Source organism: Dipteris shenzhenensis, chromosome 2 (assembly GCF_047967505.1).
Source record: "Dipteris shenzhenensis isolate YYH24624 ecotype China chromosome 2, Dip_SZ_1.0, whole genome shotgun sequence".
Taxonomy (NCBI): Eukaryota; Viridiplantae; Streptophyta; class Polypodiopsida; order Gleicheniales; family Dipteridaceae; genus Dipteris; species Dipteris shenzhenensis.
In genome coordinates, this window is record NC_141597.1 from 19,916,384 (window position 1) to 20,060,562 (window position 144,179).

At 42.7% G+C, this 144,179-nt stretch overlaps 2 protein-coding genes across 7 annotated transcripts; one reads left to right on the forward strand and one right to left on the reverse strand.

Annotated features, from left to right (window-relative positions):
* Positions 1–23,248: 23,248 nt before the first annotated feature.
* Positions 23,249–68,579, reverse strand: LOC147904447 (double-stranded RNA-binding protein 8-like). 4 transcript variants are annotated; one of them, XM_087395912.1, is made up of 5 exons: positions 68,321–68,579; positions 68,160–68,207; positions 61,038–61,116; positions 24,035–24,315; positions 23,249–23,828 (listed from the first exon to the last, which is right to left on the reverse strand). In XM_087395912.1, exons 4-5 carry the CDS (start codon positions 24,278–24,280, stop codon positions 23,487–23,489), a joined length of 588 nt encoding a protein of 195 aa, XP_087252038.1. In that variant the 5' UTR covers positions 24,281–24,315; positions 61,038–61,116; positions 68,160–68,207; positions 68,321–68,579; the 3' UTR covers positions 23,249–23,486. The 4 variants fall into 4 exon arrangements, with proteins under 4 accessions (XP_087252038.1, XP_087252048.1, XP_087252030.1 ...); XM_087395922.1 differs by having other exon boundaries at positions 61,034–61,116; XM_087395904.1 differs by lacking the exon at positions 61,038–61,116.
* Positions 68,580–102,182: 33,603 nt separating this feature from the next.
* LOC147904448 (double-stranded RNA-binding protein 1-like) lies at positions 102,183–124,246 on the forward strand. 3 transcript variants are annotated; one of them, XM_087395025.1, is made up of 5 exons: positions 102,183–102,416; positions 122,143–122,204; positions 122,542–122,805; positions 123,023–123,248; positions 123,373–124,246. In XM_087395025.1, exons 3-5 carry the CDS (start codon positions 122,569–122,571, stop codon positions 123,669–123,671), a joined length of 762 nt encoding a protein of 253 aa, XP_087251151.1. In that variant the 5' UTR covers positions 102,183–102,416; positions 122,143–122,204; positions 122,542–122,568; the 3' UTR covers positions 123,672–124,246. The 3 variants fall into 3 exon arrangements, with proteins under 3 accessions (XP_087251151.1, XP_087251154.1, XP_087251147.1); XM_087395028.1 differs by lacking the exon at positions 122,143–122,204 and adding an exon at positions 122,241–122,424; XM_087395021.1 differs by lacking the exon at positions 122,143–122,204.
* Positions 124,247–144,179: the final 19,933 nt, after the last annotated feature.

The window sequence follows — 144,179 nt, forward strand, 5'->3', positions numbered from 1 at the left end:
CATTTTTGTGCTAGAGATGGAAGGCACTTGAGGATGTATGATCATGATAAGAGTGTGCAATGAGGCCTGTGACAATGCAGTAGAGTGGCCATGCAATCTGTTGGACAGCTACTATAGAGAGTTTAATTGGATAGTGAGGAGTTTGGAATATTATGAGTCTACAAAAATGTGGACTACAATTCTAGATGAGCATCGCAAAACTGGAGCTTGAGAAGATGGAGGAGTTAATATACACATAGGACATGCTTTGGAATTAGTTGTTCAACATGTAAATAGTAGAGAGGGTTAATATTCCTTCCTTTCTTACCAATTTTCATGGTTTTATTGATGTAACTATTAGGCTTACGATATATGTTTCTATGCAAGAGATAGCAGACACTAGAAGATGTATTGACCATGAAAACATGGATGAGGATGATGATAAGACTTTGGGAATATGAGGCAATGGAGAGTAGCAAGAATTCGAGATGAGAGTGTGTGATGAGATCTATGACGTGCAACAAAGTGGCCACACGATTTGTCAGACAGTTGCTATAGAGAGGTTAATGGGAGTTTGGAAAGTCCCAGCAACTATAGAACATGTGGGTTGCACTTGTAAAAATGTATTGTATTAATATCAATATTATAGCATTATATACGTATATATTATAGAAATTCATCAATGAAAGTCATTATTAACATATTTCTAATTAAAATCAAACATAGCTTGATAAGGCCCATCCATCCCATCCTAAACTCCCATATCACATTATGATGATTCCAAGACTTGTCACATTTTCAAATGCTATTTCTTGTCTAGATCAATCCAAAACAATAACACCCTTGCGTCCCCTTTTTTTTTTTTTTTGAAGATCTTGCATCCCATTTTGAACTCTTGTATCACATTGTGATGATTACAAGGCTTGTCACATTTATAATTATGTTTCTCGTCTAGATTAATACAACATGATAAGGCCTCCCCATCCCATTATGAATTCTCGTACCACGTCATGTTAATTTTTTGTCCTTGTAACCTGTCATAATTTGTGAAATAACCTATTGAAATTTTCAAAAGGCATGCCATGATAAATTGCCTCATGGACCTCAAAATTTGTGAAATAACCTATTTTAATTTTCAAAATGCATGCCATGGTAAATTGCCTCATGGACCTTAGTAAACAAATTGATCCTTCTTCAATTGCCTCCATGGGAAATTTGAGGGGAAAAAAGGTGTAAGTACAAGAATATCATGGGATGGTCTTCAAGCAAGTGGTAGTGGTGGTCATCCTGCCTCTGTACTACCATCAAGACAATACAATTGACCCTACCTTGTATATATTATGCCAACCAACTGTTAGTACACATGTTAGTTTCTCCTTCTCACCTGTACATTTGACAATGTAGAACTCCACACCTTCACTATTGGTTTTCTTAGCATTGATAGAAAAAATTTCCCCTATACTAAGGGCATCACTTCATGCATCATGTACACCTTTATAATTGGGTCCAAATTGATGTTGTACTTGTCATTTTTGATACATTTGGAAGGAATATGACTCACATGTTCCCACTTATCACAACATGAGATTTGTTGCTACAATGCTTTCAATGTTCTTGCATACATGCATAGCAATAAGATGATAATTGTCTTGTTAGCAATTGAGTAGAATTATCCTTTGAAAAGCTATAAACGCAATATATTGACTGAGATACATGAGCCTATCAACATGCTCATTGATTAAACCTATCCAAATCTCCTAGCCCAACCTCCCCAAATATCATGGTCATGTCTTGAGCTATTGATGCGTAGCTTGCATATGCCCCGTGACTCAACCTCAACCTTAAGAACTTTACGACATTGCTTGCACACTATAGTTTTTCCCCATCCATCTTTAGTTGATCATGTGTAAAGCAGCACCATAGTGATCCCCTTTCCCATGATGTGAGCCAAAGAAATTCCAAGTCATTTGCAAGAAATGATGTAGTATCGAGAAACAAAGTAGAAAGGCCCCACATCCTTGAATTGAGATGCAACACCATCTGACCAAACCCAGTGCTTACACACTGATCACTAGTGAGATGATGGTGAAATATAAAGTAGTACTATATAAAAAGGGTATTATTGTCCTTGTCATTAGGGACACAGAAGTGGTTCTCTTTATGAATCTTGTTCTCCCCCCCGATGTCAATGTGTCGATATGTTATCTAGACCAGTATGGTGACTTGGTCAAAAAATGCCAATGCATTGAATGCATCTCATTTTTCTCATTAAAAGTATAGATATTTGCAAACTCAACCACTAAGATGACAACACCCTCATGGAAATCTATCAACAAGCACTCCTTGAATTGCTCAACTTAACATCTTGCTTATGAACTTATGTAGGATAAATTTCTCAAGATGCTTCATCCATGTTTTCAATACATTTGATACTTTAACCCCTTGTATGTCAAGACCTTCCTAATTTTCTTCTTTCCCTTGTTATTCAAACCTACATCTAACATTACTTTCTTCAATCTCCTTTAAGGCACTTCAAATCATGGAAAATCCCATCAGTAGGGAACATAGAAAAGACTCCCACATGTTAGTGACACCACTTTATGTATGCTTATGGGCCCCACATCCACTTGATTTACCTTTGTTAAAACAAGTCGCATAGTCACATGTGTAAGACTTTCCATGAAATCCATTTTTTATCAGAAGCTATATTTGTTCCTAGCCATTGCAGAGGCATTTTCATTCCTCTTAAATAGCTTCACGTTTTGGATGAATTGAAGTCATGCTTTCTTCATAAGGATTGACTTCGTTGTGCTTTGCACTTATATCCCTACACTAATATATCTAGTGGCATTGACCTATGAATCTTGTTGCTCCTAGAGCTGCCTCATATTGAATATCTTCTTGTGGGAATTGGAGTGAACTTCATTGATGAAGCTGGGACTCCCAATGAACCTGTTCTTTGGAAGCCACAGAAAAGACTCCCACATGTTAGTGACACCACTGTATGTGTGCTTATGGGCCCCACATCCACTTGATTGACCTTCATTAAAACAAATCGCATAGTCACATGTGTAAGACTTTCCATGAAATCCAAATTTTTTAGAGCAAATACAGTTTATCAGAAGATATGTTTGTTCCTAGCCATTGCAGAGGCATTTTCATTCCTCTTAAGTAGCTTCGCGTTTTGCATGAATTGAAGTCATGCTTTCTTCAAAAGCATTGACTTCTTTGTGCTTTGCACTTATATCCCTACACTAATGTCCCTAGTGGCATTGACCTATGAATCTTGTTGCTCCCAGAGCTGCCTCATATTGAATATCTTCTTGTGGGAATTGGAGTGAGCTTCATTGATGAAGCTGGGACTTCCAGTGAACCTTTACTTTGGAAGTAGTCTACCAAATTTGTAACACACTTGGAAAGCATTGAAAAGGGTCTTTGGACCCATGCGACCTTCCCACCATTGTGGAGTCTTCTGAACTTGGCACCCTTATGCCCCATTATTCCCACCCACCTATCTACCATACCATTCAGCCCTTGCCTTTTTTGTTCCCCATACCCTATTCCACCTCCCATTTCCTCCACCCTTGTAATTCATCCCTTCCACTTTCTCTTCCCCGTACCCATCTCCTCCATCCCCTAAATTCAGCCCTACCCTTTCCCCATCCCCATCTTTGAATTCATCCCTTCCCCTAGTCCCTTCGCATTCCCCATACCCTATTCCATCCCCTATTCTCATCCCTTCCTGTTCCCCTTACCCCATTCCATCTCCCAACTCTCCACCCTCATATTTAGCCCTTGCCTTCCCCTTCCCCTTCCCCTTTCCCATCCTCTACATCCCCTAAATTCACCCATTCCCCTTCCCCTATTCCATCTCCTCCACCTTCCATCTCCTCAACCTTCCATCTCCTCCACCCTTCCATCTATCCCCCTCCTTCCTCCATGCCATAGTATCCCTTCTCTTTCCCTTCCGTAACCTATCTTCTACCTATGTGCTAGCCCTTCCTCTTCCTACATGTGATTCTCTCATCCCTACCATGTCCCCTTCCATCCCATTACCTCCACTCTCCCATCTACCATCCCATTCATCCCTTGCCCTTCCCCATACCATATTCTTGTCCCCCATACCCTATTCCATCTCCCATTTCCTTTGGGAGGTAATGTAGCGTCTTGTGTGATCAACCATACTCATTTCCCAATGGAAAATACAAGTTCTCTCTTTTCCCTCCATTCTATTTTTCGGCCCTCCATTGTACACAGTCCTTACAGCCAACCAATTTGAACCAGCACTATCTGCCATAAACCCTCAAAAGTCTGGTTTCTCAAATCCATTTTGCAACATTTGCTCATTTAACATGTGCCAAAATTGCACCTGTGCATCTGTGTTCTGTACTTTAAACTCACATGTAGCAATGGTCAATAGCTCACGTATATAGGGGTCATATACATGAGCAGCCATAGTGGCCCACCCTTTAACACGTTGTATGTGATCAAAATGCACCCACATTTGACCAAGATTTCCCCCAGGCCTCATTCTATTAACAAGATCTACTCCAGAGGCAGGGCCTATAGAGGACATTTTAAAAATATGAGGTTGACTCTTATCTTGTAGTTGGCCAGGAAACAATATACTTTGCAGGAAAGGATAAGTACATCTCTTCTTCAAGGCAAGGATTGCATCCAAGCCTCCATCACCAATGGAAGAATTCTTTCTTGCACACTCAATAGATCTTTGAAGGTGCCTCCGATGGCACAAAGGGGTTATTGTTTCCAGCATTTCATTTAGCCTTGTCTCAGTTAATTCTTCATGCTTAGTGTCTTCATCAACAAGCAACATATCCATCAATATGTCTCTTGTAACTGTCATATCAATGTTCTTACAAGATGCATTTGGAGACACCTTAGCACGCATCAAAACCATGTCCTCTACCTGTTGTCTTTTCTACCTTGAGATCCCTTGTTCCACAGGGTGGTTGTGCATACCCATATGAATTGCGCATCTGGTAACTCTTTCACGGTCATGCGGGAGACAATAGTACATGATTGCAGCACATGGTCTTACACACTCTGGTGACTCACCACAATGCTTGCAAACTAATGTTCCTATCTCCTTGTTGAGTGGCCCTACAGAGGGTGTCTTCTTTAGCTTGCCTTTTCACTGTGCGCTCATTGTAAGCACAATCCACATTATAACACCTCAAATAACCTCCACATCTGCTAAATCTTACAACACCTCTAAAAAACTCTTGTGTGCTTGTCGTATACTCTGTCCAAATATGCCCATCACACCTCTGATCCATTCCTTTCATAGGAGAGCCTGAACTTATTGGTGGTAGCTCAAACAAAACATATCCATCATATCTCGCTGGAAGTTCTTGCACAACATGCATCGATTGCGCACTTGAAAATGCGACATGCAAAGAGCTAGACAATGGAAGCCTTTGCAAAATTGTAAGTACACTCACCTCTTCAATAGAAGTTGATGATGCATTTGACACTATTTTTCTTACGACCACCATGAAATGTTGATGGGTTAGGCCATCCAATCTGAATCCTTTCTCTCCCCCTTCCAAATCCACCAAAGGTTGACAAATAGCAACATCTTCAATTCCAATCTGTTGATGTACTTGAATCTCTTGATCTCCAATGGCAAAATGGTCCTTAATGTCTATTAATGCAACCTCACAAAACTCAGTATCATATCTAATAGCAAGTGTTTGAGATTGCAAATATTTCAGTACAATAGTTTGAGGTGCCATTCTATTGTCTTAGATAGAAGAACATAAGTGCAAAGCCAGTATGGGGTGACAAGAAGGGGAGGCCTTGGAGAAGGTGTCAAGAAATGGAGAGCTTTGAGAATTGCAGTAGAAGGTGATGAGAAGTGGAGAAATGTAGAAGGTGACGAGAAGTGGAGAAAGGTGACAAGGATGAATCTTAAATTTATAATTTTAAATTGATATTATTATTATATTGCAAAGGTGGATACGAATTTATTCTGTGAACTTGTACATGATGCGCTATATTTATTAGTAGGAGAACAATCCAAAAAAATGGACCAGTAGATGGTGCACATTGCCAGATACGTATTAATTGTGTGAATCTCTACCCATCACTTTGGAGGTAGCCCACCACTCCTACAACTCATGCAATGAGCCACCAACTGATGATGTCGATAATGAAGCTCTATTAACTTCATGTTAACTTCTATTATCATGCCAACTTCTAACTTCATGCTAACTTGTAACTATCCATCAACAAAACTATGATCTTCTAACTTCATGCTAACTTCTAACCTCCTTCTAACTATCATGATAATGATCTAGCTTTCCATCAAGCTAACTTCTAACTTCCACCTTGTTTCTTAGTACTTTGACTAGTGAACAATGTGTAGTCATTGAAAAAGCAAGGACAAGGGATTCAAAAGGGAAAAAACAATGGTACCCTTTGACAAGAGGATATCTTGCACGTTTGGTGTTTCAGGTGTGCTCATTTTTATTGTATTCACATTTCTCATTGTATTCATTCTTTTCATTTAGCAAGATTAGCATTTTTACTTGTATCCATTCACTATTTCTCAAGGGTCTTGATTTCGTGGTTGAATACACTGGAGACCTTACGCAAGCAATAGAACATGTGGGAAAGACAGTTTCTGAAGAGAGGAGGGCAGAGGCTGAGTGCAAAGAGTGTACAAGAATTCACAAAAAGTACTAGGATAAAATGGGAATGGTATGTGACCATCTTTTTCTTGAATGCTATTGATGGCTTTTAATTTTAAGTATCTTATCTTTTTGCTTATGCTGAGTCATCCTAGGTGCTCAACATCCTTGATCCTAAACTTGGTGATGTGTGGAAGAAAAAGGTTTTTTCATTGCGCTTTGAAAGTCATGATTCTATTGTTACCTTATCCAAGCTAAAGTATCTTGCTAATGCGGAGTTGAGAAATGAGAAGAGACTCATGTTGCTATCACTTCTCGATGCCAATAAGAGGATGAGGGAGATGTATTTTATGCCTGCAGGAGATAATGAGTATAGAGGGTAAGTGTTTCATGCCTATCCTATATTTTCCCAAGATGGTATGTGCTTAGTTGGATTTCTTTCTTTGATGTGCTAGTTTGATTTCTTTCCAAGTAGGTGGTTAACAAAGGAGACGTTCCTTGAGAAAGTGGAGATCCAATCATTAATGGCTTTGGAGGATTTATGTGCACTTTGTGCAATGACCAAGCCACTTGATTTAACGGAAGATTATACACTACAACAATATATAGAGGACATTAAGTTGGAGGGACGAAAGCATATGTTTGCTTTCTTGAATCCAGGGATGGCAAGGCTGAGCTCAAGAGTGGGAGAAGAGGAGATGGAGGAGCACAGAGGAAGGCAACAGAGCTTGATCAAGCAGCACAGCGTGTGGTTTTTAGGTATAGTTTTGAGTTATTTTGTTATGTTGCATTATCTTTGTGAGCACTTTGACACAACATTAAATTGTATGTCATACAATATTTATGGTATCCCTCCCACTTGGTGCAAGAAGGAAAATTGAAAGATCTCCCTAGGCAGTGCAAAGGGTGGTTTAGGGTTACCTTGCAGTATCTTTCTAAGAGCTTTGACACAACATTAAACTGTATGTCTTTAAGGTATCTCTCCCACTTGGTGCAAGAAGGAAAATTGAATGATTTGCCTAGACAGTGCAAAGGGTGGTTGGAGATTGGGAACCCAGCAAGTTGCATGTACCCAGGAACCATGCATGCATTGTCTCAATGGGAACTTGCACACTGCCCTTGGTGGATTGACTTCACCGATGGTCAAGTTTTAACAAGAGAGAGAGATCTCTTCACACAATATTCTACACGCAAGAAAAGTGAAGATAAGGCCACAAGCAAGACAGACAAGGGGAGTCAAAAGGATACAACTTCTGTGCCACCACCGAAGGATGTTCCACCCCAGGATGAAGAAGGTGTTTATTAAATCATTTTGATAAATTACAAGATTGTTGTGGAAAGTATTTTTGGTTGCAGATTGACCGATTTGATTTACTTGCACAGTTGTTGTAGAGATTACAGCTCGTGTTGATAAAGAACGTCAGGAAAGCATTGGCCAAAACCAAGGTATAATCATTTCTCCTTTCATGAAACAATTGCTCTATATACAATAACTCATTGTTATATCATTTTCATTACTACAAGAAAAGGTTATATTGTTATATTTGTGATATTGTATATTACAGGAAGTAGGATGGTTGTGAAAGAGATGATCACTTATATCTTTCATCATCCATCACCTATGGATCCCACTGTGTGTCGAGGAGACAAATTGCTTTGCAATTGTTCCATTGGAGATTATATTGCCATGGGCTTGGACTTTGTTGATGGGAAGAAGAATGGTGTTTACACGCAAGCTCATGAATTTTTCTTAGCAGTGGCTCAAAAAGAAACAGACTATAAGAGATTTGGCAAGAAGCTGAAGTGGGCTGCAAACTTTATAATGCTTGACTTTCCGACTGGTTTTGAGATTTGTGGAGATGTTGGCCTCCCCTCATGGAACAACCTCAAGGGGGTTCACTTGAAGTATGGCATAGCTGTAGCTGTAGCGACGTTGGATGATGATGGGTGGTTGGTACTCATCTGTCCATTGGCAGGTAAGCTTCTATTTACATCCATTTACTTCCTTCTTTTGCTTTACTTCCATTTAAGACTTCGAGCATGGATGCTCTTTGACAATATGGATATTTTGTATGATCTGTATATGAAGGACCATGTATTACATGGATGGAACAATATATTCGTGCACAAGGATTGGAGGTGGACCGTCGTGTATTTGTGCTAGAAAAGCTTCCATATGGTCACATAAATGTACATGAAGGAGAAGATATGTTGGTGAGTTGGGTTCATGAAGTTTCTTCTTATCATTGTATGGTGTGAGAGATAAAATGTCAATGACATATGTTCCTTCATCTTGCAGATGCGATCCTTCATGCTTGTGTTTGTGAGGCGTGTGGGCCATAAACCACCAACATTCCATGTGGAGAGTAAACCTCTTTTTGACAAGTTGAATGTTTGCCAAATGAGTGACCACTGGACTCATTATCTCCCTGACATACAAAAGACAGCTCGAGGAGCATTAGAGAAATCTGCTAGTTTCATTGAGTGTTTGTTGATCCTTTTGTGTCCTCCTGGTGGTTTGTGCATGGAGATGGGATGTGGTGTGGCACCTCTCATGAGAGCATGCTTGGCAAATCGGCGTGCATGCTTCTCTTTTGATAATGATGTTTTCATTGTGAGTAGTGTTGTGGAGCCACTTGTGCAAACTGCCAATGCAAAGAGAGCTCGATTGGAACTTCTTGATCAAGACATTGAGGGTGATGAGAATGCTATTGAGCCTCTCAAAAACCCTTATGACTCATAGTGAGCTACTTTTAGCTTAACTTCTTTTGTGCTTGTTTTGGTGATATTTAGTGACATTTTAGAGTTGTGTGATTAACATGGTCAGGGGTAATGACAAACTATGGTGATTGGTGTTTTTAATACTTTTGATTGGAGGAAGACACATAAATTCTAGCACTCATCTAACTATTCTCTTATGCCACACTTAATTAAAGACTCACTTCATGTGATCTTATGTGATATTGGTCAAACTATGAAGTGCAAATGATAAGTAATTTCTTTTGGAAAGTCAAATGCAATGCTTTAGGATGAGTACATCTTCTCATACATGTTTTGAAGGTAGGAATGGAGCATGGTGTGCTTGAGTGTAGAGTTCATTGCTTGCATTCTTAAATGTGATATGTTGCAAAAATACTTCAATAATGTTCAATAGTCATATAGTCATATAAACTTTAGTGCTATTTGTACATTCATATATATTTACACTGTATATTGTGTGTGTAGTGAACTACCATGCTATGCAAAAGCAATGGCAAGGGAAATGGTGAAAAGAGATAAGACTGTTCAAAGGATCAAAGGGATGAAACAAGTTCGTTGCATCTTTGTTGATGATGAATGCTCAACAAGTTCGACTTGAGCTTCAGTTTGTTGAATTATAAGTCAATTTATTGCTTCAACTTGGTCTTCAATCGTTGAAAGGAAACTAACAAAGACTATTGGTGATGGATTATCATGTTCCATAAGATATTCTAGTGCTTGTATGATCATGTTTGTTGGCTTTTTTTGTTTCTAGTTGTCAGATCCTAAGTCAATTGTCATATCTATAATATACTAAGCACGCTAATTGGATAGGATCATTTAGAGAATGTGGGACCTTGAATTTAACGTGATGAATGTAAACCGTTAGATCAATTCAATTAGAGTGGTATCAATTGGTATCATGAGGTGCGCCTGATTCTTGCATTGGGTTTTGAATCCTCAAACCACCTACAGGCTTCGAGATCACGCGGATAGCATAGTTCGTGATCAATATTTCTAGGTTTTTTCTTATCTTTAATTTGTTTCATGGAGTTCCATCACCATGCTTAAAGGACAGAAGTCAACATCCAAATAATGTTCTATAATGCTGTTGTTGTAAATGGCTGTTGTTGTAAATACTATATGGCCACTATGTATGTAAAAATGATGCCTGGTGGAACGAAATGGATATAGCCTATTTCAACTTTAAACCTTTGTTTCATAGAGGTCCAATAAGATCGTTCTTGCAAATTTTTTGGGTGGATTTTTGTCTTTCTAAATAGTTTTAAGATGGAGGGGAATGTTGGGATCCCTCCATGGAACAAAGTCATAAAGAAACACTTGGGGTACAATATAGCCACATGGGGCTGGTGATGATGAGACTATTATTTTCCCATTTGCAAGAAGGCAAATGCTTGCTTTATTTTATTATTTTTTCCTTTTTGCATGACTTCACATACAACATCACTACTTATCTTAATGTCCTTCTAGTCAAAACATTTAGTGTTTAATTTGTTAATGGACCATGTATTTCTTAGGTGGACCATGTTAAATGTGTTACTTGATAGGATAGGCATGCAACATCATGTTTTCAATTGCATGTTGGAATCACGACTTTAACTATGTAGAGTGTACTCTCTTGGTTTTCACTGCTCGCTTTTCTTACCTCGCTCGGTTTTTGTCGCTTGCTTTATCGACTACCTCCCATCCTTTCCCATTCCCCATACCCTATTCCATCCCCTATTCCCATCCCTTCCCGTTCCCCCTACCCTATTCCATCTCCCAACCCCTCCACACTCGTAATTTAGCCCTTGCCTTCCCCTCCCCCTTTCCCATCCTCTACATCCCCTAAATTCACCCCTTCCCCTTCGCCTATTCCATCTCCCCTTCCATCTCCTCCACCTTCCATCTCCACCACTCAACCTTCCATCTCTTCCACCCTTCCATCTATCCCCCTCCTTCCTTCGTGCCATCTATCGCCCTGTCTTTCCCTTTCGTTCTACGTATGTGCTAGCCCTTCCTCTTCCTACATGCGATTCTCTCATCCCTACCATGTCCCCTTCCATCCCATTGCCTCCACTCTCCCATCTACCATACCATTCATCCCTTGCCCTTCCCCATACCCTATTCATGTCGCCCATACCCTATTCCATCTCCCATTTCCTCCACTCGTGTTATTCAACTTTGTTTATAGCCTGTTTATAGGACCCTCATAATACAATTTTATTCACTACTCTCTCTCTCTCTTACCCCCCCCCTCTCTCTCTCTCTCTCTCTCTTCTCTCTCTCTCTCTCTCTCTCTCTCTCTCTCTCTCTCTCTCTCTCTCTCTCTCTCTACCCCCCCTCTCTTCTACCCCCCACTCTTCTCTCTCTCTCTCTCTCTCTCTCTCTCTCTGTGGCATGCTCGCTCATCTCCAAAGAACCTATTATTTGTGCTACACACAAAAATAGTATTTTCTTATAGCTTTGTTGCACCTCACATGGAAGGACCATTTTGAGGTAAGTATTGGTGTAGATGATTCCTAGGAATTCGTCAATTCTTAGCCCACATTCCTTCTCCAAGCTGTGTGAGAAAACATATTCTTTACCAACAAAGAGAATCGTTCTAAGATTGTTGATCTCCACCTCAGGGATGGGATCTATGGTTTCATCTTCATTATTGGGCACAACATAGGGCCATGCCTCCTCCACACTAGGATTGTCTAGAACCACTTCTACCACCTTGGGTACTCTCTCTCTCTCTCTCTCTCTCTCTCTCTCTCTCTCTCTGTGGCATGCTCGCTCATCTCCAAAGATCCTATTATTTGTGCTACACACAAAAATAGTATTTTCTTATAGCTTTGTTGCACCTCACATGGAAGGACCATTTTGACGTAAGTATTGGTGTAGATGATTCCTAGGAATTCGTCAATTCTTAGCCCACATTCCTTCTCCAAGCTGTGTGAGAAAACATATTCTTTACCAACAAAGAGAATCGTTCTAAGATTGTTGATCTCCACCTCAGGGATGGGATCTATGGTTTCATCTTCATTATTGGGCACAACATAGGGCCATGCCTCCTCCACACTAGGATTGTCTAGAACCACTTCTACCACCTTGGGTACTCCAAGAGAAGTTTTGGATTCTTGTTCTTTTTCGTGGCCTCTAACATGACATCCTTGTCATCGTGCGTGATACCACCAATTCACATGTGAGGGAGCACCAATTCCTTTTTCACATCCTCCTCACTAAATGGAAGATAAAGTTGGCAAGTTGCAAGAGAAAGTTGCAACCCAACTTGCCTTTCTTAAAACCCAGCCACCTCCTCCATTATGAGGGAGGATTGGTGCCCAATGGTCTAGGCAATGGTCTCAAAGAAGGCAAGCCTCTATGCAAATAGGAGGTCATTCTTGTGGATGTAGCAATGGATTTTGCATCATACCCATAAACTTTGATAATGCAATATTTTCACCACATATTTCATGATGTACTTCTGAATGTATAGAAATTTCCTTGAAGTGTCCTATGCCAAGGGTGATTGTGCAGGTGATGTCCGATAATTAATTGTTGGCATAGAGATCCTCCCACTCAGGATCCTCTGTGCCGACAACTGATTACCTAAAGGCTTGCCTTTGATCCATAGTATGTAATATGTGTGCTCAAACTGCCTGCACTCAGTTGAGTCTTGCTCCCTCGGACAGCAGCTTGAAACAACTGTCCATATTCTATCTTTGGGGAAAAAAACAATATGATTAGGACCCCCAAATTGAATTTGGGGCCCTATTTTTAATTAATTAGCGTGCGAAAGAGGGGGGAGAGACTTGATTGACAATGGCAATGCGCCATTAATTCATGCGCAATTAACGACCAAGGGGAGGGTACACGAGGCTTCTTCGAAAGCCACTTTCTCGAGAATGTTTTGCAAGTGCCTCTTTCTCTAGAACAATCTGCTGGTGGCTATATATACAAGGGAAGTCTAAAGGGAGGAGGTAGGGGGCTCTGAAGGCTCTCCAGAACTGAAATAGGAGAAGGGGGAGGGAGGAAGAGGGGAGGGAGGGAGGGAGAGAGAGGGAGAGGCGAGGGCTGATTGGAGGGAAAGAGAGAGTAAGTGAGTGGAGGGAAAGAGAGAGAGAGACAATAGAAGAGGAATCGTGACAGGGAGGCAGGAGGTCGATTAGAACGATGAGGAGGTCAATTAAAGTGTAAACAATAGGTTAATCACAAAAGTGGAGCGGGGGACGCGTGTAAATTTTTTAATTAATAGGTTTAGAGCATAGGAGCGAATAGGAGAGAAGAATTTGCAGAAAATGTATTGCAATCAATTTTGCAGTTTATTTTTTTTAACATATAAGATAGAGTGGTCACACCCATAGACTTAGTTCCTTCCACTTGCAAATGTTTTTCGGATGTATCTTTTGTCCATCTACGTAACATGACCCGTCTACGACAACGGATTAGAGACTAGAGACCCACTCTACTAGGTCTCAAGGTGGGATCTTAAAATGTCTTTAATGACCCCCTCCACCATAGACACTACTTGGCTTGCATCTATGAACGATTTAGTTTATTGTGCTCAATTATTATGTGTGTGTGATGATAATGTTTATACATGTGCTTAGGAGTATGTGTGGGATTTGTGTGTGCATTGTGGATGAGTGCGTGTGTGCCTATTTGGGGAAGTGCGAGTGCATGTATGCATTTGTACATTTATGTGCAGTTGAATATTATTGTGTACGTGTGTATACATGTGTGTGCATGTGGACGTCCCTGCAAGGGTGTGTCTAGGTGCATGTGAATGTGCATCATATGCATGTGCATCTCTAAATGCACATGGGTGGAATATGTGCACACATCAACATGAGTGTGTCAATTCCATATATCTTGCACCATGTCTCTATTTGTACATACATACACACGTATGTATGTATGTATGTATGTACACAAACAGACAATAACAACAATATGTGTAAGTGGTACTACATTCTCAAAGTCAAATGGTTACTAAAGACATAAAATTGGAATACAATAGTTAGGAACATAGCTCAAGGTCATAGTTTAAGAAGAAGCACAGATAACCATATATTATAGTAGAGAGAGTATGCCACTAACACTATCAATTGTGATAAACTAAATCGATTACGACTATTAAAGATGGCTTATTCAATGGATAGGTTAGTGGATAACTTTTTCTAACCAATTTGATTGTCACTGGATTGTCAGATGAGAGCAATAGCCAATTATTATCAAAATTAATCCAAGTTGATCTTTCAACATTATATACAATTATCTCTATAAATGCATGCTCGTTGATCCTCACCCTGCCAACCTCTATGTGAGAAGGAATATGATTTGGAATTGCATAGGACCACAAACAAGTAAATTGAGATTGTTTTGATTTGGTACCTTTTGAAGGCAAAATTATATTGATTTAGAGGGTAGTATAGGATGAAGAAACTATCGATACCAGAAACATATGGATGTGTTTGATCATGATCATGATTGAAAAGGCAAAGGTCAACATTAATTTACAATGAAGAGTGGTTGAATCATCAATCGATGATCTAGGACCTCTCTAGCACTTGAGTATTTTGTCTGTAGAGTTGCTCATTTTAACAATGTATTTAGCTGATGGAGGGATGGCCAAGCAGAGGACCAATTTGATCGATTGAATTAGAGTGTTGTGCAAGTAGAGGGCTAATTTCATGGTGGAGTGTAGTCCAAGGAGAGGACCCCATTGATTGATCGAATGGGTATGTCTCTCATTATAGAGTAACAATCTCCTAGGAGGTTTACCTAACTTGAATCAGCCATGCAGTGTTCAACAAAAAATAAGGAAGAAATGGGGCTATTGAATACGCCTAATGTTGCATGTGTGTGTGTGTGACACATACGCACACGCATGTATATACAAACATGCATACATATACATATACACAAGACATAGAGATAGGCATATGTGTATGCATATACATACATACATACATACATATGTATGTATGTAGATATTGTGCGTGATCTTTTGCTTGTTGTGGTCACTTTGCTCAAAAAGCATCAACTAACCGTTAAATAACTAAAACTAAGATACCTATACCATGCTACACACAACATAATTAATAACCAACTGATATGCAAAACCTTTTAAAAGACAAAATACATCTGCACCAAAAAATTGCATTGCCCTTGATAAGGAAGCTTATGGTGTGTTGGATTAGAGGAAGAGGTTTGGGAAGTCACATGCATGAGGGTGGGGAGCCCGCTGATGAAGAGAGGTGAGGAAGAGGGTGGAGCTTACATGGATCCCTCATGGATCAAAGGCAGGTTGGGGAGGTTGTGTAGTTGAGGGTAGGGAGGCCACACAGGTGAGTGTGGGGAGGCCGCACAAGTGAGGGTGAGGGTGAAAAGTGTGTGAAATTGGCCCCTAGTCTAGTTGAGATAGCCCAACTAGCAACAATCATGTGTCAATTACATGTCCAGGCTATCATACATAGTCTTTGCATGCCTAGAAATGATTAGTAGTCCTGTCTTTTTGAGGAGGCAAGCACCCAATCTCCTCTTTTTTTAAAGTAATCATGCACTTGCATGCAGTAATATTTAGTATGCTCTCATTTTTTAAAGCATCAATGCATTGGCATGCAATATTAATTATTGATATGGTATGTTGTGCTAATATGTGTTATTAGAGCTGATTATATGCAGCCTCCTCACCCTCAACCTCCCCAACCTCTTTCTGTGATCCATGGAATCTCCATCATATTCCTATGACATCTACAAGCTCCATCCTCTTCCATAGTCTCCCCACCCTAGCTTGCATGCTCCATCATATTCCTCTGAACTCTACAAGCTCCATCATGTTCCATAGTCCCCCCACGCTAACCTGCATGACCTCCCCAACCTCTTTCTTTGATCAATGTAATCTCCACCCTCTTCCTTTGACTTCTAGTAGCTCCACCCCCTTTCTTGGACCTTTGTGAGTTCCACCATTCTTCCAATATGGTATTCTTGTGATTCTTATGTTGGCTTTTTCTTATTCTATTTAACTACCACCATTGACTATATTATCGATGATTTTTTTGAAAAAAACACATAAATTGTTTTTTTCAAACTCTAAAAAACATTGCAATTTAACAATGGTAGTAAGAACATTTACTTTTATGCTTAAGAAAAAATTTCCAACCACATTTGACGCAAATGTCAACACTAGTAAAATATTATCAATGGTAATATCCATGTAATATTTATGCTTTAAAAAAACGTGAAGCTGTTCTGATAGTAATATCAAAGATTTTTTTGGGTAAAATTTAATTTGGGTAGAATAGGGCTTGCCAAGCCCTAATCTACCCTTTTGTATAAAAGTCTATATTACATCTCTAGTGGCCATTTTATATGATTGACATTGTTTAAGTTTATGATTTTTTATAACACTTCTTGAATACAATTTTTTCCTACTCTAGCCCACTTATGTCTACATCCTATGTACAAGATTCTAGTCATACTCGTTGCTCCCATCCTCCTCTGCATCACTCCCATCACCTTCCTTATCATTCCCATCACCACTGTCACCTTCCCCTCCTCTTGTTTGTGTAGCTTCTTCATCCTCTCGATAGGCTTGTGCCAAGTAGTACTCATCTCCTCTCTCTGCGAGTAATCCCATGAGAGCTTCCATACCATTATTGTATGCATAATAAAACTCCTAATTCGTACACTCCCTGCCCATTTTAATTTCCTAACATTATAAGAATACATGTTAGTTTCAATGATTTACATGCTACATTGCAAAATTATATACTAAATGAAGTGGAAAGTATTACTTATAGAAAAAACATAAAATCGTGCCTTGCCACCCGAGCCAAAGTGGGATTGGCCCACTTTACTCTTTCTCGCAGTAGCTGCTGCCTACTTCTATTGATCATACTTCTAGGGATCCTTAAGCTATTTTTTTATAATTTTCCAATCTTCCTGGTGGACCCAAGTAGGCTTTGATTTCCCTTTCTTTGCTTTTCTATGGATTTGTTCATTTTGTGACTTAAGAACTACGGCCATCTTATTTAACATCCATTGGGAGTCAAACTTTAGCTCCTCACTAGGCACAAGGAACTCCTCCTTCAATGTTTATGCCCACTGGGTACCATTTACTTGGTGTAGAGAGAAAATTTCCTTGTTTTTCACAATTCATCATGCATATTCGATGCAAGACGCATCATGCATATTCGATGCAAATAATGCATTGGTGGTCTTGTAGCCATGCAAATGGTACCTTATGGGAGTGATACTTTTTGCACAAGCCTTAAAATCACTTATTTTCATGCCTATCAAGTACCATTTGCATGGCTTGGAGATGAAATTTCCTTGTTTTTCACAATGCATCATGCATATCCGATGCAAAACATGCATTAGTGGTCTTCTAGCGATGCAAATAGTACTTGATGGGCATGATACTTTGCATAAGCAATAAGATCACTGATTCTAAGACCTATGTAAAGTATCATGCCCATTGGGTACCATTTTCATGGCTTGGAGAGAACATTTTTTAGTTTTTTCACAATGCATGATGCATATCTTAGTCAAAACATGAATTGGTGGTCTTCTAGCAATCCAAATGGTACCCGATGGGAATGATACTTTTCATGGGATTCAAACTCACTTATTTTAAGGTGTGTGCAAAGTATCATGCTCATCAGGTACCATTTTCATGGCCTGGAGAGAACATTTCCTTGTTTTTCACCATGCATCATGCATATCCGATGCAAAACATGCATATTTGGACTTCTAGCCATGCAAATGGTACCCAAGGGGACTTATATTTTGCACATTCCTTAAGGCCACTTATTTTAAGTCTTGTGGAAAGCATCATCATCGAGTAACATTTGCATGGCTCAAAGAGAACCTTTTCCTTGTTTTTCACAATGCAAAATGCATATTGGATGTAAAACATGAACCGGTGGTCTTCTAGCCATGTAAATTGTACCGGATGGACATGATACTTTGCATGGGCCTTAAACTAGGTGATTGTAAGTCTTTTACAAAGTATCATGGCTATTGGGTATCATTTGCATTATTTTCAATGCTCTTGAATGGTGTATGTCTAGTAAATATTCTTTCCAAACCACTCAAATGATACCCAATGGGCATCATAGTTTTCATACGTCTTTTCCTCATATTTCCATCTATTCTTTTGTTGTTTTTTATCTTTCCATCCCCTCTTTTTTTGTCCATTATTTTGACCTCCTCTCTATTTTCAGCTTGTAACCTTCCTTCTTCAACTTAGCCTCCTCTCTCCCTTTGACTTGCAACCTTCCTTCTTCAACTCAGTCGCCTCTCAATCTCTGGTTTGCAACCTTCCTTCTTCAACTTAGGCTCCTCTCTGCTTTCTTGATAGTTATTGGTGAATCTGTCAAAAATAAATTTGATTGGTGTGTTTTAAAACTACGAGAGAAGTTTGATAAATGGAAGGGAAAGAAATTGTCCTTTTCAAGGAGGCTTAATTTGCTAAACACATTATGTCTTCATTTGTAGTTTATGTGTTATAAGCTTTTTACTTTTCTAGTAATTCATTGAGAAAAGTGGATGGCTTCATTTGTGACTTATTGTAAAAGGATCAATGGCATGCCTTTGGTTGCCACAAATAGGTCTGTTGAAGGGCTTGAATTGAGCTAAGTGTGAGTCTTTATGTACCAAGTGGCCATTAAGACTAGGCAACAATCAACCATGGGCAAAGCTTGCGAGGCATCGGATATATAGTAATGGACCGCATGGGGTCACTGGTTCCCCGCAGGAGCTAGTGTTATCTAGTATACAAATTAAGATTCCTTAGTCTAGATTTCTATCAAGGTTGATTCCGATTTGGAAAATCATGACAAAAAAATGCTCTTGGGTTGGTTTAAGATCCCTTTATGGTAATTGATCTTTGGATAAATCAATCCGATTGTCTAATGGGGCTCTAAAGATGGCCTCCATTACTTGAGAATATATAAAAACTTCACAGTAAAAGTTTGTGTTGTTTAAGGATGCTTTGGACCCTGGGATAGGGAGTTCGTTGATAATTAAATCAATTGCATCTCGTTTTCAACTTTCAACTGGTGAAAGAAGGGCTATGCAAATGCTTAGGACCCAAGTTAAATGTTTAAGATTTTTGGATGACAAGGGATTTGTGCTTAGCTCTAGTAAACCTTTACAAATATATTTTTTGAGAGATTTCAAGAAATTGTCTTTTCCCAAGGTGGCATCCATGGCCCATAAAACCAATGGATTGTTTATGCACCTTTCAATGGTTTTTCAGCTTGGAGTTTGAGACTTTCAAGGGTTTGGAAGGCAATGCCCTCTTTTAAGCTCAATATTTTGAGGTGCAAAGTTATTGTTGGTAAATTGCCTATCAGAGCCAGGATGGCTAGATGGAATTCGAAAATCTACCCTTTATGCGCGTTATGCAAACGTAGGAAGGAGACAATTTCATATCCTTTGGGAAACATGAAAGAGGCCATTTTAGGTGACAAGGGTATATTGAATGATTCTCTCTTTAGTGTTTGATAATTGGTCAAGGTTGTGCTAATACAACGAATTTGGAAGTATCAAAACAGTGTGGTCTTTACGAATTTTATTGGTGCAGGATCTCTTTTTTATGAAATCATTGAGGAACTTAGTAGAATGTTAAAATATTTCTAGGAGGAAAAATGTGTGGTTTTATCTAGTCTACTCAACCGTTGACCATCATAGCCCATGTGGGGCCATCTTTGTAATTGCCTACCTATTTCATGAGGCTGATTTCCTCTCTTTTTTTCTGGTTCTTTAGTACAATTTGTTTCTCACAAAAGAAAAAGTTTAACATAAGAGAACCATTAACCAAATCCTATGTCTACTTCCATAAAACCCCTAAGTTCATTGTACCTTTTTCTTAAAAGATTGAATTAAATTTCATAATAACAATATGGAGTATTCAAACTTACCATAAACTTATTCACATACAATAGCAGCTCAAAAAGACGTCCACTAATTGTAATAAATTTCTAGTTATTGACATCAACCACTAGCAATGATGAAGAGAAGAAGTCCACCTCCTCTATCCTCTCTAACTGCCAATTCCTAGATTATCAAAAGCAGTCCCTTAGGTCACGCTACACCTCTTGAAGTTGTCGACCCTCCAAAATCCAGAAACATCAATGCATGAGATCCTCACTCAATGTTCTAAGTCCAACTGTCCATCTCTTCAATCACTCAATGACTCTGAATCCAAGGCCCTATCGGTGGACCTTTTTCTTCCAACTCTACTCTAGCTATGGTAAACCTCTCCACAATCACCTTTTTATGCTGCAAGATTTTAACCGAAGATTTGAAGCCCAAGATGGTGGATTTTGGCAAAAAGGGATGATGGCCAAAGTGATAGGAAATCGAAAGATGGTTCAAGGTCATACATTCATTATTCCCAGATTCCGCATTGTTTGGGAGATATGGGCCTTTGAATAAGGCTGATTTTATAGGGTTTTAAAAAAGAAAAAAATAGAACAGAAATCATAGTTGTGACCTATTTCTGGAAGGAGCGGGGATGATTTTGGAAAAAACAAGTTCGTAGCTCAAAAAGACAGATTTTTCTGAAGGCCGAGATCATCAGAGCGCACGGATTTTTGCCATAGCTCTTCGTGCATGAATTTTGAGATAGATTTCAAAGGAGAATCATATCCTTGAGGACCAAGAACGAAATTCGAGATCCAAATTCATATTGAAATTTCTTATGAGATTGTGATGAGAGTGAGATTGAGATACTGGAGGTAGGGCACAGGGATGGTGGGGTGGTACATACTTCTTGTGGGAAGATTTTCCTTGTAAAGGATTTGTCTTGAATAAAGATATTCTTCTTCTCCATGTCTATGTGAAATCTTGACTCCTTTTTACTTGTGTGAATCCAAGGCCATGTTAGTGGATCAATGTCTTCCAACTCTTAACTCTAGCTATAGTAAACCTCTTGGAAGTATACCATAAAATACAAGGTAAGACTCACAAATGTAAAAGAAAGTTGCTCCTCGAGTTGCTCTGGGAAAGACCTCAAAGCCCTTATTGGATGGATGTTTATAATGACCAAGCATGTTTCTAGTCCTGATAGTAGACTTTTGGATGCATACCAAATCGAGAATTTTTTTGTGATCTTTGTGCATTGGGACTAGTCTACATCTGTTGAGAGATGTTGCCACATCCTCATCAGCCTCCTCATCAATGGCAGTCACTTTCTTATTATAGGGAACTTGGCCTTAGCTTAAAACAAAAGAGGCCTGATGTTGGAACAAACATAACGTGTTGATGCAATTGTTACATCCCAAGCTAGCTATGACTAGTTTGTACCTAACTTAGGTAAGGAAGCTCCTAGGGAGGATGGAATGTGTTACAGAGTTAGGTCTCAATAAACCTAGGACAAGGGATAGTAGGTGTTAAGTAAGGTTAGGAATAATTAAGGGCTAGTCTAATTATAGCCAAAAGGGCTAAGGGTTGTATAAGTGAGACTAAGCTCATTGATAGAGCATCGATCACCATTAGCCTAGATCTCCTCAAGGTCAAGGACACCCCTAAATCTCCTGTGAGAGCTAGTCTAGGTCAAGGACAGCCCTCAACCAGTGCCCTCAATGTTATGGGTGCCAATGCTTAATAAACTAAGAACTGCGCTCAAGTGAAGATCCTAACCTTCAACTCAAGGGTTGCTTGAAGTAAAGTGACCTATGGTTGGAAGGTCACTTATGTCCCTTCATTATTTGTCAAGGCTAATATCTACTCCAATTTTCCCAACGTGGGTAAGAGACATTGGGTATTCGTTAGTAGTTTAGGACTAATAGACCAAGGATGAGAGATAGTAGGTGTTCAATAAAGGTGAGTTTTAATTAAGGGCTAGGCTAGGCCAATTATAGCCAAAGGGATTGGGGCTATATAAGAAGCCGAAGCTCAATGTTTGAATATTGATTTGGATCTCATTGTGAGACCGAAAGAGCTAGTCTAGGTTGAGGACAACCCTCCAGGTGTCTCCTAGTGTTATGGGACGCCAAGACTTACAGATTGAGTACTACAGAACTGGTTAGGATGGAAGATTTCATTACTTATACTCCCTATGAACCAAAAGAAAATGATTGATCAAAAGCTCAACAACTAAAAAATTGCATTCGTTATGAACACTTGGTTACGTTGTAAGGGATGATGACATGTCTGAAAGCTACCTTTCATATATGAGAACGTACATGTCTTTACAAGGGGAAAGAATGTTCTCTTCCGAGCTAACTATGATTAGTTTATGCCTAACTTGGGTACAAAAGCTCTTAGGGACAATGATTACGAGTTTAGGTGCCAAGGGATAGTGACTATAGGATTATTTAAGGGCAAAGCTGATTATAGTAAGAGGGATGGAGCTCTGTAAGCCCACATTCATTGTTTGAGCATCAATCGCCATTAGCTTGGATCTCCTTGAGAGGCCCAAAGAGCTGGTCTAGTTCAAGGACACTCCTTGAGGTGTGACTAGTGGTACGGGATGCCAAGGCTTATAGACTTAAGGACCAAGCTGAAGTGAAGAACTTGACCTTCAGCTCGAGGGAGGTAGGAGGTATACTGACCTATGGTTGGGAGGTGAATCCAACACTTATGTCCCCAAGTTTTTGGTCAAGACTGATATCTCCTTGAGATAACCGAGCAATAGGGCCTTTTCAGCAATTATTGATAATTAAAAGAGTGTTCTTAATTCAACATATTTTTAATCAACGTATGAGCTCCCCAAATACTATGCAGAAACATCTTATTACATGAAATTAGAGAAGGAGGGGAGGACTCTCTCTCTCTCTCTCTCTCACACACACACACACTACATTACATTTGAACGTTGATATGCATTGTGTGAGCCTATAAACATGAGAGCATTAGCTGAAGAATATGCCCAATTTCACAGCGAAATTCTGGTTGACGTTTAACAGTCGTGGGATAATATGAGATATTAAGCCTGACCTATGTCATCAAAGTGTTCATAATGTAAGGTGGTGGGCTATATAGACCCACACGCCTTCAAGAAAAGTTTATCATGCTAGCACGGTACCTCAAACGATAAGCCATTTTATCTAATTCTCTTTCTTAGAAAAAAGTCTGACGTCTTTCGCTGCTTTGTTTCAATTACATCCCAGCCTATACAATATCACTGATGTTATTTGCTTCCGTGCTCCTCCGTTTTCTTTTCCGTTGACCATTAGCAAGCTTATGCCATTTCTTCAATATGCTGCGTTTAACTCTTTTTTTACCAAACGTTTTTGCATGAATGGCTAGCAAAGCTGTCCTTGCAGCCTTGACTTCTGCTTCTTTTTTTGTTTTCGCCCCACTTCCTTCGTAAATTATCCCTCCAACATCCACCGTAGAGTGGAACACGGGTAAATGCATTTCGCCAGAGCTGACAGTTGAGTAGACAGGCAATGGCAAACTGTTTTTCTGGGCATATTCTTGGAGAAGATTTTTGCAGAGCCCAGATTCCTCCTGTGAAACAAACTCAAAAAGAGTTGGATTAGTAATCCTGTTGAGAAGAGAGCATCCTGAATCAGGCAATAAAGTAGAGTTTGCTGCCATAAACTAGATCATGCTGATATGTCACCCCAACAACTTCGAATATATTCCCTATGGCCTGCTGTCCCTTTTTGAAAACATACATTGTTGCTTTTTAAAAGTAGACAAAACAGCCTCACCACAGGATGGGGATGGACACCAGTTCCAATGCTTGTCTTTGAAAGAACATCTAATGCAGCTTTAGCTGCTGCATGCTGCGCTCTCTTAAGGCTTGTGAACCCTGGAGGAGATTCATACTGAATATCTGCCACTATCACAATGCCCTTGAACCTTGGATCATGTTGGGGTCCCTCCCTAGTAAAGTCATAAACTGGTGGCAATAGACCAGCTTTTTGACAAAACTCCTGCAGCAGGCTTTTGAACATGGAGATTTTCTCCTAGCACACTTGAATTTACTGACCTACATGTCAAAAGAAAAAGAAAATGGAGACTTTCAATCAAACAGGAACCACGTCATGGAAAGGCATATTGCAAAACTCCATAAAGAAGTTTTTACACCAGGCATCAACGTCATAGGTATTAGGTACACAAAAAATCGCAGTTTTATTCAAATACTGAAAAAATAACCTAGATTGTGCATTCCAGAAGCTCTCTCAGAACACACTTACTCCCTAGCTTATAGAGCACTCTTGAAAGAGAAAAAATCAAGGTTAGATTCATCTTTCTTGAAAAATGAGGCAGTATTATATACATATATGGAAACACATTCCTATATACCTAGATGAATCTAGGAACATTCCCAAACTCATCCTCTAAAAACACAACATAGTGCAGTTTCAATCTCATGATAGTCACTCACAAGGTTGAAAACCATAAACTCCATCATGCATAGTAGGGACTAGCTACTATGACATCCCCACTGACGTCATCAGCGCCCAACAGTGGGTGTAGACCATAGTATAAAAATATGCTCTCACACATACAAATCCACACACCCGCACATACTTGAGCATCCATTTATACAAAGTCTTCGTATTGAGTTTCTGTCGGCACTCCGGAGGTGAAGGGCAGACTCAGCATGATGAAGGCTAGCACTAAAGGAGAAGGCTCTTGCCCATTGCTTACGAGGTTTCTTCAAGTTAATTCTTTGCTTGATGGCTAACTTGCCAGTTTTTGTAATAGCTTTGCTAACTCAGAATCCAAAAGGATATTAGGAATTTCCCACAATGAAAACATTAGGATCTAGTATGAAGGAAATTCGATTCAATCCACAACAAGAAGCTTGATTGCAAACCTCTAAAAAAGGATTTGAAGTTATGCCTGCCAGTTAACAAACTGGAGCACAGAAGAGGAAGCTTGAGATAAATTTGGCTTTTGCTGGAGAGAAAGTTACTCGCTCAATCACCAGAGGAAGTCACCTGCCTATAATTGTTTGTGCAGGTAGACAAAGGATTCTAGTTACGTTGCAATCAAGGCTTGCCTGATTCTAATGTGTTTGTAGATTTCTGTGATGTCATCACCACCTGGGCGCTTAGTATGCCTTGTCGAGTGTGCCAATGGCACGAAGATTCATATCATTCATTCTGCTTGTAGTAAGGGAAGGAATTTGTCCCACTGAGTTAGCTTATTGTATGCTTTGTACAAGGAATTCATCCTACTGGTCTGTGTGAAGCTCTTTCAGGACCCAAAAGTACTCTGACTGAAGCTTGTCCTCACATGGGGTGAAATGGTGTGGGGAGATCAAACTTCTTGATTATTATCAAACAAAAGACTGTGATTGTTATATCTATGGTAGGCAGCATTTGGCTACCTACACTGATGAGACAATATTGGGTGAGCAATGTGCGGATGGACTACCTGGTGCTCAGTATATCTTTTGTCATGAAAATTTTAGTTTCTGCTAAAGTATGTATAAATATCTAGTCATGTAACCCCACTAGACTATGGAGTCCAGAAGAAGATGAGGAGTCCCGAGAACTCCGAGATGGCTCCGAAACATGGGAAATAGAGTTGCGTGGAGGGAGATATAGGATTTTCTTTCCTTCTGCGGGATATGTTCCCATGTGCGTGCGTGCGTGCGTGTGTGTGTGTGTGTGTGGGGGGGGGGGGGGGTGTTATATAGAGTGGTAGGCATTAAGGGAAGGGGTGATAAGTAAGTTTGAGCTTTGTCAAAGGTGTAGTTGTTTGGAAACCACGTGAAGGTGAGGGGTTAAATATGTGAAAGGGATTTTCTAAAAGGAGAGGTACGTGAGCAATGTCGAGGTGGTGGGGGTTTGGATGTATGGAGAATTTGCAGCCTACAGGGTGTGGTGTAGAATTTTGTTGGATTGAATGAATATACAGCTTTTGGTTTTGCTTATGGTTCGCTCCCTCCTTCACCCCTGCTTGCATCCGAGCACAAGGCACGTGCGGCACATGAATAAATAATATTGCTTTCATTTTGGTGGAGACGTCGGGCAAGCTTGCGATCACAGAGGAAGAGAGGTAACACGTGGAGCTAATTGATGGCGAGGAGGTAGGTGAAAGGGCAATGGCAGATATTTGACGACGACATGATGGTTGGCTGTGTATAAATCGAAGGGCGCTTCTAAGAGAAGGTGACAGCATAACCACAGGCTTGATAGCTCCGGTCACGGGTAGTTGAAGAATAGGTGTGTCGAGCCTTTATTTGTCACTGTATGCAATCCAAAAGGGTAGCTTCATGATGGATTTTTCGACAAGGGAGACAGCATGCATAGACGGAGAATAGATGGGTGCAAAGATTGAGTCGTGTATGATTCAAAGATTGGAGACGGCAAACGTGGAGGGCAGATCAGCGCAAAGAATTCCAGGGCAACTCCTTTCATTGCGTGTGTTGATTGCTTAAGAAGCACATACAGTTGCTCGTCGATATATTGAGGAGACAGGCTGCTTCTCTTCATAGCGAGCACTTGTGATTTACCTCGTATAGATTTCAAGATGGTTCCAAGTTGATTGGCGAAGGTAGACAGAATTGCGTGCAGTGTTTGCTCCTTTGCATGGTACAAGAATGTCTTCTTTCAGACGATTGATTGGCCAAGGCATAAGAATCAATAGCAGCATATATATATATAATAATCAAAACTCTCTTCCAACAAGAGGACCTTTTTGGTTTACTAGCCTCACCCACCAATCCTCTTCTTCCGGAGAATGGTTTACCCTCAAAAGGGCTGTAGTAGTTGGGTGTCAATCGATGCAAGAATAAATATCGGTGGCCAGACTTACAAAAAGGTGTGAGATGGTATGGAACCAGTCCAACTTTGAGAAAGTATTAACTCAATGGTATGAAAAATAAATATTTGCATGATATCGGTACAAAAACGGGAAGTAAAGTACGTTACCAATGAATCCGGTATTGTTGTGCTACCACTAGTTTCAAGTAAAGTACTTTTCCATGACAGCACACAACCTTACTACGAATCGTTAGTATCTTGTACTACCAGTGTTTCCTTTCCCACGAGTGCACATTTCCTTACTTGTTTGGATGTATGGAGAATTCGCAGCCTGAAGGCATGGTGTAGAGTTTTGTTGATCTCCATGCTGGGATAATTGGTTGATATCCTTCTCTAGCTCTTTGGCATCATTTTGGTCCATCTCCATGCCAGCATGGACTGCCATACATCACTGCTGTTGGGCGGACCAAGGAGTCAAAAAACAACCCTTTGGTCCATGGATCCTCAAAGTGAGAGCGGAAGCACTGTCTCTCTAGTCTAGCCAATGAAGCATATCCTCTGCTCAGGCGCGCCTGCATCACGGGTCTCATGGTGAAGATGGGTCCGGAAAAGACGACCCCCAAATAAGTGTATGATGAAACTATCTCAACAGGGACCCATCAAATGCAAAATGCTCATCGCACATGATGGCTCGAGATGTATTGAAGATCATAACCTTGGTTTTACCCAAGTTGACCTTCAAATCATGAGACTCACAAAAGGACTGTAGTGCGTCCAAGTGTCTCTGGAGCCCCTTTGCTGAGGAAGACAAGAGAGCCACGTCATCTGTGTAAAGTAATATCCGGATCAGTGTGCCCACGAGAGAGCAACCTACCCCACCCTGTGCCTGCATAACTGTCTCGAGCTCCTGTCTCGAGCTCGTCGATGAAGAGACCAAACAAGGTAGGTGATAATAGACACCCTTGTTTGACCCCGATAGTGCTCATGATCTCGTCTATCCATCCAGATCTTGTCCGGACTCTGCTTGAAACTCGCTCATAAAGAGCCATGACAGCCCAAATGATCTCCTGGTCGTAACCCAGATCCTATAGGCGTCGTATGAGGCAAGCTCTCAGAACGGTGTCAAATGCCTTGCGGAAATCCACAAAGTAACAGTAAACCCTCTGCTTATGTACCCTCGCCTCCTCGATGATACATCTGAGCACGAGAATGTGGTCCATGGTCCCATGATCCTGCCTGAAACCGGCCTGTCTCGCTACTCTGAGTCCTCCACACTCCGCAAATCTGCTGACGTCAGAATCAAGTACTGATGCATAAATCTTAGACATGACATGTCCAATCATAATGGTCCTGTAGTTCTCCGGGTTCATGGGATCCCCTGCCTTGTGGATTGTTGAGATAGTGTTGATGGTCCACGTGCATGGAAACCCCAAGCAAACAGCTTCATTAAATAGCTTGGCTAAGATCGGGGCTAGGAGGTTAATCCCATATGCAATGAACTCAGTGCATACTCTCTCATGATCCTTCGCTCGGCCATTATGAAGTTTCATTACGGCATCCTTTACCCCCCCTTAGTGAAGAGGGTGCAGGATGTGGGACGTGGCATATGTGATAGGTTAGGGGCTGGCTGATTTGGGATATCATAGAGCATGCGTACATAATCAGACCACACCTGAGTGTCAGTGAGTAGTGGGGGGCACCGTCCCTCTAGAAATCTCCGCCAAAAATCCTTAGGGTTGTTATTGAACAAAATGCTCCTCGTTCTGACGCACGAAGTCAAGTTTCTTCCTGCGTACCAGACGACAGTACTCACGTAGCATCTCTGGTTCGCTCGGAAGGCTGTTTTTTGTTTTGAATCTGAGCTGACGGCGTAAAGCCTTACACTCATCATCATACCAGCTATTACAAGGTATGGTCCCAGGAGGTGGTGGGTGGGTGGAGCGGGTGGTGTGGGGTAAGGCGTGGAGAGTAGCCTCGTGTAGTGAGCGAGTGACTAGGGCAACACGGTCCTCTAATAAGGGTATAAAGTCAATGTATGCGAGAAGTATGTACAAACGGCCAGAGTAAGTAGGTGAGTGATCGCGATCAAAGCGTATATCATGGTAGGTGGAGTAAGAACTCAACGGGGTAGAAAGTGATGTGCGGCGAGGGGTAGAAATGCTAAAGAAAAGATAGGTATGATCAGCCCCTGGAGGGAGAGGTGCTACGGTAAAGTCAGTGATGCGAGATGTGAAGGCAGGGTATGGTCCCAGAAGGTGGTGGGCGAGTGGAGCGGGTGGTGTGGGGGAAGGCGTGGAGAGTAGCCTCGTGTAGTGAGCCAGTGACTAGGGCAACACGGTCCTCTAATAAGGGTATAAAGTCAATGTATGCGAGAAGTATGTACAGACGGCCAGAGTACGTAGGTAAGTGATTGCGATCATAGCGTAAATCATGGTAGGTGGAGTAAGAACACAACGGGGTAGAAAGTGATGTGCGGCGAGGGGTAGAAATGCTAAAGAAAAGATAGGTATGATCAGCCCCTGGAGGGAGAGGTGCTACGATAAAGTCAGTGATGCGAGATGTGAAGGCAGGGGATCCCATGATGACTAGTCCACAACACTGAAGCCTCCCCCATGTGGAAAGCAAGTGAAGCCACCTGATGCGGGCCATCTGTCAAGACCATTATAGATAATGAGATCATGCATCCTGCCGAGGTCTAATAGGGCCTGCCCATAGGATGTGAGCGGTCCTCGTCTGTCAGCCGAAACTCATAGCATACCTGCCTCCTCAAGGTCAATGTCTGGCATTAGAGTGGATCATCCCTGAAGTCGAGGAGAGAGAGAGAGAGAGAGAGAGAGAGAGTATTAAGTCTTTGGAAGACCAAAAAGGGTCTATGAGACTAAAAGAAGCTGATACAATGAATTGATGGGCGGAGCCACTAAAGGGGCATCGACACCCAGGATGCATACAAGTCACAGAGAGAGAGAGAGTGACTGCCATGTGGACAGCATGGAAAGGTGCCACATGGGTAGTACCCATGCCCTGGATTCAGGGCTGTTATGTGGTTGTGCACAGTCAACCATGGGATCATGATAAAGGCCATATGGGTTTCAACAAGACGGTCAACAAAAGCAACAAGAGCATCAGGTTGGCATGTAGAGTGGAGTGCAATGGGAAGGAGAAAGCTCACGTGCACTTGCAAGAATGGATAATGAAATAAAAAGTACAAGTGTGCCCATATAGGACTAAATATCCTAAGCGTATTGACCCTAGATAATTGTCCTAATCTAGCTTACAAGGCTCATACCAAGGAAAACATGGCAATAAAACCCCTCCATCGTATGGCTGAAGTATCCTGGAAATGTTACATGAATATCTGGAAAATAAATCATATTTGCGCATGTTCTTCCATGATGGATATAGCAACCTATGATAGTACAAGGATAGCAGAACCACATAACAAAATGTGCCAAGTGAAAGCTTGCCGAAAAGCTTCAAACTTAGATCATGGTAGAGCCTTCATGAAGAGATTTGCCAAGTTGTGCTCCGTCAGAACACAGGACAACTGTATGTCTCAACTGACCGTCGCTCCCTAACATAACGATAGTGAACCTCTATGTGCTTGGTACCCGTACGCAAGATAGGATTGCGTGCACTAGCCAAGGCAGTAGAAAATGTATGGCTGACATCAAGATCTGCAAGTGGTATATGAAGCCAAACCCACTCCCCAGTAGCTGTAAAGGCTGCCCTGTACTCAGCTCACAAATAGGAGTAGTAGCTGTGGGCTGCTTCTTGCTGAACCAAGATATGCATGAAGTCCCAAGCATAACACAATTATAAATGTGTGACAACCCTCATGTTGCAACAACCAGCCTAGTCGGTGTCCATAAAGCATGCATAACCGGTGAAGACTTGTCATCCTAGAGAAGCCCCAAATCCTGTGTGCCTTTCAATAACGAAGACACGTTTCACTACCTGCCAATGCTATCTACCTACTTAACTGCAAAATGGCATATTGCAGATCACGCCGAGTGTGGCATAAATAAATCAGGCAACCAACAGCCTATTGATAAAGAGTGGCATCAAACGGATCACTGTCATCCTCTAAGGAAAAACGGAAGCAAAGCTCCAAAGGTGTTGAAACCGGCTTAACTGAAAGCGATGCAAGAGCTATCCAATATATATAGACTGGCTTATCATAATGCCCCCCTCAAAATGAGCAAACTAGATGCCAAGATAATAATGCAACTTACCCATATCTGTCATGTCAAAAGATTGCTGCAAATCTGCTTTAAACGCTGCATTTTGATCTGTGGATCGCCGCCCAGTGATAAGCATGTCACTCACATAAAGTATAAGAATGAGCAAATTGGCTCCACATTTACAGGCATGACATAATCTCAGTTGGGCCATTCTTGAAACAAAGGCGTATCAAATGCACATGAATCTTGGCATACCACGCCCGGGGTGCCTACTCCAATCGAGATAAGGCATTACGCAGTGGCATTCCTTATTTTCAGATCCCTTAACCTCAAAGCCAGGAGATTGGTTCACATAGACTTCCTCAAGCAAATCACCAAGAAGAAAGGAGTCTTGATGTCTAGTTAATGCAATGACATAACAAATGGTTGTGATACGTGAAATTGGAGCAAATGTTTCTTCTAGTCACTGCCCTACTGCTGAGCATAGCCCTTGGCAACGAGACAAGCTTTGTAACGGTCTACGCTGCCATCAGCTTTCCGCTTCGATTTGGGCACACTTGCCAAGAGCGTAAGTCACACAACTCCCATGTGCCATTTTGGTGAATGGAATCTAGCTCAGTTTTCATAGCATCCTGTCACTCTTTGCTGTCAAAAGCATCCTTATGGCATAAAGGCTCCTCATTACAGGCTATAGCAATCAATGTAACATCTGAAAAATGGGCATGCATCTGACTTTGTACACCTCTTGTATGGGGAGCCAAAGGTTCAACCTGCTTGCTGTCCTTAAGAGTATCCAAGGGCCATCTTGGGATGTTTTGTGCTGTTTAATGAGAGGCCCTTCCTCGGCAACGACCTGCTCAATAGCATTGCCATCATGCTGAGGCATATCAGGCTGGGCATGGGGTCTGAAAACTACTTGTAGTTGGGGGAGGTAAATTCTCCAATGGCTGTACTACACTTGAAGAGGACAGCAGTGTGTCAAAGATATGAGAGGCATTAACAGAAGCTCTTTTTGACAGTCCAGCCAAGGCAAAGCTGCTTGCTCAGCAAAAACAACATCTCTCTTTTTCCCAATGCTAGGCTGATACAATCGGTAGCTTTTACTTTGTGAGCTGTAGCAAATGAAAATACACTTTACTGCCTTATCCTCCAACTTGTGCCTCAACTAAGAGGTATATGTGCATATGCCAAACAACTGAAGAATCTCATATGGGAAATCACTGGCTCACGGCCTGTCCATGCCTCATAGGGAGTAACAGCCTTCAATGCCCTAGTGGGTGCCTATTCAGCACATAATTGGCACATATGATCGTATCCAATCCAAACTTGTTGGGCAAAGACTTACCCTTTAGCACACACCTAGCCATTTCCATTAGAGTCCAGTTCTTCCTCCATTTTTCTGCGGTGTGTATGGCACTATACACTGATGTATTATGCACCGGGCTGCTAACAAACCAAAAAACTCACAGGAATATATTCATCGCCCCTGTCAGTGTGGAGTGTCGAGCTTATGTCCGCTCTCATTTTCAACCATGGCAAGAAAATGCTTGAAACGAGCAAAGACATCTAACTTGGATTTCAAAAGGTAAACCCAACTGTGACTCGTACATTCATCCACAAACGTGACAAAGTAATCGTAACCTCCAAGAGACGCTGTCTCCAATCAATCCACATACGTCACTATGAACAAGTGCAACTTACGGGGTGCACCAACAGTCCCATCACTAGGAAAGGAGAGCCTGTGCATCTTTCCCAACAAGCATCCCTCACAAATGTGCTTTGAAAGGGCATGTATTTTTGGAAGATCTACTACCGTGCCCACTGAATGCATCTTAACCAAACTACTATAGCTGAGATGACCAAGTCTCTCACACCATAGGCGCGTAACAGCAATAACTGAATCAGTTGCTGCATTTGCCTCAATAACAGCCCCTCTCATAAGAGTCAAGATTATACAGCCCTCTGGTAAGTGTCTATTGAGTTCTATGCTATTATCATGCCGAAAGTCACACATGGCACAACAATAACCGTCAAAAATAACTCTGTAAGCCATTTCTAGCAATGGCTGAAATAGAATTCATATTTTCCTCGATACTTGGAACATATTAAACCTCCAATAGAGTGACTGCATCACCTAAGACTGATGTGAATTCCACTTGACCAATGCCTCTCACCAGATAAGATGCACTATAACTATGGCCCCCTTAGGTGCATCATCCAAGGACAGAAACAATTTCTTGCAAAAGGTGATGTGCTTGGAAGCACGACTATCAAAGTACCAATCTGACATAGAATGAGCTACAGATAAAGCTGCATCATGGTTGGAAAGATCGTGATGGCATGTGACAACAAAAGCCCAATCATCAAGAGCAATATTTGCTGCCTCATAGAGCAATATTTGATGTGCTCACCTACAGAGTAAAAGTGTGACACTAGACTCTAAAAAGCCATAGTGTATATGGGATAACTCCCAATATGACACGTGGCATGTCTAGGACTCACTAGACTATAAAACACCCCCTAGACACCTAGTACACTCATTTTTTACTCACTTTGGCTTTATATTCCAACACCCCCCCATGAAGGCAAGGTGAGAGACTACTGGAATGGAACCAAGAACAGAACATGACAATGACAGTCATCAGAACTGTGCATGCCCGTCTAGAACTAGACATGATTCCCACACAATCTCAGAGGCAAGTGAGCATGGCTCAAAGGCTAGTGAGCATAACATAGAAATCTCATCTAGCATGGCTCAGAGGCTCATCATGCATGGATACATGACCAACTCAAAGGTCTAGGAGACCAATGCACTAACATCCTGGAACTCTCAAGCCAGGCCTGATAAACAAATAGACCTATCAAAGCCAATACATATGGCTCCCATAGTACATCCCCCCTTGGCTTCATAACTGGACATGTTAGAAAGCCACACACCAAAAAAATAAGAAAACCAATACATCTTTTTAGGAGGACTATCCAAGACAGAGGACCTTTAGACTCAATGAACACCAAACACTCAATACATATCATTTTAGGGAGACTACCCAGGGCAGAGGACCCTAAAATACATCAAGCGTGTAGTAATATCTCTTTATGAAAGAAATGTCCTCCAAGTAGCTAATGCACATGTGTGCACATCCCTGCGAGTCGATGACGATGTCAATGCAGCGCTAGGCAAGAATGCCCCAAAATATGTGTCAATGAAGTCCATGGGTAGCTACATGGAGCAATTACATGATGACTCTTAAAATGCAGGAAGGAGAGTCACCAATGTCGAAGTAGAAGCCTCAAGTACCACGACCAATCGAAAAGTCAATCAATGCAAAGTACCTCAGGCACTGATAGAATAAGCAATGTTGAAGAAGTCACTTGTTGATGTAGAGTGGTCTACGTCGAGCTCGATGTGATACACTAATCAGAGAGATCACTGTAGTGGAGTGTGTCGGAGTAGTATTGGAGAACTCACATTTAGCTCGGGAAGTCTTCACCAAAGTTTGGAGTAGTCACGTGAAGGAGTCACCGCAATGTAATGTCAAGAGCTCACACCAAGTGACGGGCAGAGAAGATAGAGCCAGCGTGGACTGCAGCTCCAAGAGAATGACGGGCAGAATGCTGGCACGAACTTGCGGGCAGCAGCTCCAAGAGAATGTTGGGCAGAAGGAGCAAATGGCGGGTTGAAGCAGAGGTCAACGATGAACAGGATGAACAGCTCCATGTTGAGCTGGTTGCATCATGCTTGGGCTATCAAATCATTGAGCTCCAGAACAAAATTCGCGCGCAGAAACAAATTTCGTCACTTCTTGCAAGGGCTGTAACTTTTCACAAAAAACTCGGACTGCAATGATGTAAAAACGAAATTTTGTGGTACTCAAGGTCCTCTACAACTTTGCTGAAGACACAATGCCGTGATTCTGCTTCTACCTCCAGATAGAAGCATCACATCGTCCGCAGGTCACAGAAAGATGTAGCTAAAGGAAGGAGAAGAGAGGTGGCAAATCATGGCGTGGAGAAGAGAGATCAAGGAAGGAGAGAAGAGGGCAGCCTTCCAAGGAGGAGTTAGAGTAGCTTCATTGGCCTCCCTCACCTCAACCTCTTGGAAGGGAAAGGGAAAGAGAGAGCAAGGCTAGGAACATGGCTCTGATACCATATGAAGAGATCTAGTAGCTAGCTAGGAACGGAATGGAAATGTGGAAAGCATAATGAAAAGCCAAATGGAAAGGAAAATGAAAGAACAAGTGCTAGGTAATGATAACCAAAATACTCACATGTAGATAGCTTGATGTTGACTGATATCAAAAGACTCAAGACAAGTACAACACTATATAGTGTGACACTAGACTCTAGAAAGCCATAGTGTATATGTAATAACTCCCAATATGACACATGGCATGTCTAGGACTCACTAGACTATAAAACACCCCCTAGACACCTAGTACACTCATTTTTTACTGACTTTGGCTTCATATTCCAACACCAACAGTATTCCTAGGCTTGCTGAAATTCTTGCCCCCCTTGCCTTTGTCTTTATGGGCATGCGCAAAGGCTTGCTCTGCCTTCATGGGGCAACCTCATTTGCATGGCTCTGCTCCTCCTACAAGTGGTTGGGGTTACCCATGGCCACTAACCTCAATGTACTAGCAAAGCCCTAAGAATCAACAAGTCCACTAAGCATAGTGGTCACAACCTAAGGACCAGGCACAATCTCAATTGAGCTTATCCTCAGCTGAAATCATCCCAAGCAAATCATTGCTTGCCATTGCAAAATCCTCAAATAAATAAATGAGACTCTGCACAAATACAATTGCAAAATCCTCAAATAAATAAATGTGACTCTACACAAATACAATTGCCTAGGCCTCAAGGCTATCACTGCAAACGAGCTTGCTACCCACAAAATTCGACTGCAATGCCTGCAAATGTCAAGCAAAAAATGACATATATATGCAAATGTGACTACCACAATGTCTGCTCAGATGCACAAATCTGCCCACTAATTGGTTGTAGATACTTGAAAAGGAGAATTCCCAGGCCACAAAGGCCAATGCAAAGAAAAGGGAGCAAAAGCCCCAATTTCTGACAAGCCAAATGTGGGAAAAATAAAGGACAAGGCATTACTAGAAACTCTGAAACCAATAGACTGCAATTTGTCAAAAGCCCCAAATTTATAGACAACAACTGTGCCAAAAAAAGGGCACAAATGCAAGAAAATGACAAATCATACCACTCCAATTTCTACAAATCTTTGCAAGTCTCTATGAATCTTGACTGCAATGTACTGTCGATAAACCCAAAATCCCCATATGTTGACTATTCTAGCAAGGTAGAGGAGTTGATTGAAAAGGATAGTAGAGTAAGCTCAAACTGTCAAATTTGAAACTGAGAGGAAATCCATATGGTTGTATGGACTAAACCGCTATTGAACAAAGTTGTACAAATAGGAAATGCTACGTTAGGTATGAATGAAAGCCTGGCAAAAGTTCCGTATAGTCGTACGGACTACATGGAAAAGTTCATTACAGATGTACGGACACCCCTGCAATGTACGGATCTATGAATGTGGGTTCCCTGTGTGCAGATGTACATAATGGGCTTTGAGCAGGTATGGATGTATGGCGAACTGTACGGATAGGTTAATTGGAGTTGTGGAGAATAAAGTAGGTAGCAGCACAAGTCGGCTGAAGCCCAATCAAATGGTGGTGCAACAGCCGACGCTATTGAACCGTTGCTATAGAACAGCAACCGTCATGGGACTGGCACGGATATGCATAGACAGGCGGCTGCTGATGGCAGCTGAAGATAGAGCAATTTGAGTTGTCAGCTGGTCGTTGGCTATAGATCTAGTCGTGATTGTATGACAATTTTGCCTAGAACTGTACGGAATGTTCCTGAGCTGAGTCAATGCTCTCGAGTTGCTGAAGGGGAGCTGAGGGGTAGCTGAAGCAAGGGGCAGCAAATGTCCATGCAAGGGAGCTGGTAGGATCGAGCAAACTAGGACGCAAGTATAAGTGTGGCCATAGGCCCAACTTAGCACTAAATGTTCAAGGTGTACTAATCCTAGATAGGACTAGCACTAATTGTACTAACTGTCCTAATCTACCCTACAAGGCTCATACCAAGGAAAATGTAGCAACAAAACAGACTGCAAAAAGTAGTGCTGAAGCAGGTTGGACCAATCGCGGTGACTGCCATGTGGCACACAGATAGCAGTTTGGAGTACTTTCAGTCGACAGGCTGGTGCAGACTTGGTTGAGTCAGTCTGTGGACTAGTCGGCCAATCTGCAGACCTAGTCGGGCTGTTCTGGGAGCATCCAACCCCTATATAAAGAGCCCCAACCGTTTGGCCCTTTCACTCATTCAGTTCATGCTTCTTTGATGCCTCTATTCTAGTCTGCAATTCTAATTTCCAGAGCAGGGAGGTCTGGAGGTACATGCAGAGCCTCACACATTGGCTGCAGTTCCAGCAACAAGGAGACCAGGAATCAGGGCATCACCATTGGCTGCAAGTCGAAGTAGCCAGGAGATCAAGGATCAGGGTCCAAACGATACCTCACCTTTGGCTCTCCACTGGAGCAGCAAGGAGGTCTCTTTGAAAAAAGAGCTCTCTCTCTCTCTCTCTCTCTCTCTCTCTCTCTACATATATATATATATATATATATATATATATATTGCCTCTTAGGTAAACCCAATGTTTACTAAAATATGTCAATTAAACAAAAGGAAAAGATAAAAAGAAATAAAGAAGAAGGTGACTTAAAAAAATTTAACAAACAAATCAAGAAGGAAAAAAAAGAGACCCAAAAACAGGAATAAAGTCTCTCTCTGTCTCTCTCTCTCTCTCTCTCTCTCTCTCTCTCTCTCATGTATGAATGAAAGAAAGAATGACAGAATGACAGAATGAGTTATTTAAAACATAAAAAACTGAAGGAACCACTTACACTTATGTACCGCTACCTACAATAATGCAAAATTAAACTCATTACTTGGAAAGAACATGCATACTTAATTTAACTCTTTTTTGAAACTAAAAGAAAAACGAGCTGTTCAGCTCCCTGCTTTTTGTTTTTACCTTATGTTCGATCATTCTAAACATGCCTAAGGCCGATACACCGTAGATAAAAGACTTCATATCTAAGATTGTGCATACTTTTTTCATTATTTTTCTTGGATTATACCTCTTGTGTATTAGCAAAGTGATCAAATTACTACATTGAATGATAAAAGATCCATGGAATTGGCAAGAAATGACTCCATATTTTGCCATATCAGAAATGTTTGAGTCAATGTGAGGCATTTTTATGATGTATAAAGCACTATATTCAGGTTATTGATGTTTATCATATATATCAACCTCTAATCCTATGGCAGACTAAGACAGTCTAAGATCTTAAAAAACACAAGAATCCCCTCGTGAAGTGCAATTAAGTTCACAAGAGTCACGAGGATAGATTCCTTCTCCAAAAGCAAAAGTGTCTTTGTATATAAAGTCTTGAAAATCATGAACATTTGGTACAAATAAATCATCTATAAAACGCCTAACATGGCTAAGATTATGTAAAATGATAGGGCAGGTATTGATAGAAATAAGACGTTGCATAAACTCAAATTCATAATTGAAGAGATAAAAGTTTGCTAAAAAGACTGCACAATCAGTGCCCATACAGATTCCTATAATTTGTTGAAACAAAGAATCACCTATTATTTTCTAAAGGAAATCGATTCAAGAGCAGCATCTTCAACACTTAACGATCTTTGTGTAGCTTTTCTTTTTAGAATCAATGTCAAAACATAGCACTTTACATCTATCTTGGTTAAATCTGAGCTTAAAAACTTCAGCCATTAGCTTTTTAATTCTAAACTTCAAATCTTCCAGCTTGATCTTGAAGGAGAATAGGAGACTCTTTTCTTGAATGCTTCTAGAGAAATTAAAAAATTTTAAATAGGAATCACTCCTACAGAGTCATTTAAAGTCCAGCTTGATTGTGAGGGACATTTTGCCTCCATTAACAAGTCCCTCCAAAGTTCATGGGCACGAGGCAACATGGCTTTGAAGTAGCTTAGCCATTCACGGACATCTCTCAAGATAGTCTTACAAGCAACTGCAATAAATGTTGGTTTTTTTTAATTTTGTGAAACTTCCAAGCAGCACAAAGAAAAGGGATACTTGGATTGCAAACAAACCCTAAAGACTTACAAAACCTCTGGTGTTTTGAGATCGGATCCTTTTAAGAAACTAAAGCAGGGGTGTAAGTTTTGGCAAATAAGTTCACTCTCTCAAAATACATTTGGAGTAAAACTTTTTGCAAAGTTATTAGAACATTTGTCCATATAAGAAATAACAAATTTCCTATGAAATTTTTGAAGAAGAGTTTCATCTTTTTTAGAAAGATAATTACTTTTCTTTGACCAACTAACCGAAGAGACTTCTTCTAGTTTCGAAGCAACTTTCTTCAAATCTTGCCTTTCCATTCTGATAAGATATTAACTTTCTTCTATTTGAAAAGCAAACTTTGAGATTCCATTATCAGTAGCTTTTAAAAGGCAAGACTCTTTTGAAGAGTACAATCGAAATTTGGTGCCTTTCATGAAAAGGTCTCTTAAGTTACTAGAAAGCAAAATTGAAGTATCAGTTGTGATTACATGTCCTAAATAGCATCAACAAAACTTTGGAGTCTTTTACTTTTACAACAACAAGGTCCTCTAAGGATAGATGGTTTTGATTGCTCTGAAAGCCCTTTATCTATCTCTCCATAGTTTTTTTTTTTTTGCAAAAAAGAGACTTCTATTAAGTAAGAAAGAAACTCACTAGAGCAAGCTCTGAGCGGAAATACAACATCATGAAATCATGAGGATAAATAAAACCCCCTCAAAGTGAGGTGGAAAACAACCAAGGTTAAGGCTGAAAGTGCCACCTCAACCCTGTAGGAGTCTCATAGAAGAAAGGAGAATCCTTCCATTCCCTGAAGAAAGAAGCCCTCCTAGCTGAGGCTGCACGATGATCTCCCTGTATACTCATCCATATGGCCATCAAAGTATGTACGGTATCTGTCCAGATACTAGCCAAAGTGTGCAAGGGATGAACCTGAGTACCCTCCATAGCCTCTGGACATCTGGCTCTCCAGATATGCCAGGATGCTATGCTCGTTAAAATCTCCCAAGAAGTATTCGAGGCATGTACATCTGTAAAAGGAAGGTGTGGTACCACATCCAACGAACAAGACTCAATCTGATGACGTCGAACCAAAATGACCCGAGAGGAGTCAAGTCTCTCATAGAATACCTGAGGCCCTGTAAGAGAAAGCCAAGCCAATGAGCCCCATGTCATAAAGAATGGGGAGGGGGCAAAGTGACTGAAAATCCTGGCTACCCCCATCCAAATCATCCTCGCCTGTCTGCAATCCCATAAACAATGCTGAATAGTCTCCGAAGCAGAGAGGCAACGAGGGCAAGTAGGATCGGCTCCGAACCTGGATCTCCAAAGGTTCACTGCAATCCCACCATGGATAGAAAGCCAAAAGAAGAGAGTGATCTTTCTATTCCTGTAGGATTTCCAGAGTCCCCTCCAGAAGCACCTCTGCAGATCCGCAGTGATATCAAATGTCTCCCAATGAGGAACTCAGGAAGGTCTCCAACCTCTACTACTGAGCTGAAATCTCTTGGCATTACTGACCGTGTAACGAAAGAAGGGGATGCTCTTCTCTCGATGCCCTACGTCAATCCACTCCCACTCTCCAGGGTCCCACTGCAAATACCTAATGGGAACTCCCCCGTAGAGCCAAAGCCTCCGAGACCCGGTGGAGAGTAGCCGGGGGTCTGGATCGAGGAACCACACTGAATTTGATCCCTGCACCAAAAGACCTACAACCCTAATAGGCTGAAAAGTAGACTCAAGCAAGATGTCCTCTGTGAATCTGAGCAATCTACCACCATCCTGCACAGTAAAAACTAAAGCATCCTCCTGTGCATCTCCAAAGGCCAAAACTTGAAGCGGAACACCGCCTCTCGTAAAAGTACCTGCCCAAGTGGAGCAATTAAGTGGCATATCATCTGTGTCTACCCACTCCTCTGGAAGGGCTGCCTCTGCAAGATCCTCCCTGCACTCCCAATGAGATGTCCTGTCAACTGAGACTTGGTCTCCTCTGGAAGCCTGCGGAAAGCTTTCCAAGACCGCAAAGATGATGCACGTTCCCTCTCCCACCTGGACCACTGCATGTAGAGTGAGGCACCAAGTGGTCTGCCATGATCATCTAAAATACTGTCATTCCACATGATGGGTTGCCTATCAATCTCTTCACGAGAGAAAGGAGGAATCCTCCGAAAAGTGCTCTTGAAATTGGCCCATGCTTTCAAAATGGCAACCATGAGAGGTCACGAAAGTGATCTAAGGTGTGTTGTGGTGATCCATCTAATACTGCTCATCCAGTCTCCTCCTGAAGCAGTTGTGCACCTCTATATGTTGCTAATAAGAAAGGCCTTCCATGGTTCCTGCCCTGGCATAAGTTCCCACACCACCATCTTGCATAGTAAAGTTCTGCACTGTAAATCTTGATCAATAATATTGAGACCCCCTTCCTATGTAGGGAGGATGAGGGTCTCCCAAGCCACCCTGGCTAAGGTATCTGTTGTGCCATCAAGCCCACTCCAAAGAAAATTTCTTATCGGTCTCCTAAGCTGAGTGATGCAGTCCCTAGAATAGCACCAGCAAGAACAAACAAACCAGACCGTGGCCAAGAGGACTTGGTTGACCACCACAACTCTAGAGGCAAGATCCAGCTTGGCTAAGCTCCAAAAAAGGAGCTTTCTCCTGATGCTCTCCAACACGGGAGCAAACTGCTGCGTGGAAGTAATATCCAAGCCGACCTGTTAGCCCAAATACCTGACAGGCACACCCCTCTGAACCCAAGTAAATCCTACGTCAAGCCCCCAAACTGGAGTGTCCTCATCACTGATCCGAAAGCCATTGGATTTATGCCAATTTATCTACGCCCCCGCTGCCAAGCAAAATAAATCCAATGCTGTCCTGAAAGAAGTGAGCGTCTGTGGAGTGGCATCCAGGTAAACTGCTGTGTCACCTGCCAACTCACTGTCAAGTAACTCCTCTTCCCTTCTAATGGGAAGTCTCAGGCCAAAGATGTCAGCTTGAGATCTAACATAGATACTCATAGCTTCGGCCACAAACAAAAAAAAGAAAGGAGCAAGGGGGCATCCCTGATGGACTGATCTGGAAATCTGAAATCTCTCACCCCTTACCCCACCAATAAGTACCTGGCTGTGGGCTGATCTGTACAAAGAGGAAACACCTCTGATCGAAGCATCATTAAGCCAAAACGTAGAAGGGTGCCCTCCAAAAAACCCCAATCTACTCTGTCATAAGCTTTCTCAAAGTCTTAAAGTAGAATGGATAGATTCTGGCCACTCTGCATGGCCCACTCTGAGGCTTCCCAGAAAGAGAAAATGTTATAAAAAATGCTTCTGCCATGCACAAATCCCGTCTGAGTGTCATGAATAAGATCTCGGAGAAGGGGCTGCAATCGGAGGCTAATTGCCTTGGCTAGAATCTTGTAACAAGTCCCTAGAAGTGTGATAGGCCTCCACTGGGACACTAGATTTCTGCAACCTCCTTTCGGGATAAGGTGGATGAGACCTTCTATAAGCGACCCGGGCATCTCACCAGAGTCCCAAATGCCCTGCAAGGCTGAAGTAATGTAGTCTCCAATCATATCCCAAAATGCAATGAAAAAGGAGGAGGTAAGGCCATCCGAACCTGGGCACTTGCCCTTGTGAAGGGCTGAAAGTGCAGTCCTGAACTCTGTGTTGGTGAAAGGTGCATCAAGCAAAAGATGCATATCCCGTTTCACCAACAAAGGGATGCTCTGCCAAATAACCTGTCTAGCATCCTCTCTATCCCGTGTCTCAGGATCAGCAGTAAGAAGGGCGGCATAAAAATCTGAAGCTATGCGCAAGACATCATCCGGATCTATCTGTAAAACCCCATGTGAGTCAATAAGTTGGGATACACTCGATCTACTATGTCTAGGGCCAAGAGTAGAGAAAAAGTGTTTATTGACTCTGCCACCCATCTGAATCCAGAAGGACTCTCGTGCATGAAAGGCATACTCTTCTCTCTGATCAAGAAATACCTGCTGATGAGCCATTGCTGCAGCAAGGCGCTCCTGAATCCAAGCATCTGAAGGCCGTTTATGCTCTTCCCTCTGCAAAGCTGCCAATTGCTGGCGAGCACCAATATCACGTCTGAGAATATCTCATCTCTTGGTACGAGCAACTGAGAGGTAGAAGTCGCGAATACCAGAAAGGGCAGCAGCTACCTGTGATGGCAATGGCTGCCCACCCTGGACATGAGAAACCCATATCTGCAGGGTTGCCTCTATAAGGTCCTCCTCTGTGTACAAGGCATCTGGAATCCTGATGCTGGCAGATCGGCCTCTCAAGTGGGGCTCTGGGATAGCCAGCACAACAGGAAAGTGGTCTAAAGTGGAAACCCCAGCAGCAATGCATACCGATCCACCTCTATCAAGTGTCCAATCATGTACATAGAATCTGTCAATACGTGCATGAATAGGCATCCGCTGCCTCCTGTTCGACCAAGAGAACAGGAGGGACTGTGGCTGAATAAGAAAGGCATCATCCAACCAAGTATCTCTGCCACAGTAGTGAAAAAGGAAGGCATCCCAAGCTGATCTCTCCAAAGAGTGAAATCCTCCTTCTCTACCCCCTTTTTTGTCTGACGGTAACTTTACCATGTTAAAGTCACCTCCAATCACCCATGAATCCGCAATGGAGGCCCAGGAGAGCAAATCCTTCCACATAAAGACACGTTCCCCTCTAATGTTGGAGGCATACAGGTTAAGGAAACCAACCTTACACCCTCCAATCAAGAGAATAATCCACTGAGCTCTAGAGGGAATAATGACTCCGTGTCTAACAACCAAGGGGAGAACCGACTGCGAAACTGAAATAGAAGTGCCCCCCCTGGTGCCCAAGGCAAGCGACCAAAAAGTATGACCAAAAAGCAGTTTGGCAGACTTAGAGCAATCACTGGCATCCAATTTGTGTTCCTGGATAAAAAGGATATCAATAGCACCTCCAGTGACACCTGGATGAAGCTGATTCCCGATCAGCTGCCTACGGCGACGGTGTGGAACTCCACCTAGGCCCTGTATGTTCCAGCTGACTATCCTCATCGACATGAGGATGCTGGATGGAAAGGCTTACCCGACCTAGTAGAGGAGACCAGCTACCCCTGGGCCGAAACACTCCTGCTGAGGGCAGGAAACTCAACAAGTGAAAGGATCCCTACGCCTGCTGAGGGGGAGGCCCTGTCAAAAGGAATCCCAATGACCGGGACCCCTAAGCTGGAGGGCACAAACTCCTTCTCATCCATGAAAGTTACCGAATCAGCCAATGTCGAAAAAGAGTTTCTCAGAAGCAAGTCTGGCCGAGGAGTGCGAAGAAGACCTGCACTCATGGAGGAAGCAGGAGAAGGACCTACCAGGCCTCTATCAGCAGATCTGGAGCTGGGAGCTGAGGAGGCCTATGGCTGGGCTGAAGAAGGATCTGTAGTCCTCATCTGTGCAAACACTCCCTCAGCTGTGGCATGAACAGTCTGAGGGGGAGAAGTATCAGTAGCCCCCTCTTGGACAGAAACAAAAATGACTGGGACAGGTGCATCTGAAGACCCCTCCTGATGTGGAACTGTAGTATCTGGGGCTGCAGCAACATCCACCTCTGAATTCTGGATGGCATATGTCTGCACCGGATCAAGGGTCTCCTCTTGAGGTAAAGGAGCCACTCTGACCGCTCTCCAACGTAGTACTGGGAGTGCTACAGGCTTTGGGCATCCTGCAGTCCCTGATGGTTCTGGGGTGCACGAAGCAGGGCGCCCTGCTGCTCCTAGTAGACTTGGAGTGCATGGTATCGGCCGCAGGGGAGGTGCAGACGGGGAAGTACGTGAAGGAGCCGCACCAAAAGACCTCTTGGGTCTTTTTCTCTTTCTTGGGCAATCTCTAGCAAAGTGCCCAAGGGTCCTGCAGATCCTGCACTGATCCTGTCTACCTGCAATCTCAATTCTCTGTCGAAAGAGACCCATCTGGACGTTGAATCATGATGTGGTCATCTGAGATGTTAGGGTCAGAGACAATGACCCTAACTCGGGGCACCCCATCCGCTCTAACTACCTCTGCCGAGGAAGAAGGCATGCCAGGAAGGGGGGGAATCTCAGTGACCACTCCGAAAGTGGCTCCGATAGTAGCAAAAAGTCGATGGTAAACCTAAGGAAGACCAGGAAACCTAATGAACAGTGATGTGACATGACTGTCCTCCTCGACCGGATCGAAGCCCAAGGTGTAGGGCAAAAGAAAAATCCTCCTCGAACCCAAAGCCAGGGGATTAGCTTTGAGAACAAGGGCTGTGGACTCGTGGGAGTCGAAAATCACTTAGAAGAAACCACGTCCCCGAAGTCGAATATCCCTGAGGTGTGGGGCGAGATCTCCTAGTAACGCCGCCAACATCCAATCTCTAGCCTGAGATCTGGAAGGATGTGACCCAAAGATGCAGGAAAGTGATGTGGAGCCCTCTAATTCCACATCTTTCTTGAGCTGCTGCAACTCGTCTTCTGAAAAAATGACGGTTCTCGCGTCCGGTGGAAGTGGACGGAGATTGGCTGAATGGGGATCCATTCGCCAATCGAAGTAAAAAGGCCGAGTCCAACACTGTTAAAGCTCCATCCGTGAAACTACTGCCCTGGACGCCCTGAAACGGGCGTAGGAAGGAGGAGAAAAGAAGAGGGTAGGAGAGAGGGAAAGGCAGGACGCCCTGAAACGGGCGTAGGAAGGAGGAGAAAAGGAGAGGGTAGGAGAGAGGGGAAGGGACAGAGAGGAGAAGCGGAGGGGAGCCGAGATAGGATAGAAGGGAGAAGGCTGACGGGGAAGGAGAGGGTAGGCGACGGAGAGGAAAAGAGGGGGGGGTTAGGAGGGAGGGAGGGGGCGGGTTAGGAGGGAGGAAGGGGGCTGAAGGCGGGGAGGGAGAAGGTGGGCGGGGGAGAGGAAGGGAGGGGGCAGGTTAGGAAGGGAGGGGGCGGGGGGGTTAGAGGAAGGGTGGGGGAAGGGGCGGGGGAGGGGGAGGGAGGGGGCGGGGGAGGGGAAAGAGGGGGCGGGGGGGAAAAGGGGGGGCGGGGGAGGAGAACGGGGCAAAGATAACAGCAGGGGGGGAGAGGGAGGGCGGGGGAGGGGGAAGGGGAGGGAAGGGGCGGGGGAGGAGGAGGGGGCGGGGGGACAGCGGGAGAAGGAAGGTGGGGGAGAAAGAGGGCGGGGGAAGGAGGGGGCAGGGGGGCAGCGGGTAGGGGAGAGGGGGCGGGGGAGGGGGAGGCGGCGGGGGAGGGAGGGCAGCGGGTGGGGAGAGGGAGGACGAGGAGGGAGAGGGAGGGGGTGGGTGGGCTGGCAGGGGGGGAGAGGGAGAGCGGGGAGGAGGAAGGGAGGGAGGAGGGAGAGGGGGAGGGGGCTGGCGAAGGAGAGGGAGAGGAGTAGCAAGGGGAGGGAGAGGGCAGGCAGCGAGGGTGAGCGGGAGGGAGAGAGAGGGAGAGGGGGCTGGCTGAGAGGGAGAGGGGGGGGGGCAGCAGCTCACGGGGAGAGGAGCAGCTCGACAGAGTCACTTTTGACCTATCTCTCCATACCTTTTGTCCAAAAGTTGTTACATACTTCCAAGCTACTATTGGATTCTTCATTCTTCTCACATAATGAGGGAGAGAATCCAATACTTCAAGAGACATCAAAATTGAGTTCAAGCCTACCTTGTCAAGAGAAGGAGAAATAAAAATAGAAATCAAGAGTTCCTTATGTAGATAGAGTTTTGCTTTGAAAGGAAGCTTTTAGTTTTAACAAGCGTTCCAACAAACCTTTAAGTTGGATTTAATGGAGAACTTTTTCAAGATGTATAGAAGTTTGAAAGAACTTTGACATTATATTTTTCAAAAACTTTAATCGAAAAAAGACCCAAAGGCATTAGTCTATCTAGGTAAATAAGTCTTCATATATAGTCTCAAGGAGTAAAAACTCTTGGAATTAAGGAAGTTAAAGCAACCGAAAGAGGAGAAAGAGGAAACGAGGGAAGCAAATCACGATCAACATGTGAGATTGTAGGAGAGCTAGGACAATCCCACAACATGACTGTTGGTTTCCATACAAGGGTAGGTATGCAATGAAGGCTATAGGGGTTGAATTGGTGAAAGCGCCAGAGATGGCAAGAAAAGGGGGACAAGAGGAGAGGGGAGAGGGAAAGGGAGAGAGAGATGAAGGGGAAGAAGGAGAGGAAGGGGTAGAGAGAGAGGAAGAGAGAGGAAGAGAGAGAGATAGAGAGAGATTGGGAGAGAGAGTAGGCAGCACGTAGGAGGAAGGAGGAGGTAGTAGATAGGATTAGATGTCACATCAAAAGGTACATAGTAGGGAGTGGATGGGGACTTATATGGTCCCTCCACATTTTCCACCTAAACGGCCTCTAACTTGGCCCTTTTTCACCTTCATTACAGCCATCCCTTCCCACAGAACTTTGCCCTCAAAATTTCACAGCACGCCTGTCCAAAAAAATCAGCAAACAGAAACTACTAATCAATCCGGTAGGAGATAGGGGTGGTCTTGGACAATGCTTTCTGGCTGCCATGAATTTTCATCCTCAGTCAAGGAGTCCCTGACACTTGATAAGATACTATATGTAGGCCTTGTTTCGGAGTACATGGTCCCTGAAACCCACGATGCGGTCCGGAACATAGAGGATGTGACCCTCTTCATCCATAGGTGGCAACTCAGGAAGAACATGTACATGCTGTCCAACATGTGGTTTCAGCAAAGACACATGGAAAACATCATGGATCTTGGAGGTACTGGGTAGCTCGAACTGATATGCTACCTCTCCAACCTTGCAAATGATCTTGTAAGGACCGTAATACCTATAAGCAAGCTTTGTGTTGGTATTACCTTTCAGCGAGGCATAACGGGTCTTATGGAGACGCAAATGCACATAATCTCCCTCTTTGAAAGACATATTTATCTCCTGCGTTCATCCGCATATTTCTTCGGCTTGGCTTGGGTATCCTGCATATTCTTTTTTGCCAACTACAGAAGGGCATCCATCCTCTCCAAGTCATTCCGTGCTTGCTGATTTTTCACAGCCATGTTAGCAATTGAAGAAGGCACCCCGACCTTGCATCCGTACACTGCCTCAAACGGGCTCATGCCAATGGAGAGATGCTTGGCACTGTTGTAGCAAAATTCAGCAAGTGCCAGCCATTTATCCCAAGACTTCTGAGTATCATGACAAAAGTGCCTCAAATATTCCTCCACCCATTTGTTCACCCTTTCCGACTGTCCATCAGTCTCAGGATGGTAAGTAGTGCTAGGTGTGGGTAGAGGAGTACCCACTGCTATAAATATCTCCTGCCAAAAGTGACCCATAAATTTTTCATCTCTGTCACTGACAATTTCCTGAGGGAAACCATGATGCCTGAAGACATGTTCAATGAATTGCCAAGCAACCTGTGATGCTGAATACCAGGCCTTAGTGGGTATGAAATGGGCCTGTTTTGTCATTCTATCCACTACAACAAAGATGCTGTCCCATCCCCTTTCTGTAGAAGGCAATCCTGTGATGAAATCCATTGCTATGTGTGTCCATTTGCCCTCTGGAATGGGTAATGGCTGCAAGAGACCTGCAGGTAATTTGCTCTCCACTTTATTATGTTGGCAAGGCAAGCATTCAGCCACGTATTTAACCACATCTCTCCACATGCCTTCCCAGGTAAAGCTCTTCTTGATTCTTTCATATGTTTTAGTGATACCCACATGTCCATCCATGGGAGAGAAGTGCATTTCTTTTAAAATCAGCTGGCGGTATTTTGAATCTGGTACTAAATAAATCCTGTCTTGGCACCACAACAGCCCATTATGCAATTTGAAATCCGGATGACCCTGACTAGAAGGCTTCTGCAAATCTGAAAATATGGGAGCTGCCTTAGAATTCTGCATATACTCCTCTTGAATGCCATGAATCCACTCCTAATATATGGTAGAGATAGCAGACAAATTGCAAGCCCACATCCTAGACAAGGCATCTGCAACCGCATTTTCCTTCCCTTTTCTATACTCAATGTCAAAATCATAGGATTGGACTATAGCCAACCACCGCTTCTGCTTATATGACAAATTTGGCTGGGTGAGGAAGATATGAGTGTCTATGATCTATTTTCACCTTAATTTTACTTCCGTACAGCTAATGGTGCCATTTCTTGAAAGCATGCAAGATAGCTAGCATCTCCTGATCATAAACATGGTAATTGAGTTCTTTGGCATCAAACTTCCTGCTTTCAAAGGCTATTACCCCGTGTTCCTGCCTCAGAACAGCCCCCAATCCTTTGCCACTGGCATCTGCCTCCACAATGAAAGGCACAAAAAATCAGGGCATACCAAGACAGATGTATGAGTGAGAGAAAATTTCAGGTCTTAAAAGCTGCATTGTGCCTCCTTTGACCACCCAAAAGCATCCTTCTTTAAATGGTCAGTAAGAGGAGCTGCCCTCTTGGCAAATTTGTGAATAAAGCACCTATAAAAGGAAGCAAGACCTAAAAATCCTCTCAACTGGGTGGGATTTTGTGGCTGTGGCCAATCTTTGATGCATTTCACCTTTGCGGGATCCACCTGAATCCACGTCTACTCACAATATGCCCAGGTACTCAACCTCCTTTGCCATAAAAGTGCATTTGCTGGCTTTTGCATAAAGCTGATGCATATTCAAAATTTCCAACACTTGCTTCACATGCTTAATGTGCTCTTGCCTATCCTTGCTGTAAATGAGGATATCATCAAAGAAAACTAGCACGCATCCGAAAAGAAGTGGCTGCAATATCTTGTTCATCAATGCCTAAAAGGTGGCCTGTGCATTCGTCAATCCAAAAGGCATCACCTTGAATTCATACAAGCCCCGTTCTGTGCGGAAGGCCGTCTTGTGCTCATCTCCTTCTTTCATCCTGATTTGGTGGTAACTAAACCTCAAATCTATCTTCGTGAAAAACTGAGCACCCTTGAGTTCATCCAATAGGTCATCTATCCTAGGGATTGGAAACCTGTTCTTGATAGTGGCCTTATTTAGATCCATGTTATCAATGCACATGTGGTACGATCCATCCTTCCTCTTCACGAGAAGCACCGGGGAGGCAAAAGGAGAAGTGCTATGAGAGATGAAGTTCTTCTCAAGCAATTCCAACGCCTGTACTGCCACTTCCTCCCGCTCAACCTTTGAGAGACAATATAGGGCTTTGTTTATGCGCTTACCTCCAGGCTTTAGAACGATAGCATGATCCAAGGATCTACTCCAAGAGTTCCACGACATCATGCTCCCAAATGATCTGCCACCCCAGCTACCTCCCAACAGACTGGAAGACCATCGCATTAATCTGGTTCCGGACTCGACACCTCTACGTGAGTTCCCGTATCGACTTTCCAAGTCTATGGAGAGGGGGTTAGAGCAACAGTTGTCTCAATTACTGCAAGCAGGGTTTATCAGACCTTCCTCTTTGCCATTCGCTGCACCCATTCTATTTGTGGCAAAGAAGAATAAGTCCGCACGATTATGTGTCGACTACAGAGCACTCAACAAGCTTACAATAAGCAACAAGTTTCCTGTGCCCCGCATTGAGTATATCTTGAAAAGACTCAATGGTGCAAAATTTTTCTCCAAAATCGACCTCAAGAGTGGCTACCACCAAGTCCGGATTTTTGAAGCTCACATCCCAAAGACAGCTTTCCGAACAGAGCGAGCTCATTACGAGTTCCTCGTCATGCCCTTTGGTCTGAACAATGCACCACCGACATTCAACAAGATGACGTCTCAGGTATTTGCAGAGTATATTGGGAAGTGCCTAATCATCTTTCTCCATGATATCCTTATCTTTTCCGCTACAGCCAAGCATCATATTAAGGATGTGCGATGTGCCCTACGGTTATTGCACGATAACCAGCACGATAACCAGCTACACCTCAACGCAAAGAAAAGTCAATTCGAATTGCTGGAAATTCAATATTTGGGATACATCATTAGTGCTCAAGGGATTCGATTGGATCCAGAGAAGATTCAAGCTATCACAAGTTGGACTGTCCCCACGACAGCTCAACATCAAGGCCTCGGTATTGGTCGGCGTTGCCTCTCAGGTCTTTAAGTTTGCTATACATGTGCACAGTGTACTCTTCCGAAGCGCGTTTCCGTGCTCTCTCGAATAGTGTTATTTTTATTTCTTAGTTCTCCAAGTATAAAGCAAATTCTCCCCTGATTGGGGGAGGGGGCCCTCAATGGGTATAGGGACCCAATCAGTTGTCGACTCCATTCTCTCTCTACCCTTATCTCATTTCTCTCTCTATGGTGTATAACGCTAATTCCTCGCTACTAAAGGTTTAAAGAAGGTCCTGCTGTGATTACACGATCAGATTACCGTTGCATGTTACAGCCAACTTGTTGACTAGAATTAGGACTAGGACTAAATGTCCTAAATAGCCTATAAGGCCATACTAGGGATAAGTGTCAACAATGCCTGCACACTTACCATTGTTTCCACATATCAGTAATCCTTGGCCAATGCTTGATTCTGATTTTAGCATAGCTATGAGCTTCTACTTCTCTGATGCAACTTTGAAAAGCTACACCGAATATAATGTAAATCTGCTAAAGATTTGCCTTGAAATGTGAGAGTGGTCATTGGGAGGAAGTAGCATCTCATAAGGGAGGGTATAAGATTTCAGAGGGAGATGGATGTATGACCGAGTGAAGACAATGCTTGTAGGCATAAGGAGCAAAAAGAGATGCTTGTAGAGGCTGTTGCAGGAGAAGTAGAAAGGGGCTATTGCAGAGGCTACTGCGAGAGGAGCGAAAGGTACTATTGCATAGGCTGATGCAAGAGGAGTAGGGGCTGCTGCAAGAGGCTGTGTGGAGAATGGATTGCTGCAGTGTAGAGTTGTCACATGTCCAACCGGGAGTGCACCAACTACGAGGGGTCCCACATCCTTGCCCCATAGCCATGCATGCCCTCTCCCACTCCCAAAAGACCGGCGGGATATAAAGAGTGGTGGAGAGTGGTCTTCCACCCTACTTATATTCAAGGACTACAAATGTACCCTTTTGCAACTCTCCACCAAACGACATGTGTCAGCCAGCGCCTCCCTTTTTCACTCATTACCATCCAAGCCACAAGGGGGTACTCCAAGGGGGTTAGCCAACATCACACCCCTCATGGGCTAAGCACATTGAAAGGTAAACCGATCAAACCAAAGACCAGCCAACAAACCATAGTGATGCAAGACAAACCACACGGGGGTCAGCAAATCAAATATGCCCCCAAGTGTCTCAAAATCCATGCCACATAAACACATAGTTAATTTTTGGTGCAAGTAACCACCTCTCCATAGTAAAGTTGCACTTACAGTCAGCTGCCCACAAGCAGCGACAGCCACTGTCAAAATCCACAGGCACCATAGCCATGCATGCCGCTGGCTTTATCCAAACTTCATAATAGAGGCGGATAGACTATGATGAAACGTTTTCTTCCCCTTCCAAATGACCAAGGATGTCATCTTTACGTAATCACGCAACTTTTTGCTTGATGTGCATTCATGTATAACTTTCACAAAATCACACAAGCAATGACGACAAGATCTATCCGGTCTTCAAAAATGGAAAACCGACTATTTACCACCAATCTTTTGCTATTTCTTGCTAGTTAAATTTTCAAAATACCACCGGTAAAAGGACTAGTACCGCCAATAAAGACTAGCGAGAGATGGGAGAGGGGTCTTCCCCCCTACTTATATTCAAGGACTACAACAGTACCCGTGGTTAAGGGATAATTGTCCACCAAACAACACATGTCAGCCAGCCCTTTTTCCATCTAAGACACAAGGGGGTACACTTACGGGGGTTAAAGCCCATACGCAAAATGCAAGAGGCTGGAGGAGAATTTGTGCCACAAGGGGGTGAGAAACTGTGTCTAGATGAAGGAAGGATGAAGATTTCTTATATAGATGTAGAAGGGGGCAGCTTCAAATGTGGGAGTTTGTGCTCATTTTGGCAGTTGGGGCTGGCTCCCTTGGAATTTGATGGGCTGGAGTTCCTACAGTGGCAAGCGGTGCCATGGTTCACGCATGGCCCCCCTCCACATCTCCCCACAAGCTGCCAAATGCCCTGTGCCACCTCATGGACTGCCACAACATCATGCGATGTCAGATAGCCACTTCAGCATATCACATCAGACTGCCGCATCAGCATGCCATGTCAGCTTGCCATGTGTCATGCTGAAATTGTGGACTAAGGTTATTTAACCACTCTTTATTTGCCTAACTAAAAATTTGGTTTGGGCGATGTACTTCTGTTTTCACCCTTAGATTTATGGCAGTTAGCTCTATTCAAAGGGCTAGTCTAGGGTTAGTTTGAGTTTGGTTGGCCTTCTCACATAACCCATTAGGCCTATTAGTCTGTCATCTTGTCTTGTATCTCTTTGACTCTTTCATGTTCACAGGCCCACACCCAGGGCTACTGCAAACTTTCTCTTTTATAGTTACTGGGTCGATCTCCATTCTATCCATTTGATTGATCCTTTGTCGGGTACTCAGGTGGGGTGTGGTATTTACGTTTCTTGTAACGAGATACATCCCAACTTGTGGGAGACTAATGCCCCTTCAATGGGGTCCACACTCAAAGGATAGACCCTAGCCAACTAGTACCTTATTGAGCAGTAGGAAAACGGACGCATTTAAATTTAAAGAGCTTGAAATTTCAGAATAAAGATATGAATTATCAAGCAAGTGGATATGTGTTTTCTGAAGAGAAGTGATAGAATGTGTATATAACCACATATATTTCCTTCCTCTAGGTCGGCCATCAAACATGGATATCATATAGCTTTTTACTCTCAAAAGTTACAAGTCGGTCCTCTTAGCATAAAGTTGCGCCTACCGGGAAATAAACCTGCCCACGAATGGCCAGCTGGATCTAGTAAGGCCAACACACATACTTCCTTCACCTTAAACTTGAGAGTATGGAAACAGGACTATTGGACCGACGTCCACGACCTCTAAGGAGGTTCGTCAAAGGAGCACTTAACTTCAAAAATCCTCTCACAGCCTCCTTAAGAAAGATAGTGAGTCCTCAAAACTATCTTACAGTGGGAGAAACAACCCAATCCAATACCTTTAGAATCCTCTCATGGTCAATGCTCATGCCCTCTCGAGAAATGTTATCTCCAAGGTACAGGAGTTCTTTACGAAAGAACTTGCTCTTAGACTCCTTCGCATACAGATTCTCATGCCTTAGTGTCGCTAACACATTGCGAGGACGCTCGACATGCTCATCGAGAAAATGGTTGTATTCATCAATAATATCATCTAAGAATACCACTACAAATTTCCCAGGATAAGATACTGTTCATCATCAACTGGAAAGTCACAGGAGCATCCAAAATGGAGTACTAAAAACTCATAATGGTCATATCTAGTTCAAAAACCCATCTTATAGACATCTTCCTCGGTAGTAGCCAGTACAAAGGTCAAATTTTGTAAAATACACAGCTCTCTACAGCCTATCAATCAAAGTCATCCGCCATCTCTATTCTTAATCGTGACCTTGTTCAACTTTTTGTAGTTTATGCGTAGCCATGCTTACAGGATGAGCCCCTGGAACTAACTTAATCCGACGATCTACCGTCCTACGCGTGGTAAACCAAGCGGTACCTCGAAAGAAGATACATCAACTAATTTTGTCTTAATTTCAACAAGTGCACATGTTTCCCATGCATCTAATTTAGAAGCTTAATTTGCATTCATAAACACATTGTTACACTTCATAATCAAAACTTGCCATCATTTACAAGAGGGCAAAGTGGACATCAAAATGATCCTGCAATACATAGGATACTCCCAGTTACCCTACAATACATAGGGTACTCCCTCTTTGGCAAAACTTTAATCTGCTGACTCTGGCAATCTGTTAGGATATTGAGTTTGTGCAATCATTCTTCCCTAGAATTACATCCACCCTCTAAATTCACGAGCATGAAATTCAAATCCTCGGAACAACTCTGAATAGTAAGGGAAATCTATGTCGCACAATGATCCCATATTTGCTTGCCTACTGCCATGTCCACCTTGTGTGATTGTGCAACTTACCTTTATATTTGTGTGATACGTTAATTTTATTTGGAGAGATCGTATTGGTGCATGTATATGCGTTTGGAGTCTAAACTCTCTTTTTTTCCAGAAAAATGTAAATTCTATTAATGCTTGAAAAACACCATACAGACAGATTCTAAAAGGAGTTGTCGATGAAAGTACAAAATAAAAATAGGTTGCCAACTATAAGAAAGCCACCTGTTTTTGGATCTCATGGCTCGCCGCCTAGAGAGATTGCGAAACAGGAGCTAGCAACCAAGATGGTGGTCTATACATCCAACAAATATCCCTCGCGGAAAGGGTGTAGAAGATTCTTGCCGGCCATGCTTGGCAGAACCGCTCCCATCTTTCGGTGGTCGCTCTCGAACCTGAAGTATTGCACTCCCAAATGGCATGCAAAGTGAAGATGATATCTTGCTAGATGGATACTAGGGTAGCCATCGGTCAAACCAGCTGGCCTCCCCTCATTCGGCTACACTAAGCGACCCAAATATTCCAAGCAATAATGCTGGATACTGCCTCCCACACACTATCCTCCAGTAGAGGTGGTGGACGTGATTGGGAGGGCTTAGATGCGTCATGGATCGGGGAGACCTGCTGTCCATGTATCATATATGCCAGTGAGATAAGATCAATCAAGAAGGCGTGTCCTCCCTCCGTGAGCCAGGCCGCCATCCCCCAAGTGAAGTCCTCATCCTCTTCTATGTGCTAGCCACAATCCTAAGGGACACCAACCATATCCAATGTGCGACCAGGAAGCCCTACAGGCAATGATGGACTCTTTATTTGAAAACAACATTTACATGATGATTTGCGAAAGTAGTCATTCGCTCCGATATCTAGGGTATTGCAGTAAGAGTCAACCACAACTGCAAGCCAATAATTGCGAAGAGATTGTGTGAGGTAATGAGATTTCCAAGAGGTTATTTTTTGCCGAATTTTTTGGATTGGGAAAATGACGCAACTTACTATTATATTCATGTGAGGTGCCAAATTTATTTGGAGAGATTGTATTAATTCGTGTTTATACATTTAGACTTTTTGTTTGAAAACCGGATTTGCATTTAGATTTGCATTTGGTGCCACCCTTATAGTGTTCTGTTTTTTGTTGTTTGCAATAGCAATGGCCCCCACCGAAGTTGAGGGTTGCATACTTACTTGATGCATGATGATGTAACACGATGTGATGCATGATGATGCAACATGAAATGATGCATGACGATGCTACATGACATTTGCAAATCTTGAAAAAACAGACTCAAGAGGCTTAAAAATGAGACTCAAGATGAGATTTTATCACACCATCGTAACAAATGTATGTACAAAGAATTTACATTCTATTACAAAATAGGCCACAGAGTCAACTCCCCATCACAACCAGAAAGTTATCGTACTACATCTTCAAATGTTACCCTCTCCGGTGGGTTTTTTTTGTTGGAGATAAGTGCACACTAAGTGTACTATTTCCTAGTCTACATTTGTCTATGTCTAAGTCTAAGTCTAGTCTTTATGTCTTGAGTGTGTGCCATGTGGCACTTCTACAATTATCCCATAAGCACTCTTGCTTTATGTCTTGTACTTTGGCCCATATATTCAATGGGTCACATCATTGTAATCAATCAGTCTAGCTTGTGTCTTGTCTACACTCTTCTCAAGGTATTTCTAGTCTTTCAGTCTTTTTATTTCATTTTTCTAGTTCTTGCTTCCATATTCCTACATGGTATCAGAGCTAGGTTGATCCCTCTTCTCCCTCTTCTCTCCCCTCAGTCTGCCTTTTCTCAGATCTCTCTCCCGCTGCAGATCTGCCCCTCTTCTCAGATTTCTCCCTCTTCACATTTTCCCCTCTTTCTGCCCCGCCATTGCACTACAGATCTACGCGACAGATCTGTGTGTTTCTGCTCCAGATCTGCGCCAGATCTGCGCTCCAGATCTGCGCATCATTTCTGCCAGATCTGAGCGCCAGATCTGCACAGTTCAGCCACAGATCTGAGCGCCAGATCTGTGCAAACCTGCTGTCACTTCTGCACCTGCTCCTGCTGTCGCTCCTGACAGATCAGCGCCGTCCGTACTCCGCTGTCCGTACGCCGCCCGTATTTCGTACGTCGTCCGTACTCCGCTGACCATACGCCGCCCATACTTCGACGTCGTCCGTACTCCGCTGTCCGTACAGTCCGTACGACTGTACGAAATCCGTACCTGCACAGGCCGACTTCTCCGTACCTGCACAGGCTGACTTCTCCAGGTCCATCTTCACGGAGATCTGCGTCCTTTTTGCACCTCTACCTCTGCCTGGGATTAAGGTACTGAGCTTTGCCTCTTTCAGTTTGCTGAACAGTCTCTCCTTTTTTTGCTGGTTCCTCCTGCTTCGATGGGCTGTCATATGCTATGGCCTTGACAAAGTGGTGAGAGAACCGGCTTCTTGGATCTCTTCCTCTCATTTATTTATGCAATATTGTAAGGGAATAGACACTGCCCTTGCATCCTAGCAAGAGGTAAGACCTTCCCACATGGCATCTTCCTCTCATTCTCTCATATCTATCGACAAATTCAATGGGTGCAACTTTCATACTTGGCAGATCAAAATCAAGTGCCATCTTATGAAAGAAGGTCTTTGGGACATTGTTCACCGTGCTGCTCCCGAAGGTTCCTCTGAGCAAGTTGTCACTGCCAAGAACGACAAAGCCTATGCTATCATATTGCTCGGCCTTGGAGATGATTACATTCATCACATCTCCGACATACAGTCTGCTCCTCAAGCATGGATCACTTTGGATACCTTTTTTGGAGCCCGATCTAAAAACTCTAAGATTGCACTTATGATCTCATTCTTTGATCTACATATGCAGGAAGGAGCTACTATAGCCTCTCATGTCAATTATCTTCGCAGTCTTATGGTTCAGCTTGCGTCAGTCAAGTCTCCCATCTCCGAAGATATTGCTATTGCTGTGCTTCTCAAAAGCTTACCTGACTCCTATGCTACTCTTGTCACTACCTTCAAGTATCATAATAATCCTTCTCTTGAGGGTATCATCAATGCTCTCCAAGAGGAAGAAAGAACTCAACAACGAAAGGTAACTGACACTGCATTTTTAGCAAAGAAAGGAAGTTCTAAGGTAAGAAAGCCTTGCACCCATTGTGGCAAAACTAATCATATGGAGAAGGACTGTTTCAAGGCTCATCCATGCACCATTTGTGGCCGTGATAATCACCGAGAGAGGGACTGCTACTCCAAAACCTCTACATCAGCCCCTGCATCCACCTCAGCCCATGTTGCTGCAGCATCTCCATCAGCTGATCCTGCTGTTCCTTCCTCACATGATGAGAAGTGGGCTTTCTGATTACTTCTATGTCTTGTCTACCACCTTGACCACCGATGATGTAGGTCAAGGGGTTCTAGTGTCTTGGTCTTTCTGTTTGTCTACAGTCAGTCTTTTGTCTATCTAGTCTTATCTGTCTGTCTATTTGTCTATCAATCTGACTATGTTTTAGATCCATCTCGTCCCTACCCTTGTGGACCCATATGAGGATATCACTTGAGGAGGGGTGTCTCAGGATCTTTTGTCTGTCACGTCTTCTATCTTGTCTCTCAGTCTATCAGTCTTTATGTCTGTCTTCTAGTCTTGTCTTTCTGTCTTACTCCTAGTGTCCACTTAAGGAGGGTGTTGGAGATAAGTGCACACTAAGTGTACTATTTCCTAGTCTACATTTGTCGAAGTATAAGTCTAGTCTTTATGTCTTGAGTGTGTGCCATGTGGCACTTCTACAATTATCCCATAAGCACTCTTGCTTTATGTCTTGTACTTTGGCCCATATATTCAATGGGTCACATCATTGTAATCAATCAGTCTAGCTTGTGTCTTGTCTACACTCTTCTCAAGGTATTTCTAGTCTTTGAGTCTTGTTATTTCATTTTTCTAGTTCTTGCTTCCATATTCCTACATTTTTGCCATTATCTTATCACCAATGTGTATCAAATTTTATATCAAAAGTGCTTGATCAAGCACGTGAACACCCAAAGTCCAAGCATCAAAGAAAAACCGCACCATTTTGTTGATAATCCAACCAAAGGTAAAAATGTTCAATCCTCAAACTATTTGCAAAAACCTGCAACTCTGGTGCAAGCCAATGTTTTCGAGCATGGTCTTGCTCACGAAGAGATCAGGAACCACTGGCCTAATGCAATCGTGCTAGTCCAACCAAGAGAGCCTGACGTAATTTTTCCTCCAATTGCTACACGATGAAGAGTCCTCTAGGAGATATGTTGATGGCACTTTAAGGGACGGAAGGAGCAGAGAAAATGTTAAAGATACAATAAATAGCTTAGGAGACGTGGTACAAAGAACTAACTTTTTTTAATCGAATGTGCACCACCGTATACATGCTCTCCTAGCTGGACTAACACGATCGCTTCAAACCCAATGGTTCCGCACAGACTTGCTCTTCGTGAGCAAGACCATGCTCGAAAACATTGGCTTGCACCACAGTTACAGCTTTTTGCAAGAAAAGAAAGACACAGTCGAGAATGGGACATTTCTACCCTTGGTTGGATTATCAACGAAATAGTGCGGTTTTTCTTTTATGCTTAAAAATATTGGACTTTGAGTCCATGCACTTCTAAGACAAATTTCAAAGTCACATTGGTGATAGGATCATGGTACAAAACCCATCGGAGAGACTTACACCTAAAGATGTAGTGCAACAACTTCAAGTATTTGATTATGATGGAAATTTACTATGCGTCCTATTGAAGAGATGAATTGTGCTCTAAGGCTTGCAAATGAGCTAGTTGTAAAGGAAGGCAAATTCTTTATACATACATTTGTTAGGATGATGTAATAAAATCACATTTTGAGCCTCATTTTTAAGCCTTTTGAGTCTATTTTTTCAAAATTTGCAAATGTCATGACTCATATAGCATCATCATGCATCATTTCATGTTGTATCATCATGCATCACATCGTGTTACATCATCATACATCAAGTAAGCATGCAACCCTCAGCTTTGGTGGGAGCTATTATTATTACAAACAACAATAAACATAACACAATAAAGACGGAATTAAATGTCCAATTTGGTTTCCAAACAAAAAAGTCCAAATGCATAAGCACGCATCAATGCAATCTCTCTGTCACGTGCATCAAAGCAGGACATAGGTGGCAAAGACACTTGGCTGCACAGTCAGCATTTCGCAACATATTATAAAACCTTTTTTACAACGATTAAGAACCAAAAAAGATGCCAAACATCAGAAGACAACACAAGTACAAAAAAACACAGTTGACTTTCCTAGTCCACAAGTCAACGTGTTGCCTTTTTATGAACATTGACTTTTGAGCAACATGGTCAACTTCGGCATTGACCAGACAATGATCAGTGTTGGCCATCCGACCAAGGTCCACCAGTCTGCCCTAAAAGTGTATAAAGGTGCCTTAGCCTTCCACTGTGGGGGATACATTCCAGAATTCCGGGCATTCATTCTAGCTCCCATTTACAATAGTCCTTACAACAGGCATTCAAGCTTTCAGTACACACAGTCTGGCCCTCAGTTCCAATAGCCAGGCCTACCATACATTCAAGGTTCAGTGCAGCATACCTACCAACATTTCTAGCCCTCATCCTCAGCATCCAGTCCACCAGCAGTACCAACAATGAGCATTAAAACATCGGTTTATCGTCCTGCAGTTAGGAGCAGCATTGAGAAGGCATTAGCGCAGATCTAGCCAGCCTCCCACAATCCAGCTCTTCGTTGAGATTCCTTACTTCTACATCAGCATCTAGTCAGTAGCATCACAACATGAGTAAGACACAGCCCGGTATCTTGTGGGGCTCATCATTGTGTTCAGACAACGCATTCATATTACCAATTGCACATTGCATTGCATACAAATTTGCGTGTCTTATATCAAATCTTTATCTCTCTATCTCTCTGTCACATGCACCAATGTCAAGCCCAGGTGGCAGTGACAACTGGCTACCTTGTAAGCCAATTGTAGCTCCTTGCACAACAGTAGATTCGGTAGGTTTTGGGGCCTCCAAACTTCAAAGGACAGTAGCACGCATGGAAAGTGGGCTGGGAGAGGCACCTTTTATAGGCAGCCTCAACCCCCTCCAGGTTTGTTAGCACTTATGGCCTTGTAGGCTAGTCTAGACTCAGTCAACCCTTAGGTTGACTTCATTGGTCAACCATATGGTTGACTTCAGGGCCATATAGGCCTTGTACTTTTTCATTATCCATTTGCAAGTACTTTGTGTTCCTTCAGCTTGTTGTTTGCTCCCTTGCACTCCACTCCCATTCCATTACTTCCCGTACCCAACAGGGTGGTGCTATTGCCACTTCTAGTTCATGCACCATTCTCACAGTGCCTCCCACACCGTAACAAATACATCAGGATCGGAGAGATGCACAGGCACATGCCTTGATTAATAAGTCTAGCACGAGGATTGTTATACCTCACATTCGGTCTTGCAGGACGGTCAAGGATGCACTATATCAAATTTGGAATGAGGCTAGGGTAGCCTATTTGGGCAGGCAGCTGGACACCGTGAAGATGAGCAAAGGGGATATCATGGATGCCTATCTCACACAAGTCAAGGACTTAAGAGAGCAACTCGTCAATGTTTATGAGATTGTACCAGATTCATAAGATCCTCCTGTACTATTGAAGTATTTAAATTTGAGGAGCCTTCCACTTCCTCAAATTTGAGAAACCTAGAGATTATTTTCATATGGGAGATATGTGCAATAAGGGAATCTAAAGAGTCAATGAAGGGTCATGGAAAACAAGGAAAAGAGAACAAAATGAAAACATAGATGTGCACATACTGCTGTAGATTGCACAAAACGTACTTTACTTACTTTCATTCTCATACAACCATGAACACGTACAAATGCACATGTGTAGCTCCAATTAACCCGACATAAGACTAGTTTGCAAGTTATAATCCCTTTTGTCTCATCTCTCCTCCATATTTTGTCAGTAAATAGTGCTTTGGGATTTTCAAATTCCAATTTTTAATCCACCATTGGATAGAGCATGAAAATTTGAGATTTTTTGCTTTTTACACCTCCTCAATTCGATGTACGGTTTGCAAGTTATGATATCTTTTGCATGCTCCCCCCCCCCCCCCCCCCCCCCCCAAATTTTGCCAACGAAATAGGGAATTGGGACTCTCAAATTTCAATTTTGAAGCTGCCATTAGATAGAGCATGGAAATTTGAGCATTTTTGTTTTTTACACCTTCTCATTCTGAGGTGCGGTTTGCAAGTTATGATGCTTTTTGTGTTAGCTCCCATCCCTATTTCGCCAAAGAAAGTCTTGGGGCTTCTCAAATTTCAAATTTGAATCCATCATTGGGCTAAGCATGAGCAAATCAACATTTTTTTCTTTTTACACCTCCTCGTTCCAAGGTATGGTTTGCAAGTTACAATGCCTTTTGTGTTGGTTCCCCTTTTATTTATTTTTTAATTCCTACCTATTTCAAAAAAAAATATTGTGAAACTATTATGTAAAAAGTTAAAACCATGATAAGGCCAGCCTTTAAAACTTCCAAAAGCTCGGAAGCTCGGGGGTTTTAGCTCGGTAAATGGTAAGTCCCTCAATCTTCCTCCCCCATCCTCATGGTGAATAGTTGACTATGGATTGAGGATCCTCATAGTATTGTTTGTCTCGTAAAGTTCCTTCAAGATGTCCCATGTTTCCTTTGAGGTGCAGGATCACCACGTCTGCTCTTGTTCCAATGATCACCAGCAGCACCTCGGCATCCTTTTCCCCCCAACTCGTCCATTTGGTCTAGATATACACGTTCTACTACCCTTCCCATCGCATCCACTGTGTCCAAGGGTTTCAAATCTCCTCCTATTGTCACCTTCCATAACTTCGGAGAGGGAGGCAAAGAAGTATGGGATAATTATTTGATTTGGAAGGTGAAGCTGTGGAGTCACATGGTGGTCAGCACATGTGAAGCCATTGGGCTAAAGATCCTAGAAGACCTAACACCATAGACGCAACTGATACAAACTCTTGCAATCCATACTTGGCATACTTCTTTTGAATATGGGTAACCTTCCTTCTTGCAAAGGTGAAATGCAAAGTACTCTCTCCTTCTGACTGCTTCAAATAATATTCGTTCTTCTGAAGTTAAGCAGTAAACAAGAGTGTAGGGATAGAGAAAAGAACGCGAGTTATGACCCTCCAATGGGGAAGAGCGCTTGAGACTGGTATTATGTTGACTCTTTCTCAAGCATACATATATGTAACATTTGTACCGAGTGGGTGAGGTGAGTGAATATAGACAAGAAGAAACACGATAAGACTTGAAGAGGCTCACAACTCTTGGTACCATCCCATTTACTCAATTGGGATACACTTAATTAAATGACTGAGGTTTCCCCCTTAAGGTGTTGGACCTTATAAAAGTGCACTCTAATGTGTCTACCCACCTAGGAGCCCAATGCATGACACCATTTTATTTCATTGATAAAATAAGTGTTACATGTCCATATTTGGTGCCGGTGGCTCCAATTTGACGGGCGGTTGGTGTCATCATAAATACAAACATATGTCGCATCATCAAATTGGTACATAATGTAATCATGTTCTAATGTCTATTATTAACCAAATGGCCATTTTCCTTGTCATGACAAAAAGTACATGTCCTTGAAACGGAGAAGTCAATATTGGATTCTGCACCTTCTGAACTCAGGTCACCTTTTAAGCGAAGTCTCTCTTCCGAGTAGCATGCTCTTGCACATGTCCCTCAGAGCTTTGATACCATGTTAGAATAACAGATGGAGGTGGCTTGTTACAGCCGCCAATACTCCCAGAGCTGAAGACTATGCCCATAAATAACACAATGCCTCAACAAATTACACATATCTATCTGCATCTTTGGGCAATGGAAATGCTGCTCGACCAAAGCCAATATTCATTTGACATAAGGATGTCTAGCAATGACACTCACAGAGGACTTTTCCCCAATGTCTTGGATGTGTGCAAAATTTGCCCTCTCGGAACAAGAGACCGTTCAGAACGGAATACTAGTCTCTTATTTCCTAAACCACTTGGTTCATATGGGCACCTAGGCACCTATTGCCAAATATGGTTTCTCTTTAAAAGATTGAAGAGGAGTAGAGTATTATATGATAGAAATGACCCAACAGAGGGTACACACAGCGGAAGACTTATAGTAATGCCCAAGAGCTCACACAATGTGGTGTGGGGTGTGGAATCACAAACTTCTTTACTTAATGTGCATCACATAGATGTGCAGACTCATCAATAGACAATGAACCAGCCCGATAGAGAAACCACCAAAATATATTTCCGTCCAAAACTATGGACACAATACAAAAGATATAGATCCAAAGTCCCACCAAGGTGTGGTCCTCTGATCTTACCACAAGGTCCTTCTCCTATCAGCCAGTTATCTCTAGACTCGAGCCCGCGTGCTCCACCTCGAGCTTCTGTAGACTTTCTGTCCAGATCACACCACCTTGCTGCCCTGACAGACAGCCAAGGTTCAGCCCTTGACAGCTCAGTCTGCAGCACACCTCCTACTCTCCTTCACCTCCAAGATGAGGCCCAAGGAAATGTCTTCAGGCTGCTCCTGTCTGCTGCCTGTTCTGCTGAACTGTTGGATGATGAAATGAGGCAAGTGCCTCTCCTTTTATAGGCCCCAAGGCCTGCTGCAAAAAACCGACCAGCCAGCTTCATACTGGCCGACCAGTCTGCCGCTGGTCCAGCCCTGTAAGGGCTCACAAAACTAGGGCCCTTTGGCCCACACTTCTAGGGCCTTTAGCCCTCCAATCAAGGCAGGGGCCCAGCCTATATAAGGCATGCCACTGCCCACTGGCAGCCCCATTTGCTGCTCCACCAGGCCCCATACAGCCCCGTACATCTGCGCTCCTGACCTGCCATGTCAGTGCCTTTCTGTCCTGCTGGTTCTGCCCTCTGCCAGGCTCTTCTCCAGCGCCGTACAGTTCCGTACACTGCTTATGTCATCACGCCCTGCCAGGTCAGATCTAGGGCTTGCTGTCCCCGCCTTCTGCTCCTTCCACAGGTTCCGTCCTTTGCAGCCATGCTTCTCTCTGTGAGGTGCTGCCCATGTGGCAGCCCCCTCTCTTTCTTCTCTTGGGCACATCCTGCCCTAGGTCTCCCTCCCCCACCCTCTCCTCATTTGGGGGCTTACAGATGGGGAGGTGACCTTTCCAACATTATAGGCATACTCATTAATGAAAGCCTGGGAAAACTCGGTGAATCCTAAAAAGGATCTCGTATGTAGAAGTGACCACTCGTTGTCTAGAAGCAACACAGTCAGGGCTTAGCATGCTTGCAGATCTGGCCCTCAGAAGTGCACAAAGGCACTAGAGAACGCAGAGAAAGGCAGCAGCATACAGCCAGCACATCTAGGCCTCAGACGTGCAGCAAGGCACTGGAGAAGGTGGAGGGTACATTGGCAGCAGAGTGTAGCAAAGACACCAGCAGCAGCAAAAACAGCCCTTAGCCATAGTGAAGAGCTCAGCCAGCGATTAAATCACATAGGGCAAAAAGGGTGCTGACAGAGAGACTTTTGAAGCTCCTCACCAAGCCACTGAAGAGGCAATAATTGGATCACATAGGCAGAAAAGGTGCCTGCCCTCATCAAAGATAACAATTTTGGTATGTTCTTTTCCCACGTTACCATGCTGCTTCTAAGGCTTCCAAGGAACACGCTTAGAGAAGGGAGGTTGTTGAACAAACGCCTAGCTAAGGATGTAAGATTTTAGCACTAAACAACAGTTGATCCGTCCACTTGTCAAAGTAAGTAGCTCACTAACCAAAGAAAACAAGCAAGGTAACAAAATACTACAGATGTACCTATAACTGGGGATTAAAACATAGGGGAGGGTCTTCCAAGTACAAATGGTTTCTACTCGGCGATTATCACAGCATAGAGTTATTACCAGAGTAGCCTTAATTCTGTCGATAATCATTTTTGAAAGGTTTTGTAGATGAGTATAATATTTGTATTATTTTTTCTTTTATATCAAATGCCTTGATCCAAAGAGCCTTTCTACAATTTTAGAACCCTCTTTTTCATGACCTCTACTTTCAAAAGCTGATCGGGTTTTCTAGCTCATCAATTATCAAACCTCAATTCCATGACTGAACCCTTGTTTTTGGCATGCCAAAGGCGAAATGCCTAAGCGTTTGTTTTGCCTTTCTCTATCTATGGGGATTGTGGAAGGGCCTTACATGAATGCTATCATGGAAGGATAACTTGAGGGAATTTAAAGGTTGTCCTAATCTAAGGGTGGTTGTCCTTAAATGAATGCTATCATGGAAGGATAACATGAGAGGGGATTTAAAGGTTTTCCTGAGATTGTCCCATCGCCTTTGGCACGCCTAGTGAAATTTTCACCTTGTTCAAAGTTCTAAGCTTGCCAATAATCCCATACTAAGTGTTTGACATTTAGGCCACAATGTGCCTGATTAAATAGGTTCGCTAAAACATCTTTCTATGATAAGAGATACATATAAGTTCAACTAACAAGATTAAGTCATGAATAAAGCATCAATGACATTTTGTCTTTATCAATTCCAAATATAGTTTACAGGATATTGTATCATGAAAGCGTGTCCTAGAGGATTGGCGTCAATATAACGATGCAACTTGCTTGGCATAGAAGTGTCAAACTCTAGAAAATGGACATTCAAAATCTCATTCATAAGACCAGCCATTATTGCTTTTTCAAGATGAAGAGAATAATCCTTAGTTGGGATTGTGTCAATGTGCTTTAACGTTAAGCTATGGAAGTCTCTAGCTACATACCTTGTTACCTATTTTGAAATGTCTTTAGTTAATGTTCATGCATTTGAGTGTACTCCCCAAAAAAAAAGGAAAATGATAAAGTATATGGTAAGCTAGAGCTTTGACAGATGGGACAGGGTTGACCTCATTTGCTCCTTGTATAGGGTGCCCTTCCATGGGTTGTGGGCCGTTTCATGTTTCCACGAATAAGTGTTTTAACCTCGTTGGCCAAGATCGGCGTCAAACTTAATACTAGAATGGTCCATGGGAGCGGGTTCAAGCCTCTCAATGAGCTTGATTCCAAGTAAAATGAACTCGAGAAGGAAACAACGTAAGAGCTTTACCAAGGTGAATGTGCATTTCATTGCTTTAGCCCTCGTACGCACTTCCGCAAGTGGTAGGTCATTCCTTAGCTCTTTATGCAACTGGATTTTTTAAGGCTCACTAGGTAGCAGCGACGGTGTGGAGGAAAGGGGAGGAAGAGAACATGCTAATCGAGCATTCGTTTAGTATTAATGAAGGGCCATGTCACCTCTGCGGCTTATGAATTTATTCACTTTGCATGTTGTTATCGACTGAGGTTTGCTAACGACTGCAGCATCCCAGATATTCACAAGACGGAGCTCCTGGGATGGCACAACCCCGAAAAGAGAGCCCATGGTTCGCTTCAAAGGAGAATTTTGCTTAAGATAAGAATATTAAAGTCTACATTTCATTCTTCGAGTACGAGCTTACGGGGACGGAAAGTCTACCATGTGGGCAGTATCAGCCTCAGAAGACGACGCCTACGCCTGTAACACAACACTGTATAGGCATTGTATTCCCGGCGACTCGTTATTCCGTTCTATTGAATCCTCGCTCTACTATATCGTAAACATAAACCTCAGCTTCTCGCATTTGCAGGTATACACTAGAGCTTCGAGGAGTACCTTCTTCAAAAGCTTCTAAGCTAACACCCTTCGTTCTTTGTGAGAGGTCTGCAACAGAAAATTTCGGTCAATAAAGCTAAGCTGGCCAGATATACAAAGCATAAGCATAAAGAAGGCATGATTCAATCTTCTGCGCTTGGTTAGTTTGGTTTACAGCTTACCAGAATTCACTGAACAGCATCTCAAAGCTTCCTCGACTAGAATTCACTGAACAGAGTGCAACAAACAACCGTTAAGTGTAGGATTTAAAAGTGAAGAGTCGTCATCTAGTGTGTCCACAGGAAATGCACAAAAAGATATCTTGGAAATCCTTTAAAGCTTGGAATGCAGCAATTGTTAGGAGATGAGGCGACTGGTTGTTAAACAAGGTAGTACATTATAAATTGTAGACGAAGTACTTAGTTGTGAGTTGTGATACATTTCGTGATACACTTCACTTCAATCTATATTAAATAAAGGGGGGTGTATTGTTGCTTTCAATTCAACATTCATAAGAGGAGTAGGAATGTATATGTATGTATACTTTCTCTTTGTTGCTTTCAAGGATACTTCCACTTATACATGTAGTAATTACATCGGTTGTTGATGAGTGTACCCCCCCCTTACCTACCACTCTCACACCTCCACTACTCAACCCATTCAGTTCCTTTGCATGTACCACTCTTTCACACCTCCACTTCTCAACCCATTCACTTCACAATTGCTTTACTTTCCCCATTACCTTTCTCAACCCTTCTACCTCATTACTTCATGATACAATAATATTTATACCCATTCCCAGCTTTGTGTACTATACTACGTGTCTGCATTTATGTGTGTAGCAAATCGATTATTGATGCGAGACTCTGAAGGAGTGAGAGCATTTTCACTCTGATTGATCATAGCCATGCAATACAACACTTGGGATGTGCAAGGTTTGGGAGGCACGTGGAGATCTGTGTTACAGGGAACATAGAGAAAGAGGAAAAATGCTTACACAAGCACAATTCCGTTAGGCTATATAAAAAGGCACATCAATTATGTGTCTTGTATGCCATAATAAACAACAATTGCATGGACAATCACGTGTTGATTCTCGCATTCGGACCTTGGAAAGATTCATGTTCCTATTCTTGTGTGATTTCCTTCTACTAACATAGTGCAAAAAAATACTCTTCATCGATGTGGACTATTGTTGCTTAAGAAGGCCCTTCTCGCTCCATCTCAAGTTTGCCACCTAATCACATCTCTGGTCATCTAGCCTGTAGTGCATTCAATTGCTTGATGACCTAGCAAGTTATTAGTCCTTGATAGTAGATGGAATGTGCATGTTATAGATGCCATAAAATTTTGTTCGATGCAAATAGCATTTCGACATCACTACAATCATTGATGACCATTAGTCTTTTAATGTTTTCATTCGCCTTTACATTTGAATTGTTAAATGCTCATATACTCATACTATGTCAATCATTAATGAATCCATAATTCAAAAATGGATTTCAACACAAATGGGAAGGGACCCAAAAAACTTGAAAGGAACAAAACCCAAAACCTAGGAATACCGAACTGAAAGCCTAGAAGCACTGATATAAATACTTGGTATATCAAAACCTAAAGTCAGAAACAACTAGGACTGGAACTTGGGACTGTATCTTAATATTTGAAGTTTGTACCGATTACTTGGAAGCTGGGGTGACGTAGTCTAGATTCACGAATTTGATATCTATGGTAAGTGGTACTGAACTCAAAATAATGCATCCAGCATCCATGTCCTGGAAATCTCAAAACAAGTGTCACAACAAATCTTGAAAACTATAAATTCTATAGCAAGTCAGATTCCAAACCCAAATCAAGTGACAAGATAATGAGGATCTAGCATCTGAACATGAACCTAGAACCAATACATAGTATATCCAAATCTTGGAAACCTAGAATAGGTCAAAAGAGGTTCAAGTTCCTCGGATCTAAAAATCCAAAGCAAATTAATTCTAGATTCTAGAATAGCTAACCAAAGAATCAAGGTCCAATATCCAAAACTTTTTATTTGGAAAATAAAAAAGAACCAATTTATAGTGCATTTGGAACTTGAAATGGGTAAGAAAAGGACCTAGACACAGCAACTAGAATCTACAAATCCGAGACCCAAATACAAAGTAGTATATAATGTATATGGAACTTGGAATAGGTAACAAGAGAATCTAGGCTCATATTTGGAACCCAAAACTAGTGGTCTTAAAACCCTAGAATTCAAACTTCCAAAACAAATTTGTAACCAAAATCTAAAATTGTTCTATCGATAAGTTTCTTCACACGTATGTATGCACGTGCATGTGCACATGCATGGGTGTGTGTGTCTATGTGTATGCATGCACGTGTGTGTGTGTGGGTACATGCACATGTGCATGTGTTAGTGTGCCGTGCACACACATGTGTACATGCATGGAAATCACTCATGAGAGAAAGTGACAATGATCTTTGGCTTTGTTGATGGTAACCTTATTGAAATTTTGGAAAGAGTAGAGAAAGAAAAAACCATAGATAACTTCAACAAAGCATCCAATCATTATGCTTATGTCAACCTTATTACTTGCATCCATCCATAAAACAAAGCTTAGTGAGAATAGAGTCCTCATGAGTATTGATAGTTTTCATAGGCCTTGACTTCTTGTTATCAGAGAGTAAAAGTACAAAACCCTAAACCCTAAACACTAAGGTACTTTGTCATGTTGAAATTTTGGCCTTAGCATCACCATATTTTAGGATTATTAAATCATTAATAACCTAGAATCTTGCAACATGGTAACTTACATTACTATTACTAAGGAAGTTACATATAATTTTCAACCGATTTCCTACCACTTAGTTTAAGAAGGCAAAACCCATCCTAGACTTAAGCTAGTATGAAGATGTGGCATCCATAATATTTTAGTAAGTTATTTAAATTGCTTGGTGATAAAGAAGGCACAAGCATCAAGCATAAAAAATAATATGTTTGTCATGAAGGTTTAGCAAGTCTATGACTATCTATAAATAATAGAGAAACACTCTCCATGAACTCCCAAATATAGCTCAAAATGGAAAAAGACTATTCATAACCCATGGTTGGAAGAAGAGACCTGTTGTCCATAATATCCGAATAGATCCATGGCATTCTTATCACCATAGAAAGCCAAACCAAGAAATAAGATACAAATTTCATGAATAACTGAAGTGTACACGATGTATCCTATGGTGAATAAACGCACGATACATTACAACATGAGGAAAAGAGACAATCGTGCAATTCTAGATTCGGTATGCCAACTTTATAATGCAATGAATTACTTATTTAAGCCCTAAATCTTTTAATGCATGCCAAATTACTATCTCAAGTTCTAGTTTAAAGCAGTCAAGGCTCATGATTGTTCATGAATTTAACATGTGAATATAACTTAAGGCCCAAAAAAAAAAAGAGAGAGATCTATGCAACTTGTCAAAGGAATAGATTTCACAATTTACTACCAATATGCCAATGTCCACCTTCCAAAGCAATAGGTCCTAGTCGTCTCATCAATTGATTGCAAGTAATGGATGATTTCTCCTAGCAAATACATTAACAACTCTCAACATCTCATGCCAAAGTGCATGGAGGATTATGATATTGTGGTTCTAAGAAGTTTAGTATCACCTTGTAAAATACCACAAGCGATACCAAACTCGATCATTGCCTTGCAAATACTGGAGTCCTCGCCTCTTCTTGTGGGGTGTGTCTATTCACCCTGGGCATCACCATGCTCCAGAATGGATCCTACAACATCTTTCAGATTCTGCTAAACCTCTCCCTCAACCACGAGATCTTTGTTAGTGGAAATGGACCACCTAGGCCAGTGTCAAAACTAGGGGATCCAGAGGTCCTTATGACCTCGTTGGCATGCATGCCACTAGTTAATTCTGTGATTCAGTCGGACATATGGTTAATCTCTCCATGCATATGCGAAATTTGCCAAACCAGTTCACTCCTTGTATTCACAGTGCAAATAGGTCTGTGAGCACTTTGCTAACCTACCATCCCTTGCAAGTCAATGCACGCTTGCAAATCAGCGACAAAAATCGTAGGTCATGGTTGATTCAAATGTCGCCGTGCCCAACAATGCTAACATGAATAATGTGCCATGGGGCTCGACACCCACCTCACATATGTAGAAAATGTGATTAATTGTGGTTGCTAATGTATAACGCCCTAAGTGGAAGATGCTAAGAGATACACAAAGCACATACTCATGCATATGCAGAGTACGTAGAGATAGAAGAATGTAGAATGAGACACATCTCTGTGAAATTTGAATACGTGAATAGACGTTTCTTTTGCTATAGAAGACCTTTAATTTTCTAAACACTAGCAAATTCATTGTGAAGTAGAAAGTTGCCAAATTTGCTAGGGGGTTGATATTACCAAAATTGTACAAGATAAACTTTAAAGATCCCTTAAATCTTACAAAATGTCCAAATAAGTTGCAATTAGCTCAAAAGATGCATCTCCAAAAGTAGAACAATTTTCCTTTTTAGAATACTAACAAATTCATTATGAGAAAGTTATGGCCAAAAGAGTGCCAAAGGGTCCAAATCTGAAAACCGTATTAATGAACGTGAAAGCTCCATAACTTCTTATGAAAATGTCCACGTGACTTTCAAATTAGTTCAAAAAATGTGCTCTTCATGATCCAAAAGACTCTTGAAACATCTTGAGGTTTCATCTCTAGAACCCTATCAAAAGAGCATACACCAAGAAAATCCTTGATGCAAGCTCAACATTAGCATATGGAGGGAGAAAATCCTTCATACTTGCTAACATTGAAAGAGAAAATCTTTGATACATGTTAGTTCAGCCAGGAATTCTACGTTGTTCTTGCGATCCTGCACCTAGAAAATAAATGAGAAATAGGGGCAACATATTGTTGAGGACATTATTGTCTTAAGAAAGATTGGGTCATGCATAAGCATGTTTGAGGCCCCTATAAAAAGTATCACAAATAAAACACTCAAGGGAAAGGAGTAATAAAATACTTCCAATTAAAGCCAAATTTGACGAATTATACCCTAAACACTAACTAAACCTTAGAAAATTCATAGCTTTCTCAAAAAAAAAAATTATAGGCCAAGAAATGGGCATATTAACGAAGAGAGTGAAATTTTAAGAGTTTCCTCTTTCAAGTGCTTGACATTCTAATGTACCCATCAAAAGTTATAATATTTGAAGATTTCCTTAAACCTCTCCCTACAATTCATTTCCACCCCCCACAATTCCTTACCACCCCTCTATAATTCCTTAAAAGCCCCTAATAGATCTTTACCACCTATGATAATCCCTTGATACCCCCCCTTTACAATTCCTTGAACCTCTAAAATTCCTTACCATGCCTTATGATTCCATAGCCCCTACAAATCCTTACCACCTATAATTGCTTGACCCCCTCCCCTACAGATCCTCAACACTTCCTCTAGTACCTTGAGATCCTCATAAAAATCCTTGACCCCTATAAATCCTTACTCCCCCTTATGAGCACCCTCTACAATTCCTTACCACTCCCCTACATAAAACCTTCCCCTCTTTTAGTTCATTTCTCCCCCCTTCTTTTTTTGCATATCCCTCTCCTTTTTTTGACCTTCTGTCTCCACGTAACCTTCTTCTCCTCCACTTCCCCTGCCTCCACCATCTCCTCCACTTCCACCACCTCCACCATCTTGTTGTTCACTTTCCCACAGCCTCTTCCTCCACCATCTTCCAGCTCTCTTTCCTCTCCTCCACTTCCACCACCTCCACCATCTTCTCCACAATCTTATCCTCCACTTCCCAAACCCTCTTCTCTGCCATCTTCTCCTCCAATTCCAACACATGCACCATCTCCTTCTCATTTTCCGCTTCCCAAGATTTGGACTATCCAAAAAATTTAAATCATATTCCAAGAGCACAATACAAAATCTAGGTAGAATAAAGAAAAGTTCTCATGCTGCAATATTCCTAGTTATCCACCATAAAACATGTGCCAAAATTGGTGTTCTAGAGACATATAGGTTTCTTCCATCACACATCATTATGAGAAAGACAAACTGTCACTCATTGTACATCTAGAAGACACATGCTTGCAAATGATGAAGAGAGGTACTACAAAGTTGATAATTAGTATAAAAAATATGTTATTTTGTGGCTATAATATCTTTCAATTGAATTACCCATGTATTTGAGTTGTATCTATCCTTTTATTTACTCCAAATTCCGTTTGGAATATTTATTTGATAAGATTTTTTTTTTTGGCTAAAATATCTCTTTGAAAATTCCTCTTTTTAAGTTGAATTTGTGATGACTTGAAAAGGAGTACATGAATCGTTCTCTTAACCACATAAGAAATTATGGTTCCATCTCCTAACATTAGTATAAATGCTCTGTTAACCATTAATATTAACTGTAATGTGTGGAGGGATTTCAAGTCATTCTTAAATAAATTGATTTTCCTACATTTTTTACTCCAAAATAGCTTCAAGGCCTTTAGTCTCTTCAATTCCAACTTACATACTCTCAAAATTCCACAATACCAAAGACAACCAAAATGTTAGTTGAATGACTATCAATTTACAATAATGGGATTATTGAATAGTAGGTTGAACACACACAACTCATTGACAACAACAGGAGAGGAGTAGGTTGGGTTGCTATACAAATGTGCACCTTCTTTATAATTTTAATCATATTGATATAGCATAAAAGAAGTCATAATGGGCTTCCATGAGTCCATAAGAACATATCCACAAGATACCCTAGATTCCATAAGGGTTCAAAGAATACCTTAACCCAAACATGTGTGCTCATATGCACCATATCTACATGTGATAGACCATACATCAACACTCTCCTTTCATCATTGCATTCTCATCATCTAAGAGATAAAAACAACCATTGAACTTTTCAAACTTCTCTTGAGGTATGGCCTTGGTAGAGTTGTTTATACTACCTAATTCTTAGAGAAATAGAGGTTGGGTAAAGAGTCTCTAAAGTCCAATTATGCCAAATGAAGTGATATGAACAAATATCAATGTGTGTAGACTTATAGTATTTTGGCTTCTTGGCCAAAGCTATGCACTTTGGTATCAAAAAACATCACAATAGATCCATCTTAGGCTATACCAAGGTCCATGTTAGTGCAATGGCCTCATGTTGTCAATGTCTCTCCCAAGTACAGGTTCCGAGGGTGTTGGTTACCTATAGTCGTGTCACAACTCATTGTAGCATAGGTGTTCACAAGTGTAGCATAGGTCCTCGACCGGTGAGAGGTGTAGGGCTGAAGTATGGAAAGCATATATGGTGCATGTGTGGGTGATAAAGAGGGCTTGATCACAATGATGGATGGAGACTTCCACCTCCACGGGAGTTCAAGGTTTTAGAAGGGGTTGCAGGGTTCAAAATGGGATAGGGTTGAGAGACCTATCTAGAAGCTTCAGGGTTCAGATAGGGTTACACGGTTTAGGAGGATTCCAAGGTTGAGGAGTGGAGACCTAGTCTCTGCCATGACTTCGAGGGGTAAGGGGTGAGGAGGAGGGACAAGGGGGGAGGAGGAGGAGGAGGGAGTACACGCTTAAGGAGTGCAAGGGTAAGGACACGCTAGAACACAATAGTGTAAGAAAGCATGGACGCAATGGAGATCAATCACATGAACACAATAGTGAGCTTGAACATTGAACCCTAAAGCGTGGGAGCTTTATTCCATTGAGAGATATTTATACATGTTGATCTCTACACAATCCGTAGGTACCTCCGAGGTGGGACCTCTTTTGTAAGAGACCTTTTGGACAAGAGTCCCTCCACTTTTGGGGGGACATTTTGGGTCTCTACACGAAGTGGGGGGGACCTTTGAGTGTCTACACAAAGTGGGGGGACCTTTTGGGTCTCTACACAAAGTGAGGGGACCTTTTGGGTCTCTACAGAAAGTGGGGGAACCTCAAAAAGTGTAGGCTTTTACTCTCTCTCTCTCTCTAGATTTAGTATTTCTCTCTCTAGATCCTGATTTTGCAAGTATGATTGGATCTTTTCTAGAGAGGATTTTGGCTATCCTCATTCTTTAAGTTTCATCATACCATCTTTGAGGCTCAAGATATTACAAGTGGAGCTTTGTCATTACACTCTACACACACAATGATCTCATCGTTGGTGCTCTAGAATGCACTTCTGGCCCTTGTTGCCATAGGGTTAACAACTCCCCCGGACCAATTTGATACCTGTACTCAGATTATGGTTGAGTCTGTAGATGATGTGCTGCTGCAGTAGTTTTTACCCAATGAGTATGGTAAAGATGGCATCCGGCGATAGATGGATCGAGCTTGTTATCGATTTTTTCCTTGTAATCCATGGACATCGTGGATTGTTTAATCAATTTTTAAGAAGCTAGTGTCAACCATTTCTTCAAACAAACACACATACTGCCCTTGAAGAGATATGGTCCTTTGAAAGAGGTGACTGTTGTTTGAACATCTATCTGTTAATTTGGGTTGAAACTGAGGTTGGGTAAATGGTCCTCAATGGTGAGGGACACCTCTAGGATTACTGCTAAAGCTTCACTACATTTTGCACTCTCCTTTGGTGTTTCATCATAACTACCTTGCATATGTGATGCATGTTTGTCCAAGGCTCTGATGAGTGTTTCTTGGCTTGTCTATTTGATCTTAAAGTTTCTATTGATTAGCGAGGAGCATCTACCTTATCTGGATCATGATGATTGGCATCCCATTGGTGGCAACAGGGTATCGCATCAAATGTGGGATGTGTTCGAAAGGAAGATGGAGCTTGTAAGTACTCAAGAAGGTACTTTTCTTTGAACAACTTTGGTCTACGCCAAGCAAGTTGTGGCTCCAATTTGTTGCTGATGTCTAGAGTGATTTGTGCTTGGTGAATATTCATTGAAGTTTTGGAGAGGTCCCATCCTTCTCTTGATTGCGTATCTAGGTATTGCTTCCAAAATCACCAATGGGATTACCAGGCATGGGACTCCTGTCTATATCATATTGCAACTCTTGTCTATATCCTATTGCAACTCCTGTTTGGGTGTGCAATTTGGATTATCCAATTCGTGAAGCTCATTGATGGAATCATTAAAGTGCCTTCCACTCGAAACTCAAGTGAAACCTAAGGAATATGTGGTCTTGCGGGAGAGGAAGAGGTTATAGGGGACAAACTTCAAGTGGAACCAAGTAGTGAATTTGAGAAGGTAGAAGTAGGGATGTCAGTGGAATGTCGAGGGAGAGCAGGAAAAGTGGATTTTGCAACTTGATAGTCCTCAAGGGAAGGATTTTTAGGTGATGGAAAAAAGTTAGGTGTTATTGGATGATAGGAGTTAGATTCTTGGATTAGGAGGTAGTGTTGAGAGGCTTGGACGAAGAGGCATGGCAAGGAATATGGGTTAGCATGGATTTCTGGAAAGGTACGAAGGATGGTACTCGAGTTAGGGAGGGATCTGAGAAGATCAGAAAAGAGAGTGACAAGATAGGGGAGACTAGATTGAAGGTAGACCACATATTCCTCTAGTAGATCTTTGTCGCTTTTGGTAGGCATTGTCAGCTTCAATGTAGGATTTGTTTAGCATTCATATCCTAGGGAAGTTGATGGTGATTGTTGTAGTAAGGATAGGAGTCCAACTACTACTCAAAGAGGGGGACTTCCCATCAAGCACTCATATAGAAGTATTGCATCAGGCTTTAACCGTATGAGATTTGCATGCACTGAGAGACATAACACATTTCTCTCACCTTCATCCATCTGCTGGCATAGATCTCCGAGAGTATTTGTGCTCACTAGCCTGGTCCAATCAAGACTAAATACTGCATGTAACATCTTGATTTGCAAGTGTTTCAACTGAATGTGTAATCTTCCTTCAAGGTGATGCTCTTGCTAGAGGACTACAACAAGCTCTTGGTATAATGTAGTGAGGCCCTATAGCAACATATTTGGTGCTAACTCCTCCACATCATCATCGGCTTGACTTAGTAGTTGAAGTTCAACTTGGAAATTATTGCCTTTTGATTTTGCAACCCTCTGCACTTTTCTTTATACTTACCCAGTGTTGAGGTGTATGCAAGCTTTAGACTATTGAATTATTGAGCTGGCTTTGGTTGCCTTGGCAATTGATCATTAAGCATGCAGAGTTGGAGTATCTCTTGTTCTTGAGCATCCAATTCTTCTTTGACATTCACAAGTGTCTCCCTTGATGCTTTTCATTCCTTCTATAATGCTTGAATTTGATGCTTACCTTCTTTGAGGATGTGCTACAACTCATTGCTTATGTCTATTGTGGCATGGATTTGATCCTCTCTAAGTAGCAAGCTTTCAGTTATGTGCACCATTTCTTTTTTTAGATCATCAAAAGTGACTTGCATTTGGGAGAGGGATAACTTGGCCTCTTCCTTTCTACTCAAGGCATCATATAGCTATAGGTGTTTTTGTTGGAGAAAAGTTGTGGCTTGTTTGGCATCTTTCCTACTTTCTGCTCCAGCATTTGAACAAGGAGTTGTTGCATTTGCTCAGCCATGCTTTCCTTGAGCCTATGAATTTTAGTCTTAGCACTTTACAACTTTGTTTGGAGTGATGAGAGCATCTATCTTTCCATTTCTCTTTCCTGCTCATTTGATGCCATGGTAATAAATAACTATGACCTTTATTGCAATTGTTGGCTGTGATGTTGTATAATCTGGAATGTGCCACTGCCTTGCTTATATTGGTCATACAATTGACTCCCATGTGCCCCTGTGGAGTTTTGATCTCTTTCCTAAATAGCAATCTATTGTAGGGTGCCATTAGAGACATTTGGGGTTGTGACCCTAGAGCCATGGAGTCATCAACATTGTTGACTTGTGATACATGAAGAGGCATACTAGTTGGCTCACTTGTAAAGTCATTGGGTGGTAGGGTCTCCTCTTGGATTTCTTCCCTCGAGTCCTTCTATTGCGGTAGCAATACTAAACTAAGTTGCAGGATTCTTTGGCAGAGTTCCATATTGTCATTCTCTGGAATCTATTCGGATTGTGGTGTTATCCACATTAAGAGTAGATGGTTCCCATTCTGGTGATAATATCAAATTTTCAAAGTCTTCTATTGCTTGTGTTGAGAGGGGTGTAGAGGCATCCTCTTACTGTATTGCAAACCCAATTATAATGGCCAATAGATGGGAAATGTATCTTTTGCCATTATGTGTAGTAGATACATAATTGGTCAGTAGCAAGAATATGTGTTGAGCCCAATCTTGTAGTTTTTCCCTGCCAAGGAATGTATTGACATGTAATGTTTTCTCACTCCTATATGATTGAAAATGTTAGCCAAAAACTTGGCTTCTTGCTTGCATATGGGGTCTAGAATCATATCATGGCATATTCCCCCGCTTTGTGACTTTTTATTAGGTGGGAATAAATTCTAAATCTCAGAGAATCTAGCATTCAAATGTTTCTTTGGATATTCTTCTTGTGCCTCTAGGAATGAGAAAGCTTCCTTCATTGTGGATCTATTGAGGTAGATCTATAAGGGCTTTTCATTATACATCACTATGCCATCCTTATTCTTCTCCAATTATCTGCTTTTATATGATGTTATGAATTGACCAATGTATGCTGTCATAGCAAGTGTTGGTAAGAAGGATCTCTTGGGGATTTATTCATGCAATTTATTCATGGTGCTCAAAACATGTGGGTGCGCTATGCATGACTAGTGAGGCAGGCATTCCTCCTATATGCTTAATTTGCTAGGGAAATCATAGGATAATTTATTCGTGGTGCTCAAAACATGTGGGTGCACCATGCATGACTAGTGAGGGGGGCATTCCTCCCATATGCTTAATTTTGCTAGGAAAATCATAGGGCAGCTAGGACTCAGTCATCACCTATGATCCCTAGGTTGAAATTGGTTGAAGCTACCTATATATGCGAAGATGTGGCCAACTGTATCACCAATGTGCAGATGGAGTGTTGCATCATCGGGTCTTGCCACAAGAATAAGCACGGTAATCACCAAGGACCAAACTGGGCCTATAGGAGCAAAATTAGCTGGCAAGATGATAGCTCAAAAACTTCTACAAGCCATGGTGGAGTACTCTATTCAATGACTGAGATGGCTTGCATGTTGATGTAGTAGCACTCCAGTCAACTCCCGTTTATTGTTGTGGTGAATTGGACTCCATCCAATGTTTCTAGTAGCATAACTCTGATGGGTTTCATATTTTTGAGTCTATAAGGTCCTTGACCTAGATATTTGAGTTTGCCCTTGTGGACTTTGGCACTGTATAGCAGAACTAGGTCACTTTCCTTAATCTCTGTATCTTTAAGGTTTCTGTCAAACCATGCCTTCCTTCTTCATTTTTCTATTGTCATGGCATGCTAGGCAACTAACCTTGTCCCTGTATGCTTTTCTGATCGATAGAGTCTTTCTTTAGGGAGTCATGGTCGCCCATGCGTTCTTACATTGCTATGCATAAGCTTGGTATTACAAATTCCAGTGGGACCACAGCTTCCGAGACATACACCAATTGAAAAGGCATAAATTATATATTGACCTTTAGTGTGGTTCTATAAGCCCATAAGGTTGAATTAAGATTTTTTGCCTAGTTAGATCTCTTGGGATCCACTTATTTTGTGAGGACAATGCATATTACCTTGTTGGTGGACTTAGCTTTTCCATTGCCTTGGGGATAGTAGGGTGTGCTTTTTCTGTGGATAACCATAAAGCCAAACAAAAGTCCTTGGATTACCTCATTGATGAGATGTGTGCCTCTATTTGACACAATTTCAATGGGGCATTCAAATTATGTAATTACATTTTCATACAAAAACTTTGCTATGCTTCTGGCATTTTCTTTTTGCACTGCTTTAGCTTTAGACCACTTTGTGAAGTAGTCGGTGGCCACAATGAGGTAGCGTGCTTGTGTTCCCTTTGTGGCTAGATGTATGGGTCCTACAAAATCAATCCCCCATTTTTCAAACGGTTGCTGAGCAGTAAATATTGTTAGGTGGTTGAAATCTTGTGTGTGGGTTTGATTGTTCTTTGGCATACATCACATTGTTTGACATAGTCATAAGCATCTTCCCAATGGGTTGGCCACCAATATCCTGCTAAGAGGATTTTTCTCATTATTGCTTCCCTCGTAAAGTGTCCTCTTGCTATGCCTTCATGAACTTCTCTTATGATTGGCACGATTTCATGCGGCATGACACATCTTCTAAGTATTTGATCATTGCCCATCTTGTATAACTGACCTGCAATTAGTTGATAGGGGGCAACTTTTAGGGTTAATTTCCTTGCTTCCACTGGTCATAGTTTAGGGGTGGCCTTCCTATATCATTAAATACCCAATGATGTCTACACACCATTCAAGCACAACATCAATTTGAAATAGAGCAACATTTAGCAGGTCATCTTCTATACCTTTGGGCTCTTCTCTTCATGACATACAATCTACAATGTAGTGCTCTTATGTAGACTCTTGAGTCCACCTCTCTCTAGTTCATTCTCTCTCTATGAGTAGTCTTGGAGCTTTCGCTCCCTCTTGTATGCCTCTTCTTCTCCCTTGTGTTTGTAGTATTTTGAGTTGCATTGGAGTGGAGTCTCACTCTATTGGTAATGAAGGTCACTTCAGGTTCTCTCTCTTGAGTGTCTCTTCTCTTTTTCCATTGCTTTCTCTTCTAAAGTGCTCAAAAGTATTGTCTATTCGGCCACTCATTGTGCATACATGGTTTATCTATTTCCCAGGCCACAAAGGGGGCTCTTCCTTCCCTCCTAGGCAACCTCTATAGGACTTAGATCGTTGATGAAGTCTAATCAGGGAGGTAGTATTCTCCCAAGTCGGTACCAGTAGAAGAAGTAGGTGTTTTTCATGACAGTTTGATCCCCTGTCAGTATTTTGCTCATAACTTTTCGCTCAATGGTTCGATTTGAACGAAACTTATATTAGCATGAAGCTCTCTTTAAGGAGCATCATGCTATATCTTCAATTATTGTATTAAATGTCAAACCAAAAATATATGACTCTCTGTGTGTGACTGTTTTTTTTGATAGTTTTTACCCCACCCAGTAAACTGCCCATATCTTTCTGACTGCTTCTCTATTTTTTATGAAACTTATAATAGAGAGAAGCCCACATTTTAAGATGAATTTGGATATGTGTTTGAATATTTTATATCATGTCTCTGCTGAAAGTTATGGGTCTCTGTGTCTTATGATAGTTTGGAGAGTGTTTTGAGCTAAGTATAAAGGTGTCTATGAAGGAGGTGCAATGTTTCCTTGGAACCTACCAATCCGGCCCAATCAACCCCTTCAAACTCCTCAATATATATCAGTTCATGTTATGTTTAGCCACAAGATCTTCTTCCAACAACGTATCACTCTTCTCTTTGGTGCAGACCTGGCTTGCTGAGATTATGGCCTCTGTTGATCCTTTTCTCCTCCCTATGCTTGAGTACAACATCACTTGGGATGTTACCATCTTCATTCTCATATAAGGGAGGATAGTATGGTGTGGTCTCTTGGTATAAAAGCTTCTTTTTAATGTCCCTTTCCCAGTGATGAATATCTCTATCACTCAGTTTGAAAGCAGTAGGAAGTGAAGAGGTGCGTGAAGTTTATTACCCCCAACTTCATGTCACAGTACATTATTAGTGCACAATTAACATCTATTTACACCATGAGGAGCAAATCATGTGAGTGGACCTACACAACTATAAGGTCCACCCACTATTAGGACACCCATTTGCCGTAGAATCCAACACAAGGAATAGGAGGACATCCTTAAATCTATTTCAAGCTTGTGAGAATAAGTGCAACAAGAAAGAGGAAGAGGAGTTTTGGTATGCCCCTCTCCTCGAGCTCGAGTTCTCTCAGAATTGGATGCACATTTTGGCAAATATTGACACCTATAAAGAATAAGGCTCCAGATGATGACCTTCAAAATGTGAAGAATTGAAGGCGGTAGTACCCCTCCGGATGTTTAACATGGTCAAACCGCTCGAGGTGAGCAAGGGGGAAGTTAAAGTCAAGTCATACCTCCATTTTCTGACATATGTTACATGTAGGAGAAACCATTGTTCACCATGAGTTCTCCTCCAACTAGGGATCTCGATTGAGTAGGGTTACTGCTCTTGTGGGCTTTACAACTACCATGGAAGAGCTCATTTTAGTTTTGAAGCTCTAAAGATCCAAAAGCACAAAAGTCTCCACCAAGGGCAAAGTGACATTAACCCCCAAGGTGGAGGAAGAGGATGACAAAGAAAAGGAGGACCTGCGATAAGTTCCCCCCCCATTATAAGGCCTATATGATAGAGGACCATGAAATCCTATACCAACATGCCAAGAGAACCCAAGAAGAAGATTTCTTCCAAGCATAAAATGCACTGTATTAGTGGTGTCTCCAAAATACTGAAAAACACCTACACTTGTCCACTCATGGCAATGGGAATGCCAGGGTTGTACTTAAATCTGACTAATGTTAGAAAAGGATGAGATAGTACAAAACATGCAAAAAGATGAGAAAATCATTTGTAGAGTAGAAATTTTGTGTTTAGTTTGTATTTCAGCTTATAACAACATCTGATGGTATTCTGACCTCAATCGGATAATAGTCCAAAAACAGACATAGTCCCAGAAATGATATGGTGGATAAGGCCACTACTACATGCTGTTAGGGACAATTATAACTGTCCCTACAATTATAAAAATATTTACTACTACATGTTGTTAGGGATAGTTATAACTGCTTGGCACACCCGTGTTGAGATATCGAGCTCCACTCGTGATATGCCAGGGCGACCGTTGTGCATTCATGTCACTGATACACTGCCCATGAATAATAGCTGGATGACAACTATCCTTATGTACTCTAGTTAGTGGCTCAGTTAGTATGCCACCTTAGTTAGCTGAGTTTGGTTTGAGACCCACATATAGGATTCACCTATTCCTTTTGTACTAAGAGAGAGTTCTTTTGGCTTTCACAACTAAGAAGAGGAAAACTATTTTCAGCCTCCACCTTTGTGTGTGAATTTGTGTATGTTAGAAAGCTGCAAGTGAGACTCCTTCTTCTCTCCCACTCTCTTCACATGGTATCAGAGCTTGGTTCGTGGTAAGGAGCTCAAGAAAGTAAACTAGGTTCGCAGTGTCTTGGTAAGAGGATCAGTGTTGCTTTCCTTTTTTGAGTTTGGGAGCAAATCTCTATAGGTAGCACAATCGGAAAGTGCAAGAGTGCACTATCTCAGATTAGGACACCCTTCGCAATGTGGCGAGAGGGTAGTATATGCTGTGGGAGAGGGTGTATCTAACAAATGCTTAGCATGGATCATTGTCTTCCACCCACATTAATGGGCATCATCATGTTGTCATGCATGTGCAAACTTAGCAACCTTAAGATATGGTCTATAATAATAATGTAGCCTGCAGGAGGCCAAAAACATCATTGAACATCTAAAAATGTCCTTACCCTACCTTAAGTCAATAAGTTGAACAATATCTAGCAAGTCTTTATTTGAAGAACAATGATCCAAGACATCCAATAACCTTTTCACACCTTTGCAAGATTAAATCCCATTATTAATAACAGTGAAGTAACAACTTAGAGTTCTATTTAGATAAGGCTATAAAGAAAGGAAACATATAGATTAAGATTCTTATGTGTTCCATAGAGGGAGTTCATACGAGATACTTGTTTTTTTTGAAGACCAATACAGAGCAGGCTCCAATATTGCTGCAAAAAAAGACAGATACATCAGTCAACATTACAATAACAAATTATAGAATATATGCAATAAAATGTCTTACTCACTTACTCAACATGATAAGGTACGAGGATGATAGTTATCACGGTGAAGTCACAGTGCTTAAACCACTTGACAAGATCATGTGTAGAAATCTTTGGAATTCTTAGTAAGGGAGAGATGCATGGATCAAGTACATGAATCTCAATTTGATACCAATTTTTAACCTTGCTCTATACATGCTAGTAAAAATATTGTTATCAGTGCATTGTATAAGAAACTCAGTCCATATCATCAATTAATCAAGAAACTCAACCCATATTCACTAGCATTTAGGGATGCTTTTACTTGTCTATATTGTGGCTTTGTGCTTTATTTCACTATTGAAACAAAAAGTGCTTAAGAAAGCTATTTGTCATGTTGGCCATGTCCCCAACCCTCCAAATTGTTTTCTTAAGCACTTTTCTTTATTTGAATGTTCGTGGTTTGGTAACATGTTTTTCTCTACATCTGTACGGACATGATTTCTATACATGCTTTTGGTAACCTATGATTTTGGAACATAGTTTTGTGAAACCATGGTTTTGGTGGACATGGCTTTGGGAGGCCAACTAGGAGAAACTAGGGAGAAAGTAAGAGTTATACACCTTAGTTTAGTTCATCATGTTCATCCAATGGTCATCCTTCAATTTTGTAACGTTTACTAAAATCCTTTTTTTCTTAGGGTTTTTCATTTAAACTAGATTCCCATGCTTAGCCTCGATCCCCAATATGGCATCTTTTTTATGGCTGACTTCATGGCATTAATGGTGAGAATCCCAAATACCCATATGAGTTTTGATAATTATGGGTGAGAATTCCAAATACCCATATGGCATTCAATATTGAGAATGGGTGTCTCCTTTTTTTTTCTAGAGAAAAGAAACTTCTATTAATGCTTGAAAAACCTCGTGCTTCTAGCCCTCCATAAAGGGACTGAAGATGGTAAATACAGTGAAAAGGCTATTAGGAAAGAAAACCAACCTATTCCCAGGGCCTCGACTTACTACCTAGGTTGCCTCAGGAATAGGGGCTAATAGCCACGAATGTGGTGTATACATCCAATGGATATCACCCATGGAGAAAGTGTAAAAAATGATAAAATATGAGAGTGAACTCTCAATAAAAAATACCTACAAGCCAAGCCTTGTAGAAGCGATCCCACCTTTCAGTGCTCCCTCTGTGCCATGCTCCCCGGTAGCACACAGCTGAAGATGATATCTTGCCAAATGGCCACTAAGGTGGCCACGGAAGTGATCGTCTGCCCCCCCATCACCTGACTACAATGAGCAGCCCAAATGTTCCAGGTGGTAATGCTGGCTACTGTCTCCCAGACAGTGTCCTCTGGTGAGAAAGAGGGACATGAGTGGGAAACATCATGTGCCTCTATCTAGAAGACTTGTTGGCCATGGATCCTATAAGTTGGCGACATTGGGTCGATGGAGAAAGCATGCCCACCCTCTGTAAGCCATGCTACCATCCCCCAAGTGAAGTCCCTCTACATCTGCTATGTATTGGCCACTATTTGAAAGCTGCAAGCCAGATACTCTGGGCAGCTATGCAACCCAATAGGCAAGGGGGGATCGTCTCTAGCATGCCCTCTACACAATAAAGGCATCTGCCATTAATGCACATTTGCTCTAGCCAGGGGTTGATGGGCAAACCTCCATGAGCCATCAACAACGAGAGAAAGTAGGAGATCTTTCATGGTCTCAAGTTGTTCTAGAGATGAGGCTAGAATCGTAAGATGACCTCCGTGGGAACATCTTGCTCTACCCAGTGTCCCTCCCTCAACGAGGTCCAAGCTGTAGCCCCTAACTGGATATGATGACTGATGCAAGTTGTGTAAGAGAAGAAAGGCACCTCCTCCACTCTGTCAGACTCTCTTACCTACGCTAGCCAGAACCACTCCCCTGGGTCCCACTGCAAGTCACGAAGAGGTCGGCCCTCCCAGAGCCAAAGGTGCCACACTGCTCCCTCTGGTCCTGAGAGAACTATGTTTGGGTCAATTTGCTAGGCCTTGCCTAGCCGGCCTACTACTCTGATCTGCTACCACTCCAGCTCCCACAAGTCACCCACATTCCCACCATCGCTCTCCAACTCCGCCTATAAAAGGCTACCTAGTCCCACCTTGTAGAAACAAGGGCGGAAAGAGAGGAGAGTGTTCCTATAAGAGAGGAGAGTGTTCCTATAAAAGCAGCCACCCCTGTACTCAGGAATCACCCATCCTAGCAATGTGGAGTCTAGGGCAAGCGTAGGCCCTCCTCCCAAGAGGCCAGTATTGCTGCCTTAATCTCTGTCATCCTGGTGCCTGCCCCTCTCAGATGAGAAAGCACCTGTGTCCTAGTTGGTGCCTCGCAAGGAAGCCATCTCCAGGCTTTGAATGACCTCACTAGGCCACTCTCCCATGATGCCCAACCAATGTGCATCCTCTATCCTAACATATGTCCCTCTGCATCCCAGACCTTTTGATGCCAAATAAGTGGATGATGCTCAAACTCCTCCCTGCATTCGAGCCAAATGAGTCCACTGGAAAGCTGTTGCCAGACTCTAAAAAGGTTCCTCATCAAAGGGGAGCCCTTCCTTGTGAGGGGATCCTCTGAAAAAATCCATCTGTGTGACTGTTGCCACTGCCCATTGGTGTGGGGGTGTTCCCAAGATCCCTCGTTGAGGAGGAGCTTCCACAGCTCCGCACCTGGGGAGAGACCTCGTATAACCAACTTGCCCAAGAGGGCTCTTCTCTACATCTCCAGATCAATGATGCCCAGTCCTCCTTGTGATTGAGGCTGAATCATCGTTTGCCATGCAACTCTGTCTTTAGTGTTATGCCATGCCATCTGATCCCGCCCAGAGGACATTTCATACCAGGTGTCTCAGCTATCCCATGCATCCCCGGTGGAAGCACCAATAAGAGGCTATGTACCAGGCCACAGAAAGGATGACCTGGTTGACTAGCAGCGCTCTTCCTGTTGCGAGAGAGAGTTTGGTTGAGCTCCAATATAAGAGCTTTCATCGCACACTCTCCAGCATCGGGGTGACCTGCTGCTTTGTTGAAGTATCAATCCCAACTTGGTAGCCAAAGTATCTCTCAATCTACCCATGTGGAATCCACCAAAAGCCAAAAGCCGAACCCCAAGTGCAAACCTCCTGGACCTCCTCTGCACCCATGAAGAAACCAATTGATTTGGTCTAGTTGATTTGAGCTCTGGAAGCCTCACAATTGATTCGAGCTCCAGAAACCAATTGATTTGGTCCACTTGATTTGAACTCCCCTAACCACCTCTAGGCTTGCTATGGTACCCTTGACAAATAAGGTTGTGTCGTTGGCGAACTTCGAGCCTAGTAGCTCCTCTTGTCTGATGGGAAGCTGCATCCTCGTGAGCTCCTCTCTCTAGAATTGAAGGAAGTAGCCCAAAGCCTTTGCTACAAAGAGGAAGAGAAAGGGGGAGAGGGGTCAACCCTAGCAAACTGAGCCTGAAAGAGAAAAAGTCTCCCCCGTGTGTCTGCCAATGATAGCTCCCCACATAAAGAGTTGACACCCCTCTAATCCATCTATCAGTGAAGCCTAGCCTCCACATCGTGCCCTCCAAAAAAAACCAATCCACCCTAACATAGGCCTTCTCGAAATCCAAGAGAAGAATCATGAGAGGCTGTGACTCCTCCCTGGCCCAATCCAACGCCACCAAAAAGTGAAAATGTTGTCAAGGATGCTCCTCTCTTGAACAAAACCTATCTATCTACGTGTCGTGGATGCTGTTCGGAAGGTGGGGCCACAACCGCAAGCTCAAGAACTTGGCCAGGATCTTGTATGTGAAATCCAAAGCATGATCAATCTCCACTGGCGAATGCATGATCTATCTCCCCCTTTCGGGATCAAGCATATCCAGCCTCGACTCATGGACTCTGGGAGTGAACCAGAGTCAAAGGTATCCTTACAAGCTAGCCAAAAAGGTGTATAATGTGCTCCAAGAAGCTCAGGGTGAGGCTGCCTTCCCCTTGGTAGTTCTGAAGGGGGAGGGCCTTGAGGGCCTCCCTGAGCTCTTGGTCCATGAACAGAGCCTCCACAGACCTACTCAAACTTGGCATGACCACTGTAGGAACCTAGTCCCAAACTACCTCACATGCTATAAGTGCCTCAGGGGACGCCACATCTACCTAAAACAACTGTTGACAGAAAGTTGTGGTCATCTCCTCAGGGTCTGAGTGCATCTTGTGCATCCCACAACCTTTGTATCTGTAACCTGTTGAATGGGGCCCGGTAGTCTGAAAGAACTGCATGGTCATCCTATCCCCTTGCCAGACCCATCTGGCCTAAGACGAGTGATACAAAAACTTAGGCCTGCAAATATTCGTATCTTGTAAGATGAGTCTCGTAGCCTCACGATGGTCTCGAGGCCACTGAGAATTCGGGTCATGCTCCCTAAGTCTCTCTATGGAGGCTAGATACTACCTTAGAACTCTCTCCTACGCCTCTCTCCTGCACCTGAAGTGCATGTCTCCATGTCACAAGGCCTAGGACTAAAGCTCCTCATCACTTCTCCTCTGAACCTCTGAATCCCATCTGCAACCCAAGCTGCCCATCCTTGAACTGGCTTGTCAAACGATGACTACCATATCGAAGCCATTGCCCGTCGTACCTCCTCCTATAAGAGGCCATCAAGGATGCGATGTGTGACAAGGGAGGTGGATGTAGGAGGGTGGAAGGCACGGAGGGGAGCTATGGCAAGGAGGGAGCTTCGAGAGTGGGGAGGAGGTCGAAAACTCCACAAGTGGAGAGTGTCATATCCTTTGATTTGGGAAAACTTGAGCTACGATCTCTTTTTTTGGAATGTAAACTTAGAAAGAAGAAATTTTGCTATGATGGATTTGGAGCTTCTGGATCGTGGATGTCTCATAAAGCGTACATGGTTCAATTAGCATGCAGAGGAGTTGTCCTTATTTGGAATGTTGTGACATTCATATTATGCTCATTTAAAAAGTTCTCGGCACAAACTGATCTTCAAATCTCAATCACACTAATCAAAGGGGGTGATATTTTTTCCTCAAAGTAGGTGAGGACAATCGGCAATCACCAAGATCATCATTCTTGCACATCACCTACCTTCAATGTCGAGCAATCAATAGATTTGAGTCAAAAGTCAAAGGACAAAACATATTCCTACCAGCTGTATCGGAATCTAAGCGGCTCTAAAGGATTACAACACCTTCCAAAACGTTTGATAGTGAATGACCCTCGAACCATTATCATTCAAATCTTTCTTCACTCTCTCGCTTGCACAATTGACACCAACACCTCAAAGAATTTAAAAAAAATGGAAAACGAGCAAACACGCGAGTCCATTTAACATTAAATAATCATTATACACCTTTGTAAGACTAGAATATATCCAATTGTACAAATTCAGATTTTTTGTTGATCTAAAGTCCAAAAATCTACACAAAAAATTAAAGAGAAAACAAAAGAGAGGAAAAAAGAGGTAACAAAAAATAGACCACTTGGTCGCCATAGGGGCTACATCAAAAGGAGCCCACAAAAGGAGCCCAGCATAAAAAAGCAACAGTATTTTGTTGCTTTTAAGATTTCAAGAAGTATTTGACACAGTTCCATGCAAGAAACTATGGCAAAGACTAGAACAACTTCAACTCCCTAATGACTCAAGCTACATACCATTTGTACCAGAGAGGATTAGCTGACTTAGCACAGCCACTTGTTGATGAGTCATGCTCCAAAGGGAAAGCTGTCATAAGCAGTGACATAGGGGTCAAACATTGCTGTCCTCTCTCGCCAACTGGTTTTGGCCTTTTTATCGATGACCTAGAAGATTGGATGAGAACACACAGCAGAGAAGGTGTCCAAATCGCAAGGTATTCTCTAATATTGCTTACATATGCAGATATGTAGTCTTCTTCGCAAAAAGCAATCAAAGAACATTTGGATGCATTAAAGGCCTTCTGCAAGCACTCAAGCATGCAGGTCAACACAGCCAAGACCAAAGTCAGTGTTATTGGAACTCGCAATAAACACATTGATGTCACTTTCGATGGGAAGCCTTTAGAGACAGTCAACGCATATAAATATCTAGGGCTATAATTCACCACCACCTACAGGTGAAATGCATGTGTAGAAAACAGAATCCTAGGGGTTTGAAAGCTTTCTACCGCTTCAAAATAAATGCAGGAAAGCACATTTGTTGAATTGGGAATTGAGCATGCATGTCCACCAAGGTGCTGCCAACAAAAAAATTTATTTCCAGCCCTTTTCTGGCAATTTGGACATGTATTTCTCGACCCTTGCCTATGGCTCCTTTGCAGGCACAAGCTTTCAAGCTGCAAACAAATGTGAAGCATCTGGGGAGAGTTCAAGACAGTCTAGCACATCCTCATCAAGTCCATGCTCGACATATCCTGACATTAGTGCATTCCATGAGACCTCGTCTGGAATTGTCAGCTTATAAAATGCTTTCCATGCTTCTGCAAGCAAGCCATATTTAAGGAGCTGCCAATAAAAAGATCTCTTTTCCATGGCATGTGTTTCTTGGCCCTTGTCCATGGAACCTATGCCGCCACAAGCTTTCAAGAGCAAACAAATGTGACAGCATCTCAAGAGAGACCTCAAGTTGCATTCGTTAAGGAAAATTCAACGTCTCCTGGCCAACTCTAGCTAGCAAGTTGTCAAACACTTCTCGTGCTTCTGTAAGCAAGATTTAGAGCGCGCATCAACTAAGGTATTCCCAATTAGACGATTTATTTGTAGACTCTTTCTGGCAATCTCGGTGTGTATTTCTCGGCCCCTGTCTATGGCGGCTATGCTGCCACAAGCTCTAACAAGAGTGACAGCATTTGGAGAGACCCTCCTGTTGCATCCATTAGCGCTTCCTCACCAAGCCCTACTCAACATATTCTACCACTATTGCATTCCATGAGACCTCGTCTCAAACTTGCCAATTGTTAAACGCTCCCCAAGCATCTGCAAGCAAGCGACATGCATGTGTTGCCAACAAAAAGGTATCTTTCCAGCCCCTTTCTAGCAATCATGGCATGCATTCCTCGGCCCTTGTCTATGGCTCCTATGCTGCCACATGCTCAAGCTGCAAACAAGTGTGTCGGCATTTGGAGAGAGACCCTCCATTTGCATCTGTTCAAGACAGTCCAGCACATCCTCATCAAGCCCATGCTTGGTATATCCTGTCATAAGTGCATTCCATGACACCTCAGCTTGTCCAATGCTTCTTGTGCTTCTGCAAGCGAGCCACATTTGGCATACATCCACCAAGGTGCTGCCAACAAAAAGATCTAGATGCAAGTACATGTGACAAAGCCTAGAGCAAGCACAGAAGATTGCCTACCATGATGAATCTCACACACTGATGATGGCCACAGCATGAGGGGATATATGTGGCTTAGAATGTGAAATTTGGTAAGGGAGCTCCCTCCACATCAGAGGCTGATAGAGCAGTGGTAAAGATGGAGACACCCTCCTGGATGACACAAACTGCCCAGAGTTCATCCCCTACTCCCAGGAGGGCTTCAGGACAGGGATGGTTTCCCATGGTGTCCAGAGATGAGGAGCGAGGATAACTGATGGGATGCTTCCCAATGGTGTCCAGAGATTGTGCTCCTCATCATAGGAGAAAAGCTGGTCTGTGCCCTCTTTCTAGTCGTAGAGTTTGTCTTTCACATTGGTAACCATGGGCGGGCAAGAGCTTCCCATCTCTGGAGGCCACATGTTGGGCACCATCACCCACGATGCGCTCTCTGAGTTCCATATCTCTCTCGAAGAAAGGGTTTGACGATTAGGGTCACCATATTCGCTTAAGACACAGAAGGATTCGTTGACAAGTACTGGGGCTAACAGCTAAGTGAGGGGACTGTACAACCAGCGAATCCCTCACGGAGTGAAGATGTAGAAAACTCCTATGGACCAAGCCTTGCAAAAATCAAGCACGCCTCTCGATAGTCGCTCTAGAGCTTGGAGTTCCACACTCCCAGGTGGAGTGTAGAGTGTAGATGATATTGTAGCTGGTAGACTATCCTCACTCTCTCTCCTGCTCAATACTAACTGTAACTGCAAGATGATGCACTCAATACACAAAGTGAGCTATGGATGTGAGTGAGAGAATCAGAGGGAGAAAATGTAGTGGACCTTCGAAGAGGAAATAGATGCAGTTGAATAATGAATGTAGCACATTGGTGGCACTCGTGCATGTCCGACAGTCGATTCGTCTACCCGGTTTGTAGATCAAACTGATCAACGCCTAGGAAAGGAAAGTTGTAGGCCGTGAGGTCGCTGGCCATGTAGGCATATCCACCGACAATGGCAGAAGCACAACAGGTGCGCCATGCTACTTCGGGACGCACGTACCAATGCCTCCTTACCACATCTAACCAGAAGGTGGAGGATTGCAAACCGCTGAAAGCGGCCACCACTTCCCCTCCATTCACTGCCATGAGATGGAGGGACTTGAGAAGGGGATTGTGGGTTTTAGGTGGTGGGTTGGGCAGGGTGTGCAGCAAGCAAGGATGGGGTCGACGAGGTGAAATTTGGCATCGATGCGAAAGACAACCCAGTATTGGACGATGCCCAGACGGCATCTGAGGGGGTCGATGGAGGAAGGTAAGGCCCGGTTCAGACCTATAGGCGGACATTTGACCCCTTCAGCTTACCTTTCCACTCGGACATCTGGAAGTACGGGGTGGCCACCAGGGTCTCTGTTCAGACTGAAGGCGGAAGACCCCATTTTTGTGGCTCCCACCTCTTTCCTGCGTTGCACTTTCTATCACCTGCAAGTTGCGTTGCACTTTCCTTGGAAGAGTGACAAACGGTTGGTACAAACGGTTACTCCATCAGATCGCTCCCCAATCTCCTCCCTCCTAGTGCTATAGCACTAGTAGACTCTTCTTTTCTCGCCATTTCATACTACCCCAGTCCATAGATTGCTTTCTGCCACTCATGGCCTCTTCTTCCACTGCTTCAATTCCCTCCAAGCATGATACCCCTGCACTGCCAATAAACTTTCATCCCATTCAACTTTCATGCTATTAACTTTCAGCCTGTCAAACTTTTAGCCCATCCTATCATCACCATATTATTAATTCTGAGCCTATAAAAGAACCATCAAATATCACTTTGCTTGCAAGACACAAGATTACAACATTAATGAGCCATCAAATACATGAAATGATTGAGCATTGTTTGAACATTCAATTGAAGAAACAAAAATGACATCTGAACATAAAGGAGCAAGCAAAAATCCTTGCTTGTAAGACAAGAGTCAATGAGCCATCGAAGACATGAAAGGATTCAGCATTTTATGAAATCAAAGACTCCTATCCACGTTTTACAATGTCCAAAAATGCAGCCATGCTAGAGTGCATGGCCTTAAAAATGTCCAGTCTCCTAGCCTCCAAGGCTTCTTGTCAGGTGGAGGAGTCTTTCAAGTGGTCTAAAAGAGTAGAACCAGTGTCTACCATTTGTCCCAAGCACTCATCCAAGCTTCGGTTATTTTTTGATGTACGAGTTGTCCCCCCTCGTGTAGTGGAGGATGGACGAGTAGCAGATGCCGCTAGGTCTTTTTCAACATCTCCATTGGGTTGTGTCTTGCCACCATCAAGAGCCGAACTATCCATAATAGATGAAGCATGGCTGCCACACACAATGTGAGCCCTATCATGCATCTACCCGTCAACCACGTCATACCACTTGTAAGTATGTTTCCTATCATTTCCTGAAATGGAATTGTGTGCCTTGTCTTGCTTGTACTGTTGATAGACCCGCACCCACTTCTTTGTATAGCTCTCACTATCCTTATCGAAGTCATGATATGTGGAAGCCAGCTGGGTTGCAACCTTGCTCCAGAGGTCAATGCCTTGTTTTTGAGGATTGTTGAATTCCTCATGCATACCACCCCTTATATGTATGAGCTGGTCCACCCAATAGTCCTTCCAAAATCCAGAGCCTTTACCGCCCGTGTCTGCACCATCATCATCCAAATCCACTTTTGACACCTTCTTTTTTGAGACTCTAGGTTTCTTTACTGCTTTTCCACCATTTCCTTAAACCTCCACCACTTCATCCCCTACAACAACCTTCTTCTTTGAGGCCCTTCGCCCTTTCGAGGGTTGAATCTCGACTGAATCAATACCACTATCAGTTTCCTGGCTCTTTGGGGTAAGGGGGCATGGACTTGGGGGCTTATGTCCCCCAGCAAGCATTGGTGGATGGAACATTAAGGATGATCCTGCTGCTGAAGGAGATGTCAACAATGCAGTAAATCCATGAGGTCAACAACCCATCAGAGCTTACAATCTTATGAAAATGGGTATCCGGTTCATTGATGACGTGGTAGATATGCAAGGAAATATTCTCACTTTTCCAGTAGCATGTCGACAATACAATCTGGGGATGCATCATAGACCTATTTGGAAAGCTATTGCTGATCTATTACTCCCTCTGGTTCCGATTTCGACATTGAATGTCAGAGACAGGCTTCAAGATTGGCACCTTTGGTCTTCAAATATAAGCATATCCTCTAGGCCTTTGAATTTATTGACTTCTATACAGGCTTATCGATTGATATTACCTCCTCCCTGGATTGCCCATCATGCTAATTCTCTATGGCATTTGAACAAGTCATTAGCCTAGTGGAAAGGAAGATTGCAATTGATATGGAAGTTGAAAATGCCTTTGAAGCAACGACTCTTTCTATGGCGATGTATTGTTGGTATTCTTCCAGTAGGGGTGAAATTGGCTCAAAGAAGGATAGCTTCGCCTCTTTGTCCAAGATGTCATCTTACACTTGAGAGTATTCCGCATTTACTGTGGTTTTGTTCATATTCCAGAGACCTTCTAGACAGAATCTCCTATTTCTTATCTCTCAGATTCCCAGCTCACAGGTTCTACATGTTTTTCTGGATATATGGCAAACTATCAGCTTCTTTGTGACAATATTCTCTTTTCTTTCACTGGATCAGATACTGGGCCTTATGGACCCTCTGGTTACAGCGCAATCAAGCATATCTGAATTCTCCACTTCAGCAGCCATATGAGTTCTTCCGAGCCTCATTGCGGCAGTCTTTATATGATGCCTTACATGAGGAAGATTTGGATGTTTCTTGTATTCAGCTTTTCACACACACACACACACACACACACACACACATACACACACACACACACACACACACACACACAATTTTTGTGGGGGATCTAGGAGGGAGGGAAGCACATGGGTAGGAAGAGAGAGGAACTCACCCACACATACACACTAAAAGGGGGGGTTGGCGGGTATATAGAAGAGAGGGAAGACACACACACACACACCCACAACAAGAGAGGGGGGCACTCACTAGGGGGCACATGCACATGCATGCATTACCTGAGGGGAAATAGGTCTTTCTTAGGTGGGGGGGTCTAGGAGGGAGAGAAGCATGTATAGAAGAGAGGGGGCTCCATACACAAAAAACACACACGAAGGGGGGCAGGCCGTGGGGCTACTATATAGGAGATAGGAAAGATACACATAGACACTCCCGTAACATGAGAGAGAAGAGATTCCCATGGAAGAGGAGGGGCACACTTACACTACTGTAGGGAGGAGAGAGTTGGCAGGATACCTCAAGGAGGAGGGGCTCCATGACATACACTTCTTTTCCTTCTTCGAATTGATGTTCTATTTGCTAATATTTTGCACACACACACACACACACACACACACGCAAACATTTTCCCCCCTTTTAGTGAACTTCATGCTACTTTATGTTACAATGAGCAGTTGCAAAAGATGGGACATGCTAATACATCAAAAAATGGCATTATAAGACAAGTAAGCATGAGAATCTAATTGACAAACACATAGATAATCATAAAATGATTGTCATAGACTTGTAGAAGGTGGGATCACCAAAGACTATGATTCCTGTCTTCCCATAGAGTCCACCCACGTGAAGAAGAGATTAAAATTGCACACGCACATGCACACGTGTGCGTAACACATGCACATGCACATGCACACGTGCGCGTAACACACACACACACATGTGCACGCATGCACACACACGCACATGCACACGCACACATGCGCATGCACGCACACACACACGCGTGCATGCACACACATGCATGCACACACGTACACACACACACACACACTTACACACACACACATGTGCACGCACGGACGCACACACACACACAAACCCTAGGGGCAATGGGCCAAGAGCAACACACATGTATACACATAAAAACATACACATGTAAGCACATTACCATAGGGGGACAAGAGTGGGTTCTGTGATTGGGGCTTCAAAGGAGAGTTTTGTCTCCATAGAGAGCTTCAAGCTATGCTCCCAATCTTGGAATCATCTACCATGCTTCATAACAACATTGCTTCAACCTTCACAGGTGCATTTAGGGCTTGAAGTTTGGCAACAAATCTCTATATGTCAAGGTATTAATGGTTTCATTGAAGACGTAAAAGTGACCAGTGCGTCGGATGTTTCTATCTATATAAGATAGGGGATGGTGTCGGTTGTTGCTAGTAGTCCTTACTTCATTCACGTATAACATTTATTGAAGTGCCCACTAATTTCATGGACACCGAAAGTAGCAACTTCAAGAAATGTTGTTGATTACATTCAGATTTTTTCGCTTTCCGTTTGATACTTCTTTCTTCATTGATATTTCGCACTTACTTTTGCTTTATCTTTTTTTTTTTTTGGGTGCAGAACTTGCAAAAAAGTTTGACAACAATGCTAGTGCATGTATGAGGAAGTAACATCTTCTATCCGAGGTATGTGATGACGTGATTTCGATTGCAACTATGTGGTTGAGTTTGTTGGTTGTTTGGACTTGATTTTGTATTGAATGATGCAAATGAATTCAATGTTGGAATCTTGAATCCAATGACATTTGGACCAAATGAACATGATGTCATGCATGGTATGATGTCCATGATTCAGCAAGTGCACCGTGTAGATTGACGAATTCCCTTTGTAGAAGCAAGCATGAAGAGTTCTTGATTGCTATAACTATGATTCTGATGTGGTGATCTGCATAATTTTTCCATTACTACTCTTGTTCCATTTGATGTATCCTAGTGGTACCTTCTTGCATGTATAATCACAATCAACTCTGTTCAAATGGTTCTGAGTACCTGTTATTGTCTTAATTGTTGCTTTTTGGCATAGTCTTTGTCCAGTATTTACGTTTGTGTTCCCATCTAACGAGTAGGTTGATTTATTCTGATATTCAACAAAACTAATAGCTCCCCCAATGTACTAGTCATGTCAGTATGATGTGCTAACCCATGATCGACTGCATGTGTCTTGGAAAACACACCATCTCAATGGAGGATAATGTGGTAAGCATATTTCCACACCCCCACAACTTCAATGCATTGAACCCTCCTAATGAGCTAATACAACCAAGGATAAGAGCTATTGATGTCCACCATGGCATTGCCAATGCCCTAATGCAACTCCCACTTACCTCTCCAAATCCAATTCTCCTATCTCTTCCCCAAGCTCAATATCAATACAAGGAGAATTGGAAGGCTAAATTGTAAAAGTACACAAATTAGAATTGAACTCAGAGATTAAGGCACATATAAAGAGAATGATCTTAAAAAACCTACAAGACATGACAACACACGTCACCTCCTTATTTTAGACCTTTGCATAGGGCCTTTTCTTAGCACATGACAAAGCAACTACACACATCCATGGCCCAATTAGCTAGTTCTATGAATATTTCATGTCTACAGCTTCATCCATTGATAATTAGTAGGAACAAAAACAAAGGAGGGATACCAAAAGATGAAGGTGCACTAGAATGTGCTTTAGCTTTCATGTGAAAAAGACTATGTCAATTTTTATGTCCTCCCTCCCCACAAGGAGATGTTATAGAACTTATAAAGACTTACTTATAGTAGCAATTTTAAGGATACTATGTCCCCCATGTGGACTATGTATTATTGTAGTTGGAACTACCTATAAACACTTCTTACAATAGCAAGACTCCCATGTCCCCGTGTAGACTAGATATTGTTACATTAATCATCCATAAATTCATAGAAATATATGGTTTCATTTATCTCAATCAACTGTTACAAAATAAAAATCCACTAATTCATACACACAACAAATCCATAAAAAGGCCCCTGATGTGGAGCTGTTGAGTCTTCTTTGCCATCGCTCTAGTCAAACACAAGCATCACCACTCCCATGTAGTGGTGACTATGCTACCAAAGTTACATTCCATATCAGGCTATATTTCCTCTAAAGACATTTTGTATCTTATACAAACATGAGCAACACTGTCATATACTACCCATCACATTGGTGATGCAACCAAGAGCAAGTGTGAGGTTTCTCTACTTTACATAATAAAAGATCTTCTTTTTAAGTTTTTTGACATATCTACATTGAATTTGTTATCTTTGTTCTTCAAAAGAATATCACATTGTATTTCAAAAGACTCATGTTATTGATTTGCTTAAAAAAGTGGAGCTATACCTACAATTCTAGGACCTAACCACTTGAGTGATATGATCGTCTTTGTTCCTAACTCCCTAAAAGGAGATAGTTCTAGTACTTTGTTCATACCTCAATCTCATTATGCCCTTAGTTCATTTTGCTCTATGAGCAGTACAAAAACATTTTTCCTCTTTAGTCCTACACATAGCTTAGAAAAACATAACACTCTCTTATGTCCTCACATTGCTAGGACAACAATACTCCTTGGGAGAAATAGCTTTTGCTACTATACTTACAGCAAGTCCCATCACTAGAAGCAATGAACACAACCACTAGTAAATCCTCCCCTAATTGGATTTACACAATTCTATTTAGACCCCACAACCTCCCAAATTATGAGGTCAATACACTTACACAACCAAAACATTTTGTACAATGAATCAAGGAATTTAGGCCTATTACTTTCAATTCTCCTTTATGAGTCGTATACATTGCAATCTCTACTATTTCTTGCATCATGGCTATCCTCAAAGCATCCTCCCTCTTGACCATCTCATTTGAAAATGCCATGGGATCTCTATGTCTCTTCTACACGAAACCCTTCAAGGCCTCCTCACTCAGTCACCTCTAACCATATTCGAATCAGACCATGCTCGACACATGGAAAGCCCCTCAAAACTTCTTCAGACACCAAATTTTGATCGGGAAAGGTCGACACGTGGCCCTTCTCGGTTATCAAGGGAGATGATGAGTATGACACGTGGAAGATTCCAAAAAAGTCATCATCGATTTGTGGAGGGACACATTCGGTTTTAAGGGGGCTCAATCTAACGGTAGAAATTGCATCTCAACCAACCGACGACCTTGACGGGAGGTGGAATTTTGTCTTTGTCAGGGAAAGGGATCTACATCTCTTTTTCTCCTCTTCTTTTCAGCATTTACATCCGATAATAGCTTCAAACAACTCCAATTTGAGGGAGTGTTGCAAGCCTCTTGATCCCTTCATGAATTGCCTACCTTGAACATGGGAGCCATCTCAAGATTTGGCACTAACACTTATCTCATCACCTGGTTCTTCTCTTACAAAGAACTATAGCCAAAAGTGAGGAAAGCTTCTTCCAACATGCGGGATACACTCTACTAGAACAATGTAAGTGGTCGATGCAGTGGTAGTCGCATCTCTACTACCCATTTTGGCATGTCTATATGGCCCATGCTCCTAAAGGGGACCCTTCAAGGGCCATACCATGGATGCCTTGTCTCTATTATTCAAATTTCTAAAGGTGTTTCCTTGAATGATTACATTTGGAAACTAGATTAAGAGATCTCAAGAAGTGACTTGCTAAAACATAGAATTTGTGCGAACCTTATACCCATATATGGAATCAATACTTTCATGTTGGACTCCTTTTCTCTTTTAAAGGAAGAAGAAACCTTTTGCATAGCTCTTTAGGTTTGTCCACTTTGATATTAAAATTTGAACGAAAAACCACTTGTCATATTATTTATTCTACAGACTTGATTTTTAAAGATAAGTAATCTTGACAAGCATTCAATTTGCTGGAGGATTATAACAAAAGGCCATATAATGTGTAGAAAATTGCATAGCTCGCTGTAAACCAAAACCACAGATTGTTGATTGGAGAGTTGTAAGTGCCATGCATATATCGAATCATCCAATGCATGTGAAGGGTCGTCTCCAAGGCTTCAAGCGACATCCCAAGGCTTTTCACCCCTGAGTTGAGGTGGAAATATAAAAAAAAAGTTCAGAAAACACATATAGATGGTTACCCACACAAGACAGAACCAAGAAAAAAATAGGTTGCTACACATATGATCTCCCTTGTCCCTTCAACATGCTCTATGCTACCTCCTCATCCCTTCCCATAGCCCCTTCCCTTCTTGTGGAGCAAGGAGAGAGAGAGAGAGAGAGATGAAACTTGTCCCATTGTTTTCTGTCCCTTAAAATTCCTTTGAAGAATTCTTTAGTAAATTTCAAGATACAATATTTTATTTATTCATTGCAATGCAGTATATAATCCTAGTGTACCTATGCTTTAGTATTGTCATCAATTTGGACAAGTTCAATCCTAGTTATGAGCTATGTCTGTCATATATCATACAAGTCAAATCATTCATCCCTTGGTAACTCCATATGAGGCATGTGTATGCTTGTGTTAGAGATATCAAGAAAATGTGCACTTGGATGCAAAAAGGAGACAAAACAATGAAAGGAAAGAATTATTAAATAAATTTTTTTGTATGGTTTGTTTTAGAGGTTACATGCAAGAGAGCGGGATGGCAAAAGTTGAGTGGATTCTCGCCTTATTCAATCGTCGTCGTCACATAATTTTTGGAAGACTTTTTTTTTTTTTGAATACACCCACACCGAACTCACGCATCTGTGGTCCTATTGAGGGGCACCCCGCCCTGGACCGGTGGGCAATGGGTCCATAGTTGTGGCACTCACACACACCACACACACGCACCCAGCCACAAGCTAGGACTCCATGCCTCAGCCACCAAGACTTGAACCCATGACCTGAGAGTTGGCAGCCCAACACTCAAACCACTAGGCCAAAGCCTTGGAGGGTAACCAAAGACTATCAAGACACGCATGCAATACAACCATCTTGCTCTTGCGCCTAATCCCGCTCTCTTGCAGGTAACCAAAGACTATTAAGACATGCATGCAATACAACCATCTCACTCTTGCGCCTAATCCCGCTCTTGATTAGGGTGTTAAAGACTTGGGCACTGTTGGCACCGTCCACAGCTCATGGACGGGCAAGATTGCCGGCCCACATCCAAATGCATTCAATGCACCATGGAGGGGAGTGTATTCATGGAGCTAGTACCGGCTTCCAAGGATCCCCTCAAGTACTTTTACAATCTCACTCTCATATACTAGCCCACTCCATAACCTCCTTGCTCCCAATTGCCGTGATTGCGAAATTTCGGTCGGACATTTACTCCTGCCCAACTCCACATTTCTAGGTGCAACGAATTTCCTCGTGGCTGGTACGTTGATAGTTTTACGTGTCAGATTGATCGTTGTTTAACAGAGTTTTGACCAGGAATTGAGAGCTAGTTAAGCCGTTAGTGCCCTGCATTTACGCTCTAAATGTGCGAAAGTAGTCGTGTTACTCTAAAGGTCCCTGCTCAGAGAACTGCTGCATGAACGGTATCAATCTTGGGTGGAAATTCCAGATATGGGAAAACTTTGAATCCATTATGTACGGTTGGCTCACATCACGTAGATGTGCCTAGCAAGAACTGTTTGGAAATGGTTTCTTGAGCTGGTTGAGCACTCGTGTATCCATGTTTTTCAGACTAGCAGGACGGCCTGCACAGACCACCTTTTAGGGGATGCTTTAAACAAGTCCAAACATATTCGTTCTCTTCAGAAAGGCTGCTCATAAGTTTTTTCTCAACTTGCATTTGTGGGTCCTTCCGTTTATTAGCACTGCCCCTAAAAGGGGCAGGCTATAGCATCGTTTCAATTGCCTTTGAAATTGGGTTATGCAACACTTGTTAGCCATGTACCTAGTGAGTCTCAAGTTTTCTGGAAGTTGTGGCATGCAACCTTCCTCGTGCACCTTCCTCCACTTTATCTCGTCCTCATAGCCCCCCTATTAGATCATGTATAATTTCCAAGCTTCCACCGTTCATTATAGGTCATAGATAATTTCCAAGCTTCCACGATTCATTATAGATCATAGATAATGGGGCAGTGCTGTCGAGCACACAAATTGTGTCCTCTTGTTTTCTTTTGTTTAATGTCAAGATAAGGGAATTCAGCTATTTTTTTGACTTTTAGTGCGCAGTTTATATCATTTGGGAGATTAGTGGCTTTATGTCTATCTCTAGCTCACTGCTGAGAAAACCATGTATCTGCAATGACTAAACTTCATTTTCCAGAGCCGTACTTCGATTCCTTGCAAAGAAGAAAAAGGATGATTTTAATTGATCAGGAGATGCACGCGTTTCTATAGCTTTCTGCAAATGACATCATCATACTTGCAGTGGCAATCTGCTTGTGTGGAATAGAAAGGATGGGCTGAATTTGTCAGAAGGGAATTGAACAAGGCCTTTGGTGGAAATAGTTGTTTTAGTGGGATTGAAGAGTTTAGCCATTTCTGTTAGATATCAATGCACCCATCTGATTTGTGGGGACAAAGGGGCATATGATTGTGAGGGGAAGGGGACAGTTTTGGGCTGCATACCAGCAGCAAACAGAGGCTGGAGGGAGGCCATACCAGCAGGGCAGTAAACCCTACTGAGCCCCCTGGCAGCCCTTAATATAGGCTGCCCAGGGGAGCGTTTATGGAGCCAGGAAGGACTGACTAGCAGGTCGGCCTGCTAGCCCTGGACCAACCAGAAAAGTAGGCCAGTAGCAGCCCTTCCAGCCCCCTATAAAAGGGGCTTCTTGCCCCCATCATTTGGCATCAGCCACAGCAACGGTTGAAGCCTTCAAGAGGCAGCGTGTAGCAGGAAGAGACTTGTAGGAGACTTCCAAGGTCAGCCCCTTGCTGGATATCTTGTGCTCACCCTGAGCTAGGTTTGCCCAAGGTTTGGTGGAGGAATACATCTAAGTTCTCTCTCATATTCTCTCTCTTGTATATGCTGTCTATACTCTATTTGTTGAGTGAGGTTCCGTGGTCTGCATCATCAAGTGAGTGAGACTGAGCTGTTCCTATTCCACATATAGGTTGAGAGGTTAGATTGATTCCATCCCTCTTTTCCTACTGAATGATGCAGCTTCAATTTCTTTAATGATTTAGGTTCGGGATCTGAAAGAAAACAGGAAATGGGAGATTTGATAGATGACAGTGCCTCCACACACAGGTAGGAATAGATGCACACACATGAATTGAAATGCCAACACTGGCTACAATGAAAAGTATACAACTGAAAATACATAATGAACCCCAAATATAGCAAACCAACTTAGAATGTGTGGAGGTGAGGAGGGAGAAGCTTCCCGATGGCTTCTCATAGAAGCCAGAGCTTCAGTCCCATCCTATGTGGCAGATTGACACAATGTCTCCAATCAGAATGCACCACTCATGCACTAGATGCCCTAGAGTGAGGTGAATGTCCATGTGACACGTGGCACGGCCACAAGAGATAGACCAATAGAAAAGTGCCATGTGGCAACCATCCCCTTCCTCCATGATGGATGTATGTGGGGGCTTGTCACATCATGTGATCCCTAAAAGATCTCGTGTGAGACAATACTTGGATGCTAGCATACATGTCTTTGGGATGTCTTCCAAGGATGATGTCCTTGTTGAAACAAGGTGCATCTAGCCTCCGAACAGCCAAATAATCTGAGAGAGACAAATCAGGCCTGCTAGGAGTTATGCAAGCATGGTCCCATAATCTATCGTCCAGTCCCCTGACAATAAAATAATCAAACACATTGTTTGAACCTGTTTTGGTAGAACAAGGAGGGGGCATTGGATGAAACAGGCAAATGCCAGATCCTGTTTGACCTCCATTTGCTTCAGGCTGAAAAGGGTTAGCTGTCCATGTTACTCTTGTAGTAAGGAAACATGTACATCCCCCAAAAGATATCAGCCACGTGCAACCCAAGGTGCTAGCCTTTGTGGGGCTGAGTCTGCCCTTCACCTCCAGAGTGCTGACAGAAACTCAGTACGAATAAATGGGTGCTCAAGTTTGCGTGTGTGTGTGGATTTGTATGTGTGAGAGCATATTTTTATACTATGGTCTACACCCATTGTTGGGCGCTGATGACGTCAGTGGGAATGTCATAGTAGCTAGTCCCTGCTATGCTTGATGGAGTTTATGATTTTCAACCTTATGAGTGACTATCATGAGATTGAAACTGCACTATGTTGTGTTTTTAGAGGATGAGTTTGGGAATGTTCCTGGATTCATCTAGGTGTATACGTGCAACCCAAAGTGCATGTGCTGACCCATAGTCTTGAGTACACATAACATATGGACTGAAGCTGAGCACCATTGAGCAAGTCATCTCGGCCATAATCCTCAAATACCACTAACCAAGATCCAATCAAGTACTCTGATGAGTACCCCTACTTTCTTGAAGGTGAGGCATGAACCTGCATACATATTCAAGATATGCTGCAAAAAAATCTGTAAGAAAATTACCATTCATTGGCTGCATGCTTCTAGCCTTTTTCCCACACAACACCGGCAAGTTGCATGTAGCTCCTTTCCAAGTGGCTCCTTCAAGCTCAGTAAGTTCTTTTGCAGAGCTGCCTCTGTTTAAGCTCTCCATACAAGCCACAATTCCCAACATTGATATCATTGCAGGGTTTGCAGTCAGCTGACAAATAAATTCCATAAATCCTCATTGGGAATGGACTGAAATAGAGGCATGCACGCAAGGCTGTGTAATGCACTACTGAAAATACTTGCATCAAAAATTTCAGTTTCATAGCCATAATGCTAAAATCTGAAAGTGCAATAGACCCATTTCCGTCTGGGCTTGAAAGTTTGTATATTAGGCACCCATTCATTTCAACTGCATGATCCCCATCTATGATAGCCTTTTGCATGTGGCCATGAAGGAATTGGCAAACATGTGGGTGGTCTCCCTGTGATACCAACTTCCATGGACCTTCATTGTTGACAAGCTGGAATAACTGCATGCAGTATAAAGAAGCATAATGCCCTGATGATTGGTATGCCAAAACTTGTGGCCCAAAAACCTCAACATCACACTGCATTAGGATCGCAATCATAACAACTGAATGTTGGGGCTTGTCTTGCTGGCTTTTGTCTGCAACTTGCTGGACAAATAGCTTGTTTACATATTTCTGAATTTCTACTACAGAAATCTTCATGTTACTAGTAATCAACCTTGATGAACTATAAATAATAGTCCTGACATCACCATCATAGTTTTGTTCAGTCTCCTCATGTGCACATGACTTTGCTTTTGCAAGTGCCAACAATACATGGCAGCAATATTTATCACATGCTGTACGCAGGGTGAAGACACCCTTCTGAAGTTCTGCCCTTGCATTTACAGCACTCCTATGTAAATGCCATTGTTCTCATTATAGCTGCTAAGTGTAGAAGTCAAAAATCCCAAGTATACTCACCTAGTGAGCAGTAGTGAAGGGCATTAGTTAAGTTAAAGGTGTAGGCGAATTCCCCACTTTCATGCTCTTGTATGTGTGGTGATGCAGCTTCCGAATTATAATTGTCATGCATATCTTGTCTTTCTGCACAAGCTGCTCCTCGTCATTGTGTGTGAGTTTACTTTGACATCCTTTGCTATCATCTGTGTGGTGTTCTATATTTTCTTTCTTTATGGAGACCATACAATGCTCAATACTCGGAGACTTTCTCCTCAAAGTTTGCATGCCTAAATGTATCAAGTGTAAGCGCATCCAAATCCTTACCTTGCTGGTAAACATCTCCATCTTGATTTCTATCATATATTTTCTCATCATTTATCTTTTCACCCATCAGGCCTGCTTCATTTTCACTGTTATGTAGGCTTGTTCCATCACTCTGCATATAGGTATTTCTTCTCTTAGGGTGCTAAACTGCTACGGCATCATTTGGAGCAATGTATTGGTCCTGCAAACTGATATAATAACCCTCTTTCTCTTGCTGTCCATATTTGTTTCCATCATGTAGCTTACCCCACAAAACCGTTTTATAATTGTAGCTGTAATCATGTGCAAATAACTAGATTTTTGTCCTACATACATGGGCATCTTTAATGGCTTTGAAGCATGATTTGCCTGTGTACTTTCGAGAGGCGTAGCATGGCTGGGCTGCATTAAATGCATTACCGCATTGTTCTAAGTGCATTCTCCTTAGATGTTGGGCGTCTTTGTGCTTAGCCTTTCTTATAACTCCTCTAGGCATCATACTTTTAACAACAAGTGGCTGCTTTTGGGCTTGCAATGCACTGGCCCATGATGCAAAGTGTATTTCAGCTTGGAGACCACCTGAAATCTTCAATCTTCTCAATAGGCCCAAAAGAAGAAAATATTTGATGCAACACATCCAATGTAATGGGGTACAACAGATTGTGGATGGTAATCAAAAGGACTCCATTGGGCTATGAATCTTCCTCATGTTGAAGCTTCCCTAAGCTTTTTGCATGCAGCTCAAAACTGGAGGCATGTTGCCCCATATTCCCTCTATAGGCATTTGAATGTCCCATGGTGTGTATAAAGCTTTGTTGCTCTTCCACTGCTCTAAATGCATGCACTTGTGCTCAATGCCTGCCTGTCTCACAGCTTGAAATGTGATGGAGAGGCTCGGAAGAAGGTGGGTTGCAATACACTATGCTAGGTCCCTACAAGATGGTTCCAATCTGACTGATACGGCTCACCAAACTATCGATAGAGCGGCTCGAGAGAAAGACTGATGAAAGGGCTTCAAAATGGAGCCCAATGGGGCTGTTAAAGGCCCTGAAAAAGGGCTATGAAAAGGGTCTCTTTTCTCCCTTTTTGGGGGGGGTGCTAGGGTCACCTAGGATAGTTAGTACACTAACCTAAGACTGCTAAGACGTTGGATTAGTCTAACCTAACCATCCTACAAATTAAACTAACCCTAGTTAAATGAATCCAACCTAACTAACCTAATCCAAGCTAACTAGACCTAACTAACTAAACCTAAATTAGATCTGCTAACCTAGCTCAACGTGCTAACCTAACCCAAACCTAACTTGCAGTTAAATGAGCCTAGGAATTAATCAAAACTTAGGTCTAAGGATTGCAAGGCAACGGGCGAGGTGGAGAGAGCGGTGGCGTGCGGGCATTAGCATGAAGGGGGGGCGTCAGAAATCATAAATGGGTGGTCGCGGAGAGGTAGAGGATGGTTGTTTCTTGGGAATGGTCAATTCAAAGCACGACATAGTGCTGTTGTCTGCTTGTGTTGGGCAATTTGACTTCAATTTTGCGCTGGAAGCTCAAAGTAACCTGCGACTAATCGCTACCTTGTTGGAAAGGTCACCTCCCCATTTGTAAGCCCCCAAATGAGGAGAGCATGGGGGAGGGGGACCTAGGGCTAGATTTGCCCAGAGAAGAGAGAGAAAGGGGGCTGTCACATGGGCAGCACCTCACAGCAAACAGAGGGTTCATCCCAAGGTATGAGGGCAGGTTCATGGCCTGCCTCAGGCTTGGAACATGGCAAGGAGAGGCGCAGCGAATGGGGAGGTCTATGAGCAAGTACAAGGCCTACAGGAGGCCTAAGAGCAGGCACAGTTATGGCGGGAAAAGCTTTGAAGGGGACAGGCCTGGTTAGGGCTGGTTGTGAGAGGGAAGGAAACAGGAAGAAGAGCAAAGGAGGAGAGAGTGAGTGAGAGAGAGAAGACTCAAGTGTGCGGGTGTGAAGTGATGAGCCACACCACAAACTCATTAGTTTTATTAGGATTAGGTTTTACCCTATGACTGTCTTAAGACAGTCATAGATGTCTTATCTTTAATAAAGGGGTGGCAATGTGCCTTTACCCCAACAACCTCCCACCTAAAGGCCAATGTGCCTAAAGGGGAGAAAAGAATAAAAATTACAGCAATATACAGTTACTGTATACAAGACCATAAAATAAGAATGGTCTCAACCTAATCCCATGATGTGGCGGCAATGTGCAAACCGCTCAGTAGGCAAGCTCTTAGTGAGCAAATCTGCAGGATTATCATCAGTATGCACCTTCCAGTACCTCCCTGATGAAATGATATTTCACATCTATGTGCTTGGTCTTCTGATGAAAGACCGGATTCTTTGCCAACATGATAGCACTCTGACTATCACAATGCAAAACTGGCATATCTCCTGTAATGCCCAAGTCTCCCACCAGCCGAGTAAGCCATATTGCTTCCTTGCAAGCCTCAGTGGCTGCAACATATTCAGCTTCAGTAGTTGACAGTGCAATGCATTTCTGCAACCGAGACACCCATGATATAGCACCTCCTGCAAATGTGAAAATATAACCGGTAGTAAACTTCTGGTTATCTGCATTCCCTGCATAGTCTGAGTCTGTAAAACCATGCACCAATGCATCCTGCCTACCATAGCATATGCACAAGTCTTTGGTACCCTTGAGATACCTCAAGACACCTTTCACTGCTTCCCAGTGCCGCTTGCCTGGATTTGCCATATACCTGCTGATGACTCCCACCGCAAAAGCAATATCCGGACGAGTGGCAACCATGGCATACATCAAAGATCCAACTGCAGATGCATACGGAACCTTGGCCATTTCAGCCTTATCATCATCTGATCTGGGGCTGTCCTTACTGCTGAGTTTTAAATGTGGAGGCAACGGGGTGCTAATAGACTTCCCCCCCTCCATTTTAAACCTCTGCAGTACTTTATCAATGTACTCCTTTTGTGACAGAAACAAAAGTCCCTTGGACCTGTCACGAGTAATCCGCATGCCAAGAATATGATTTGCATCACCCAAGTCTTTCATGTCAAAAGACTTATGCAGTTGTTTCTTCAAAGCACTAATCTCATGCTGAGATTTACTGGCAATAAGCATGTCATCCACATATAGAATGAGTAGCATCAAACTGCCATAAGCAATGATCGGTCTCACACCTATGATACCCTTGGGACTGCATGAAGGCATCAAACTTCTTGTACCATTCTCTTGGCGCCTGCTTGAGTCCATACAAGCTCCTCTTGAGCTTACACACAAGCTGCTCTTTCCCTTTAACAGCATATCCCTCTGGCTGACTCATATAGATCTCATCATGGAGATCTCCGTGAAGAAAGGCTGTCTTCACATCCATCTGACATAAATCCATGTCGTCATGAGCAACAAGAGCTAACACTGCTCTCAAAGTAGTCATCTTGACTACAGGGGAAAAGATCTCATCAAAGTCAATGCCCTTCTCCTGCTTAAATCCCTTGGCAACCAATCTGGCCTTACACCTCGGTAAAGCATTCGAATCCACTTTGACTTTGTAAACCCACTTGCATGGCAAAACCTTTCTGCCTGCAGGTAGCTGCACCAAGTCCCATGTATCATTTTGAAGTAGGGAGTCCATTTCTGACTGCATGGCTTTCTCCCACTTCTTTTTCTCTGTTCTTCCCATAGCTTCCTTGAAACTGGAAGGCTCACCACAATCTGTCAGCATGATAAAATCAGCCACATTATTGGCTCCTGGAACAAACCTGGCAGGAGGCCGTTGTACACGGGTGCTCCTCCTAACAAAATGTTCCGGATTAGGCTGCTGTCCAGCCTGTTCGTCATGCATGACGGGTGGCTGTACCACCATATCTGGCTGTTCTACAGCCCCATCTGCTGGCATATCCAGTGGTGCATCATTGGCAAAATTATATGGCTGATTTTCAGCCTGTATACCCTCTTGAACAGGGTTATCTGCAGCAGCCTGCTGCTGCATATAAATGGGCATTCTTTGCTGTCCAACATCATCATAAATAACCCTCCTGTATTCCACAGGTTGCACGGGTTCCTTGTGTACACTGTCCTCTTTAAAGATGACATCATTGCTGCGTATAATCTTCCGTTTAACGGGATCCCATAACCTATACCCCATTTCACCTTCGTCACCATAACCCATAAAGATTCATCTGATAGACTTTGGCTCCAGTTTGGTGCGCAGTTCTTTGCGTACATGAGCAAAGCACTCGCAGCCAAATACACGTAAGTGCTTATATGAAGGTGGCTTGCGAGACCACACCTCCTCTGGCACTTTCAACTCCAAAGCCTTCTTTGGCGACCTGTTAATAATGTGAACTGCTGTTTGCACGGCTTCTGCCCAAAAGCCATGGGGTAATGCAGCATAAGACAACATACATCGAACCTTCTCCTGAATAGTTCGATTCATCCGCTCACTTGCACCATTTTGAGATGCATTATGAGGGGCTGTGAGTTCCTGTTTGATGCCCTTAGCTTCGCAAAACTGCACAAAAGCATGTGACACATACTCACCCCCATTATCGGATCTGAGGCATTTCAGCCTACGACCTGTCCGATTCTCAACCTGAGCGACAAACTTCTTGAAAGCAACTAAGGCATCACCCTTATGCTTCAAGAAATAGACCCACACTTTGCGTGTGGCATCATCAATGAAAGTAATAAAATATTTTGCACCCCCTAGTGATAACTGTGGCATCTCACACAAATCAGTGTGCACTAGATCAAGCGGTGCTCTATTTTGGGGAGTTCTCCTCTTATGAGGAGTCACAGAATGCTTGCCAAATATGCAATGATCACAAGTAGGCAAATCTGAAAAAGAAAGAGACGGCAGATAACCCAAACGTGACAGTTCTTGCATTCCTTTAACAGACATGTGACCGGCTATGCCACAATGAAACCTTTGGCAGCTCGGTTATGGCAACAACATGATTACCCACACTGGAAACATAAAGAGGGTACAAGGTATCACTCTTAAAACCCTCAGCCACTACAGCCTGGCCATCAGTAATCACCCATTTGGAATCCCCAAATGTGGTGTGGTAACCACTGTCATCCAATAAGCCAGTGCTAATCAGATTCTTCTTAATTTGCGGCACATGGCGAACACCATCAAGCATAAATATGCATCCATCAGGGAATACTATCTGTATACTGCCAATCCTTGCAATCTGACATGCATAGTTGTTCCCAAGATGAACAACTCCATAAGTACCTGTGTAGGAAGTAAACCACTCCCTATGAGGAGTAACATGAAAAGAAGCACCTGAGTCCAAGAGCCAGGTGTGCATGTCATGGCCATCAATAACCAAAGCATGTGCTATTACAGCAGAAGAGCATAAAACCTCATGTATGTCACTGTCACTGTCCTCTGCTGCAACATTCACTGCATCCAAGTCATCTACCTTGGCCTTGCCTTTGCCTTTGCTTCCATTGCCTGCATCCTTTGTTTCAGCCTTCTTGGCTTTCTGATCCCGTATGAACTTGAAGCACTTAGACTTCACATGTCCCTTCTTGCCACAATAAAAGCATTCAATATCCTTTTTGCCACGAGACTGACTGCGGGATTTGGACTTACTAGCAGATCTCCCCTTCTGCTGAGTCCTGCCTCTATCCTGTACCTGCAAGCCTGTACCTGCAAGGCATTTGAAGACTTGCTGCTCGCATTATTCTTCCTGCTCATCTCCTCCATAAGGAGAGAGCTCTCTACATCAGCATACATAAGAGTGACATTCGAATTTGACAGGGTGGTCTTGAAAGTGTCCCAACTCTCAGGGAGGGTACACAGCAAGAAAGTAGCCTTGAACTCCTCATCAAGGTTCAATCCCTGTGCAATCAGCTGTGTAAAGATGGCATTGAACTCACTCAAGTGTGAGGTCATAGCTGTACCTTCCTTCATGCGAAGATCAACCAGCTTCTTCAACCAATAAACCTTACTGGCTGAGCTCTTTTGGGCATACAACTCTTCTAGCCTTTGCCATAGGCCATAAGAGGTCTTTTCAGCCTGAACATTGAACACAAGAGTGTCAGAGATAGTGAGCATGATAGCTGCCCTTGCGGACAAATCAAGCTCTTCCCAGTCATCAGCTGCCATGTCAGATGGCTTGACACCCTTCACCCTTATGGGCTTAGAAATCTTCTTTAACAGAAGTACATTCAAGCACTGTTCTGCCCATAATGCATAATTGTGTGCTCCTTCCAGTTTCTTTATGTTCAGAATTGAAGATTCACTTCCCCCTGATGCCATATCAGATAAGGAAAGTATCTGACTCCCTGGAAGTAAAAAAAATACTGAATAAAAATTCTGATTTCTCAGAAAAAACCTGCTCTATCAAGAGCCAGGAGCACTCGCAATAGTGCTGTTTTTTACTGTCAGGAAAATCTGCAGCAAAACAGTAAATGTCCCTGCAAATACTGTACCTTCTGACACACTGTACCGTGCTCAAATAGGCATAAACAGTAATTTCAGTATGCTGCAGCTGCTCAACAAGTGCTTTAACAGTGCATAATCAGCTGACAAAGCACAAACACTGCTGTAAACACTGCTGTACTGGCTGTACTGATCACTTTTGCCACCTCAGATGAGGTATTGCACTGAGTTAATATGCATAAACCACTTGGCATACACCCCAAAAAAAAAAATGACACTTCAGCCTGTCACAAAACCTGCAACAGAAAATGGGATAAATCCCAAGCAATCACCCTTCTGCCAAGGGGATAAAATGCATCTGAAGATCTCTGTCGGTAACCCAAGTGCTATCAAACAAAATTTGGGCGAAAGCCCCTTGATCTAACACCTGAACCAAGTGAAGAACACCTCAACACTGAGGTAGCATGCAATGTGAAAATCTCTCTGACAAAATCAACCAACAGTGTAATGCAAATACTGCCCTGTGTAGAAAAGGCATACACAGATCCCAACGTACAAACACTCAATGAGGAACCTTTTGAGCACTGTCAACGATGGATAGTTAGGGACTGAGTAAACTCGATGCGCCCTGGCCAAGCGTGGCTCAACTGAGGTTCTCTGAGTGTTGCACAAGAAATGTGACCTGCAAGAAAATGTCACCTCCACACTGCGGAAAATGAGGCAAATGTGTGCTCTCTGGCACCACACTACCTCAAGGCATACAAAGCATCAACTGCCAGGCAAAAGCAGGGGGGTGGGTAGGCTAGGGTAGAGGGAGAGGAGGCTCTGATACCAGTTGAGAGGGAAGGAAACAGGAAGAAGAGCAAAGGAGGAGAGAGTGAGTGAGAGAGAGAAGACTCAAGTGTGCGGGTGTGAAGTGATGAGCCACACCACAAACTCATTAGTTTTATTAGGATTAGGTTTTACCCTATGACAGTCATAGATGTCTTATCTTTAATAAAGGGGTGGCAATGTGCCTTTACCCCAACAGGTTGGAGCCAACCAACCGGGGCAGGTATGGGCACATACAAGGGCTGGGCCCCTGCATACAAGGACGGCTGCAAATGCACAGTGCCCTGCCCTTAAATAGGGCTGGGCTGGCTCGTCGGCCAGCACACAGCCCCAAAGGGGGTTCTCACCGCCCCATAAATAGGGCTGTGTGGGGTCGGTTGGGGGGGGGTTCTCACCACCATCACCTATAAAAGTACCCCCTTGGGGCCTTATATCAATATCTATGGAGCAGCCACTTGAGGCTGCAGTTTGGAGCAGCAGTTCAGCACCCTTTGGGCTCACTTCCAAGAGGACAAAGAAGGTTGCGGAGCTACAGACATAGCTCACTGGAAGCTTCCCACCTACACCTAGGCAGCAAGGTGGAGAGATTAGACACGGAGACTAAGGTCTACATACGCTCGAGGTGGAGCATGTAGACTGATGGATCTAGGAGTGTATCGTAGGTAGTAGGACAGCCTCTTTTGGTGAGTACAAAGGACCATGGTTTGGTGCGACTTTGGGCCTCTGTTGTATTGTGTCCATTGGACGGAAATATTTTGTTGGTCCTATATCTTTTCTGAGCATTGTCTATTTACTATTCTGCACATCTATGTGAAGCACGTTAAGTAAAGAAGTTTGTGATTCCACCCACACCAAACACTGTGTGAGCTTCTAGGCTATTCTATCAGTCTTCCGCTATGTGTACCCTCTGTAGGTTGATTTCTAACATGGTATCAGAGCCCAGATAGGAGGCTCACAAGTGTGGAGGGCAGGGACCTTGCTGACGGATGACCTTGATTGAAGACTCTAGGGAATCGACTTCCACGACTAGAGGATTAGTGGAAGCCATATATATTTTTTCCATGGAGGATTAAGCAATAGCACTTTGCTTCTTACTAGTTGAAGCAATATCCTGAAGTAGACCTTCTGTCATTTGAGCATCGTGGCTAATCACTATTAGCAAACCCTGACAGTGTTAGATCATTGCTTCTTTTTGACTCAAACTATGAGTCAAGTTTTTTTTGACATACCTGAGTAATGGCTTTCTTTGGGATCAGTCATATACTGGTATATTGCACTGATTGGATAGGCTATGTCTATAACGAAGAGGGTTAGGTAGTAGTCTCTTTAGTAGCTTTGTACTTTAAACTGTGTGCAATTTGATACAAAATATTTTTTGGAGCTCATTTTAGACATCCTATAATCAAAAAAACTATTCCTTTTTCTACAGCCAGGGCTTCTGGCTCCAAGCTGAATTTTAAGAATTGTCTAACTCTACCTGTCCTTGTGCAGACCCTCACAAGCATCTGTGGTAAGTCCAGCCCCTGACTTAACCTTCTCTCTCACTCTCTCTGAGGCAGTCTTGTTGCATTGCTATCAAAGCAAAAAATTATGGGAAATTGCAGGAAGTTTTCATCATTTTCACGGGAAATTGGAGCATATGGTCTTGAGTGTATGGCACACCTCTGAGCCAAATTCTGTCGTGGGAAGTTGCTCCAATCAGTGGATGCCACATGTCCACTAGCAGATAGGCCCAATTTTTGAAGTTGTGAGAATTGAGTATTTTCTACATCAATCTGATTGCCTTGCTATTTGGAGTATAAGCGCCAAGGTTTCGTGGTGGAAATTTTGGTTTGAAGCTGCATTTTGGCCCTGATTGCTGACATGCACAGAAGTGACAAATTGTTGCCTTAGGTGGGAGTAATTCTCCAAATTGATGTCTAGTCGAAGATTCTGCATCGCAATGTCTTCCTGATTCAAAGCCCTAAGAAATCGTCGTGAAATTCTTGGTTTGGATCTGCATTTGGGCGTGGATTTCTGGTGCAGGCAGGACCCTTGATCAGCTGCGATTTCTTGGAGCAATGGATCGGTGGAATCGAAATCACATCTACAAGGACAGAACCAAATAATTTGGCAATCGGATCTGGTTTGCCCTGTTAGGTGGCCCTGGAAGCTGATGCAGGCAGGATTCTGAGATTGCTACGATCTAATGAAGTGATGCTCCAAATTTGGTTTTGATTGGGTAATCTGAATCGCAATATCATCTACAACAGCTGTACCAAGTATCTTTGTATTTGCAATTATTTGGATATGATTTTAGGTCAGAATCCCTTTCAGCTCGGCGCAATTGTTGACGCAGGCAGAATGCTAGAATGTCGTGAATTCTTGAAATAAGGCTCCAAATTCCAATTTAATGGGATATGTTGAAGCGTAATCTCCTCTCTAGGGGTTGTGTGAAGGATGATTTCCATTTGGATTTGAATTGCCCCAATTTTGGAGCACATACTCTTCTTGTCAGGCGCAATCGTCAGATGATACGTTTTACACCCGTAAACAACCAATAAGGGTTGGAGCTAGCAATTCACCTCGTAGCTGTAGGCTCAGTATGTTGAGCAATCCCCAAGCTTGAGGTCTAGACTATCAGCCAGCCTCGAAGTCTAGACATGCGTCTCATACCACATGCCCTTTCCTATACCTGCTGCTCCTAGGCTAGCAGGTCCACACTCCTTGGGTGATAATGAACCCCTGCCCTATACTCATAGGAGCAGCAGGTCCACACTCCTTGGGTGATAATAAGCCTCTGTCCTGTACTTATAGACAGAAACTTTAGCTGTGAGCCTATACTTCAGCATGCATGCCCTAAAGTACTTTACTTTGTGGCCACATTTTGCCAAGTTTCGCTCAGCCATGTTACGCCTTTAGCAGGCTAGCTCTATCCAGAAGATCCAGACCTCACGCATGCTAGCTCTGGTCACAACTCTAGGGTTATTCCTAATGTCGAGTTAGAACATGCTCTAATCTTAGATCTTGTCCAAGGTCCTAGGTTATTCTGGCCTTGGTTTTGGTTAAGCCTAGTCCAATCATGGACATAACACTTCTAATCAATGCACATGTGGTATGAACCATCTGTCTTTTTCACTAGGAGCACTGGGTAGACAAAGGGAGAAGTGCTATGAGAAATGAAATTCTCCTCAAACAACTCCCAATATCTATCTTGCCACTTTCCCCGCTTCCACTTTAGAGAGATCGCATAGAGCCTTGTTTATGGGCTTACTGCTAGGCGCATACCTCTTTGGAGGTAACTGGCATGACATATCACCAAATATCTGAGAGCAGCTGCTGCATTTCCATATCCTTCACCATTGCAAAGGTCACCTCCCCATCTGCAAGCCCCCAAATGAGGAGAGCATGGGGTAGGGAGACCTAGGGCATATGCCCAGAAAAGAGAGAGAGGGGGGGGGCTGCCACATGGGCAGCATCTCACAGCAAACAAAGGCGAGATAGTCCCAGATCAGAGGTGCAATTTGGTGAGGTGTGTGGGCAGGATTGAGGCCTGCAACAGAATTAGCATATCAAATGGAGGCCTGCAACAGGGTGCCACGTGGCAGGGTGCTGGAGCAGTAAAGGTGCCTGCCTCTAGACAGGTTTGTGGGCAGATACAGGGCCTGCAATAGGCCTGGCAGAAGGGCTGATCCCAGGAGGCCAGGTGGAGCAGCAAAGGGGGGCTGCAAGTGGACAAGTGCCCTGCCCTTATATAGGGCTGGGATGGCTGGTCGGCTGGCCAACCAGGTTGGCTAGCACATAGCCCTGGATTGGGTTGCCCACAGCACCATAAAGAGCCAGTGGGGTCAGTTGAAGGGCCAGCAGTTGGCCATAAGGGGCCCTGCTGATCAGTCAGTTTGGGGCCACTGGGGGCCTATAAAAGGAGCCCCTTGGGGCATTCTACACATCCAGCAGATCAGCAGATCAGGGAGTAGAAGGAGCAGCAAAAGCCTCACCTTGGGGCTACATCCAAGAGGTCAAAGCAGGGCCAGAGTTGCTGCAGACTAAGCTCACTTGGGGCTGAAGCCTAGGCTGTCTACTAGGGCAGGTGCTGAGATCTTTGGACGGAGAGTCTACATACGCTTGAGGTGGAGCACACCGGGCTCGGAGATATAGAGGTATCCAGCAGATAGTGGAAAAACCTTTTGGTAAGAACTGAGGACCACATCTGGTGGGACTCTGGATCTAGCTTTTGTTTTGTGTCCATAGCTTTGGACGGAAATATATTCTTTTGGTGGATTCTATATCTAGCTTGGATCGCTGTCTATTTGCTAGTTTGCACAACACATCTATGTGAAGCACATTAAGTAAAGAAGTTTGTGATTCCATCCACCCGCCCATCCACCCCCACACACAGTGTGAGATCCTGGGCTATGCTACCAGTCATCCACTATGTGTACCCTTTGTTGGTCGATTTCTAACAAGTGATTCGAGGTTCTAGTGAATCGACTTCCACGATTGGAGGATTGTGCTCGTGAGAACGAGGGCGACTCAGGTTCTCAGCCAGGTATCTACAAAGTTCTTGTCTAAAGACGGTGGCGTTTTTTCGATTTTGCTGTGTGGTATAGCAGCAGAGATGTCGATTTCGGAAGCAAAAGCCTCTTCAGCCACTGCTCTTCCTTCCCCTCCAGTTGAGTTCCTTCTTTCACCATCCCTAACTTTGGAGAGTCTGAGAAACTGGATGGGACCAACTATCCTATCTAGAAGGTGAAGATTTGGAGTCATTTAGTGGCTCGAAAACTGTGGAAACTGACAACGGCAACGGAGGCAAAGCCAGAGGATATGTTGGGTAGACAGGGCAGGATACTTATACTTGTAGATGGGGATGAACTCGAAGTGTGGGAGGATAGAGATGCCCATGCCGTGGCGTTGATCATAGGGATGACGGCAGACTCGGTGATTCCTCATATCTAGATGGTTGATAGGTCAGTAGAGGCGTGGACCATTTTGAAGGATCTGTATGAGACAGATAACACATCTCGGATCTTGACTCTTTAGCAGTCAGAAGGTAGACTCAAGCAAGTTGGCCTTGATGGTACTTGGTTCTGCTACCACGTAGTTTCAAGAGCTTCGTTACGACTGTGACAGCAAGACAGAGGACCAAACCTTTGACTTTGAGGAATTGGGTCCATTACTGCTACGGGAAGAAGCTAGGGAAAAGCTCTATAGCTATCACAACGACGATAAGGCGTTGCTGGAAAAGGACAAGAGTCGGCAAAGGACAGGGCAAGCCTAGCGGTGGCAAGCCCAAGAAGGATGATTCTAGAGATGAAAGGACACTTCCAAGAAGAGGAAGCAGCAGAAGAAGTGCTTTCTACTGTGACAAGCCAGGCCATTTTGCGAAGGATTACAGAAAGAAGAAGGTGGATCAAAATAACAAGGAGGAGTCCAACTTAGATTCAAATCGTGAGACAAAAGCAACGACTAATGTGATAGTCAAAGAACTGTTCTTGGTTCATCTCCATGTGTTACTAAGGTCAGATATGCAGCCTAGAAGTCACAGTGAAGATGTCTGACATTGAGATGTGGACCAACGGGGAGTCAGAGACCTTTGTGAAGGTGAAGGACAGCAAGGAGTGCTTGGACTCTTCCAGGTGCATGGCTGTTGATACTAACATGAGGGTAAATTCCATGGAGTGCCCTAGGGTTTCAAGTTCAGATGGATGCTGTAATTCAAATGGGGGCATTATAGGATTACATAAGTCATTGGTATGTGCCTCCATGAGGTACATGGTTTGCTTTCAGAGCAAGCACACATGCAGTATGACCTTCTGGTATGTACCTGATGTCATTAATTTGTGCCTTTATAGCATGCTGTGGAGAGAATTTGCTCTTGATATGTCTTAGGTAATGCGAGATTGAAAGGAAAGGGCTTTCTTCGAACGCAGAAGGAGAAGTGTGGGTGCTTCTTCAAATCTCGGGCGTAGAGTGCTAGAAGGTGATTATGGACAAGGTGTACAGAAGCCAGAAGAGTACTTCCTTGATAACTCAGTTAGGTTTCATGGTCCATGTGGAGATATTCTTGGGATTTCATTTCCCGAGATGGTTCTTTTGTTGCGGACCTTGCCAAAGGATGGGTTGAAATAGACCCTGAGAGCATGGTGCCTGGAAGACTCCACGTTGTTCACTCATTATGAGGGGGACAATTGGAAGATGGTGGCATTAGGATTTCTAGAGTTTGAAGGCGGGAACGTGACTACTGAGCGTGGTGGTGCCATTTGGTGCTACCTTGGATGGACTTGTGTACTAGGATGGTTTGCTTGTGTAGGACAGGACCTGGAGGAACAGTAGCCACTAGTTGAAACTTGAAAAGCCAGGAACCTGGAATCGACACTGGATTGTTCTAGAGGGTTTCATCATGGGAGATGCTGGGGCAACTTCATCGACGAGTTGGCATTGGGCCGAGATGTGTCGGTGAGAGGGGGTGTTGGAAAGGTCGCCTCCCCATCTGTAAGCGCTCAAATGAGGAGAGCATGGGGGAGGGAGACCTAGGGCATATGCCCAGAAAAGAGAGAGGGGGGGGCTGCCACATGGGCAGCAAACCAAGGCAAGATAGTCCTAGATCAGAGGCACAATTTGGTGAGGTGTGTGGGCAGGATTGAGGCCTGCAACAGAACCAGCAGATGGTGTATCAGATGGAGCAGACTTGAGGCTACAACAGGGCTGCCACATGGCGGGGTGCTGCAGTGGGAAAGGTGCCTGCCTCTAGACAGGTTTGTGGGCAGATACAGGACCTGCAATAGGTCTGGCAGGAGGGCTGATCCCAGGAGGTGGAGCAGCAAAGGGGGGCTACAAGTGGGTAGTGTCCTGTCCTTATATAAGGCTGGGCTGGCTGTTGGCTGGCCAACCAGGTCGGCCAGCACACAGCCCTAGATTGGGTTGCCCACAGCTCCTCTAGTGCTCAAAGTATGCGATCTACGATACACCCAGGTATAGGCCTAGTTAACCCGCGCTTGAGTGCAGTTTCACTTATAGTTGATAGAAACAAGTGTTGAGAGAGAGAGAGAGAGAGAGAGAGGGTAGACTAGGGTGAGAGGAAATGATACTCAAATGAAAACATAATGGAAAGGCTTTCTTCATTCATTGATGTGACATCCTTGTTGTCCATCTCCTTAATTTCATTTGGATATGCAGGTGTCACAACCTGACAAACGAGTGTGTCTGGGAGGTCTTTCCTTTACATCTGTGGTCAATAATGCCTGGACTCCCAAGAGTTTCAAGGAATATCATGGTGCTTTGATTGAGCCTCGGTTTTGTTAATGCTACTATCATTCTACCCACAAAATAAAGAGGCCTTTTGGTTGGATGAAATAAAGAAACTTCTTGCCATTACTTTCAACAGCAGTGGCCAAGTACTGCATTCAATATGACCTTGCATCCTAGATACTGAAGAGATCCATCTTTGGGTTTCCTATGGATGGTCATATGAGAAGTGTAGGCAAATAGCTCTTAGGCTGGCGTCAGCCCCTCAGTGGCAGTGAAGACATTCACTGGGCACATGCAAGCAGCAGCAACATTTTTTCAAGTTGACAATGCAAGGATGAAAGAAACCTTGGAGCGTGCAGCCAGCTTATGGCCAGTAAGAAACAGCAAAGGGCATCATCATCGATGCCAACAAGTAGGTTATGAACCATATAAAGCTGCTTGGTCTCATCCCCAATCAGCATGCAGGTTTTGCAAGTGAGAAAAGATAAATGCTCTAATTGGAGGTGGGAAGAGAGACCCATTCTTGTATGTATTACTCCATGTGAACTACACTAGTATGTACACAAGTCTTTCGTTAGGGCAAGCTAGAAGGGTCTATTTATGTTACAGTTGTTGCAAAAGTCAGACAAGGTTTTTGTTGCGGGCTCTTTGAACGAAACCCTAGGCCACCCTATCATAGGCTTTTTGAAGTCAAGAAACAGGATGGCAAAGATCCTTGCAATGCTTCTGGTGCCCTCATAGTGTAACATGTATATATCTATCTATACACATGCACGTGCCACACACACACAGAGTTGTATTATGGTTACTTTTTCCAATGAAGTGATTTTTGGTGCTAGTAATTGCTTTCAATTTGCCCAACTAAACTATTTTTCCCTGTACTGAACTCATATATGACACATTTGATCTATCAATAGCATGCGGGACGGAAACTGGAAACAAGGCATTCTTTCAAGGGGAATGGGCCTACATCTTTCTTGTACGTTGACTAACACAAAAGCTGTTGCGTTTACAGAGACTGTCAATTTTACAGTAACTTTTAAAATGTAGAGCTGTACTGGAAGCTGCTTTGCAAGTTGATGAGAGTTTTGTATCAGTTCCCATAAACGGTAGAATAGAGAGTAGTGAGGTTTCTTCCAGAACCTGGAATAGGATATTGCTGAATATTCATGTATCACCATGGCAAAAAGTTTTGGAAGGTAGGTCTGATCATTCATGGCTGTGAAACATGTAAGGCGAGTTATGAGCAAGGGTTTTGTTTTGTTTTGTCTGTTTTTTACTTGCTGCTCAATTTGTTGCCTGTATCATGTTACCAGCGTGCAGTGTGATCCGATAAAGTCTCCATGTACAAAAGCCAGTTGCAGGAGTTTTGCCAAAAGGCTGGTCTCTCTGCACCATTGTATGAATCTACTAGGGAGGGACCCACACATCATCTGCAGTTCCAGGCGTTTGTGACCGTGGGGGATGTTAAATATGAATCTGCCCCAGGATATACAACCCGAAAAAATGCAGAGCATGCAGCTGCTAAAGCTGCCCTCGAGGCTTGTTCAAAGAGTTCCAGTGTCTGTCCTAATTCCGTGGTAAGGCTCATTTATCTCCTTCTACTATACTGGCCTTGAAGCTGCACAAAACAATAAAATGCAATTGGTATAGTCAAGGATAAGGGCAGAATGAGAAACTGTAGTTTTAGGGCAGAAAAATCTACTTTGTTCTTTGCCAAATTGGTGTGTTTGATGATGCTGTTTGCTTGACAAAGAATTAGTGCTACTTCAACTCAGTGCAAGTTTGGTTTTGTAGGAGGAATCAGGGCTTTGCAAAAATATCCTCCAGGAATATGCACAAAAAATGCGTCTCCCGTTGCCAATCTATCACACGCAAAAAACCGGAGATGCACATTCATCAATGTTCAGATCCACAGTGGAGATTGAAGGGAAGTTTTACCAGGGAACCACAGAAAAAATCAAGAAACGAGCGGAAGTTAAGGCGGCTAGGGCAGCTCTGCTAGCCATCCATGCAGGATCCCGTATGCACCTTGTTAAACTTTTCTTTGACTTTTGGAGATTTGAATCTGTCTAGCTCGTGTGCATTTGGATATATATTAGGGTGCTCTGTCTGTTAGGTCTAATAGAGCTGACTGTCTTGTCCAGGTGTCCAAGGGCAGATTGCGGTGTCTGTGAAGAACTCTGCTAAAGCACAAGGTATGGCAGATGTGACCGTCTCAAATAATGGACACTTAGAACCTCTTGGAAGTAAGAAAAGGGGAAGAACACCAGATTCTGCTCCCACAGAGACTGAAAGGGTGAAGATAGCTAATGCAGAGAAAGATTCCACAGGTTGTGGGCTCAATGTACTAGGATCGATGCCCCTGGGTGATGTAACAGCAACACCTGGGTTGGAGATGAACAGTCGAGATAAAGAGCAGCATGAAGTGCAGCAAGGGCAATAATTATAAACTTGAAGATCCTGAAAACTAGCATTAGTCCTTTAAACAAGATGCAAGATCTGTTGGCATGAAATCTCAGTTGGCACAGCTTGATGTATCTACCATTTCTAGCACCCTTTAATTGAACTGTCTGAAAAGCCCCTGGTTTCAGACTGTTTCTTCTGTCTAGTTGACCAGTACAAGTATTAAGAACCCCACATCTAAAGAGCTGCCTCATCCTGCCAAGGATGAGGCTCGCATGTAAGTTAACTAAATCACTGATGAATTGGGGTCCTTTCTGTGATAAGTAGTAATTTAACCATTTGAATGAAATTTATATCAGAGGCAAGAGCCAGACTAGTTTTTAGTGTGGTGTTTAGCTTTGCTACTCCAGACACTGTTTCATGTACTTTCGAAATTTGAGGTCATTCTAGATTTCAGAAAGCTTACCACCAGTTCTGGGGTGACTTTTATCGGACTGATGGGCATCTAGAGGTTAGTAGGGGATAAAGGCTTGCTCTCATTGAGCGAAAAATATGTTATTGTAATCTAAAAGTGCATATTTGTGAATGGTGCTAGAGAGTAGGTGAGAAGTTTACTAAGAGCACCAAGTGTGTATCTCAACTTATTTGCTTTGAGGAAAGTACAATGGGTTTCATTGCTCCCACCATATTGCCGGACGTGCAAATTTCACCTTTGGAAGTTTTCGTTCACATTGCTGCCAGCCTATATCATGGTTGAGTCTACCCTTCACCTCCGGAGTGCCGGCAGAAACTCAGCATGAAGACCTTTGTATAAATGGATGCTCAAGTATGTGTGGGTGTGTAAATTTTTTGTGTTAGATATACGATGGTTTACACCCACTGTTGGGCATTGATAATGTCGGTGGGGAGGTCATAGTAGCTAGTCCCTACTATGCGTGATGGGAGTTTATGGTTTTCAACCTTATGACTGACTATCATGAGATTGAAACTGCACTATATTGTGTTTTTAGTGAGAGAGTTTGGGCATGTTCTTGGAATCATTTAGATATATGTTTTCGTGACATTAGTGGATATGCAGATTTCATGTTGTGAAGTTTTTGTCCATGTTGCGGCTTGCTAATACTACGATGGTGCGTTGCCCTATCAGCTAGATTGTCTAAACATTTTTTGCTTAGATGTTTGTTTGGGAGAGACAAATGAAATCGTAGTCTTTACAAGCAGTTGTAGCTTGAAGTGTGGACTACTTTTTATTAGCCTTCTCCTTCAATGCAAGCCTTGGTCATAGTTAAGTTGGCCTTCACCTCCGTAGTGCCGTCGGCAACTTGTAACGAAGACCTTTGTATAAATGGATGCTCAAAATTGTGTGGGGGTGTGGATTTCTATGTGAGAGCATACGTATCTACTATGGTCTAGACCCATTGTTGGAAGTTGATGTCATCGTTGGGGATGTTATAGTAGCTAGGCCTCGTTATGCGTAATGGAGTTTATGGTTTTTAACCTTAAGAGTGACTATCATAAGATTGAAAGTGCACTAGATGTTGTGTTTTTAGAGGATGAGGTTTGGCATGCTCCTGGATTCATCTAGATATATGAATGGAGGTTCAATAAGAGTATCAATGCTTGGTTCTGCCAGTTCTTTGACATATTGTTTTGCTCTCTTTTTTGTCTCAACTCATGTTTGCTCCTGTTTTGCCCATTTTTTTAGTGCTTAGTATCTTTGTCTCATTTGGATACACAGCCTTTGACCTTTTTGATCCATGTTGGGCATGGATGAGCTTTGCCTTTCTTCACTTGACTTAGGAATAGATAAGGCTTGGTCTTTTGTCAATGTTTTGCCTTTGGGATTATGAGTGGTTTTGAAGTGCTACATCTTGTTTTGTCATAAGGTTGCAAGCATGCCAACTCCACACTCCTTGCACATAGTTTAGAATGGGTTTGGATTGCCTTGATAAAGTGCATTTTGCTATTTGATAATTTTTGCCATATCCAAAATGGGGATTGGTTTGACTTTTTTGGCATTTATCTAGATTAGACCTTGTGCTCCTTCCATGTAATACATTGGATAATCTGCCTCCAAAAATATTGTGACTCATATTCTTGAGGTTGAAGTTCTAATATGCAAACTACTATTGGAGTTGGATTTGGGATTTTGGGATATTGGGGAGGCTTAGAATTTCTCAATCATTAAGGGACTTGCATCATCTCGAGAATGGAATTTATCTTGGGAGCTTGTATGTTTTGTTTAAATGCAGTTTGTCTGTATACTAGATTGATATCATAATCGCTAACCTTCTTAGCTCATTTTAGATTTTTTGTTTTGATTATAATTTGGCTATGAAACAAGCTATTAGACATTTATCTTTAAGGTGATGGTGATATTTGGCTAATAGTCGCTTCATCTATCTTGGACACGTTACTTTCTTCTTACACGACTCTGTTTTCCCAAGTTATACTGGAGGATTATCTTATAGCCATTGTTTTTGAAATCATCTCTTGAATTAATAAAAAAGAAAATCTTAGGTAGCTCTTTCTTCTGCTAGTAGCTCTATGTACCATTTCAAAGCTTCATCCACTAATGCCATGGGGAAAATGTCATTTTTTTAGAATGAAAGGCAAGCTCTTACTTGGATCAATAGGAGATGGAAGGGTTTTCAAGGTTGAATTTTTGTAGGTCATTTGCCTTGGCCACAATCTACTTGTTTGTTGTTTGAATCACCTCTTACTTGTTGTTGTTGACTTGTTTGTTGTTTGACTTGTAGTTGTTGACTTGTTTGTTGTTTGAATCACCTCTTACTTGGATTAATAGGAGATGGAAGGGTTTTCAAGGTTGAATTTTTGTGGGTCATTTGCCTTGGCCACAATCTACTTTAGGTAGCTAGATGGGTTGCGGAGTTTAGGCACATAGAGAAACGAGGAACTACTTTGTTCTAGTCCCTCTGGGTATTTGACCCTTGTGGCCGCCATTTCCTCTTAAGGGTTGGAGAACTTGATCCCAAGCCTAGCTCAGGTGCAACATGCTTTGTGGTGATAGAAAGCATGCCCACCCCCATGGCTAGGATTAAATTCCAAACTGTATTTAGGTCAACTATAAAATTACCAACTACTTCCTTTGATTTGTACAGGTACTCACTTTTTGGATTGGCCAATTGAGCTTTCTTCCCACACCTTTTTCTTGAAGGGAAACATGCATTGGGTTGGAATGTATTGTTATTCAATAATTGATGACATTGAGAGCATGTGGAGTTAATTGTACTTGAGAATGTCATTTTCCAACGAGTCTACCCATTTGTTCAAATTGTGTGGTTATTGATCCGTAGACCCTGTCCCTTTAGGCTCCTTGACTTTGACTGCAAAGATTCTTTGACCTTATGACCTTGATTTAGGGAATTGCAGGTAAATCATAGAACTCTAAGGAGAATGATGATGCATTCTAGCACCTGATGATTGACATTAGCTCTCTCGAGTTGCCATCTATTTTATTTTTCTCAATTCTACACCACTTTTTGAATGGTCATCCAAGTAAAAGCTAAGTACGGCTCTACAACCTCCCCAAAAGTGATCTTGAAGAGAAGTCCTCTGATCTCAATCAGTTGCCACATGTGGCACGCACACGCACTTTTTTTTTTTTTGTGGTGAAACCAAGATACTTATATTATGAAACATTCATTTACATCTGGGCAGAGCTCAAAAGAGAGCCAAAGCCCTATCCATCAAAAGCAGTAATTGTATGATTTTGCCCACTGGATATGCTGTCTGGTTTCTCCCATGTACCATCTTCCATATTCCTTAATGACATTTTGAATACGATGTATGAAAGAGGTCCAAGCAAAGTCCAAATCCTCCTGAGCATGGGAAAGCAATGGCCTGCAAGCCAATCTGATCATATGCTGGAAATTTTCATGAGAGAGATATAATTGATTGACCTGTAAATTTCTGACTGAAGAGAGCTGCAAGTCATCCAGAGGCATACCAAAAGAAAGGATGAGCCATAGTGGAGTATGATCAGATAATTATTGTGAATAATCAGTCCGCATTTGACATGTATATTCATCATATTGCTGAGCATGAATGAAATAATATGTATCAAGCCTGGCCCAATATTCTGTAAAAGCATTGGCACGTGCGCGTGCACACACACACACAGAATTTATTAAAAGTCTTTGAAAGACCGAAGGGTCCATGAGATTGAAAAGAACTTGATACAATGAGCTCAATGGGTGGAGCCTTGAAGCACCAAGACAAATACCATGTAATCATAATCATAAAAACACGAATACATAAAATGCTATTTCAGCCCAAGGAGGATGGAAACTATGGTGTGGCTTCATTGTGATGATTCTCGAGAAGTTGGCGAAGGGGTTAAAGGTCAAGATCTTGCCAGAGCCTTATGATGTATGAGGCTACGGTGGCATAATCCTTGTGATATAGGGCATCTAAAAGTGAAGTACTCCTTTGACTCAATCTCTTGCCGATCACATGAAGTTCAAATGCTACTAGCCCGCCCACTCTCAATGCAAAGTTGGTGTGAGGAGGAGAGGGGGAGGTGGATCGAGTATATCCTGGTGGGTAGACTCACGTAAGGCCTTCCCTAGCTATATGAATCATCATGAATACTGCTCCTATGTGAAGAATACCCCCAGTTGTAGGACTACATAATCTGCACCAGCTTCCCTCAATAGGTCAAACTATGTTGATGCAATACCACCCATACTCTGTAACCTACTACTAAACGAAACAATGTCATCTACATAAAATAATATATGTATCATTGGGTAAATGAGCAGTAATCCCTCACCTCAAGTTGGTTAGTGAAGGTGTGATCTCATCAGTGTAGATCCAAAAAGTGTTGGTGAGAGGGAGCATCCCCTCTTTAGTTTGATCGTGCTCTCTACAATCTCACGTCATCTAGGGCACACACTTCACCTTTGACTCATGATGCCCCCACATCATGGCTGCTGGGATCTGCATCTCTTGAACTCTCCTAATCAAATGAGATCATGGAATCATGTCAAAAGACTTTCAAAAGTCTAAATCCTTAATAGATCTCAATATCACCTCCTCAGTGATGGCCTATAGAGTAAATATGTGGTATAGAGTAGAGTGTTATCTTTGAAAAGTAGCTTGTCCTAAGGATCAATGCTGCTGGGCCTCTATGAAGGTGCTAATGGCTCTATATAGTACAAATTCAAGACCCATAATACTTGGGCAGTGTGTGTCCTATCATGAGTGTGTAGTAGTCTCCAATGTCCATGGAATCCCTTGCTTTGTGTATTGGTACTATGGTGGTGGTACTGCAAGCAGGGGGAAGCTATAGCATATAACATGATTGTACATCTGTGCTAGGATTGTGAGGCCAAGACCTCTTGTCCATGTGCGAAGTGCTTTGTTTGTAGCCACTCATGGTCCTAATATCTCTTGTTATGGAGTTGGTGTAATGCCACCCGCACATTGCATGTGCAGGTGGCAAAGTAGATGTGGTAAGCTTGGGCAGCAGGGAGGACATATCAAGTGATGCCTAGGATGGACCATCATAGAGGAATGTGGCATATATGTGCCAAGTTGTTGGGTCCAGGATGGGAATGAGTGGATTCCCCTTAGAAGCCCCAATGCAATAGTGGGGTCTATGTTGAGAGTTGTGGTGCCATGAGCACTTGTAGAGCAAAGGTATGAGCAAAGGGTAAGCTGCCACATGGCATGGAGGAGATATCCCACATGTGAGCAAGCAAAATGGATGTAAGTACCCTCACCTATAAAAGGGAGGTTCATTTGAAGGAATATCAATCAAGCACTTTGCACTATCTCAAGATTCTCTTTATGAGTCCAAGTTAATCTATCTTGGAACCTAATTGACTTGAGATACATGTCATGAGCACTCTCTTCATTATGCTTGCACTTAGGTTGCATCCTCCGTAGATTAGTGTTGTATTAGGATGTTGTCTTAGAGACTAGGAGAGTAGGATCCTCACTTTGTCATGGTATCAGAGCTTAGGTCTAGCTCTCCTTGATTAGTTGTAGGCACACCCTGTTTTCTCATGTTTTTTCTTGAGTGTTCTTTCCGCGAGAGAATTCCGTTCTTGAGAGATGTATGGTGAGAGAGAGTGTTCTTCTTCCTTTGTACTTCGAGTGAGAAAGGAAAGATACGGAGAAGTTTTGTAATATTTCTTAGAGGAAATCTTTTCTTGAGAGATTCCTAAGAGACAAAGCAAGCGACCTCTCCAACCTTGCAGGGCCAGCTCGGGCTATGAGAAAGGCTTGCTCCTCTATTGGCAAGTAGACTTGGAAGAAGAGAGTTCGCAGCCCATACTACAGCAGGCTCCAGCCAGCCAGTTGGCCGTCTCATCTATCGCAACGGCTCCTTGGAGCTCTCCAAAGCTCACGGCATTCAACGACCGATTGCTACTCCATCTACGAGCAATGGCCATCTGAAGGCACGGCCACCACGGCTCTCCAGCAAGCTGCACTTGCACGACCTCACAGATGGCCTCCTTAAAGCACCTGTGACTAACCACCTCCTTCCTGTAGCTTCACGGACAGGAAACTCCTGCAACACCCACGGCCGAGCTGCTCCAACAGCGCCCAAGTGCTCCTACATCTCCCCTTTCACTAGCGACTGAATACGCATTCTCCAAGCTCATCTTCTCCCCATTGCGATGCCCGCGACAAACCTCCAGCAGCCGAAGCTTCTCCGTCGGCCGTCGTCGCCATCGTCGCAGAAGGCTCAACGCTTCTCTTTCATCCTTCTCCAAGGTCTCACCACAAAATGCCACGTGGCAGATAAATTTTAACTGTGGTTAAGTTAACTGTTTGGGTTAGTTGAACCTTGGTACAGTTTGAGTAACTGTGGGTTAACTAAACTGGGGTTAGTTAAAAGTGCCACGTCACCACAGTGCCTTCTAAGCACAGCCTCTTGTTAAGCACAGTTTGGAATTCAGCATGTGAATCCCTGTGCCACATCATCAAAGGCCCCTCTTCTTCACAAAAGCTTCAACAAGCCATAACTTGCAATTCAGGAAGAATTTGCACACGCTCCAAAAAGGAAAAGTGATCGTTTTTTCGAGCTCTACGCACCTGTCAACTCCGATTTTCTGTATGCAATTAGACACTGCCAGATTTGAAACTATCATCAAACTGGTAAGACCTTTGCAATGGCAATCCGCACTCCAACTGTTGAGAAGTTCACCGGGGATGGATTTCACACATGGTCTACACAAATGAGATATCTTCTGATGCACCAAAAACTTTGGAAGATTGTAAAAGAAGATATACCCACTGCACAAAATGATGCTTGGAAGGAACAAGATGAAGCAGCACTATCACTCATTGGATTGCACTTGGGTCCAAACATAATTCATCATATAGACTCTAAGGATCATGCCAAATATGCATGGGATGAGTTGAACACAGTGTTTGGTGCAAAAGCCAAAAACCAAGAAATCCATCTTAAAATTGAATTCTATGGTATGCACATGGGCTTCAATGAATCCATGGCACAATTTGTCAACAAAATCAAAAGCATTATGACTCAACTAGAGGGCATAAATGCAAAAGTAGGAGAGAAAGATGCACTTGCAATTCTCCTTAAAAGCATGCCTGCAGAGTATAGTGCATTGACAACCACTTTGAAGAATTTGCCAGATCCAAAGTTTGAAGAATGTGTATCCTCTCTTCTCGAAAAAGAAAGAGAGTTAAAGGCATCGACATCGACATCAACATCGACATCAACATACAACAGCTATAATGAAGAACAAGCACTATTCAGTAAAACATCAGTGAAATGCTACCATTGCGGAAGGATGGGTCACTATCAAAGTGACTGCAGATTGAAGAACAAACCAAAGTGTCACCATTGCAAGAAGCTCGGACACAAGGAAGAAGATTGCAGATTGAAGAATCAACAAGTCAACTACGCGGAGTCATCATCAAGCCATGAGCCAAAAGGTGACATCAATGGAATGTATTGAGAAACCAAAACCTTGCCAACCTTGCCTATGTTTTGTAAATCAAGCCTGACCACCTGAGAGTAGCTATCAAAGCACCCAGGGGAGGTATTGACATGTAGAAGCCACACTTGACCACCTTAAGTAGCATGCATGCACTAAGGGGAGGTGATGGAATGTAACTCACATCTGACCACCTTGCAGTAGCCAAAGGATTATGGCACCAAGGGGAGGTGTTGAGAGTTGTGGTGCCATGAGCACTTGTAGAGCAAAGGTATGAGCAAAGGGTAAGCTGCCACATGGCATGGAGGAGATATCCCACATGTGAGCAAGCAAAATGGATGTAAGTACCCTCACCTATAAAAGGGAGGTTCATTTGAAGGAATATCAATCAAGCACTTTGCACTATCTCAAGATTCTCTTTATGAGTCCAAGTTAATCTATCTTGGAACCTAATTGACTTGAGATACATGTCATGAGCACTCTCTTCATTATGCTTGCACTTAGGTTGCATCCTCCGTAGATTAGTGTTGTATTAGGATGTTGTCTTAGAGACTAGGAGAGTAGGATCCTCACTTTGTCAGTCTACTCCCCCAAAGGAGCAAATCACCTCATCAAGCCTATAAGCCTGCCTGTTACTCTGTGTAAGATGGCATGAGATTTGTTGTGCCTCAATCATTGTTAAATGCCACAAATCTTGCTCGCATATGAGGTGTGCATGAGTTCTAGGGTTTTTTGCTAGAGATTTGCGTGGATCAAGTGGTGAATGTGAATGATCTAGCAATAGCATCTTGAACCGCTGATACAAGAGTATTTGTGGCATGCATGAGGTCTACATCATCTCAAGGGAATTGTTAGCTTACGAGATAGGTGACTCATGTAAATTGTATCAAGGGCATGGTCACAGTGTATCTAGGCTTGGGTGGGAGCAAGTTGTATTTAGTTTAGCAGTGGAGTGATGAATGCCAGTGAGGGATAAAAACGACTGGAGTGGAGGTACAAAATAGATTGTGGATGTTGTATGAAACTATAATGGCATCCTTGGGTTTGACCTAGGGGGGTTCTCAGAGACCTACACTGATAGACTTTTACATAAATACACACAAGAGTCCTAAGAGAGGACTTCCCATCATGGCATGATACAAATGGGAATCAGACCACATGAAGGAGATGAGGAAGATAGTGGGCTACAAGACTCTGGATACAAAAGGAGGATGAGAGATTTGCTTTGTCACATTTTCCCATCAGAAGGCAATTTTAAATTTAAGTTGTATTGCTAGAGGGAGTTGTACGTATTGCTGGTCCATTACTGATTGTTCTTTTCATAGTGGTGACCTACCAAGAATCCCTCTTTGTTCTGTTGCTCTGTTGTTGGTTTGTTCTAGGATTCTCTGGTATCTTGAGCGCGGTGTTTGTAGTTGTATCATGAACTACTAGAAATGTCTTTATTATACGATGAAGCAAGCTCCTGTTTGTCATTAGTGCTCCTTCTACAACATTTATAGCCAAAGTCTTCCAATAACATCATTCTAAAGGTGTGGCTAAAGGTTTCTTGTGATAGCTATAGGTCTTCCAAAGGAGCTGGTGTTTTGATAGCCATTGCCATTTTTGGCCCTACAAGGATGACGGATACTAAGGGATGTCTTCATTAGTGAGTTGCTGATTAGATCCATAGTTTAGAGGCTATCTCATTGGGCAATTTGACCATGCAAATTTTGATTAGTATGAGGTTTAAGTGTGGGTTAGTAGTAGTTTAAGGGCTTCTAATGTGTTTAGGGTTTAAGGTTTTGGTTTTCTTATGGAGGTCCTAAATGTTCTTGTCTTTTGTTTGTCCTCTTGTGGAGATCTTAAATGCTTTTTTCTTTTGTTAGTTATTTCTCTTTAAGATGGAGGCTCTTTTTCTCTCTTGTATTTATATTACTCTTACTAAAATAGGCATGTCCCCACTTTTATTTAATGGTCCATCCACCACACACACACACACACACACGCACGCATGCACGCACGCAAGCACGCATGCACGCACACACACACACACACCTCTTTCACCTCTTTTCTCTTCTCTCTTTGACACATCTACCCTTCCCCATATTCCCTCATCTTCATGTTAGATATCAATGCTCCACTCTCATGTAACTACACGGGAACCAGCTAACTCTACTTGTAAGCCCCCCATATGAGGAGAAGGCATTTGAGTAGCTCGGTTATCCGATAGGTCCTGGTTTGGATACCAGATGGGGGCCATGTGTGGCCTGATGGCTAGACGGCTTCAGATAGAGTTGGCACACCACCAACTAGGCTACATGTAAGTGCGAGAAGGCATCCCTTGACTGACCACACTGAGGGTAGCAGCCCACTCTTGGGTTGCGGGGCCCGTTTGGAGCCTCAGATGATCCCAGATGGCTGTGGGCCGAACGAAAACCGTACGTTAGTTGCTTTGTTTTGCGCACCGATTCTATCATATGGTCGGTGGCCTATTTTGAGACCGATCCCCAGTCGACCGTTTTGGGCGGATTGGGTCGGCCACCCAATTGAGCCTAACCGGCTACGACTAGTGGCTATACAAGAGCAAGCCCGTGAAGCCCATTTCATCACTGGATACAGCAACCCCGATTCCTTAGCATCCAGCCTCTGTCTTCTACTATTTCTGGCATGCCATCGAAGCTTCTTTCACAAGAGCGCATGGTTGGGAGGCAGCGCCATCTATTGTATCAGTTCTATAGTAATCAAAATTTTGATTCTCCATACTATCTTGTTTTCTCTCTTGCGTACGAGATCCTGTTATCTGTTGAGCACAGATGTTGTATTATTTTCTTACATGGTATCAAATCCTGGACTCTAGCAAGAAGATTTAGTAGTGTGTTTCTGTTTGCGAGCAGATTGTGAGAGATGGCCCAGCCCACAAGACTGCGAATCCCACCGTTCGGTGAAAGCGAAAAGTTGGATGGCTCTAACTATCCTATCTGGAAGTTCAAGATGAAGACCATCCTAAGTGCATATGAGCTTTGGGACACTGCTACTGGGGTGGACATGAGGCCGGTTCTTAGACCGATCCAGCCAATGCAGGACAACAGATAGTACCAAGTGTAAATGAGATTCTTGCGTGGACAAGAAGAAATGCAGATGCGCTGTGTTCTATTGTCTGCAGTGTTAGTGATTCCATCATGGCGTTAATTCAACATGTCACCACAGCGGAGGAGCGGTCTTAAAAAATCAGTACGAGACCACGAATCAGATGCGGATTTAGAATCTGGAGACTCAACTCGCGAATGAGAAGTTGTCTAAGTCTGAAGCGGCAGAGAAGTTCATCACCAGGGTGAAGAATCTGCGTGATCAGATGACTGCGATTGGCATCACCATCACTAGCGAGAATCTAGCACGAAGGTGCATACGGATTCTCCCACCAAAGTACAACGGTCTTGTTACGGCTGAATACGTAGAACAGAAATCCACCCCTCAACTTTGAGGATTTTAGTGCGATGCTTTTAGAGGAGGAGATGCATCAAAAGATAAGGACTGGAGAAGATTCGGCTTTCTAGACCGGATCAAAGAAAGGTAAGGGTAAGGACTCTGGTAACCCATCTTCTTCTGATGATAAAAAGAGAAAGAAGAAGATCAAGTGCTTCTATTGCAACAAGGCAGGGCACAAGCAGAATGAGTGCCGAAAGAAGATTGTAGATGAGAAGAACGGAGTAAAGAAAGAGTCCAGCAATAGCGTGCAAGCAGTACCAATAGAGTTGTTCGTCGCAATTGAGGAGATTTGCACAGAGGCAGTTCATGTACCTGCGGATGAACCTTGGATCATTGATAGTGGTGCATCACGCCACATGACCATTCGAAAGGATTGGTATACCTCTCTGCAGCCAGTAGGGAATGACATCATGGTAGTAGTTGGCAATGATGCAAAATGTCCGGCAAAAGGAAAAGGTACGATTGCTCTCAAGTCAGATGGAGTTGTAAAACAATTGTCCGATGTTCTTTATGTGCCAGATATCAAGAGGAACTTGTTGTTCGTTTTTGCAATCACATATCGGGACCTCAAAGTTCAATTTGATAAGAATGGTGCACAGATCCTAGATCTTCAAGGAAAGGTCATCGGTAAAGGTACATGGCGCAACAACATTTACGAACTCTCAACTTTTAGTGCTCGAGCGGATGTGAAGAACACTAAGCTATGGCATGAGATGTTTGGTCATCTAAACCTTAGTTCTTTGAAGGAGATGCATAAAAGTGGAATGATTGCAGACCTACCAGAAATTTTAGATCTGTTCGATGTATGTGAAGCTTGCATGATGGGCAAGCAGCATCGGCAGCCCTTTTGTAAAGAGGCCAGCAGAGCAAAGGCTCCTCTAGAGCTCGTTCACACGGACCTCTGCGGAAAGATGGAGACGGAAGCTTTAGGTGGTTCCTTCTACTTCATGACACTGATCGATGACTATAGTAGAAGGATATGGATATACTTCCTGAAGACGAAAGATGAGGCTTTCAGTAGGTTCAAGGAATGGCATGTAATGGTCGAGGAGAAAGAATCGGGGAGGAAGGTGAAGAAGCTGAGATCAGACAGATGTGGAGAGTTCACATCGACTAAATTTGAAAGTTACTTCAAAAGTCACGGAATCAAGAGGCAGAAACCTACCACATACATCACAGCAAAATGGAGTAGCAGAATGCAAGATGCGCGTCATCTGCGAAATGGGCCAGAGTATGATGAAAGGGAAAGATTTGCCAAAGATTTTCTGACTGAAGCGTGTAACACTGCAATTTACATCCTCAATCGTAGCTACACGAAGGCTGTGAACAGGATGACTCCATTGCAAGCCTTTTCTAGTAAGAAACCTTCAGCTGCACATTTCAGAGTTTTTGGATGTGACTGTTTTGTGCATGTCCCTGATGCTACTAGGACCAAATGGGAACCGAAGAGCCGAAAGTGTATTTTCTTGGGCTACAGTGAAGAGGCGAAGGGTTACCATCTCTATAACCCTGTTACCAAGAAGGTAATTGTAAGTCGCGATGTGGTCTTCTCAGAACAGCCGCATCAATTGGAGGAGGATGCTTCCTTCCTAGACAACCAGGACCAGGATATCCATCCAATACCACCACCAACAGCAGACCGAACTCCCCCAACGGTGCTTGGGAGGATTCAAGACAAAGAAGATGAAGAAGAGCCTGCAGAACCACAATGGCAACAGCCAGTCTCGAAGTGGGTAAAGCAGCTTTTGAACGGCAGAGAACCTCTAGCCATTGAGAAGGAACCATCCGAACACCACCGGTCCAAGAGATTAGAGGAGCAAAGAAGGGCGCAGGAACACTTGGTCAACTATGCTTTGATGATAGAAGTGATCCGTGCTGATGAACCCAAGTATCTTGAAGAGGCACAGGGTGATGATAGGTGGATGGAGGCTATGCAGTCAGAGTATGGCTCCATAATGAAGAACAACACTTGGGACCTTGTGGATCGACCACCAAAGCGCAAAGGTAATCAGAACCAAGTGGGTGTACAAGATCAAGTATAAGTTCGATGGCACATTGGATAAGTACAAGGCTCAGCTTGTGGCAAAAGGATTTGCACAAGTACATGGTTTTGATTATCAAGATACTTTTGCTCCCACAGCTTGACTGACCACAATTCGTAGTGTTTTGGCTTTAGCTACCCAGGGAAGTTGGTCCGTGTTTCAGATGGATGTGAAATCCACCTTTCTAAATGGAGATCTCAAGGAGGAGGTATATGTGGAACAACCACTAGGTTTTGAGATCCTCGGTTCAGAAGGTAAAGCCTGCAAGTTGAAGAAGGCAGTTTACGGGCTGAAACAGGCCCCATGAGCATGGTACCAACGAATTGATGCCTACTTTCTGCAAAATGGGTTCAGGAGGAGCCCATCTGATGCAAATTTGTATATCTTTAGAGAAGGAGGTAGGTGTATGATCGTGGTCCTTTATGTGGACGACCTTGCCATAACAGGGAACCATGAAGAGAAGATCTCATAGACGAAGCATTTGCTAGGAAGAGAGTTTGAAATGACAGACCTCGGACTGATGCATTTTTGTTTGGGAATTAAAGTTTGGCAGGAGCTGAAATAGATCTTCATTTCATAGCTGAAGTATGCTGGAGAGATACTGAAGGCATTTGGCATGGTTGAGTGCAAGACAGTTGGTACCCCTATGGAGGTTGACGCGAAGCTCTCAAACGAGGATTCATCACCATTGGTGGACAAAGCGAAGTATAGAATGCTTGTGGGCAACTTGATCTACCTGTGTAACACACGGCCTGACATCAGTTTTGTGACTGGTGTACTAAGTAGGCTTTCCAATAAGCCCCGAGAGAACCATTGGAGGGCGTGAATGCAGGTGCTGAAATACATCAAAGGCACACTTGATTATGGCATCACCTATAACAAGGGCAACATCTTGACCGGATTTTGTGACTCGGATTGGGCAGGAGATGTGGACAGCATGAGATCAGTGATAGGGTACTATTTCTCACTTGGATCTGGAGTTGTGTCATGGGTTAGGAAGAAGCAACCCACAATTGCTCTTTCTTCTACCGAGGCCGATACAAATCTGCATGCTTTTCTTCTTGCGAGGCAGTGTGATTGAGGATGATTTTGGGAGACATGGGTGCAGTGCAGAACAAGCCTACGCAGTTATCATGTGACAATCAAAGTTGCATGGCAATTGCAAAGAACCCGGTGTTCCACGCTCGCACAAAACACATTGAGATTCAATATCACTTTGTACGCGAGCTCATCATGGATGGAGAGGTTGACTTGGTGTATTGTCCGACTATAGAGAATGCTGTGGACATCTTCACAAAGGCTCTTGGAAGAGACTTGTTGGAGAGGCATCTTCATCGACTTGGCATTGGGCCGAAAAAGTAAGTTCACTTGCAGGTGGACATTGAGGGGGGTATTAGATATCAATGCTCCACTCTCGTGAAACTACGCAGGAACCAACTAACTCTACTTGTAAGCCCTCCATATGAGGAGAAGGCATTTGAGTAGTTCGGTTATCCGGTAGGTCCTGGTTTGGACACCAGATGGGGGCCATGTGTGGCTTGATGGCCAGACGGCTTCAGATAGAGTTGGCACACCACCAACTAGGCTACATGCAAGTGTGGGAAGGCATCCCTTGACTGACCGCACTGAGGGTAGACGAAGCATTTCTCGGGGCAGCCCACTCTCGGGTTGCGGGGCCGATTTGGAGCTCAGATGATCTCGAATGGCTGTGGGCCATACGTTAGTTGCTCTGTTTTGTGCACCGGTTCTATCGTATGGTCAGTGGCCTATTTCGGGACCAACCCCCAGTCGACTGTTTTGGGCGGACTGGGTCGGCCACCCAATTGAGCCTAACTGACTACGAGTGGTGGCTATATAAGAGCAAGCCCGTGAAGCCTATTTCATCACTGGCTACAGAAACCATGATTCCTTAGCATCCAGTCTTCGTCTTCTACTATTTCTGGTATGCCATCGAAGCTTCTTTCACAGGAGTGCACGGTTGGGAGGCAGCGCCATCTATTGTATCAGTTCTACAGTAATCAAAATTTTGATTCTCCATACTATCTTGTTTTCTCTCTTGCATACGAGATCCTGTTATCTGTTGAGCACAGATGTATTATTTTCTTACACTTCACTTACTTTTTCTCTTTTCCTTTCCTCCCAATTTACACCTATCATTTCCCTTCTACAAGTTCTCAAAAATATTTATCAAGCTACTTTACAATTAGACTTATAATGACACTCCAAAATGAAGGGCCTTATTGGGATCCCCACCTTGTTTTTACAACCACCTTCTATGTTTGGTAAGGTTTGTTAGTGGTGTTGATGCTGTAGCTTATTGATGGTTTTTTTTTCAATACCCAAAACAAAAACACAATAAAACTGGAAGCAAGAAGATTTAAAACTACAAAATTTTGCCATCTTTCTATTCTGAAGATAAAACTTTGGTTGAGGGTCCTTTGTGTTGCTAAGGTTCAATGTCCTTATTATCTTCCAACACGTGGCACTCTATTATAACCTTGTTTATTACAAGGTTCTTAAGAAATTTGTATTAGCAAGGCGTTTTACGTATGGCAAGTATTCATTCATTCTTGATAACCAAGAGCATATTCTTTCCATATATTCATGGGAGGAAATTCGATCTAGAGAGTGCAGTTAATGGCAAACTCACACTTACATTTTGCCTCATAAACGTGTCCATCATTTTGGCAAGATCTCCACAAACAAAAAATTTATGGAATGTTTTGGAGAGGTCACTTTCATAGTGATGTATCTCTAATTATGTTTGTGTCCTGATGCACCTGATATATCTCTTGTGAAGGAATAGACACTACCATATCACAATAAAGGACACCAGTATGAGCTTCCTATTTCCATAAATTCATATACCAATCCATGTATATGATGAGGTAGAGACATTGATGTTATAGGGTACGTTATACCCATAGAGTCATCTACATTTATCAACAACTACTTTATGTAAGTAGTGTGTTGTGTCAAATTAACACCATGTCTTTTATTACATCCAAAACCTTGTAATAAGCTTGTTGATAAATGCTTCTCCCTTAGTTGATATCATGTCCTGATAGTGCAATACTCATCCATTTTGCATTGAGGGGGAGTATTAAGATTTGTACATCAAGATAGTTGGATTGTAATAAATCTTCATCAAAACGGTTGGAGGATTTAGATATTGAATAGGATTTAGATGTGGATGATGGAGACTTGGTAGCCTATATAGGTGGTACCTATGTGGTTTGTGTGGATCACATTGTAGCCTTTGATTTACAAGGCTAATCCCATTTTGGTTTGGCTCTGATATCTTCTTGTGGTTCACCATTGTCTCTCTCCTTCTCGTGTGAGATTCTTTCTCCTTATTAGCACTTTCATCTATATTTCAAAAAGTTTGAGATATTATATCACCAATTGTGATTGTGTCTTACTTTAGCTCCTTTAATTTATTTTTAATAGAACCTTCATTACTTCATATATCATACCATAAATAATGGTGTCTATGTCAAATGTACCATTTTAAGTATCATATCTATGTATTCTAGTTATGGGCATCGCATTGAGTTTCACACGATTTTTAGCAAGAGATAAAGGTTGTCTACCTTAGCCCTAGAGTATGGTAAAATTTGTACATGTATAAACTGCTGTATAATTACAATGTATGCATGTTCTTTATAGCATGAGACACACTCAACCTCACATCATCCAACTTTGTGTCTATTCTTTACAGCATGAAATACATTCAAGCTTTCATCATCCAGCTTGGTGTCTATTCGGTTTGCCAATGAAAAATTGGGATGGCATTCTGCAAGTAGCCAAGTATCCATCGATTTGAGAGGCTAGCAGGTCTTGAAGTTTTGCAATTATGACACAACATTGGTGTGGTTTTTCAAAACACTTGTACGCTGAGTCATCAATTATCAAAGTATTACTATCATTAAACACTGGCATGCATCGTCATGTAGTTTACAATCTTCTTGGCTAAACATATGCCCTTTTAATTTTATAGCTTGGTCTAGAAATGATGTGTGCACTAGCCTCCTAACTTTGTCTTATTGTGCACAGCTCCAGATGTAAACACTGAAATGCTCCATGCATCATACTAAAAAGCTAGTTGCTTCTTTATGGACCCATACACACTCATGCCAGTTGAACAGCACCTCTGTCATCGAAGCTGTTGCCTAGGAATAAGGCCTACCCTTAAAACATAGAGCAAGACACCATTAAAGTCTAGTATGAGTGCTCTACGATCATTCTTCTCTGCAAGTGGCATACAATTTACATCAGGGATGCCAATTTCTAGGAAAGGTAGCACTCACATAGTTTCCTCTATGTCTTCCTCTACTGGTAGTATTCTTTTCTCTTGTGGTATCTTACTTTTCTTTGGTTTTCTAGGAGACAACAACTTTTTGTTCACTGGTTGCCCAAGAGACAACAATGTCTTCAAATGTTCATGACACAACATGATTATTATGTGTACACATGGAAAGAAATGAAGAGGCATGTATGCTCACAAATACATCAAGCCAAACATTTGTGGCACCCATGCAACATGCATTAGACCCCCTCTTGACCAATCAATGGCAATGCATACGAAGGGAGGTAGCCAGATAACTAATGTACAACCATATGGAGAAAAGTATCTTGCAAAGAAAGTTGCAATACTTAAGCACAAAAATAAAAGATCTTGAGACATGCATAAACAGTAAGTTCCAGTACTTAAGCAAAAAAATAAAAGATCTTGAGTCATGCATAAATAGGAAAGAGAGATACTTTATTATAAATCTGATTGACAAACATGGAGTTTTCATTGTCATCGTTCTTACAAAAGACACCTCCTAGAGGTGAGGATCTTACAAAAAGACACCTTCTAGAATCCAAGAAACCATGAACCTCATAATTTCTTGCATGCATGAGGTTTGGGGGATTTTGTCACAGGAGATTTGGGTTTCGAGGACTTTGATGCACCTAATGTGCCCTTGGATTTCTTTGCGGGAGACTCTCATCTCATCATACAGTCATGTACCTTCTTTGTCAATTTTTTTAGTAGGTGATCCAGAGAGAGTCATCTTGACATTCAACATCTACAATCTCAGAAGCAGTACACCTAGCAGTTGTAAGATCCGTGATGATGTTGTCAACCATCACTGACATTTGTCTGCCACTTAAATTCATGGGGCTCTCAGTTGCAGGGCTCTTAGTTGGATTCTTCAAGTTCCGTTCCAATAGATGCATCCTGCACCTTTGTCTCTGCATCTTGCAACTTATTTGCAATTCCAAACTATAGCAAAGAAGCTGATGAGTCTTCCATGTCTTCACTACTGCACCCAGCCTATAAACTATAATGAACTTTCTTCATGTGAAGCAAATTTGCAGCAGAGCAAACATCTTCATTGCCTACTTGCATGTGCATTTGATTGCCCGCAGGCATACTCTCCATCTTCCCTGATGAAAATATGTTCCGATCATATGTTTTTCTTGATGAGTTACACATTGATGGATCTACAAAAAATGATAATATAATGACCAATACCTGAAGTAAGAAAAAGCTCCAATATTGTTTGTTAGCAGTGTGTGATAAGTAGTGCATCATGCATACTAAATAGGATATCATGGGTGGTAAGTAGCATAGAGCATATGCTAGACATATGTTACCTAATGTAGAAGAATTGCTATCTAGCACAGAACATATGCTAACACAAAATATATGCTACCTAGAATACAACATATGCTAACTAGCATACAACATATACTAGCCAAGTTATAGCATATGTTAACTAGCATGTGCTAACTAGGATGTGCTAGCCTAGTAGCTATTGGCTAGCATACTATAGTGCTAGTTAGAATACTAAGCTAGCATTTACTATAATGCTCATTATCATTTACTTAATAATGCCAATTATAATATTGCAATGCTAGTTAGCATAGCGGTAGTACTAGTTCACATGCTACAATGCTAGTTAGCATATTACAATGCTAGCTTCCAATCTATACTACCAGTTAGCTCACTATAGTGCTAGATCAACATACTAACAAGTGCTAGTTAGCATATAATGTTAGCAAAAATAAACTACATTGCTAGTTAGCAATGCATCTACACATAATGAGCTGGCTAGTTAGCATTAGGTATCATAGAAGAATTATAGCAATGAAGCTAGTTACCATACAATATTTTTAAGAGTTTTAGGTAAGTTAGCACAGTAAAGGTCACCTAGTAAGCATGCTAGAAATAGCATGCTTCTCATATTCAAACCATGTAGTACAAAGATGGAGCACCCATATCAAAGCATATCATGTTGCTATTGTGGTGTTTACAATTACTCACCATTGTTTGGTGTTTTAAAAACCCTTTGATTTCCATCCTTCAACTAGTTAGAGGTTATCATTTGCCTACAACTTGAAACCCTGCATGTAGTCCCTAGCGAGTAAGTAGTCGCAAAGCATAGAAAGTGATACATAGGCCTCCAAGCACTCCTTGCATGCAGTCCCTAGCAAGAAAGCAATCGCAAAGCATAGAAAGTGCTACATATACCTACAAGGCAACATGACCATGGAAACATGATGATCAACCTCAAGTGATAGGCCACAACCATCGCATCCACTGTGGTGCAACCCTTTTGCTACATCTGCCATGGATTCTTTCTATACAAGGCCTCCTACAGATGCTGCAACTATGCCGATAGCCACATTATATAGAGAGGTGATGATGCCTAGGTCTGATGATTGGACCTTTCTTTCCATCTATAGCACCAACTGCAATTAATGTTCACATTTCTCGACTTCTCTTTCCTTCAACTCCACATAAATCTATAAAAGAGGAGACAACAATATTAGTTGTGCATCTAATAAACATAAAGTGTTGCTATACAAACATAAAGTCTCTAGTAGTAACATCAAGCATGGTAGCATTGGTCTCCTCTAGGTGAAGATCCTTTGTCTTGGAGGCCCCAAGTGTTTCAAGAGTAGTTTTCATATTGTCAATGACCATCTCAAGCACAAATTGCCTCCTGTCAACAACATCGACATTCGTTGGCAAGGAGCGCAATTCCTCCTATGCTTCTTTTCAGCCTCTTTCTTAGGATCATGATGACGGCTGGGCTCACCCTA

Bases quoted from the DNA above. Each gene is read 5' to 3' on its own strand.
- LOC147904447 (XM_087395904.1), bottom strand. From the start codon at position 24,280: ATGTTCAAAAGCCTGCTGCAGGAGTTTTGTCAAAAAGCTGGTCTATTG. The intron at 23,829-24,034 runs GTGAGGCTGTTT...TTTGTTTCACAG, and splicing joins GTGTCCATCCCCATCCTGTG to GAGGAATCTGGGCTCTGCAA.
- LOC147904448 (XM_087395025.1), top strand. From the start codon at position 122,569: ATGTACAAAAGCCAGTTGCAGGAGTTTTGCCAAAAGGCTGGTCTCTCT. The intron at 122,806-123,022 runs GTAAGGCTCATT...TTGGTTTTGTAG, and splicing joins GTGTCTGTCCTAATTCCGTG to GAGGAATCAGGGCTTTGCAA. The intron at 123,249-123,372 runs GTATGCACCTTG...TGTCTTGTCCAG, and splicing joins AGCCATCCATGCAGGATCCC to GTGTCCAAGGGCAGATTGCG.